Raw genomic sequence first — 109130 nt, forward strand, 5'->3', positions numbered from 1 at the left:
AAAGAGTATAAATTTGGGAGGAAGAGAGGGAGCTCGAGCCATTCCGATGATGAAGGAGCAGTTTGGTGAAGTGCAAACAAATTAAGTAAGTGGGTTTATGAAAGAATTTGAAAGATTGAAGAATAAGAAGTTGGTTCACCGCTTTTGTTTAGTTTTTACAGAAGAAATGACAAAGTTAAGATCCCATTTTCCTTTTCTTACTTTTATTTTACAAGTGTTTGTTTATCTTGGCCTCCAAATAACCTGTCCTACGGTTAGAATAACTCTTTAACAAAATAATGACGTGACTTTCTATATTTGGATGATTACACCCTAAATTTATCATATTAAATGAATTAATAACAAAGAAATATTGTTAATTTATTCTAATTTTTTTATGCTAACATACAAACATAATTAACCCAACTGAATCAAATTAAAAACTATTTTGGTTCTTCTCTCTAAAACTTAAAAGGAAAATTGTAGTAAATAGCAACTTGAGAATAGGTTATAGTCAATATTGGAGACTGTTTTAGAATATTTCAAATATGGTAAAATTTTCATTTTTTTAAAATACTTCCCACATTAAATTTTTTTTTATTTTCGAATTACTATTCAATAACTTTTTTTTCTTCTTTTTAATGCTCTAATCATCCTTTATTTCTTCTCCCACTTTTTAAGGCTCTGATCGTCTTTCACGTACGGAAAGAAGTTTATTTCTCAATAACGTACAAATTTCTTCTCCCCTTTTTAAGATTCCAATCATTCTTTCTTATACTAAAAAAAATGATTTGTTCTTTCTATCTTAATATTTTGATTTTAGGATATCAATGACACATTATTTTTAATATGAATTATAATGATTGTTGATCAGAGTAATTTAACTTTGTTTGTGATTTCTTTCTACTTTTTTTTATGTGTATTTTGAGTTAAATCTAATTTCAAATGATTTTGTTTTATTTTTTTACGTTGGTTTTGTTTTGATTTTACTTTGTATCAGTTTTGTATATCAATGTTCTGATGTACTTATATTATATATTAGTTGGTTGATACACTTACAACATGTTTTTCATTTTTTCAAATTTTATGTAGTTTATTATAGTTTATTGATTAAATAAGTATATGAAAGATATAACTCAGTGTATCATTTAAAAGTATATTAACAATATATTATTAAAGTATACTCAACATATTAGTAAATTGAATTATTGTAAGGTATATCAATCAAGTTTACACGTGTATATTAATAGTGTATCAAGTGTATAAGTAGGACTTCAAGCATACAAAGTGTATTTAATCAATCAAGTGTATTAGTGAACAATATTAAGTACATCTACAATACAATAGGTGTATCAAACATATCATGCGTATCAAACGTATCAAATTTGTTGAGTGTATCAATGAAGCATAACAAGTTTATTAGCATGACATCAAGTGTATTAAACTTATTAGTGAAACATTTAAATGTATCAAGGCCGAATGAGTATCAAGTGTATCAAGAAGAATCAAGTGTAACAAGGAGTATTATGTGTATCAAGGTGTTTCAGGTGTATCAAAGAGTATCATGGTTCATTAAGTGTATCAAGGGTCCAAATTGGTTATCAAGAAATATTAAATGTATATCAAGTGTATCAAAGAGTATAAGTAGTATTAAAGGATATTAGGTATATCAGGTGTGTATCAGGGTATCAAATGATATCAGGTATATCAAGGTATCAAAGGATACTAGGTGTATCAGGTGTGTATTTGATGTATTATTTGTGTATTAGGTGTATCTGTTGTATCGAATGTGTATTAGTAGCGAGGGCATTTGTGACATTTTACATATTGTATATGTGGGATGAGCTTTGTTTTTGTCATTTTTGCAAACAATAAATGTGTGTGTTATGGACTTAATTATTATAACTTGTTTTGTGTATTTTGCATGTGCCTCAAACTTAAATCTCTTACATCTCCTTCCTAACTCTCCCCCCTTTATTTATTTATTTTTTTTAAAAATTGAAATATTGAAGCAAATCAGAAAAACGACATTAAATATAATGAAAAATAAAATAGAACTGACATATTAGTGTTTAACATCTAGGACAAGGTAAAATAAACTAGAAAAGTAAAATAAGTACAACAATAGTATAAAATAAACACTACGAAATTCTAAATATTACGCAATGTCTAGAACACTTACTCACACTTATCATTAATGAGAATTTCGATGGATGTGTCTCTATACTAAGTTATGTTCTTCCATTTCGGATGGAAATGATACTTTTACAACCTAGCCTTATTCGAGACAAGATACAAGATGATCTAATTCCTTCCTAGTAAGTTGGGATCCTACTTGTTCGCATTGCCTTTTCCTTCCTTTGAGACAAATGGAATGAATGAACGAATAGGTGGGCTTATGAGTAATGTTCCTGGCTTAGATAGGTGGTTTTGTATACCATTTCCCTTTCATCAATTTCAACCAGTGAGGTGTTAGTCTCTTAGCTCAGATTCTATGAACTAATTACAAAGTCTAACTCGAGACTCATACCAAACTAGCTCGCACCGCTTCATGGGAAGTTGTTCCACACTAGGCCGACTCTCTTAGGAGTCTTTGATAAAAGCTCTAACTCACTCTTAAGACCCTAAATTCTTCATCTCTGCAGACATCCCTAAATTCCTTTTCCCTTTGGTCTTGCTTTTCATCCTCGGACTCGTCCTCCTCTCGATGGGATGTCTTGGACATTTAAATAATATACAAGAATTCCTAAAGTAAAAGTTGTTTGGAGAACGAATAAGCTATGTTTAAAAAGTCAGAGAAGAAAGAGAATCAATTGTATAGACTTATATCTTGTAACTATTAGATTATTCTTTCATAGTTCAAAACCTCGCATTCTTTGCTTTCACATTAATAAACAACAGATTTGATAAGAATAAAGTAGCTCGTCAGAGCTATGACAAAGAGGTCTGTAATTGTTAACTTGTAGAAATACAAGTTATTGTAGCTTTTAATTAGATAGAACAATGAAGCCTTAACACAAGGAAAAGGAAAAAAACACATAGTAAAATAGATAAAATAACTTGGTTACGAGTTACAAGTTACAAAAGAGCTTTATGCCTGTTTTTCACATTTTTCATGTCCATATGCAAGATTTTATGTGAAAAAAGAGGAGTAGCCAAGTGACAAACATCAAGCAAGGAGGCACACGACTAGCAAGGAGATTAAAAGCATAAAGCTAGGCGTTCTATATTGCTAGAGGAAAAAAATAGTTGGCGCAAATGTAAAAAAAGGACGAATGTGATGTCTGCGACGCAAAGCGACTTTTTTTAAAGAATTAATGAAGCCCAGACTCTTACACGTCATGTCAATCCTCACCTATAAATAGAAGGCTACTTTTTTAAGAGAGGAGTGCAAAAATGTACCCGAGAGCAAGCTCACTTCCATCCTCAATTTCTTTTTCTTTGTTTTTGGTGAAAGCTTAGAACATAGATGAAAGATTCCCTCTTCCACTTTCCCTCAATGTATAAGCAAAAATTAGAGCCAATGAGTATGAGAAATCATACTTAGCGACTTAACACATATTTTTGTACTTCTAGTTGTTACTTTTATAATTGTATTTGTAATCTGAACTCCATGGACGAAAGACCTAAAACTTTATTTATGAATACAATTTATTTCTACTTCCATTTTTCCATTTCTTTATTTGTTATAAGTATCAAAATCTGAGTAGGTAGGGGTAAATGATGTAAAATAGTAGTTAATGTTAGAGAATTCGAAAGTCTCAGTTATATGTCTTGTTAAGTTAAATGCAACCATCAATGTCTTATCCTATTTGAAAGAAGGAATAAAGTATTGACTATTGTCACTTGACGCGCGATGACCTGAACTTAGCTAAACGAGCAGCAAAAGGAATGTAGAATACAATCTTGTCGCCGAACATATCCTTAGCATACATATTAGAAATGCAAGCACATGCGGAGAAGGAATAAAGAGGTTGCTTTCTTTAATATAAGATAGGTTGCACATAATTCGTTTATAAGGATTAGATATAACACATCTTTTAACTTCAAGTAGGATCCCAAAAGGCACATGAGCAGGTATTGCGAAGGCATCGAGAGGTTGCTAGCCTGAAATATGAAGTTAACATATGCTTTGTATCTAATAACTTATAGAAATACAAGTTATTATGGCCTTATATGTAAAACGATAGAGTCAAAACGCGAGATAAAGGCCTAGAGTGCATAACTTTTATTGCAAATTTATAAAAATAAAAGAAACAACTTACATAAGTTACCACACCTGATTATCTATGTTTTTAAGTGTTTTTAAATGCCAGATGATGGAAAGAAGAAATGAAGCGAATCGCAGAGGAAGACGTTCGAGGACTTAGCGACAAGAAGCTACCTGGTGATTCACATCATGAGGCATTCTGACAACAATTCATAATGCGTGGTAATTCACTAGAAGACAAAATAGGTAGTTAGAGTTGATGTGACGTGAAATAGATACTTTATGCGCTGACAATTGTAGAGGATAAGAACGATGTTACAATAGAGTATAGTTAATTTGCCGTCCAAATATGCCTACAAATACCTCCAACTTCACCATGTACAAAGGGAGGGGCCTCTCTCTGAGAGGCTATTGGAAAGGAAGTTTTAGAATCCTTTCCCATATGTAGAAAATTTTCTTCCTTCACCTCTTCTCTAATCAACTTTTGAGTGAGAGATTAGAGAGAGAAGCTCACTAACCATTCTCCTAACTTGTAAAAGGGCCAAGGAATGCACCTTAGTGCATTTTGTGACTCGACACCCTTCTTTACTTTCCAATTTTGTATGTATTATTTGAATGCTATTATTTTCATTGTAGAGAGGCCTACATTAATCAATACAATGCTTATTTAGTCACTGTCATTCTCTCACTTCTTTACTATTTATTTTGTTGAAGTGTTATAAGTATTTTAAGTTTATGTTATGTATACTTGATAAAGGGTTTTTTAATTATAAGACTCATCGTGTTTAGCCTAAGCTTAAATCTTATTGCCTGGTTCTCTTCAAGGGAAGGAATCAAGCACTGGTTGTCAACTGCTCGAGAAAGTAAGTAGTAAAGACCTCGCTAAATTAGAGAGGAAATGTGGTGCTCATAAGTAGAAAAACCTATATATATCGTGTGATTTAACTTTATCATTTGTGTCCCGAAAGGAGAACAAGTGTGGTGTTTAGGTACCAATGGGTTGCTCACCTTAATTAAAAAATGGTTAAACGATCTATATCGCATCAAGAGCATATCGTCTACAATGCATAGACTTTTCTACCTCTTTTTTAATGCAAGTTAATTCACATTCCATTATCATTCCATTCTATTTCACCTTCTACAGAAATTCTCAGTCTAAATAATAGAACTAGGATGTATTTACATTTATATTGTATAGATTTATACTACTTGGAGTTGAAGTAGACATTACTATAACTAAGGTTGATAAGAAATTCCCTTATGTTCGACTCTGGTTTATTCAGGAAACCTCTCGCTTCGAAATTATAATTAAGCAAATCAGAGACACAATAACCAATTTGCATGTTCCATCTCGCATGCGATCTGCAAAGAGAAAAATATAACAAATCAACAACAAGCATTCGCCTCGACACATTAGTTCTTCTTACCTTATACTTAATTATTTAGATATTCTTGCATCATCATAGCCAACATACATGAGTTCACATTTTACTCCATCATACCATTTTTCTTGATTTTAAGTGTCAATGTATCTCAGTTTTCTAGTAGTGCTAGCATATCTCATCGCCATATATCCATCTTGCTACTCCATCGTACTATATAGTGTAAATATATAGGATAAATCATACTGTTTGTATCATTTATACTATATAGATACCTCACGACCTTAGGATGCATGATTAGCCTACTATAATCATTAATTTATGGTGTTCAATCCTAGCCTACCCTGGAAAGCTCTCTATTAGCTTACACTTGGACAAGAGAGATGAAAACTTGTACTCAAAACGATGAATCACTTTCTAGCAACGCTTAGGAAGGAATGTCCACCTTTTATCGCATGAACCTAGCCTAGTCGCCAACTCCAGTCGCATACTTAGAGCCTAACTAGAATATATTCACGAAATTAAACAAACCAGTTGGCACATAGTCTTCTAAAATGTTCTTTCCCTTTATGCTATTATTGCTCTTTAGTTTCACTTACAATTGGAGAACATAACATAAAGGTTTAGGGATATATCAACATCAAGGAATGATGAAGCCCGAATGAATGATCCACATGCAAGTACAACTCTCTTGAGGGATATGAAATACAAGTCACAAGGAAAAAAAAAGGAGATAAATGGCCTTGTTTAAAAGAAAGAGTCATTACCTAGCCTTAATTTCTCTTCATGTTGTCGTTGAAGCATAACCTTAGTGGGATCCGATAAATTCAGTTTCATTAATTGTTCCCAAAGTCGCAGTTTTTCTTGTCGCTAGAGAAGTGGTAAGAACCTTTTCTTTAAAGAAGAAAGTTGTTAATCAAATAACTAACATTGTACATCATAATCAAAAGTCTATGAAGCGACTCGTGGGCATGATTAGTTTTCTTGGGACGCACTCCTTAGAGATAGGTGAGACTGGAGCAAGAGGAGGATAAAGAGAAGACACATCTCATCAATTACTCTTATATTCTATTAAGTCAATCAGCTTCTTTTTCAGCCTCAACAAGACGTCCGTCCATTATGCATTTTGTACTTATTGTTCATTCCCCTTTTTTATATTTGAAATATGGGGAAGCTACTTCTCCGAGACCCTTATCTGGATTGGTATCCAGTTCTTCGAGAAAGATGAATGAGAAAGAGGAGTTTCACGACTTAGCATATCGTCCTCAGTCATAGTTTAAGCTCTTGTTCATGCATAAGAAATGCTTACTTCTCTTTCTTATGAGAAATCCTTGGAAAGATTAGGTAGATCGTTAGGCCTAATTGATCTATTTATTGACTTTTTGATTAAATAGTCTCAAGAACACTATGATTTAAGAAGAAACCCGGTATGGATGGACATCTCTTCCAAAATGAGAAAGGAAGAAAGCCTAGGTTAGGCATCAGACAGAAAATGAATTCCCCATTTGTCAGAGGTAAACTGCCTACCCTAGAAAGAGGGGTTAAGCTCGAGCATGAGGGAACCTTTTTTTTATGATTGTTGTCACTCGAGATGTGGTGCAACTTGAGCATCCTTGATGCGGTTAAACTTCCAAGACACTCATCTTAACTTCCTTAACTAAGCTTAATCGTCAAAACACTTAACAAATACTTTATGGGATAAAGAACTCAACGTAAAAAGATAAAACAAACATTAACTTTTATTACTAAAAGGACATTTAGTACATGAAAATACATATACCACACTTAACCAAAATTACAAATAAATCACTTAAGCTTATAACTAAATGCCTAACAACTCTTCGCTTGGTAAGCCCAAACTTCCCTCTTCTCTTGGCTTAATAATGGTTGTTGTTCAGTTGGTCTTAATAATTTCGTGTGTGTAACGCAAGTGCAATACATCACCGAGTCGGGTCATCGCGCATAATGCACTCAACATAACTCTCTGTATAGCATGCTTTGACTCTAGGGTGATGAGTCATGAGTCATAATCATTGCATTTGAAGTGCTCCCATGTATTTCATCACATAGTTTCTAAGTCCTCGTTGAGTACAAGTTTTCCTACTACTTGCCTAAGTATAAGCGAACAGAAAATTTACCTGGGTGATCTAGGGTCGAACACATGGAATTGTTATAGATGTTAGTTCTAGGTCGTTCCAATTATCGTTTCGGCTTTATAAAAATTAACTTGAAGAATGTATGCTGAAACAATAATTGGAAGAAGAAGAATAAAAAGAAGAAGAACAAAAAGAAAGAAGAAGCAGAAGAAGAAGAAAAACAAAACAAAACAAAAAGAAAGAAGAAGCAGAAGAATACAAAAAAACAAAAAAGAAAGAAGAAGCAGCAGAAGAAGAAAAACAAAAAGAAAGAAGAAGAACAAAAATAAAAATAATAATGAAGAAGCTCAATTGTTGACGACAAAAATTGAAGCCCGACAATGACAAAGTCCGATCTCTCCTACTAGGGCGGTAGATCTTACGGCAAAAACTCAATCGTCCCTAGAAGAAGATCGACAAAGTCATTCCTGCAAATGAAGATTGAAGTCCGACGATGACAGAGTCCGACCTCCCCTACTAGGGCGGTAGATCTGACGGCAAAAGCCCGATCGTCCCTAAAAGAAGTTCAACAAAGTCATTCCTACATATGAAGATTGAAGCCTGACGATGACAGAGTCCGATATCTCTTACTAGGGCAGTAGATCTGATGGCAAAAGCCCGATCGTCCCTAGAAGAAGCTCAACAAAGTCATTCCTACAAATGAAGATTGAAGCCCGACGATGACAGAGTCCGATCTCTCCTACTAGGACCGTAAATCTGACGGCAAAAGCTCGATCGTTCCTAGAAGAAGCTCGACAAAGTCATTGCTGCAAAAAACAAAAAAAACAAAAAAAAACAAAAAAAAAAAAAGAGAAAAAGAGAAAGGGAGAAGAAACGTTTTCTATATCTTTCTGCTGTTGGATGAAGAATAAATAAGGAAGGTATGAGTTTATTTATAAGGCCAACAAATCTAATTTCTAAAAGGATTAGGAATGATATTTAATCATTTTTTAAAAACAAATCCAATTCCAAAAAAAATATGTAAAGAAAAGATAGTCTAATTATCTTATTTTACTTTAAATTATTTCATTTTTTGGGATAAATCTCAAGTTTAATTTTTATTGAGATATTTAAAATATTTAAAAATTTCAACATTTAAAAAAAAATATAAATAAATATTCTCAATTTTAAAAATTAAAATTTGGGTTCAAAATTCAAGTTAAATTAACTTGCATGTATGATCTCCTTTTTATCATGAATTTAAATTGGAGCCATAAATCCAACTTTACCTCAAGATTGAAGACCTGGTTTTTTTTTATCTCAAATTAAAATTGGTCATTCCAAATTCTTATGCATCCTCAAGATAAATTAAGATACGGTAGAAACCTTATCCTTATTTCAAAATTAAAATTTTGGTTATATTCCAAATTTTTCTTAAAAAAAAATCATCATATTAAAATTTTTTATCCTCAAATAAAATTAAATTGCAGATAAAACTTTGAACTTTTTAAGGTTTGGCCATATTCCAACTCTTATTTTAAATTTAAATCAAACTCATGTACTAAATTCATAGTTTAATTAATTTGATATGTTGAATTGAGCAAAAAAAAAAAAAAAGCTCGTACTTTGACTTCAAATTTATCTTTTTCGAGATTCATTCACCCATATACGTGCATAAATCTCGAAAGGAGAGATTTGTTGAATAAGAAATTTTGAGACCAATCACAATTTGCCACATCATTTATTAAGTTAACCATGAAAACTACAAATAATTAAATTTGGGACTAATTAAAATTAACATGTGCCCCAAATTAAAGAATTGATAAAACATAAATTGACCATTCTATTAATGCCACATGTTTTCATCTTAATCGTTGGATTAAGTTAATCATTTTGGTTCGATTAAATATTATTTACTTGGACTAAGTTCAATTAAGCCAAAAAATAAGCTTAATTGAGCCCAAAGACTAAATATAACCTAAATCCATATCGTTGAGCCCATGAGTCTAATCCATGAACCAACCAGGTTTAAGCCCATAAAGCCCACCAGTGAACTCTATAAATAGAGGAATTCTCTCATTTGCAGGGGCTGGAAATCTTTGACTCCAGAAGGTCTGGAGAGAATTCTCCCAAAAACTAGAAGACTCCCTAACTCCTGAAGTCGACAACCCTCGAAGATGAAGCTCCTTTGAAGATGCAAACTTTATTCCAAGACTCCAACTTCAAGTACATCACGTGCTTCGCTTCCTCAAATCAAGCGTAAGCATTCAACCAACTTGAAGAACATCGCGTAAGCATTCAACCAACTTGAAGAACATCACGTGCTCCGCTTCTCCAAATCAAGCGTAGACGTTCCAACAAACTTCAAGCACATCACGTGCTCTGCTTCCTCCAAATCCAGCCTAAGCATCCAGTCGAGAGAGAATCAGAGGATCAAATTCTAGAGATTGAACCGCATCGCATCAAATCAACAAAAATATAACATCAACACTCAAGTTCAAGTCCACGAATTAAATTTCTCTAGAAATCTCGTGCGAACATATGACATTTAGAATTATGTTCTCAAGTTTTAGTTTTAAGTTTTCATGTAATTTATAAACTTAAACAGTGTATTTTTTTTAATATTTGAATTAATATGAGTATAGATTTGATTTTGGTACGTTCTTCATTTTTGTTAATTTTTTTTTTAGAATATGATTGAATTTCGTTCTCAATACCAAAGATATATGTATATATATATAGTAAATTTAAAAAAGTTGTAAATAGGTTTTCCTAACGCATAAACGTGTTGGGTATGGACCCTATATCGATGCATCATCGATTGAAAGTAACCCAACGTCACGTTGATTTTTTTCTTCCCCGACATACAAGACGACGTCGGTGTAGGTATTGCCGACATCTGGTCAATGGGTCGGGAGAGCGAAGCACGCATCGACAAAACTTTCACCAACGTTGTGTCGTTCGTGCATCGATGTAGCCTATCTCGATACGATAATACCGACACACTTGCCTACGTGGTTTTCAGCATTGGGATAGCCTATCCCGACACATTTTGTGATTTATGCCGACACATACATGCGTCGGTAGAACTCCTATTTTTTCTAGTGTATATATGCTTCTTTCAATGCACAAGCCAATTTCGTATCACCATGTAGTCTCGTACACCCCATGGTGGTCTTGACTCTTTATGTGCACATAAAAGTTAGCATAATCTCAAGGAAACAACTAATGATTTGAACACCATTTCATAATATTGAAATCATAATCATCAAATCAATCTTTAAACATCATAAATCATGCTCTAAAACATATAAACTTTTATGGAAATCTCCTTTGAAACACTTCTAATTTGAATTCATCTTTCAAACTAACAAAGGAAATCATAATAAAGATTTTAACATGAAATCTTTTAAGAGAATTATTCACAAAAACTTTTAAGAAGAAACACTCACAAACTTTATTAAAGTTCTTCTTCTTTCTTCTCGCAAGCCTCCTATCACATAGCTAAACCAATAACACTTCAACACTTTAATTTTTCTCTTCAAAATTCTTCCAAAACAAAAGACTGAGGTCCTCTATTTATACTACTCCTTAAACAACTTAATCATGCTTAAACTTTTCTCAAATCGCCAGCTTCTGCTTCTTAGTGGAGCATGTCTAAACTTAAAATGTGTCCTTAATCATACTTAGCTTGAAATTCACACGTGGCCCATTAATCACTCTTAGAAAATTCCTCCAAACTTTTCTTACTTCTTCTTGCCAAACTTCATTATATGAAAACCTTACTCGCCCAACCTTTCTTGCGAACACCCCTATTGCGTGGTTACACTTATAATTTGAAAGTCCACATTGCGAACTACTTTAAACACAATCTTCTTATTGCCTAACCCTTTCAAAAGTCTCTTCGCAGACTTCTTAAGACAACTTCTTAGCTTAGAACCTTAAATTTCCTATTTTCCTTGTGAAATCCTTCTCTGCGAAATACTTGATTCTTCTTGCAAAAACCACACAAAATACCTAATCTAAACACTTAGCCAAAACTTTCACTTCTTAACTTAGATTTTAGGTATGAGTCTTACAATATATTGCGACTCTAGAACCCTATAAATAAGTAGGGACCTTTTGTTCTAGATTCTTCTAATTCAAGAACCTTTGGTTGAACGGAGAATCCCAACGTAATCAAAATTGACTTAGATACTTCAAAGTCAATAGTGAAATCATAATACGTTAAGAGGCCGTCGTTCTTTTGACCTTATTTCACTTATTCTTCCCCGACTAATTCATTCCCAATAGTTTATTGGTGAATGGCATTGATTTTCCTTGATTTCAGAAAAACTCATACTCGAGTTTAAAATGAAGTGGATCTACAATGAGAAGGAAAATTCCTAAATCACTCAATCAAAGGTCATAGGGACGCCCGCTAACTCGTGGTCTAGCATGACGGTCTCATTCGTACACTCTTTTATGCCTAATCAAATGCCCTATAAAAATTAGTTGTAATTTACCTACCTTCCAGGTTGATACTGACTTGAAATATCTCATACGCATCATCGACTACTCGAACCTATAGCATATAAAATACCTTTGAACCCGAATAGAATGTACGAGTAGGTAATCTTATACATTGGAAAACACTTCCTCAGCCAACTGGATCTAAGAATCAGACTTTGAAGGTTCTCTCGTTAGTCTTTCCCTATTACGTATTGTATTCTCCGATTTTATGAGTCCCAACAGTAGTTTGTTCGTTCACTTGGAAGCATGCCTTAGCTTAAAAGATATCATTCACACACCTCAACCAACTTATCTGTGGGGTGATGCTACTTATCTTTTGAGAGAACTATTGAAGGTACATAAACAAAAAAAGAAAAGCAAATGCCTGCCAATTTGACAACTATGATTTCATGATCCAGCTTTAGGTTGGATCGTCCGCTTAAAAAAATCATGGAAAGGATTCGAACCTTTATTAAACCCTATATTGATAGATTGAAACTACCTTCTTTTATTTATTCAAATAGAAACTAAGACGACCTTTTGATCGATCGTACCTGGGTTTAGGATAAATTAAATTTTGAGTTCTTGTGTACCCATTTGATTTAATTTTATTAAGCAACTTGAGATCTCTTCTTTCATCTCTCAGTTATGTTCTCTCATATCATTTACGAGAATCAGTATACTTCTACTTTTTAGGATTTAGATCCGTATGTTTCTAAACAATGATAAAAGAAAGAGCAGATAAGCATGGACATCATTCACGAGACCTAGTTTCTAGTTCTTTATGAAAAAAAGAGAGAATTGGATTATGCGCTCCTTTTCTTTGTCAATGTTTTGTTCAAACCTTATGTAATCCATTTGAAAATTTGCAATATTTTGTAAATAGTTACAACTATTCATAACAATTTGCTTTTTTTTTTTTTTTTTTTTTTTTTTTGCTATTTTTGCATGAATCATAAAAGTAGGAAAAGAAAAAGATAATCGTCACCATCTTCCTTTACAAATACAGAGATTGAACAACGTAATGAGAAAAAGAAACAAATAAAAAACGAAATCCTCCCTTCATTCCCCAAATTTTTGCATCACCAAGTGAAGAGGAAGTAGGAAGACAAAGGAACAAAGAAACAAAACAAAGCCGCCTCGAAAAGAGAAGGAAAAAGGCAAGGCAAGTGAAGTCAAGGCGAAAAAGATCCCACAATTTCGGTAGGTTTACGGGTCAAATCGGAGAGATTAGAGCCAACGGAGCCGCCGCGGATCATACCGGAATGCCGGTGGTGCCGGCAACGGAAGGAGCCAATGTGAGTGGTTGGAGAACAGAGACAATTGGCTTTAGCAGAGGAGGGAGTCCTGGCGGCGATGGAGGATGGTGGGGAAGGAGAGACGAGGATGCGAGGATTCTGCTTAAGGTCTTCTAAATTTAAGTCTGTGAAAGCCATTTTGTGATGGTGATGGTGATTGTGATTGTGATTGTTATTGTGATTGTTTCTATCGTTTGGCCTTGGAGCTCTGTGATCTGCTTTATTATCCATTGGGGGGGATAATAAATTAGATTTTAGTTAGAAGTTAAGATGGAGGAGTTATTAGGGCTTGAAACCAAAAATATTATTAATATGGGGAGAAAGGAGATGTTTGAGAAATGTATGCAAATTTTGACATTCGTACTCAACTCCTCATTTTTTGCTCTTTGCTTTCTTCACAACCTTTGCTTTCTTTTTAGCTATTAATACCATTTTCTTCTCTCTCTCTCTTTTTCTTAATTTCTTTGTTTCCATATTCCAACATTACCTGCACACAAGTTTAAAATTGAATCATACCTTTAAAATTGAAAACAAAGCGTGTGAAAGACTGTTATTTCTTAATCTTTTAACAAATTTTGTGTTACATATCCAATTATCTTCTTCTCCTCCTATATTCTATTGTTTTTGGTATTCAAAATACAAATATACCACTTGGAGATAAATAATTTAATAATTATACAATTTTACCTTTTAAATCAAACCATATTAAATTTCATTTCTTTTATAGATTATATATTTTATCTTTCATTCATCTCTCACTAATTTTACCAAAATCCATAATTGTATGAAAATTTATAATTCTATTTTTTACTTATTAAAAAATATCTTGTATTTTTCATTATTAATAATGACATATAATGGATAAATTAAATCTAAATTAAAATATTTTTCAATAACAAAATTACGAGAAAATAAATATTTAGTTATTTAAATATTGTAGTGAAAGATTATCGCACTTGAAAAATTATTTAGTTTAATATTGTATATATTTAAATAGGTCAGGTGTTGAAGATCCGATCCATATTAAAGAAAAAATAGATATATGATGTTCAAAACCAAACATAGGCCCCAACAAATAATAATATTTTCTTTCTCTTCCTTCGGTCTCTCTTGCTTTCTTAATAATAAAATAAAAAAAAAAAATTCGTGATAATAAATTAAATCAATCCTTCATTTTTCTTTTACCCGCATATTTGAAATGAAAAAAACGAAGAATAAAATAATAAATATGGTTAAGAAAATTAATTTCAAAATAGGTTTGAAGATTTTCTCAATAAAGATTAAAATAATAAATTTGTTTGAATACTTTAATTTATGTTCGGGCAAAGAAAAAATCTCCCACTTTTACATAAGAAAAAAAAAGGCAAGAAAATCAAGAGAGAGGAGAGAACACAAATCTACCATATTTCTATAAATTAACTACACTGTTTATCTAAACGTCTCAAAGGAAAAAAAAACATAGTGAATCAAATAATTATGACTTGGGTTTCATGATCAAACAATATGAACAGGATTCAAGTTTTGTTCTTCCATTAATATGACCCAACGGAAAGGTACTGAGAATCAATTTGATTATCAACAGATACGTTTTTTGTTTTTCATTTGATAAAAACTTAAAATGTAATTGAATTGGTACCCACATATGAAATGTACTCGAACCATCTGAGAAAGTTCTGAAGCCTTAAATATCATAAAGAAGTCAAAACAACACAGCTACTTACAAGCTTTTCATTCACTATTCCATTACAACCCTTCATTCATAATCAACTTACATCCACCAATCTGTATAACAAGAAAATACCACACCTTGGATCCACAAGTCATCGCCCCACAAAGTTTATCTTTCTCGACTTCTCTATTTCTGCCTTTTGTAAATCTTTGCAAGGAAAGATTTCAACACTGCTTGTACTGCATCACTTGGATGGACTTCTATGGATTTTAGAAGCTTCTCGTAGCTTTTTCTCTCGTACTCAGAAAATACGCCCTGCCAAAAAATAACTAGATCATACCGACAGTTTCAAATGATTTATCTGGCAACACATTAGCATTCGTTAATATCTTATTCTAGTCTTTGAACTTTCAGATGCATTCAATAACTTCTTATAACAATGCAGGAAGTAGAACCTCAAGATTGAGAGCTTTATATAACTCTTTCACTCTGGCAACACAATCCGTATCTGCTTTCCCATAATTTTCCTGTACAAGACCATAAACTACCATTATTTTTCTTCAGTTGAGAAAACCAGATTTGATAGAGGGAACTTGAGGTTTCTTACATGTAGCAAACTCTTCTGTTTTTCATCACTTAGTTCTAGCGCTTTCACAACAAGCCAAGAGCACTTGAAATCTTCAATATCTGTTCCAATCTGCAATTTCAATTAAAAGTCAATCAAGTCTCTGCTTCTACAAAAAAACAGAAGCAAACTGGATAAGAAATGATGGGACCTCATTCAAGTACTAGTTTTCAAAACATACCTTCCCTATCACATCAGGAAGACCAAAACAATCCAGGTAATCATCCTACAGAAAAGTTGGACTAACATAATGGTTTTGAAGATCAAATTGAAGCAAAAGGTAATGTTTCACTCCAACTTCCTAAAGCAATCTCCAAGTAAGAATGTTCAAAGAAATAACAAACTACCTGCACTTGAAAATAGGTTCCCATATCAATGAGAATGTTCTTGACATCATTATGATTCTCCAAATTTTCACCTGCCATTAGCAATGCACATGCAACCTAGTGTCAAATCAAAGAGTTGTGTCAGGGTAGATTTCTGCATTCCACAAGACACAGAAAGTTCCAATAGAACTGGAGATAGATAAAGAATATTTGTCATTAAATCAAAATCATTAGTTCAATCAGAAGCTAGAAGTGTGTAATTAGAATGGTGTGTGCATCATGAAAAAAAAATAGCCTATGGCACATAAAATTGTATTCATACTTTTCCATAAAGTATGAAATTTATGTGCCAAGTTAATTATTTTCTATTTTGGCCTTCAGATTATTTTAGAGGTCCACATAACTTTTGTTTTATTATGTGGGTTTCTTTTTTGCTTCTAAAAATGGTTTTCCCCTTAACCTAAAAATCCTTAATATTTTCTGTTTTCATTCATATGGTTCAATATTAGTGTTAACTGTTGTATTATACAAATTAAAGAAAAAAGGGACACATCTAATCTAAGACGATGGCTCCCATGTCATTCTTAAAGTTCATGGGATCATGTTTAAACTCCTTTATTATCATTGACATCTGTACAACCTATGAGATTAGTTTCTTCACATACCTGCAAAGCCTATTGATTTTGTTTACATGCAAGTAGTTCTGTGGTTTGTTTTAGAAGCTAAATTAGGCACTTTACTTGATTTGGGTACCAAAAGTTAAAGTTTCTTACTTATAACTGCAATATATATATATATATATCAATTACCTTCACTACTTCTGATGATAAAAATTTACATAAAAGGCAGTGTACTTACCGGGAGGTAAAACGAGTAGTATGCAGTTTTGTACTGAACAATGCGATGATGACTGCAGGAAAAGATTCCCAGTGAGTGCATTTAGAGTAATAGGGGAGTAACCTTTTAGAAAGCAAATTTCACTTACAGAGGTAATGAGTACTTTGATAGATCTTTCTCTCCTTCAAGTGTGGTAATTAAATCTATCATCTGTCCTGAGGCTGTTTGAAACTCTACCTAGATCGTCGATACTCAATCAGATAGAAAGAAAATACAAGGCCTCGCACAAGGTATTCTCAAAGATAACCACCTCATTAAACAATTCCATAAGATCCACATAATAAGGCTTTTCCTTGAAATGATTCTTGAGGATTCTCGAGATATGGTTCCGTAGCATTGTGCCATCATTTACGGCAACCATTCCAACCTGTAACTAGGAAATACAGGATAAGTTAAGGTTGAAACAGAATTAAGCATAGCTTTCAATAACATCCTAGGAAAATAACTCGGTTGCACTAAAGTTCACACCTTTGGTACCCGGAACCAGCAAGGTTGTCCACGTCGTGTAACAGCATTGTCCATGATGTCGTCAAGAATAAGAAAATATGCTTGAAGCTGTGAAATGGATGATTGGGTATGCAGATATATTAAGAAACGTCGGCACAGTTGTCATATAATGATTATACAATTCACTGTGAGAGGATCAACGACAAATAAGAGTGCCAAATAGCAATACCCATTCAATGCACCAACCAAGTGCAGAAGCCAGAAACACTTCATCTTCAGTTAGCTTTCCCCCTTGTTTCAGTAACTTGTAGCTATCAATTACAGAGAGACCTCTGTTCAACTTTCCTGCAAAAGATATTGTACATTCAAATCAAAATATTAAAATTCAAAACTATCCAATCTTTTGAATGATAACTCCCCTTCAAGTTTTAGCATGCAACGCAAGAAAATCTTGAAAGCAATTTAGATGAGTTTTGATCACACCTCCAGGTACATTGTAATCCAGCATCTGCAATAAAAGGAACACACAAACTCATTAGGATGAACAAAATATTTGCATCTGTACAAGTCCAGAGGAGAGACAATAGAAATTGATATCAAACAAAACACAGAATAATTAAGATATTCACATGAATGGACAGTCCATCATTCCACAAATCAAAGGCCAGAGACATGCATGGTCTAACCACAGCTTCCCAGGCAAAGCAAACTTATTGTAAACACAATTAGTATTACACTTCTTTCTCATAAACACTAAGCCCTCAGGCCACCGACGCCGAAACTAAACATATACCAAAAATCATTAATTAGATCATGTAAAGAAATCCCTCATCGTAGAGCCTCTTCAATACGTGAGATAAACTAGAAGTCCCTATTTTAAAGGTAGATTTAAGCAAAAATCAACATGCACAAAGTAAATCTAAGCTGCCATTAGCATTATGCACGAGTATTACCAGCAAACATTCATTAAGTGATTTGATTTCTAAGCTTCCTTCGCACGGAAAAGTCTCAGAGATACAAATATCTATATTTTAATTTCTTAATGTCAAATTTTCATAAATATTAGAGTTCTTATTTTTTAACATTATAAAGCATTTCCATGAGCACGTGGATGTTTTTCAACACATGCTATATTGTTATGCGTAGCCATCTGCAATCTCTGGTAGCAGTCCATATGACAATGAAAAAAAATATGCCGGTCATAAAAAAAACTAAGAAAGAAGAATAAAAAAACAACGCATTATAGACTTTCTTCTACAAGGGCTAGCAAACATTGACCAAAAGGCCTGGCCTCTAGTCAACTCAATTATGCCACAATACAAAACTCCCAAATAACAAGGAGAAACAAAATATGACCCCACTTAATCAACTACACAATAATCTACTCCAACTCCCTGTCAAAACAATCTAAGAAATCAATTATTAAATAGTTCATTCGTTTCAGCCACATCTCCACACAAATCAAACAAACAAACAAAACACAATAAGCAAAAAAGCAATAGTAATCATACTAAGAAGAAGAATCAAAGCACATCAAATTCCTAAGTGATTCTAACAACTCAGCCCCAACCCAGAACACGAAAAACATGGGAATAATGGAAAATACATCAAGAAATGAAAAGGGAATGAAGATAGGGACAATCAAACAGAAAAATGATAGTTACCCGCTCGACCCATTGGCGAGAATCGTCAGTGAACTCGAAAGCAGGGTCGTGAAGGAGCTCTGATTTCAACAATGAGTAAACCTCCAAGAATTTGGACCTGAATTCATTCATTTTGGGATTGGAAAAATGGGTAGAGAGGAAAAGGGGAGAAGAGTTCGTGAGTGAAGAGTGGAAGTAGTTTAATAATAAATAGGCAATAATGAAGAGAGATTGTGGCAGTTATGGCGCATGTTCAACAGTTTCTCTGTTTATAACGTTTATTTTCTTTGTGGCGGTGGCAGTTTCGATCTTTCGAGTTTTGATTATTGAGAGAAACTAATATTTGCCCCCAAGACAGACCAAATTTTACGCTCTTACGCTCTTACTTTTGTTCTAATTAAATTTTATTTAAATACACTACTAAATTTCACAATCTTAGTATTTTTTTTTTTTTTTGAGTTGGGTTTCTTTTTTACTTATTATTTTTTATAGTTTGAAATATTTTTTCCCTTTACTGCATTAATCAAGTAATCTTATTATTGTTATTTTTAACATTAATGTGTAAATGCTAAAATTTGTAAAATATAATTATAAGAAGAAGAAGCTCTCTGGCTTTGCACTTTGGCACCAAATAATTTCTCTACCGTTGTGATCATCCCTTCTTCTTTCTCTTTCTCTTATATACTTCTTTTACAGCTATGGCAGGAAGAAAGAAAATGATTCAAACCTCTCATTTTCAGGTTGGTTGTACAAGAACAAGAGTTCGTTCGATAACATGACCTTGTCTTCATTTCACATTACCACAATAGAACGCCTGAATATTAGCTTGAACGCGTACTTCTTACCTCATTGCCAAACTTCATTGCTAGCTACTACTCAAAACGCAACCTTCTTTTTGCCAAACACTTCTTCTTTACGCTTAAGTCTAAATAACTCTTTTCAACGAGGCTCTACTTAAACAGGACTCCCTTTACAGGCATCAAGTAATGATGTTATTGTAGTAGTGGCTTTCTCTCTTTCAAGATTCTTTACTGGCCTCAATTCTTCTTTTTACTGATCCCTCCATTGCCTGTCTATGAGCTTCAATCTGAACCCAAGTTATCTCCAATCTCTTTCTCCAAATTTGAGTCTTTCAAACTCCCTTCCTTTAAACGTGAGTCTTCCCCACTCTACCCCTAAGCTCAAGTAGATCTTCTCCTACAGTTACGGTCCTTGATCTATCTTTTGCTCCTAGTACAAAACCTGCACCTATACCTGCTCGTCCCATTTTAAAGACTACCGTTATTTTTCCACTATCATGTCTTTGATTAAACCTCCATCTTATCATGAGGCATGTACTAACCCTTTTTGGCAGCAAGCAATGACTAAGGAACTTCATGCTTTTGAAAAGACTTACACTTAGGATTATGTCGTCCTACCCCTAAAAAAGAAACCTATTGCATATAGGTGGATCTGTAAAATCAAGACTCACTTAGATTGATCTATTAAATGGTATAAAGCTCGCCTAGTCACCAAAGAGTATTCTAAAGAGTATGGTATTGATTATGAGAAAATGTATGCTCTTGTTGCTTGCATGACATCTTTCGGTATCTTTTGGCATTGCTACTGCCAAACATTGGTCCCTTCTTCTAATGGATGTGAAAAACGCCTTTCTCCATGAAACTTTATCTGAAGAGGTATATATGAAACCATCGCATGACACCTCTCCTCCACCTCGTACAATTTGTTCTCTTCCTCATGCCTTATATAGGTTGAAAAAAGCCCCACGTGTACCCAACTTGGGTTTACATCCAATGCTCATGACTCTGCACTCTTCACTTGTAAAAACTTCTCATGGTATTATTCTCCTTTTGTATGTGGTTGACATGATCATTACAGAAGATGATCCCCAAAATATATCTAATCTATAATGTTATCTGAGAACACACTTTGAAATGAAGGACTTTAGGCCTCTCAGTTATATTCTTGGCCTTTAGGTAATGTTCTGCTCACATGAATACTACTTGTCCTAAGCCAAATATGCTTCTGAGCTTCTAGCTTGATCGGGGATCACTTATCACTCTATCACTATTCCAACACAGTTGGATTCCAATGTTCGTCTGACTCTATTTGACGGCATCCCTCTTGAGGATCCAACCATGTATCGACAGCTTGTTGGTAGCTTAATCTATTTAACCATGACATGTCCAGATAATGCTTATGCAATTTATGTTGTCAATTAGTTCATGTATGCTCCACGCACCATTCATTTCACGGCTGTGTGCTTCATATCTTACGTTATATTAAAGGAACACTAGGGCATGGTCTTCAATTCTCCTCTCAATCATCATTGGTTCTTTCTGTCTATTTTGATGGAAATTGGTGGAGATCCTACTAACAGACCTGCTATAGGTTACTGCTTTTATTTAGGTGGCATTCCTATTTCCTAGCATAGTAAGAAACAAATTGTTGTCTCTCATTTCAGTACGGATTCTTAGTATCATGCTTTTGCTGATGCCACTTCCGAGGTTGTCTAGCGCTGATGCTCCTAGCTAATATGAGAGCTGCTCAAGACTTTGCTACTCTACTTCATTATGACAATTGTAGTGCTATTCAAATTGCTCATAATTATGTTTTTCATGAAAGAACCAAACACATCGAGAATTATTGTCACTTTATCCCCCACCATCTCCAAGGCTCCACCCTCAACCTTCAATCCATATTTACTATTGAACAACCAGCCGACATTTTCATTAAGGCACTCTCCCCTATCCACTTCCATAAGTTACATGACAAACTCAAGCTCGTCTCTACTCTACCACCTTGAGCTTGAGGAGGATGTTAATGTAAATATCATGTGTTGTTATATTTGGTTATTGTTGCGTATAAATAGCTCATGTACTTTACTCATCGGATTAAGAAATATACAATGAAAATTTCACATTGTTGGAAAGATGAAAATCGATTCCCTTAAAGATCTGTGCACTATCTCAAGAATTGAAGCGTTTAGTTTAATTTCAAGGGTTTTATTTCGGAGATATGTCGTTTTTTAAAAACATGAAGTATTTGACCATCACTCACAATTTTTATATCAAAATACTTTAAACAAAAATGATTTTTTTTCTTCTTAAAAACACTTTTTCTGGCACAAAGTTTGGTTAAAAAACGCAATCTCATAGAATATAATTAAAAAATTGTGAAAAGACGAAAGTACAAATCTGACTTTACTTTAATAATAAAACATCATTGGCAGTAAGAACAAAATTAGCAAAAGGCAATGGAAGGCTACAACAGTTGGTAGGGGAGAGATTGATAGTAACAAGTAACTACGATAAAATAGTATTTGCTAGATACAAAACGTAAATAAAAATCCTTAATATATTTTCAAGAAATAACTAAATGGTGAAAGACAATGTCGTGTCCGTTTAATTGGTCATAGCTCAATTGATTAAAACATATATCTCGACAATTAAGAGTTATAGATTTAAATTTTCTTATCTTCCATGGTTTGAACTAAAAAAACTATAGAGTAACTTCATGGGCAACAAGACTACAATGTAAAATAATGCTCAAGCAAGCATGAGCATGACGATAACATTCTATGCCTCTGCCAACAAACAAAGATTAAACATACACACAAACTTGTAGATACAGTTCAAGATCAAATTTCTCACAACTTAGAGTTGAGGAAGCAAACTTTATTCTTATAGCTTTAGGAAGGAGAGGATATGAATTCAAAAATCAAGTAAAAATATATATACACACATATATATAGCTTGACTTTTAAGGCAAACTTAAAAGCGAGGCATCATTTTCCTTCTATTTGTAACTTCTGAATTTTACTCTCAGCATTTTTCTGTGAACTCATTCAAGTAACCATTTGAAAATGGAAGAATTTCCCTCTTGGAGGACCAAATAGTTTAAACTGCTTCTTCTCTCTCTCTTTTCTTTTTCCTATCTCTATTTTTAAAGTTGTTGTTTACAGAGAGGGCAGGAAGATGTGATTGAAAGCCACTTATCCACACACCTGAGATGGAAGAAATGGGAACAAGGTAACTGCCTTACTTCTTCTTCATCTCTGTACTTGACAAGGCAAATGCAACATTCCTGAAGAACAGCAGAGAAAAACACACTCAGAAGAAGGAACTTAACCTTCTAGATGACTTACAATGATTGTGCATGTAGATATTTATTGATCAGGTAAATGAACAAAATATATGCTTTTAGTTTTGAAACCAAAGTCTACTGAGTTGAATAGAATGTTCCAAAGTTAAAGAATTTAAAATAGCTATGAAATCTCCTTTGTCTTGAAGATAAACGTGTTTGGTCCATCATTATAAGTATACTATACGATGTACTTACTGGATCCTCTTTAGGAAGTCCCTCGTTACTATCAGGTTGCATTGAGCTCACTTTATATCGCCAGCACGGTAGCTGAGATATTTGATCATCTAATGCTGCTTTGTCGGTTGATGCCATGCTAATGTTGTATCCTAGAAGGCTACTAACCAATGGCACACAACAACATAGCAACAGAAAAAGAATGAAGGGAAAGGAGTAGCAGATGGCATTCCAAACTAACAGGAAGACACATAGCAAATGAAGCTTGGGAGCTCTTTGAAAAGAACTGAAGCGAGAATCAACGATCCAAACATTACCCATTACAAACCATATTGCAAAGAAAAGTTCAAGAGACGTTCGGCATTTGTTCATCAAATGCAAGCTCCTGCACAACGAATTGAACAGAAGTTGTAGATAGAGTTGCAAAAATTTGCATCCACGTTCTAAACGAGTTGGTTCCAAAATTTCCAGAAAAAGCAACACAAGCATCATGTTTCTCTTGTACTTTTAGCTATGTTCTAAAATATTAATTTTTTATACTAGATTTATGAAACTTTCGTCCATTGAGTTTTGAGTTTCGAGTATTGCAAAGTAAAGTTTAGATAGAATTGTTCCCTGAATTAATGACCGTAAAAAGAAGATATTGTTTATTCTCTGTCAGCTGCTTTAACCACCCTTATGTAGAGAAAGTAGCATGTGAAGGAATACCTTGATGCTTGACTGGTCCTCCGCTGCTCGGTGTCAGAAAGGCCAACACGCTCTCCATGCATTAAATAAAGATGCCAATATCGTCCATAGAGAAGCAGCAAACTAAGAATGCAGCCAAGATCATAACCAACTATCCACAGTCTCATAGGCCAAATTGGCTTCTCCGCCTCTGAAATGGCAAGAACAAACACTGTGATGGAGAGCTGAAACACCATAGCTACCAGCTCCACAGCCATCCACGAGCTAGAATTGAAAGGATCAGACCCGAGATTTGATCTTGATCCATTCTGGTAGTGAAATACCCTTCGTAAGAAAATGAACCACCTGGCTCTAGACACTCTCATCGCTAATCTAACCCAGAAGGATGCAGGAAGAGCAACAGAATTATCATCTCTAACATCCACAACTGGTTCATCTTCTTCCAACAACGAATTTGGGATAAACAAAGAAGTCCCACCACCACAGTTACATGATGAACCCGAAACGAAATAAACAGAATTGATCATTGAAAACAACCTTTCCTTATCTAGTCCAACACAAAAGAAAAGCTTAGACTCAGCACCAACATAGAAAACAGAGTGTTCTCATGGAAATTCAAGAGCCAAGTTCCCAGCTATGCAAAGCATCAAACATCAAACACCGACCGTGCACAAAATCAAAACACTTAGTCCAAGTCCCACCACCCGAGCTTACCAACCGTCACAGTTCAGAACAAACCTGAAAAGCAATCTCTCAACACAAAAACCATCAGTTTATCACCGAAAAACATCAGAAAAAAAAAAAAAAAAAAAAAGAAAGAGAGAGAGAGAGAGAGAGCCACCCACGAGAATTAGGCAGTTGGGATTTAAGAGATAGCTTGGAAGAGCCTGAAAGGTAATGAGGAAGTGTAGATAGAAGGAAATGGGAGGTTTGGGAAAAAGGAGAGGAAGGTGAAAAGAGAGATGGGGACTGAAGATCAACCGGAGAAAAGGAAAGGAAAGAGAAGTGGGTAACTTTGATTGGAAGTGAATCAGAGTATTTTGGGAATGGTGGCGTTAAGGATTGGATTGAATTGGATTGGCCTAACTTGGTTGCAGGTTTTTGTTAAGAAAGCAAGCAAAGCCCAACAAATCGACCGTTTCCTTCAACTGTCAAACCGTACTTCCTCCTCTTCCTTCAACTACTTTTCATCAATATTAAAAAATTGTATCTTCTTTTTTTCTTTCTAATCATTCTAAATTTAATGCCCATTTTTTCCTTTTTCTTTTTTGAAAATAACAATTTTACCCTCCAAACTCCAACTTGTATTTAGTTAAAAGTATTATCACCCAGAGCAAAAGATAGTTGAGAGATAATTGGAAGCATACCTAAACTATAGCAATCAATTTTATAATTTTATAATTTTCACGTTACCCATTCATTTTCTTTCTCTTTCTTTTTTATCATTTTTTTTCTTTCTATTCTCTTTTTCTTTTCCTTTTTCTGCCATTTTTAAAAATAGACTCATTTCGGTTTTTAAAATTAAGTTTAAACCAATTTTAGTTAATTTTATACTTTATTTTAAATAATTATATAGCATTTAAAATTAGTATAATAAAATTTGCGGTTTGAATCTTTTCATGAAAAAAACTTGGATTACGACCAAATAAAATTGGTGTAAGAGTTAGTTTTTGTTAGTGCATTCTTTGATATGAACCCTAAGCACAATACCTATCCATTAGATGCTTTGGCAAAGTTAAGGAAAAGGAGACCAGGCTAGGTGACTACATCTTCATTAATTCAATTTATTGGGTAAATGTGTGTATGTATTGGCATAATTGCAATCACAACACTTTTAACACTAATAATATTATTATGTGTATAATAACTTAGCAATATAATTTATTTATGATTGATACGAAGAGTTTGATTTAAGTTTTGTAATATGCCGTAAATATTTTGGAGTTGATTGATTATTTATAAACGATGTTAATTTAATTAACTTTGGTAGTTTTCCACATATTTGGTTTTAGTACATGAAGTTTTACCTAATTAAACAAGGTCAACTTTGTAGACTTTTGAAAAAATGGTTTCGAGTTAGTGTTTTTAACAAGTCATAAACCATAGGGTGTTGAGAGTTTAATATTGTAATTATTACAAATCTAACTCCAATGATTTGAATAATAAAAAAAGATAGATTTTCTACTGATGCACCTATCTTCTTTAGTCAAAACTCTCTACTGACATATAGTATATATTATGTCTTTGCTATTACAATTTACAAGGTATGTGGTTAAGATCTGGATGCCTTATCTTAAAAAAAGGACCCTTCTTCTAATGAGATGTTGATTGCTCGTTAAACTTAGTTGACAAATCTGCGTTTGGAAAGGTGAGAGAGAAGGAGAGAGTGCCTAAACTCAAGATAACATATCATTTTCACACAACATTCTCATTTGATGTTTCAACTAGTTGATTGCTCAAACTTTAATCAAAGAAGGAAACTGCACGTAGGCAAGGCTTCATACCTGCATACTAGTCCCGATTGTTTGAGTTTTCTTCCTTTTTCATACAATATTTTTCCAGACAAACTTAACACAACTAATCATGTCGAGGATGTAGACGGGGCCTCAGCAAGTTTATTGGTAACAATAACTTTCACAGGATTAAAGAGGAAAAAAGCACACTTGGTTTGTATTCATTAGGCAAATACTATAGTTCTCACAATATTTACAAATAAGGCATCATTTTCCTGCTATATGTAACCTCGAGTATTTGAGTATAATTAGGTAACTGGTGAGCTCTAGAATTCACTCAAGTAACCATGTGGGACTCTAATCTACTGACTAAATCATAAAAACAGTGAAAATCAGAAAATTTCCATTTGGAAGGGGAAAAGAAAAGAAAAAACCCAATGAAGCACTTAAACTGCTTATACTAATTTCTTGGCTCTCTATCTTTGAAGTTGTTGCTTACAGAGAGGGCATGAAGATGTAATAGCAAGCCACTTATCTACACACCTGAGATGAAACACATGGGAACAAGGTAACTGTCTCACTTCTTCCTTGTCTATATACTTGGCAAGGCAAATGCAACATTCCTGCAAAACCGAAGGCAACCGGAAGTATTTTAATCCCCCATCGCTCTTTCTATTTGAATTTTCTATTGTAGTTTTTTCAAAACCAGGAAGAGAATTATTACTTACTGGATCCTCTTTTAGAAGTCCTGTATTGCTATTGTCGAGTTGACTTCTGGGGTTGATGTTGGCTTCAACTGCTTTGTATCTCCAGCAAGGTAGCTGGGAAATTTGATCGTCTGATGCTCCTTTTTCAGTTGATCCCGTGTTAATGTTATACCCTGTAAGGCTACTAATCAATGGCACACAGCAACATAGCAGCAGAAACAGAATAAATGGGAAAGAGTAGCAGATGGCATTCCAAACTAGCAGGAAGCTGCATAGTAGATGTAGCTTGGGAGCTCTCTGGAACGAGGCTAAGCGAGAATCGAAGGCCCAAAGATTGCCCATTACAAACCATATCGCAAAGAAAAGATCGAGAGACGTGCGGCATCGGTTCATCAAATGTGAATACCTGAAATTATGTTGAATAAAAGTAGTCAGATTAGAGGTCAAATTTTGCAGATGCAAACTTTTTGAATATTGAAGAAATAGAAACTCAATAAAATATTGTGTTTACTCTTAATTGATCTCCTAGTCTGCATTGACTTATTTTCAATAAAACAATATTATGACTTTTAACCCTGTGGGTCATTTGAAAATCTTCCATCCTTCAATTCAGTTTTTGAGTAAAATAAAGATTCATAGAAACTGCATGAACTTTTAACCTCAGCGTTATGGGAAAAGAATGTTAGAATATGATTGACCCTAAGCTTCTTTGTCCAATCTAAATTCAATCCTCACTAGCTTTTCAAAGAAATAACTATGAAATAAATTCATAGGAAACTAGTAGGTTGAAGATTACCTTGATGATTCATTGGTCCTTTGCTGTTCGTGTTCAATATCTGAAAGACTGTTACCATCTCTCTGCATTAGATAATGATACCGATGGCGGCCATAGAGAAGCAATAAGCTAAGAACACAGCCGAGATCATAACCACCTATCCACAACCTCATAGGCCAAACTGGCTTTTCAGCCTGTGAAATGGCAAGGGTAAACGCCGAGATAATTAGCTGAAACAACAAAGCTACAAGTTCCATCGCCATCCACGAACCCGAATTGAAAGGATTAGGCCCAAGATCAGACCTCGATCCGTTTTGGTAGTGGAAAACTCTTCTCAAAAAAATAAACCATCTAGCTCTAGATATTTTCATCGCCATTTTAACCCAAAAGGAAGGGGGGACAGAATCAGATGCTTCGTTTCTGATATCATCAGCCATAGCGCCATCTTCTTCAGACACCGAAATTGATATGAAAGACGTAGTAGCATCAGAATTAAATGATGGTCCCGAAAGGAAGAAACCAGAATGAATCATTGCAAAATGAACTTTTCCAACTAAAACCAACCAGGTTCCTTATCAAGACAAGACAACAAACTACACGGACATGGAGAAAGTTGGAAATATGAAGAAAGAAAAGGGGATGGTTCTCATGAAAGGATAGCTAAAAGGAAAGGGCAAGTCCAAGCACGAAGACAACAAAAATCACACAAGTTTTGCCCGTAATGATTAAAAGAGAAACGGAACCCAATTTCGGACAAAAGCAAACCATCCAAATTCATGAAAGTCTCATGTCCCAAATTATAAGGTATTCAGTGAGGCAAAACATCAAACACCTATCGTGCAGGCCCAAAACTGCCAATTCAGAGAGAAGCCTTAAAAGGGAATCCCATAACAAACAAAGAATTGGAATCAAGGCGTATATAAAGGCATAAAGAGCAAGAAGAAGGCAACAAAAAACGGTTGAAAAAAAAGAAGACAGGAAGTTGATGTTGGGTCGCAGAGGGTGACCAGAAACTCAAGAAAAATGGAAAAAAAAAAAAAAAAAAAAAAAAAAAACAGAGAAATTCAAATGAAATCAACAATCAAACGGTTTAGGATACGCGAAAGGCGTTGGCCTAACTTCAAGAAACCAAAAAACAAAACAAAAAAGACCAAATAGAGAAGAAGAAAGAATCAATAATCAACCGAATCTTTTTTTTTTTTTTTTCCTTACAACAGTTGAATGAACCGCAAATCTTCTTCTGTCATAATCAGTAATTCCAAACCTCCATACCCAGATACTCCTGCAAGATTCAAAATAAAGAGATATAAACAAAACCCCACAAGGGGTTTTCAAAATGGATAAGAGAAAGAAACAAAAGAAAGTAGTTTTTTTGAAGAAGGTAAATGGTTGGCCACCAAATCCAACTAGCAAGATTGAAGGAGGTGTCGGGAGGAGTGGCCCTCAAAGACAGATATTTAAAGGAAGGAGAGGGAATGGCGGTTGGCCACACAGCATTGTTGAAGAGAGGAGAAGCTCAGAGTGGCCCGCCCAATTTGAAATGGCAACGTGGAGAGCTAATCCAAAACGCTAAAAAAAAAAAAACCCCAACTAACTGTATCTTAGATTCTTCTTCTTCTTTCTTCCTGATTGAAATTCAATGTGTAAAAGACATCAACATCAAGAAGATGGAGATGAGAAAGACCCAATTTATAATTTTGGGGATTGTTTGCTTATTGGTTCATAATTGGGAGAGAGAGAGTGAGAGAGAATAATAATATATCTCCCCATCCTTTATCTTGCAAAATACAAAGAGTATGTGTGTTTGTGTTTTCATTAAGTTTAGTTTTTTATTTTAATCGTCAAACCTTTGTCCATTTTGCTTTAATATTCCATCTTCTTTCAATCTCGGATTTATTTTTTATATTTTAACATTTAAATTAAATTTTTTCTTAAATTATCGTTTTTTATATTATGTCATTCCTCTTTTGTTTTCACTCAAAAAAACTAAACGATCCTATAAATCTTCCTACAAGATCGTCTAGATTTAGTATAAGATCTTATACCAAGATCATTTAGATATTGGTCGTTTAGATTTAATACAACATCGTTTAGATTTCAAAATCTTGTACCAAATCGTTTAGATGTTGGTACACGGTTTCATTTACATCGTTTAGGTATTGGTCATTTAGAGTTGGTACAATATCGTTTAGATTTGATACACGATTATTTAAACAACAATTTATGGTTTATTTTGAAGATTAAGAACTATTTAAACAACAATTTAGTCATGAAACACACTTCCATATAAGATGCTCATTTGACATATCTAAGAAAAATCACTTCTTACACAGTTCTCTCCATTTCTTTCTCTCTGTTTTGTTCTCGAGAAAAAAAAAAAAAAAAGAGTGTTTGATATTTTGATTAGTTATAGTGCAGCTCCGATTGGGTTTGGCTGTTTTATCCCTAGGGTTGCAGTGACATTATTAGAACTATTTGTATTCTGAGCATAGTCAATCACGAAATGTCTTTAAAACAGCGTGATCCACATGACTCAGCCTAATTTTTCTTAACAAGTTTCTGTTTAATTTTACAGATTTTGGCCTCATACCCTAGGCGTTCAATTCCAGCGCGGTGAACTCCAAACAATGAGGTATAGGAATTCATCTTCAATGCGATGAGCACCAAGCGACGTGATTTAGATGATCAGATCTAAGTTACTTTAGTTCTGGCGTCTAAACTATGAAGCAACCAAACTTTCAAGGCGTTCTGTTCTAGGTGTTCAAATCTAGACACCTTACTCGTTCACAATACTAGTTCCACCAATGTAGTATTTGAAGTATGATTTTTTATAAATGTATACATTAATTCTAACTTCAATCAACGTTAACTCTAAACTTATCAAATTGTTACCAATTTTGAAGTATAAGAATTATATCGTTGCACATAACAAATTAAACACTAAATAATTACAACAAAAAAAATGAAAGTACATGACTAAACATATCATTCAAAACCTAATGGGCTACATTGTAGTTCCATGAAAATTTATATTGTTAACATTTATTTTTATACTTTAAAACAGGTAAGTATCGCACTATATAGTGTGAGGAGGAGTTTAAAAGTTTCTTATAACTTCATATAGAAAAATACAATTCTTACAAGTAACTCTAATAAATTTGGAGACGATATTTAATAAGGAAAAATGGTTACTCATAAACTTATTTAAAGAACATATTGAAAAACCACTATCCAAAAGAGAGAGAAAAAAAAAAAAAAAAACGTTGAAAAATCACATTTCTAATAAGTATAATCTAGAATCTGTCATTCAAATACTTCACTTCAATCAAATTATTTCTCCAACCTAAATTTAAACATTGATCCAAATTAAGTTTGTAGCTTTGCTTTAGGAACTTCATATTTCTAGCTTGGTCAACCCAACACATGCCCTAAATAGGATATCATTTTTTTGACCTAATAACAACCTTCATTATCCAAATTCTCTTAAGAATTTTTTAAAAAGTTATTTCAATAGAAAAAAATTTCAAAATGTTTATCAACTTTTTTTAATGTTTCGTGATGAACCAAGTTGCTATCACATTGAGGTGGGGTCAATTCTTTTATATATATATATATATCCCCTATCTTGAAATGTCACACCTAAGCCATAGTATTAGGTACGAAGAGTCACCTTAATAGAACTACTTTAACTATAGTAGCTTACTTGGTATAACTACCAACAATAGTTAGTGGTAGTTAGACCAAAATCCATGTCTTTAACTATATCAAGCAACCTCCATTGTTTTATATTATATTTTACCAAATATTAGCTAAACAAAACTAATATACCAAATATAACTTATAAATAAAATTATATTTCTTTATCTTTATCAAAATTCAAACAAACAAGACATCAACTATCTTTTCATCGTTAAATTTATATATATAAATAAAAGAAAAGATATATTACTATCTAATTCTAACTTGAGAAAATGGGAAGGGAAGGTAAGGTAAGAATGTAATATAAAGTTGTGATATCACTATCAAATCCCAACTTCGTAATATGTTTGTTGATAAGAGTTGGGTTGAAATCCCCAATTACGTAGTTAGGAGAAATTTATAATGAGAGGTGGCAAAGACCCAATGGCCAACCTCAGCAACTCATCTAATTTAGGAAACCTACATGAAAATTAGTGTTATGCCGTAAGCTTACACGTAGGACAACTCTATCGTCTTGTTGACACGCGTCTTAATTTGGTCAAAATGGGAAAATTGAAAATGTCTAACTTTCTACTTTCTACGTATTTCTTCTCTTAATATTCAATTCAATCATAGGATATTTGGATATATTATTTTCAATTTTAAAATATTTGTTTTCCCTATCCAATAATTTAGCTACTTCTCCTTTTTATTTTAGTTCATCCAAACTTTCTAAAAACATATCTTCAAATTACATTTCATCAAATAAAAAGCCCCTTTAAGCTATTCAATTTTAATATTTATAGGAGAAATTTATATAGTAATGGTTATGAATAGCAAAATAAAATCAAACCCTTTACATATAATAATAATAAATACTTAACCTTCTTTTCTTTTATAGATTTTGCTATATTTTATAAGTAGTTTAACTTTTTTGCTATTGTTATGCGTGAAATTTTGTATAGGAGAGTCTAAGCGAGCCTACTGAGAGGTTAATGGACCTATAGGGTGAGAACCTACGTGAGGTGAGCCTAAGTGAGATTAGTAAGAGCTTGATGGACCCATGAGGTGAACCCAAGCGAGCTCAGTGTTAGCTCGATGGACCCATGAGGTAAGCCTAAGCAAGCCTAGTGAGAGCTTGGTGGACTCATAAGGTGCATTCAAGAGAAGCTCTAAGAGCCTAGGAGAGAAAACAATAGAAGCATCCATGGGGGAGAGCTTAGATAGCTTCGTTGAACACATGAGGTAAGCTTTGGGAAATGCTCGAACAAAGCAATTATATTAATGGTCCAATATATTATAAAAAATATAACTCAATCTAAATAATATTAAAATGTTAGAATCTCTGTATGAAAAGTTTTAGTAATTATTAGCATAAAATACTGCGAATTAACACACCATCTAGCAAGCATGCAACCAAGACTCCACAAGTCCAAAGAATAGTCATAATCTCGTAAATCAACAAGAAGTTCTAATAAGTCATTAACAACAAACTTACATATGCACTACTACAAAAATGATTTCCCTGATGTTTTTTAGCTGTGAAATGATAGTTTACTCGACGTTTTTCAATGCGTCAAGTAACCTAGTGTCAAGAATAAGTGAGGTTTACTTGACAGTTTTTAAGTGTCAAGTAAAAGTATACTTGATAGTTTATAACTGTTAAGTATATGAGATTACTTGACATTTTTTACCCATCAAGTAATTTGGTGTTAAGAATGAAATAAGTGAGATAATCAGTAATACCCTTTAGCTATACCTAAAGTAATTAACTATGAGAATAGTTAAAGAGAAAGAAAGAGCAAATAACACAGAAGACTTTGTTAACCTAATTCGATGAATTCCACCTACGTCTAGATAGCTTCTTAACTTCAGATAAAAAATATTATTTAAGATTTAAAAGAGCAAGCAACTTATCTCTACTAAGAAAAAATTTCTTCTAGTAAAGAAACTTTTTAAAATTATAACAAAAACCAATTAAAACAAAGACAAATTACTCCTGAATTTGTATTTGAATTTTCTTGAAGATAAACTCAGGCTCCCCTGAATTTATTGACCGTAGTTCAATTATTTCACATTTCTTATCGATTGGTACACAATAAGACCACCTGTAGATCTTTAGTAACTTTTCAAGATTAGATTTAGAACAATCTTTTTTCTCAAGATTCTTGGTACACGATCAATCTAAACGACTTTTTTTTAAAGATTCTCTATATACAATCATTTAAATTTAGTTACACGATCGTTTAGATTTGTCTACATTATCGTTTAGATTTGGCTATACGATTGTTTAGATTTGATTAAACGATCACCCAAATCTAAACGATTGTGTAATGATATTCCAACGATTTTTTTTCAAGATCTTTTATATTTTGTACACGATTTTGAACCAAATAACATATTTTGAAAAGAATAATACAAAATTTATGATTGATTGAAAACAAAAATCATTATTTCAAAAAAAATACAAATGAAAAATTGCAAAAGAAGAAGAGAAGAAAGATAATAGAAAAAAAAATGAAAAATTGCAGAAGAAAAGAAAAAAAAGATGTAAAGGAAAGACAAACCTGAAATATTTAAAAGAAAAATGGGCGGCTTTGTGGGATTTTGATTTTGTTACATAAACCATAAATATTTTGGTTATTTATTATATTTAATGAAAATTAACCATTAATTAATGGTGTGTTTCGATTGATTTTTAAAGTCTTTAATTTTTAAAATAAATTTATTTTAAGATAAGTTGAGGCTTTTAAAAAATTAAGACTATGAAACAAACTATTTTAGAGAAAACACGTGCAACCAAATTTTAGAACAAATGTTTTGTTTAGTGTTTAATTAGAAATCCCTCCTAAATAACTATTTTTCTTCCTCTATTTTTTTGTATTCTTTTTTCCTATCTATTTTTCACTCCGTTTTTTTTTTCTTTGAAATTTTAATTGCTTTGAATGTTCGTTCATACACATTTAGATATAGGGGTTTGCAAATGTTTTTCTCTCAACCAAATCTATTTTGTCTTAACATCTGTTAAGGAAATCATGAAAACGTCAATGAAGAACATGATTGTTCAGTTCGTGAAATGAAGATGAATGAAGAACTTGATTGAATTGCAAACTTTTTTGTCTCGTTGATATTATATTGTCTCAAAAAATTATTGGTTATCTATTTACATTTCAATACATTTGTGTTTCTAAAATTGAATTGTCAAAAACATATTAATACAAAAAAAAAAAAATGAATTTAATGTTTAGTTTAAACTTCACCAATTTTAAGTAACTAAAATATTAATAATTTCAAGATAACATGCTATTAGTTTAAAAGAAAAATATTTTTTTATAAAAAAGATTCAAAATGAGTATTTCTTTATAAAATTAGTTCATAATGTTTAATAATTTTTTATGGTAATTTAACCTAGGTATAAACATTGTTAGTATAGAATAAACCAAACACGGTTTTACATATAAACATTTCTAAGGAGATTGAACCAAACATGTATTTGAAACCTGTATAAGTGTTTGAATTTTAAACTCGTTTTATAAAAAATATTTTATAAAAAATGTATTCTTAAATAAATATATATATATATATATATATATATATATATATATATATATTTATAGAGAATCCAAACTCACTTGCTTAAATCATTTAATTAAAGGGATCTTTTAAAAAATATAACAAAACGGTAAAATATTTACACTATAGAACAATTTTGAAAACAGAAAATGCCCACAAGCTCACAAGCCTACAATGAAAAATACAAAAAAATTCTCATAATTAATTGGCACTCGACATGCCTAGATTTTATCGTTTATAATTGAGTAGCCAAATCTAAACGATTTTTTTTCTAAAAGCTTTGGTACAAGATCGTTTATATTTGGCATGATCATTTAGATTATGTTATTTTGCTATTTTGCTCGTTTGTTATATTCCTACAAATTTACCTTAATTAAACTCATATACGGTCTTTCTCAAGATAAAGTCAAATTGATTTAATCCACTTTATACTTTTTTTTTTTTTTTTACTATCTTCACATTTCTGTCTCAATTTGTTCAAAGTTCCAAATATGTTATATATAATATATATATATACTTTCAAATTTCAATATTAGGCATGAAGATGCTTTTCTTTTATGGTAAAAAAATGAGTTAAATTACAATCGTTTCAATATTAGGCATCAACTTTATGGACTTTTTCATGATCATATTAGAAAGTTATACTTTCCACTAAAAGTTTGAACTCCTCTAATTCTCTATTACTCTATTTAATTAAACATTGAAAATGCATTTTGAATTATAAGGTATATTTTTTGAATTATAAACTGAAAATAAAAACTAATTTTGTTTTTACATCCAAAAGATTTAAATCTCTCACATCCTCTTCTCAGCTTTCATTCTTTTCTTTTTTTTTTTTAATTGAAATCTTGAACCAAATTAGAAGATATTGCATTAAGTGCTGGGGTGTGAATTTGAACCCGGGACCTCTTGTCCACAGGAACATACAGATGACAGTTGAATTAAACTCATGTTGGCGGGTTTGTTTATTGGTAATTACATAAACAAGTATTTCTTTAGAAGAGCACTGATATTTTGGTAATTTGACCTAGCTAGTATTACAGATACTTGTGAAGAACTAACTTACTATTATTGGTCTATATCCATAGACAAAAAAATATATCTACAGTGAGAATAGTTCAACGGTGAGTCTTTAGTGAAGTATACACACAGTTAGCGAATATTGATTAATGTGGTTAATAAGTTTAGCTAATTAATCTCATTTCATTGTAGCTTCTGATCTGTAGGCAATGATGGATTTACTAAGGGACCAGGGGGCACGTGCCCCCACTCGTATTATCGATTTTTGTATTTTAATATTAATTTTGAATTGTTAGATTACAATATATATTAAATTTAGCTTCATTTTGTCTAAATTTTGCTTCTACTGTAGTGGTTGTGCCCCCTGCACAACCCCTTGGTTGTGAGTATAAATCTCATCTCCTACAATTACTTTTACGAAATAGTTTATTTTTCCAAATCTCAATAATTTTTTTTCTCAGATATCAAATTTCTTCCTAAATTATTACAAAATAGATTTTATTCAAAACATCAATAAATTCCTTTTCTCAAATATCAATAATTTTCTTTCCTTAAATATAAAATTTCTTCCTAAATTTCAACAAATTTTCAAAAGAAAGATAATTTAATTTCCTAAATAGAAGATAATTTTTTAAAAAGAGAAAAAAAAAACTCATATATAACCCAAACTTATGTCCTAGACCTCGTTTGTTATCTAACAAAAAAAAAAAAATATTAAAAAATGCAACAAAATCGGTAATCCAAACTTTCACTCCCTTGACAAAATTCCATGAAAAATGTATTATTCTTTCCTTTTTTTCTTTTCTTTTTTGTATGCAAATTTTAAATTCATATATTTACATTACAAAAAAAATCATGTGAAAATTTGCAGTCTTTCTTCATTGCTACAAATGTAGTGAATGTTATTGGAGCATCAGTAAAACATCAAGATATATTTTTAACATTTTTAGTGTGTTTATTATATAGTGTCCGGTGCCCCCTACGTAAAATTTCTGGATCCGCCACTGTCTGTAGGTCTATTAGATCACCTTCCTAGCTCGTAAAGGGTAATGAAATTTATTTCTATTGATTGTAATTTGAAATGTTCAAATCTAGTTTGAAAATTAAAATAATGTATGGTGATACATTATAATATAAAATTTATATTTTAATTAAAACTTATTATATAAATTTTAATTTTGGATGAATCAACATTAATTTATGAGAGATAAAATATATACATGACACATATTAAAATTATAGGTTATAAGAGAAATTTGTATTTGAATATGATTTAAATTTAAATTAAATTAAATTAAAATATTTAATATAATAATTAATTAATTGAAGAATTAACTAATTAGTTAGTTTAATTTAATTTAATTAAAACTATAGGTTATGATGGAGATATTCATTTAAATCAAATGAAATAGTAATTAAATATAATTTAATTAACTATTATTTTAATTATTTAATTTAGTTTAATTAATTAATTTTATTTTAAGAAAATTTTTAAAAATAGTAGATTTTACAAAATACTTACAACCCTATAGCATCATTGATATGCTATAGTGATAGAATCCAAAATTTTGCTATAACTTGTAAATATTCTATTTTATTTTGCTATTTTAAAAATGATTAAATTAAATTAGGGTACGTGAGTGGCTTTCACACGTATCTCAGAATCTCTCTAACTCCCTCTTCTTCAAGAGGCGAGGTACGAATATTACAGAACAATTCTCTAGTGATTTTAGCATACTCAGTATTCTCTCAAGTTTTTCTCTACAATTTTCTCTATAATTTTCTTCATTTCAATTTTTGTTTTACCAAGCCAAAATCTCATTCTCAGAGCACAGAAAAGTTTCCAAGTGATGGTGTCCAGTATTTATGTTTTGACATATCGAGAGTCGTATCATTTTTATTTTGAAAGCATGCTTAGCCTTGTAGAATTTAATTTTTGTATTATCTTGTGGATGTAATCATATTTTTAGGTTGTCAAATTAAATTGAGTTTACGACGTCGGTATAAATCTTATTGGGTAGGAGTCATATCCCTTCATTGGTATGCTATGATGGATACATTTATTTATATTAACTATATGGTTTGATGGATGAGGCTGCTTTGGATCAGTATGCTTTGATTGGCGATATTGCTTTTGATAATTAGGTTGTTCTTCAAATTTGTTTTTGATTTTTGAAAGTAGTTGACGGAAGTAGTTGCTTAGAGTTATGGTTGAAACTCGAATTTAGAAAGTGATTAGCTAAATTAGGAATATTTTGAAGAGTTTAAGCTTAATATTATATCACTTAATTACAATCTAACCTTCAAATTGATTGAATTACATCTATGAACCTCTAATAAGTAACCACAATTCAGTGTTAACCATAAATCTTTTACTAAATAATTTAGTAATAACTTGTGTTGGATTTACAAGTTCTAGTTTTTAATTAAGATGAATAAAGAGTGTTATAGCCTTTAGTCTTGAATGAAGTTTTAGATTATTTGAATGTTGTAATAATGTGCTCATTTAATGTGATTGTTGGTGAATAAATGTTGGGAGATAGTTTTTGGAGTTAGACATTATCTTCTATGTATTCCAAGCATAAGCATTTTGTAGAACATTTTGCAAACTTTTCTTTATTTTTGTTATAAAGAATACTATATATGTAGATGAACTTTGTTCACGAATTTCATTATTTATAAAATTTACATTGTATAGAACAATTTTTTAAAACGGAAAAAGCCCACAAGCTCACAATGAAAAATATAAAAAATGTCCTAATCAATACGCGATTAATCAGCGACACGCTCTCATGTAATTCTTCTTTTAAACGACCATATGATACGTGCTTGTTGCTAACTCAACTGTGCCAAAAAATTGCTTGGTTAAGATAGCTTCAGACTTAGACTTGGGGAATAGTGTTGTTGCATATGTTGGTTTTTAATTCTACATGATGAGTCATTGATCAAGATCATTGCATGCAAAATGCTTACAATAAATCTCTTCATCATTTAATACTAAGTCCTCGTTGTGTACAAGTTTTCTTATTGTTTTTCCAAGTGTAAGTGAAACAATAGGTTTTCCTGGATAATCCAGGGTCGGTCGAACACATGAAATTGATATCAAAGCTTAGTTCTAGGATCTACTCTTCACTTAGACGATATAAAAGAATAAACTATATACAGTGTGCAAGAGTGTAAGTTTAAATTATATCTACTTATCTATGCTAGAGAATTTGTAAAGGTGGAACAATGAAGGTGGTTGCAAGAATGAAACTCACATGTGAACTAAATTGTATTAAAGAAACGGGTGAAGGAAAATTCATGCATTACTAGGTGATTAAGCTGTGAAAGCCTTGATACAATATAACTTACTTGACTAGCTTATGATTAAAGCGAGCACCTTTTGGTGTCTTTAAACACTACACTTGCTCACACCTCTCGGGATCTAAATGACTAAACCTAGCTAAGCAAGGTATATCTAGAAGATTTCACTTATAAGACTTATAGAGCTTCACATTTAAGGGTGACAACCTCCTTGATATTCACACTTATTCCCCTTTCGGGACACAAATGATAAAATTTATCTTGTCAAGGTGGAGTTTTCTCCAAACTCCTCCTTGCGCATGTTAGTCATATCCTTGCTACTTACACTCTCTAGTAGTTGGCAATATACACTTGTCAAGTGATGAAAATAGCTCAGCTAACGCGATAAGAATTATAAGGTAAACTTCTTATCAAGAATCTATCATAGATCCTAAACTACAAATAGCACAAGGACATATGAATAGTAAATAAAATGATGGATTGAAAATGTGTAAATATACATTGTATTAAAGAATAAAGACTTTCGGCCACTATACAATATAAACAAATACAATGTAAAGAAATAAAAAGAAATGGAAAGAATAGAAATGACATTACAAGTTATGGGAGATGAAAAATAATATTTCTTCACCCAGACCTCAAGCTTTTACTCGTTGGCTGACCGAAGAAGAGAAGAAATACTTTATAGATTGTGGAAATTTTCCACCTCTCTTTAGTGATTGGTCCATTCAAATATCTAGTCTCCCGTCTTCTTCGTGAGGATGAAGTTTCTTTTTATAGGCAGATTTAGGCGGGAAAGCTATCATTCTAAGCATGTCAGCGTCGAAAGCTGTCTCTATCGTCAAGTCACATCAACTCCATCTACCACTTTTGTCTTCTAGCAAACCTCTTCTCGCGTAGTCTTTAGCCAAGTTCCTCTGCGATTCACTAACTTCTTCTTCTTTTGTTTCCAATTCTGCGTTTAGACACTCAAAACAAGGTATGGTGATGCTTATGTAAAGTGTATTTCTAAATATTTATGCATTTACAATATAAGCTATGCGTTTTGACACATTTCTTATGCATTTTGGTCCTATTATTCAATCTAAAAGGTCATAATAACTTGTATTTCTACAAGTTATCATTATGCAATTATTTAGAAAATGATACATAATCGCGTAGTTCATGATACATGATTGTTAGTTAATGATAATTGATGGTTTGAAAAGTCTAGTAAACGATCGTGTAGATGATGATACACGATCGTGTAGTTCATGATACATGATCAAGTAGTTCATGATAAATGATGGTTCTAAAAAGTCCTAGTAAACGATCATGTAGATCATGATACACGATCGTGTAGTTCATGATAAATGATGGTTTTAAAAAAGTCCTATGGTAAACGATCATGTAGTGCGTCTTACTATATTTGACTATCAATTGTCCAGACATTTCCTATGTTGTAGATGTTTGTGCTCTCTATCAAGTTGATCGATCCTCGAACATTACATCTCACTTCTGTCAAAAGAATTCTAAAGTATGTTCATGGCACTGCAGAGCATGGGCTATAGTACTCCTTTGACACGACCTCATCCCTTATGGGTTATTATGATGTTGACTGAATAGTTTGCTCGAAGGATTGTAAAAGTACTTCAAGAGGTTGCTTATTTTTTGATAATAACCTAATGTTTTGGTTCAGGCAAAAACAAAATTGTGTTTCTCTATCTACTACAGAAGTCGGGTATATAGTTGCTGGAAGTAGTTGTACTCAACTGATTTGGATGAAGCAGATACTAAAGAAATATGAATTGACCAGGGTGTGATGACCTTGTGATAACATGAGTGCTATCAATATTACAAAAAAATTGGTTAAGCACAGTAGAATAAAGCACATCGACATACACCATCATTTTATTCAAGATTTGGTTGAGGGAAGTATTGTTTCTTTAGACTATATGTAATTTGTAAAAAAAGTTGTAATTTGAAGCTTGTTATATAGTTGCACCTATATAGTTAGACTATATGAGTTAAAACCCCTATTTCATATGTATGGATGTATGGATTTAAGAGAAAAAACGATTTGTTTAAGGCCCAAAATTTAACAAATGAGGTAACTATGTTAAGATTTACAAAATGATAGATTTTTGGAAAGAATGCTGCAGTAGATTGAAATGCAAAAGAGCTGGCATGAGTGGGAACCCTAATTAAGAAAAAAATAATAATTAAGATGCAACTAAAGTAGTAATGATAGTAATGGATATTTGAATTTCACAGCTTAATATTTATTAGTTATAGTTAATTCCAATGTATATGCTTGCAAATGTAAGAAAATAAAATTTGAAATGAGGCATCTATATTTAAGTAAGTTTGAAAGCATTTGCATACGTGTGGTTTTATTTTGGACACCATATAGAGTCAATTAATTTCTAATGATGATAAAGAAACAAATAAGATAATGGATCACATCACTCTAAAAACTTATGATGAACCAATGATGCCAATAATAAAGTGTATGCCAAAACAATACAATATTGTAAATGTAGTTAAAGAAAGTAAGAGAAGCAAAATTAGATAAAATAGGAATCAACAAAAAGGAAAGGTTTTATAAAACTCTTCCAACATATAATAATAATATTGAAGACGAAGTAGTTGAAGGATTAAGACATTCAAAAAAAAAAAAAAAAAAAATGTTGATGCGTTTGGTTGAAGGTTTTGCCTTAATTACAATTACTTCTACATTTTCTTTTAGTTACTAAACAAAATAAGAAAATGTTCCCTACTATGTCTTAACCCACTCTTTGACCCAAATGGGTAAACTTTATGTGTGAAGCAAAATAGCCCTTGTAGGAGTACTTATTTTAGCTAGGGAACTATGAAATTTTATCTCATATGTATATGACTTGGGTTGGATGTGCTTTCTTGATAACTCTCCAAATGAATTATCTTCCTCCGTTTAAATCACATGGTTGTACGTACACTATTAATTAACAAATTATTCTAGTTCTTAGACAGAGCATTTGGAGCCTTCGGGAGAGTTTGGATACTTTTTGAGCCAAAAAGACCAGCAATTAGCAAACCAAATGTAGCAAACATACCCTTTCAGTAAAAAAACAGGACATATACAACGCGACGTTATGCAAATAATCCAACGAATTTGTGTAGGGTGGGATGCGATAACTTCGATAACTAGTTAGGTTTCTATTCATTAGAATGATCTAAGTAACTTAGTCTTATTTCTAAGTGTTTTATGAACACTTGTTTGAGAGGAAGTGTCCTTTGATTTGTACATATGAGAGTGGTTAGATTGTCGACTCAATAAGCTTACCATTTTAAGGGACAAGACCAAGTAAGAAGTTGAAACATAATCACATAAGATAGAAGTCACTCATTTCCGACTTTATGGTAATGAATGAATTCCATCTTGTGTGTGATTTTGTTTATGGTGAACATAATCACTCATTCCCCCACATAAACAACCTGTTTATGGTCAATCACACAAGATGGTTTTCAGTAAAATGATGTCTCTAGGACTTGAACAAAGGATCCTACCCTCTCTATGGCACGAGAGAGGTTTATATTTATTGGTTGAACCATAAACAAGTTGTTTATTAGAGAAGCACTTATATTCGAGGACTTAGAAGTAACCAGAGATGTAAAGCGATAATTTGACATAGTTGGTGTTACAAATATTTGTGAAGGACTAGCTTGCTATTATTCGTCTATATTTGTTGACACATAAATATATCTACATCGAAAAGAGTTCACGTGTGAGTTTTTAATGGATTGTACACAGTTAAAGAATATTGGTTGATGTGGTTAATAAGTTTAGCTAATTAATCTCATATCGTTGTAGCCACCGACGAATTTAGTATAGGCCCGGAGGGGCTCGAACCCCCTCTCAACTTTATTGTCTTTATATAATATGTATAAACAAAACCAATTAATGTTTAATAAATTTATTGGCAACTATGCTTGTCAGCCCCCCTTCCAACCATAGTTTAAGTCTTAATTCTTTTTTCAGATTTTTATTTTTTCTCTAAGTTACAACTCGGGATCCGCCACTGGTCACTTATAGCGGTCCATTAGGTGTCTTTTCTAGGTCATAAAGGGTAATGAGGTTAATAAATCTTGGATGTAATTTGAAATGTTCAAATTTATTTAGAAAATTAATATAATGTAGGTTATAAAGTTTATAATTTAATTAAGCTTTACAGTATAAATTTAACTTTTAGATATGATTCAAAATTAATTTAAAGAAAATAAAATATTTAAATGAATTCAAATATTAATTTATAAATTAGATTCATATTAAAATTATACGTTAGTAAAGAAATTTATATTTGAATCAATTTACACGTGAATATGATTTAAATATGGATAAAATCAAATATAAGATATTTAATTCAGTAATTAATTAATTAAAAAATTATTTAATAGTTTAGTTTAATTATATTTAATTAAATTAAAATTATAGGTTATATAAGAGCTAAGTATGATTTAATTCTAAAATTATATTTCTACTAGATGCGAGATTGCCACAATGCAGAAGATGTTAACAAGTGAATCAACAAAATCCACGACTTATCGAATTGTACGGTATCTCCGTACAAAGAAGTATTATTGATTGAAGAAAGAACCCTAAGGCTACAACTATTCCTACTATGAGAGACGGATACAAATTCCAAGCTAAAAAGAAAACGGAAATAAAACCTCAACTACCTGGACTACCCTTTCCTTTCTTTTCCTTTCCTTTTCGAAAGTACCATTTTAACCTCTCTAGTGGTTCCTTCTTAAGCCTTTTTACGTTGAGAAATTGACAAAACTAGCACTTTTTTTTTTATTTTATATTTCAAAAGTAGCACAGTTTTAGAAAACTCGTAATTTTGCTTTTTAGATCTACTTCGAGATTCTTTCCAAATTTTAAAAAGCTACTTGAAGAAAATTTCTCAATCTCTCTCAATCAAGATATATAAAATGACGAAAATATCCAACTTGGTATTTCGAACGCTACATATTCTTCAAAAACATTAAACTCCAAACACTTTGCTCATTTAGGACGAGAAGTGAACGATTTCACTACTGCAATTCGAATGACTTTTAGTGTGGTGTGCTTAAAAAACTTCTAATGAGATTAAAAAAATCATTTTTATATTGCAATCATGTAACTTAAATGATTTAGAAATTGATGTTAACTCTTTTCAAGCCAAGTTTGCCACAAGAGTCCTCGAGTTGAAAAAAGAAGCATTTAGGTTAACTATTTTCGAGCCATTGTGGTCCTAAGATGCACCGAGCTGAAAAATAGAAGCAATTTGTCATTTGATCCTATGCCAAAGTTACCCCAAAAGGACCCAAGCTAAAGAACATAAGCATTTATGTAATACGATCTCGAGCTAAGGTTGTCCTGAGATGTCTCCTAGTTTAGAAACAGAAGCAATTATGTCATTGATCCCGAGTCAAAGTTGCCCCGAGATGGCTCTAAGCTAAAGAATAGAAGCATTATGTAATATGATCCCGGGCTAAAATTTTCCCAAGATGTTCTCGAGTTTAAAAACATAAGCAATTATGTTATTGATCCTGGGCCAATTAGTTTAAATTAAAATTCAATTTTTTGTCATAGAAGGAAGAATATTGAGGAATTTCTTGAACAAGACCTCCCTTTCATGGTTTTTGCTAGTCGTAGAAAAAAATGACGTACATCGTCAAACAACCTTGTAAAGCGTTGGAAAATCCCCATTTCTCTAAGGTTGTTCTTGCTGATGCTTTCAAGGAACAAATGTTTGTAAGAAAAAATTATTCTAATATCCAAAGTATCTTGTTATGTTGTTTGGCTTCTTTGTCTTTATTTTTAAATTTTTATTAAAAAAACACATATCTCGGTGATGCACTAGTGAGAGAGACTAAGATAAATCATTCAAAGAGTTTTCTAAATTTTGAGAATAATTTCAAGGTCGATCTCAACCGAGATTGAACTCAAGAAAAACAAAATTACAAATTTTCTAAAACTATGCTACCTTCGAAATATAAAACAAAAAAATGTGCTATTTCTCAAAATTTTCCTTTCACATTCCTCACTCATATTTGTAACTAACTTCATAAGCTTTGGGTCAAGTAACTTTCTCTTTGACTTTTTCCCGATCAATAATGTTAAAACATGATAGAGTCGTCGATTGGTAGAAGTTAGTAGACGCGAAATGTTTTGTTTCCAATGTATGTTTGTATGGTACTTCAAAGACATACCCTACTAGTTTCGATAACCATTTTTGATATTTGAGAGAAATTGCATGTTGCTCCAATAAAAACTGAAGTGCACGTTGATTTGTTAGAACAATAAAGCGTTGAACCAACAAATAAGGTCCCCAACATTGCACCACATCATTGTTGCCATCAGTTCTCTCTCATAAATGGGTTTCACCCTACCCCTCTCCAATAAGTGTTAATTGAAAAAAGCCATAGGACGATGGTTATGCGATAAGATTGCTCCAAGGTCGGTTCTCGAAGCATCCATTTCTACAATAAACAACTGGTTGAAGTCAGATAATGTCAATACAGATACGATTCATCAATTACTGATAAGAGGCCAGTGCATTAGTCGGTGCGAATGACATAACCAAAAACTCATAATGGCTTTCGTGTCTTTGAAAAGCCATCCTTTCCACATCCTTTGTGTGCACCTTGACTTGATGATAGCTAAATTTAAGATCCATTTGGGAGAATACGAGAACTCCATATAACTAATCAAATAATTCTTCACACACGAATGGAAAACTTATCTAAGATAGTGACATAGTTTCAGGCAGCATGCAATAAAAACAAAAACACCATCTTTCGTCCTTCTTTCACACCAGTAGCACGAGGCTAGAATAGGAGCTGGTTCTCAATTTCATTTCTTCTGAGCATAATCGTATCCATATGGCCTTCTGTTGACTAGGGTTGTTCCCTCCAAATGAATGCAATGATCAATTTCTCGCTGGGCGGTAATGTGTTGGGCCATTGTAAAACTTAGAAAACTCCTGCAATAAGTTTCCAAATCCAGGATGCACTGAAGATTTCCATTGCTTTCGCCCACCACTGTTCGTATCATCTTCAGTAACAGCCAATGCCCTACACTCAATGAGAAATCCTTGGTCTTCACATGCCCATGACTTTGTCAATCTTTTTAAGTTTACTCGGGTTTTTATCAAGCTGGGATGATTTTCAATGTGTTGGCAAAGACTGCATGATTTACCAATATTGGACCATGGAGTTTGATGTTGATTGTTATGTCTGATTATGTATGTTGATTATCTTTGTTTGTTGCATCTAATATGGACATATTTATGTGTTGTAATCAAATATTTACGAACTCTTTGAATGACAGTGAATTCTGTCTGTATAATTCATATTATACAATATGACATCACTTTCAAACTAAGCCTGAAAACATAGAATTTCTGAATATACTTTTCGTTAGTAAACCAAACATATAAATTGAAAAGTACTTTTTAACTGTATCAAACTCCTCTCAACAGATATAGAAAATCCGCCAAGTTCCATTCAACTTTTATTCCACACAAACTTTCAACTTATTCTAACAGTTGATCTTTCAACCAAATTACATAAACAGCAAGAACAAAAGGGCTTTAAATCCCTTCACCAAACCTGACAGATTCATCATAACTCCCAATCTTAATGCCACATCCCAAGTTTATTTCTGGGCATAGTTTCTAGAATTTGAAAGCTTTCTTCTGTTTTTCTGGGCAATAAAAGACAGGAAAGACGACAAGTACTTCCTGACCCAACCAGCATCATATAAATACAGTGACAAGCTCTCAAAAATTAAAGACATATAACTATATTTCTCTCAGAAAGAAAATGATTTTACAGGGAAAAAAATGGAGATAGAAAGGGACACCACAAAACCAGTATAAAAGAATAAACATAACTTACAAATTTCTTACAATTAAATGGACAGTTCTCTTGCAGCAATGGAGAATGGCTCACAAAAGAATGATGGAATTTGCAGCAACCATATGCTTTGATAAGAAGACCACGATTTACAAACAAAAATAACTGTTCTCTAGTTGTGCTTTACCTTTTCCTTTTCCTTCTCCTTCTCCTTTCCTTTATTTTCACCCAGAACAAATTCCACATACAAATCCTTCAAAGCTATCACGACAGTTGTAATCAACGGTCCCATAATTGCACCCTGTGAGGATGGATAAGAGAACATTCAGTCAGATATATAAGGGAGAAATGAGAATTTCATTGATTAGTGAAACTACAAAGGATGGAGAAAGAACCCCAAGAGTATGAGGAAACCCAAACCCAAATGATTACAAGGAAACCTTGCAATTAGTTAAAATAATGCTAAGACTATAATCAGAGACGGGGGGAAAGCATTAATACCAATATAAAGCTCATACTAATATAATAACAAAGTTCAAAAGAGTATCAAAAGGCACCCTGGTATCTCTAAAGATGTATCTATTTCTATCTAACCAAAGTTTCTGAAGGAAAGTGAAAACCCTGGAGATTTTCCCACAGAACATCTCTCCTTTAAAAGAGGACCCCACAAAGGTGGAAGCAAGCAGGTCAGCCATGTTGACTGGATGAGCAATTTGCCAGCTGAAACTTTTGATCATTTTCAATTTTCAAGTTACTTCTAAGGAGTGGAGGGAGGTTTCTGATCTTGCAAAATCTAACAGTAACCATTGGGTTTCTTTAGATAAGAGATTGAGCATTACTCCTTTTGGGTAGTTGCTTCAAGCTGGGAAGGTTTTTAGAATAGTTGAGTGATTTGCCAAAAAAAGTTTGGTTCAGTGGTATTGGCATGTCATCTGTTCCTATAGGTTGGAGGTTCAATCTCCTATACTCAAAAAAAGAATAGGCGAGTAATTTGTATTGTGGGATCTTTTAAGGTTTTTGTGTGAAATGGCTATTTCACTGAAGTTAAACCTTATTGGAACTTCTCAACTTCTACTTAAGAGTTTGGTAATTTAGAGTTCACAATTAAACAATTTCGATCATTCATCTTGGAAATGGAATCACTACCGGTCTTACAAGATTGAGAACAGTCATTTCTTAAAGTATTTATGATAGCTAGTTTAGAAGCTAAAATCATCACAATTGTCAAGCGTGTAAGCTCTAATTATCCACAGAAAAAACACATTGAATGCACAATAAAGTCTAGGAGCAGAAAGACAGTTTACCTCCAATGCAGACGAAAACAAAGTCATTCCACCAATGATGCTAAGTCCCATAAGGTATTCACTGTGACCAGGTATGTCCTCTTGAATTTCCGAGATGCCATAATCCATGAGTGCTAGGTGAATAATTGCCAAACAGATGGCTACTACATATCTACCTTCCAGCAGCAGCTGTAAGGCTGCGGGAATTGTTGCAAACCAAGATGGAAAAATTGGGAAAAGAGGACTCAGAAATGCAAGAACAGTGGACACATACAAGAAATGTATTTCAAAGAGTCGAAGCAACAGCCATGTAAGACATCCTTGATAGATTGCAATCTCTGCTGTAGCCAAAAGAACGCCTGAGATCGCATGGTCAAGAACTTCAACGCATCGAATTCGGGCCGAATCTTCAATTGGAAGCATATGCATAACTTGTTCAGTCACACCTCCAGATTCAGAAGTGATGAGATAATACAGAACCCAAAAGAACACCATCGACTGAGAAACAAAGTTGAAAACCTCAGCCGCTCCTGAAATGATAGACCTACCAATCGAAAGCATAAGCTTTGCACTGCCTCCTAGTACTGATACACTGCTAGCAAAGACTCTCTGCGAAATATCCATCCCTTGAACGGCTAATCCTTTTGCTTTCTCAACTAAATCCTCCCTAGTGATTATCAACTCCCTAATAATTGCATCCAGCTCTGTATAAATCTGGCCCCACTCCTTGTTACTAACGCTGTTTCTCAAACTCATAAGTTTTTGCGTGTACGGCGATGGAGTTATTAGAGAAGTCGAAGCCCCTGAAGAGTTAGCACGGGATGATGATAAAGCTAAATGCTTAATCCCAGTGACGAACTCCGTCATATTATACTGCATAGCATAACTATCTATCTGTTCCAGCACTGCTTCATAAAATTGGCTGGTGTAGCTATCAATCATCCCAGGCAAATCATTCTCTTCCATCCACTTCTTAACCCCAATCCTCTCCGCATAGTTGCTCTCTTCCACATGTAGTTTCAATGAAATCATAGCATCTTTCCCTTCAACCCCAATTTTGTAAGAGAAAAAGACCGATCCAGCTAAGAACACAACAATCATAGCAACAATCAAGCCAATTGCAACTATAGTTTTCAATCTTTTCAAAAGCCCTTTAGTAAAGAACGCACTAACAGCAGTACGACGAAAGCTCAAGCTACGAAAGGAAGAAACATTATACCTAGTAGGATCCACAGACTTAGAACTAAACAAAAAGCCTAACCCAAGAAGCGAAACAGAGCCAATAACACCAAAGTTCTCATAAGCAAGTATAAAAATCCAGAACGACACAAGCCATCGCAACAACTTAGAAAACACACTCTGATTCCTTCTAACATGCCCAGATTTCTTCCTCCTAAGAACAACACGAAAACAAACTTCTCGAAATTGTACAAGGGTTCCAACAAAAACCTTAAAAACAGCAACAGGGATGGCGAGAAGAGTCTCGGTAAGGCCCAATTGAAGGGGTTCGGACCAGAACCCTTCAAGGGTTTGTTGAATACCACGAAGAGGGATAGAACAGAGGACGGCCCACTGAAGGGGGCGGAGATAGGCCTCGAGGATGCGACCGACGGCGTAGAGAGTGAGAATGGTGAAGGCAAGGCCGGCGTGGGCCATGGCGATGTAAAGGGCAAGGCGGACCTGTGGATCACCGGAAAAAGAGGAATTGGAATCGGATTGAGGGAGTTTGGAAGATTGGTTTTGAGGGTCGGGGCTGGGTTTTCGAACAGAGCCGGATCTGAACATGTCCTGCCATGGAGGGCTTGAGGAATTGGAATTGGAATTGGAATTGGAAGATGGATCAGAGTAAGGAACGAGCTCCATTTGGAGGAGTGACAGGGAAATGGATTTTGGTGAAGAGACAGAGAAGAGCTGAACAATAATGGAGGGAGAGAAAAGGAGAGGGAGGCAAGTCAGAGACGAAAATGATTGGGTTTTCCATAACGGACTTTTGGCGTCAGTAAGTTACTGAGTTCGCTGTCTTTTCTTATTTTTTATTTTTTATGTTGTCACCTTCACCAAAGAACCTTAGCTTCCAAAATCATCCACACTTTTAGTTCCACCACCACCATTCAATGTTTAGATTGTCTATACCAATGCTCGTAGAAATATCTATAAAATGTCTAACGACAACCTATGAAGAATAACATACTTTTGTAATAGTGTTATTTTTATAAAATAATAATGTCAAAAATAGAATACACGGAAAACTATTAACAAAAATAAGGTAGCTAAGTTTTTTATTCGGTTTAGGACTTCATTAAGTCGTGGACGGAGTACACATCTCGAGTCTAAAGTAGTCTTGTACCTGGTACACAACTCAACTCACGTGTATGTCCTGTGTAGCAGTCAACATTGTCATGGTGTCCGACATGGAGGTCATCGTGAACCAGGTACACTACTTCCATCTTACAACCTAGTCACAACTCATTCTGCCTTTCATCCTTGTATCACAAAAATAAAACTCCCCTCTATCCTCGTCTCCCTCTTGTCGCTATCATCATCCCACCTTTCATTATTTATTGACTAGAAGTTCTAAGGTATGTTTAGTTTCTCTTCTTTGCATATGTTTTATGTTTAATATAATGTGAATATATTTATATGATTTTGTTAAGTTTATAGCTTTTGGTTTTTAGAGTGGGAATGTATTTTCTTCTTTTTATATATATTTTTGTTTACATAGTGTGAATATATTTGTATTTGTTGAACTTAACTAATCATGGACGGGGTACATGCTTTTGTTGAATACTTCTTAAACTAATCTAATTCTTGAAATGAATTGATTTTACGTGTATACCTTATATCGACGAATGTTTCTTATTGTCCAACTTCAAGCATTGTTATGATAGTTGATTCCATCCAATATAACATCTAGATTATTGGGTTGAGTTATCATTCACTAAAGTTTGCCAAATGCAGACTTATTAGAGAGCCGATCAACATAGAAAAACTACCAGAATTTGTAATAAAATAGATCGGAGAGAGTCTAGCCAATCAATGAGATGCACGACATGTAAGGAAGGAGGACATAATAAACGTACTTGTTCTCTACGTACAATGGGTACTTCCTCTTCAAAACACTAATGTGTAATATGATAGTCAATACTAGTAATTTTTTACGTTTGTTTGTATGTAACTAAGTTCATTCTATTTTATGCTTGTATGTAAAATTAGCAATTTTGGTTATACAATACTTTTATGTTAGTAATGAAATCCCTTCTATTTTTTTGTCATTGCTGAAAATCAGAAAAATTATATTTTATGTGTAATATAGACATTAATGTGTTATAATTTGTCATTACTTACAATCTGTATGGGATACTTTATTTATGGTGGTATTGATTTGTCGGAGGAGAGAGATAACATTCCAGCACATTATCCCTTTTGATCAACATATTGCGTCGTATGTAAAGGCTGCTAAATTTCTTGGGGTTCCATAGATAGGATTCATACAATTGGATTGACACTTATTACTACTTTGGTGGAGCATTGGAGACCGGAGAGACACACATTTAATATGTCGTGTGAGGAATGCAACATCATGTTGCAAGACGTTGCGATCCAGTTGGGGCTACCAGTGCACAAGGTTTAACGTATAATTGGAAACAAGTATGTGAAGTTTTTTTGAAAGTTCTACCACCTGACATGAAAGGTCAAAATTTGAGTCTTCTATGGTTGGCCAAATAGTTCAAAGAATTGGCACTCGATGTCGGTAATGTAAGCATTCAGAGATATACTCGTGCGTACATTATGCAACTTATTGGAGGTCTCTTGTTCGCTGACAAGTCAAATACATTGGTACATTGTATTTCTCTTCCGCTATTAAGCAATTTCAATTAGACTGGTACATACTCTTGGGGCGTGCATGTCTTGCATGGCTTTATAGGAAATTGTGTCGATCCAGCAATGCACAATCCTTGGAAATATATGGACCATTAATGTTATTGCAAATATAGGCATAAGATAAATTTCGTACTGTAGCACCACAAGTTGCATTATATTACAGGCTCTAGTTGCTCCACCTAGTTGCATGTATTGTTTTTTATTCATGTTTGCTTTTTTTTTATAATATCCAGTAATTAGATATTTGCATTTTTTTTATAACTTATTGTTATTGTTTTTTTACATATTAGATGAACAGGTGTCTACCTGCATTTGAACAATCAGAAAATATGTTGTTAACATATCGACGATATTTGACTGACGGATGCACACTCAGGTAGTAAAGTATTATATGAATAAATACTGCTTATCTTTTGTTGTCTACTTATATTTTTTTAATAGATTAATTGGACACCATACACACCTGATATTATAGCCTTCTTACATGATCAATGTCGTAATGGTGAACAAGTCTGAACTTACTTGGCACATACGATATGCTTCCATATTGTAGAGTGGCATTTATTAGGTCGTGTGTTGCAACAGTTTAGGGTATGGTGCAGATCACACCATTATTGTGCTTTACAAACTCGATGCTACACTAAATTGATTGAAGAGGCAAACATGATCAAGATTGATGTAAGACTCATGAGGAGTATATCACAATTTTCCATTCACGGGCCAATTATTGTACACAAGAAGAAGCAACACATACATGAGCCAACTGTGTATCCTAGGACTATTTTTCCTAGTACACGTCAATTAGAAGATAATTTATCAAATCTGATGACACTTACTATAATTGCATGGTAAGAATTCCAATATGATTTATTTTTATAATTATTGAATTATATTATTTGTAATTATTTAGAATAATATTTTCCAAGATGTACATAGTTAATCGGCGGAACACAATTTAATTTGAGCGTTAGATGTTTGATCAAACCTTGAAAAGCATATAACATATTATTCAGCAGACAAGATGGCTCGATGTTGCAAACACCAATCAAAGACAAATTTTACGGTAGATGACAATAGAGCGAGGTTGTTTGAGGGAGATCAAGATAATGCCGAATTTGTAATTCAAAAATTTAATTTATATGAACTTCAGTTTTAAATATAAAATTATACGAAAATGCATGCTTATTTGCACCAAAATCATGGTCATATTATATTACAATAACTTAAGAAAAAAAATAACTCTTGAAATCTTAAAGAAAAAAGACACTCAAAGATGTACAAACTTTTTTATTTTCAAAATTTGTTCAACTCAAATAGCTTAAATTTTATGTATAACCATATGTGTTGCATCTAAACAAAAATTTGAAATAAAGAAAATAAAAAATGTCCAAGTGGAAATAGTCCTGATTGTAGTTAAACTTTGGTGTTTCCTCTTTTATTCTTCTCTATGAGTCCAAATTTCAAATCTAAAAGTAACATATAAACTTCAAAAAATGGGTTAATATAGGAAAATAAATTTGTTTTAAGGAAGTTGTGTATATTTGATTCTTTCGTTTCTACTTATTTTGGTTAAAGGATAAACCTTTCTTTGGCTTTTTTCATTATATTAAGTCATTGAATAAGCATTGAATAAGTGATAATCCAAGGGTTCTTACTCAGGGAATTTTTGAACTTTTTTGGAAGGTTTTTTATTGAATCATCGTGGTTCTAGTCTGAATCTAAGGTTTTAATTGATTCATAGGGTTTAGGGTTTAGGGTTTGGGCAAATTGGTCAAAATGTTTGTGACGGGATTAACGAAAGTCATGTACTTTCTTCGAAAACTAAAACTACTATATTTTTTACAATAGTTTATGCACAACCCCATTTATGTATTTTATTTCCTGACTACCTTAATTTTGTCACTACTTTTTTTAAAAAAACCACTATTCTTGAAATTTGTCCAAAATAACAATTTAAAAACATTAAAAAAAAAAAAAAAAAACTTCCTTTCTATATTATATTCAAGTTTAGTGACATTTTTTTGTGTTTCTTTGCTGTGTTTACTTAATCTTTTTTTATGAAATATTAGAAATGTTGACATGTTAATCGCATTGGCAGATTTAGTATGAGTTCAGAGTGCTCGAGTTCCTCCTCAACTCTATGCTCTTTATATATATATTATATATATATATATATAAACAAAACTAATATTATCAATACCAAAAGTTAAAGTCCAATGGTATAATTGTCTCCTAATCCTTTCTATACCCAAGTTCAAGCACTACTTCATTGATCTAGCATTATAAAAAAATTTGGGTTGTTTGAGGTTCACAAGAAAATAAAGAAAAATTGTATCAAATGACAAAAATATTTTTAAAAAACAGTTGATGGTACCTCTTTTTTGCACATTACGAATATGGAAAATATGACAAGTAATTAGTGATATCAGGCGGTTATCAGAGAGTTATCAGAGGGTTATCAAAGTACTATCAGATGGTTATCGACTTTTAAATTTGCTACTTTTGCAATTTAGAAAATGTAGTGACATGGGCCTTATTATCATAAACTTTTTTGCTATTTTTGCAAGCGCCACTGGAATAAAGTTATAATGTAATGCAAAATTCATGTTAAGATTGATGTTTTTTTTTTTTTTTTTTTTTTTTTTGCCTAATTTGCAATACCATATGCATGCTCGTTCCACCGTTTTTAACTTAACTCTTTTTTACACAATTCTCACACTTCACAATCTCATTTTCCATTCACACTCGATTCTTATTGCATTCTATCACCCCTCTTTGTCCCTCTAAAGTTTTCTTAATATACCTTTCATGTGTACTCAACACTTTTGAGGGTGTGTGTAGAATCTTTCCAAATTTCTAAAGTTTTCTTAAAGTGATATTGAATATTTGGAAGCCGATAATACATGTGTTTGATGCTATGTTGGGAGTAAGATCAAATGGTTTTACATCGGTTAATTAATAAGGAGTTGAATATGAATTTATAAGGGAGGACAACTATCTCCAATGGTATATACTATAAGGTTTTTTGGAGCAAACCCAAAAGGAAACTCATGATCGTGTATGTCCATATAATATCATACTATCATATTAGTTGAGTTGTGTTCATTTTTAAGATATTTAATTACGATTGAAGTTTGCATATGATAAATTTCGTATTGTAGAACCACAAGTTGCATTGCAGGCTCTAGTTGCTCGACCTAGTTGCAAGTATTGTTTTTTTTACTCATGTTTTTTTTTTATATAATATCCAGTAAATAGATATTTGCATGTTTTTTATAACTTATTGTTATTATATTTTCTACATATTAGATAAAGAGGTCTCCTACCTGCATCTGAACAATCAGAAAATATATTGTTAACATATCGACGATATTTGACTGACGAATGCACACTTAGGTAGTAAAGTATTATATGAATTAATACTACTTATCTTTTGTTGTCTACTTATGTTTTTTAATAGATTAATTGGACACCATACACACCCGATATTATGGCCTTGTTGCATGATCAATGTCATAATGGTGAACATGTCTGAACTTACTTGGGACATACGATATGCTTCCATATCGTAGAGTGGCATTTATTAGGTCGTGTGTTGCAACAGTTTAGGGTATGGTGCATATCGCACCATCATTGTGCTTTACAAACTCGACACTACACTAAATTGATTGAAGAGGCAAACACGATCAAGATTGACATAAGATTCATGAGCAATATATCACAATTTTTCATTCACGGGCTGATTGGTGTACACAAGAAGAAGAAACACATACATGAGTCGATTGTGTATCATAGGACTATTTTTCCTAGTACACATAAATTACAAGATAATTTATCAAATCTGATGACACTTACTATTATTTCATGGTAAGAATTTCAATATGATTTATTTTTATAATTATTGAATTATATTCTTTGTAATTATTTGGAATAATATTTTCTAAGATGTACATAGTTAATTGGTGGAACACAATTTACAACATTTGAGTTAGATGTTTGATCAAACCTTGAAAAGTATATAACTTATTATTCAGCAGACAAGATGACTAAATGTTGTAAACACCGATCAAAGACGCATTTTATGGTAGACGACAACAGAGAAGGATTTTTCAGGGAGATCAGGATAATGCTCAACTTGTAATTCAAAATTTTAATTCATATGAACTTCAATTTTAAATGTAAAATTATACGAAAAATGCATTCTTATTTGCACCAAAACCATGGTCATATTGATGTACTGTTAGTAATTAGTTTATTATTGTTGTTAGTTTGTTACTGTTATTTTTAGTTGACCATTGGGTTTAATATAAAAACCCCACTTTGTTAGATTTTGAATAATAATAAAAAATTTCCAGAAAAAGACTCCAATCTTCTTGAGTTTCTTAGTCCAAGAATCTGGACTTACATCAACTTGGTATCAGAGCTTCACCGATGAAAGGAGCTGTGACCGGCAAGAACATCTCTGACAAGGAAAAGGAGGTAGTGCTGATAGAGGAAGAAATCCCATCTCCACGCACTTCGACGGCCCGATTGATGGTCGTTGAAGAAAGTGTAACAGATATATTCGAACGAACGGGAGTTCTTGAAATCACCGTGGAGAAACTTGCTCGCCGGCTTGAAGAGGCGTTGACTGTCCTTCCCCAGCAGTAAGAAATCGGCTACGGTAACCACCACGAACTCTGGCGCATTGTCGGTCAAAATTTTGATCAACCGGAACGCAAAAATCGTCGGAGTTCGTCCGTATCGTCAAAGGAAGGTGGGAACCATCTCAGAGGTCGCTGACTACAAGAACCCAATATGGGTCTTCACGTTTTGGAAGGTTCTGAAGAGGAAGAGATGCTATTTCGGTCGCGCCAAAGAGATGGAGGAATTGTTGGAGGTGGCCGACGACTGGGAGAGATTAGATATCAAAACCCAGTTTTTAGAAGAGGCTGAACTGGTGAAGAAGACTATTTTGAGGGCAAATTAGAACCAACATGATATCGAGGAGATCAAAGAAGAGAAATATTTCAGCAAGACTTCAAGATGAAGGTAACTACCAAATTTCAGTGGTAAATTGGATGTAGAAGCATTTCTTGATTGGGTTAAAAATGTGGAGAGCTTCTTTGAGTATATGGAGACAGCCGAAGACAAAAAAGTGAAGATGGTCGCACTAAAGCTCAAATCGGGTGCATCGGCCTGGTGGGAGCAAATCCAAGTCAATCGATGCTTGATTGGCAAAACACCTATAAGGAGCTGGCCAAGAATGCTCAAAATGATGAAAGAACGCTTTCTACCCGTGAATTTCGAACAGAACATATTCTTTATCAACAATATCAACGATGCCGGCAAGGTAATATAAAAGTGGCAGAATATGCCAAGGAGTTTCACCGTTTAAGTGCAAGAACCGAGACAAACGAGAGTGAAAATTATCAAACAGTCAGATTTGTTGACGGTCTTAAAGAGGACATACACGAACAACTTGACTTACAGCCCATAGCCACATTGTTGGCCGCAATTTCGATGACCTTTAAAGCTGAATTAAAGCTGGAAAAAGGCAGAAAAACAGCGACACAAAGAAGAATCAATGGGAGAAGTCATTCACCCCGTACCAACGAAAGAATTATGACACTAACAAGCAAGCTCAAGGCTTCGGTACTTCAAGGGCGAAGGAAGAACAACCTTCCAAAACAAGCCAAAGTCCAAGATCTCAAGTACCTTCTACCAAGAAGAACACTTCAACTAACTACCCAAGACCGAATTTGGGATTTTGCTACCGTTGCAACCAAAAGGGGCACTTATCCAATCAATGCCCACAACGAAAAACAGTAGCTTATGTTAAGGAAGGAGGAAGTCAAGAACACGAAGAGGAACCTTACCAAAGAGGAAATAAACGAATTGGAACCGGATAAAGGGGAACAACTATCTTGTGTGATACAACGAGTCCTCCTAACACCTAAAACAGAAACTCACCCTCAAAGACATTCTCTGTTCTGCACACGTTGCACAATAAACGATAAAGTTTGCAATGCCATAATCGATAGCGGAAGTAGCGAGAACATTATTTCTTCAAAACTTGTTCAAGCACTCAACCTCAAACTTGACCCGCATCCACACCCATATAAAATGAGTTGGATCAAGAAAAGCGGCGAAGCACTGATAAGTTAAACTTGCACTATTCCTCCTTCTTTTGGTAATTTTTATAAAGATCAAATTATTTGCGACGCTCTTGATGTGGATGTTTGACATGTATTATTAGGACGTCCTTGGCAATACGATCTTCAAGCAATACATCAAGGAAGAGAAAACACTTACGAATTCACTTGGATGGGTAAAAAAGTAAAGCTCTTGCCTTCCACGAGTCCAATGGAAAGAATAGCGCCCAAGAGCAAGAACGGAGTCAAGAAACAACATTTTTACATACAAGAAAGTGGAAGAATCCTTGAGAATAAGGATAAAGAGGTGTGAACCTTGATAGTCAAAGATCTAGCCTCAAGTCCATCATTGCAAGAAGACAAACAAAACATTAAAAGATTGTTAGAAGAATTCCACCAAGTGCTGGAAAATCCAAGTGACTTGTCCCCCACTTTGGGATATCCAGCACAATATAGATTTCATCCCAGGTTCCACATTCCCAAATCTGCCCCATTATAGAATGAGCCCAAAGGAGTATGAGATCCTTCAAGAACAAGTTAGTGAGCTCCTAGAGAAAGGGCACACAAGGCCTAGTTTGAGTCATTGTGCCGATCCTTCTCGCACTTAAGAAAGACGGGCCATGGAGGATGTGCGTGGATAGCCGCACCATCAATAAAATTACAATCAAATATCGTTTCCTCATTCCAAGAATGTCTGACCTCTTTGATCAACTCGAAGGGGCAAAATTTTTCTCCAAGATTGACTTAAAGAGCAGGTATCATCAAATTCGAATCCGAGCCGGAGATGAGTGGAAAACGACATTCAAGACCAATAGTGGCCTCTTTGAATGGTTGGTCATGTCGTTCAGACTATCTAGCGCGCCTAGCACCTTTATGAGGCTAATGATTCAGGTTCTACGTCCTTACCTTACTAAATTCTTAGTAGTTTACTTTGATAACATCTTAGTATATAGTAACACTTATGACGAACACCTATCATATTTGCATAAACTCTTTAAAACACTTCAAGAAAATAAACTATTCATCAATTTCAAAAAGTGTTCTTTCGTTGTTAAAGAAATATACTTCTTAGGTTTCCTCATAAATGAATTTGGGATATCAGTAGACCCTAACAAGATAAAGACAATTAAAGATTGGCCACAACCAAGAACGGTAAAAGAATTGCAAAGCTTCCTTGGGCTTGCTTCCTTGGGCTTGCTTCCTTTTATAGAAAATTTATTAAGAATTTCAGCACGCTTGCATCCCCATTAACGGAATGTTTAAAGAAAGGAAAATTTGCTTAGACTAACTCTCAAACTCAAAGCTTTATGTTCTTAAAAGATAGGTTATCCAACACACCCGTTCTTGTTATTGTTGACTTTTAGATGGTTATCGACTTTTAAATTTGCTACTTTTGCAATTTAGAAAATGTAGGAACATGAGCCTTATTATCATAAACTTTTTTTGCTATTTTTGCAAGCGCCCCTAGAATAAAGTTATAATGTAATTCAAAATTCATGTTAACACTGAATGTTTTTTTTTTCCTAATTTGTATTACCATATGCATGCTCGTTCCACTGTTTTCAACTTAACTCTTTTTTACACAATTTTCTCACTTCACAATCTCATTTTCCGTTCACACTTGATTCTTCTTGCATTCTATTCTAGCACCCCTCTTTGTCCCTCTAAAGTTTTCTTAATATACCTTTCATGTGTACTCAAAACTTTTGAGGGTGTGTGTAGAATCTTTCCAAACTTCTAGAGTTTTCTTAATGTGATATTTAATATTTGATATGGAAGCCGATAATACATGTGTTTGATGCTATGTTGGGAGTAAGATCAAATGGTTTTACATTGGTTAATTAATAAGGAGGTGAATATGAGTTTATAAAAGAGGGCAACTATCTCCAATGGTATATACTATAAGGTTTTTTTTTGGAGCGAACCCAAAAGTAAACTCATATAATATCATACTATCATATTAGTTGAGGGGTGTTCATTATTAAGATATTTAATTACAATTGAAGTTTGCAATGGAACTTTGAAAGTAGATCCATGTGTAGCAAGGAGAAGAGCATACAAACTAATTTGGAAAAGTCAACTTTGAGTGTGTATGACCAATTAGAATTGTTGTGATACACTTGCTAGGGGAGAAAAATAGATGTATTAAATATTGCCAAATAGCATTATTACATCATGGAAAAGTTCACCATTATAACTCCATTTCTATATTTAGTATCGAATTTATAGGTCAAATAAAATATTTGAGAATTAAAAATTAAAACTAAGAGCCAATATTGGTCCAATTCGCCTTTAATTCTTAATTGATTGATGAGTAATTAAAATGGGTAGCCATAACATTTTTTTAAAATAAATAAATCGTAAATATAACCTCTCGTTTTTCGATCTGCCATTCATTTAGTTATATCAATGTGTGGTCTCATCATCTTAATTTATACAAATAATTGAAGACTAATATAATTTTTGTCTTTTAAGTTGTTTAATTCTTGGTTGGGATACATGATTATTTTATTTTTCTTGCGTATTGAATTCTTGTTACTAGTTTGATCAAATTAATTGCATGAATTCCTCTTTAATTCCTAGTTATGCAATACCTTGAGAAATTAAGGATATCAATCGTTGTATAATTCTTTCTTTTGTCTTGAATGTTTGATAATGGAATCATTGTATCATGAATCTTACAATTCATAAATTTGTGTGGAAGATGCAAGATTAGAAGCATGAGTATTATGATTTAGATTGTATTTTGATTGATAAAGGGTTGGTGACTTCATATTTTATTCTTTGTACTCAATGATTGGGATGAGAAATAAAATACCCAATGCCCTCATCTTTTAATTCTTGAAGAAAAAACCTCTTTGACTTTCTTGATGTCAATTCATATTGAATCTTAATCTCTCAATTTTGATTCTTACTCTTCTTGATCTTAATTCAATTTGTAAGAAAAATCCAAAAATGGAATTATGTTAATGGTATATATACTTATAAACTTGATCTTCTTATATATTAACAATAATAGTTATCCTTAACATGTAGATTACTTTTTCAATTTCTTTTTTATGCTCTGTTTTGTTTTAATAATAACTCGATATAACATTATATATATGTATATGTGTATATAATTAGTAAATTTATACAATGGTTGAAGGGAATTAAAATTAAAAAAAATTGTTGTATTAATTCCGTTTAGAAATGACTTTTAAACTAAAATATGTTCGAATAACATTAATTAAATTATAATTTCTATCGATATTAGTGATAAAAAAAACTACATCTAAAAGAAACCTAAATTTAGTAATCGAATGAAGAAATAAAATACCAACTAACATGATTTCGAGAACATTAAAATTCAGAAAAAAAAATAAATTAATGTCTTCAATTTCAAAATGACAATATACAAGAAACGTATATAACTTGAGTGTCACATTAAGAAATCAAATGATGAAAATCATGTCTAAATTTTCTTTCAATCCTTCTCAACGTTTCTATTTCTTTGAATGCATCAATCCATATGCCTCCCATTGATGTATTTGTAGCTTCATGTAATTGTTTTGATTCTTAAGCTTTACATCTATTCTTTTCATCTCTAATATTTTTTAGACGGTCAAGAACAATAGAAAATTATAGATTTTAATTTGGGAAAATAGCAAAAATAGTTTTAAATTGTTAGAATAACAAAATATAAAAAATAAATAAATAAAACAATCCCTTAAATGTCTCTCTCCAAACCGTAAAATACAAATTGTTTACCCAAAAATATAAACCTTAACAAATGCTACAAAAAAATTTCTCCAAAAACATAAAATTAGAAAAGTTGTATTATCGTGAAGCTCAATCTCATACCTTCAAAATTTAAATCTCTGCAGGTAATCACTTTTTCCCTTGGAGTTTGACCGGTTACTTCCTTCTTCATTTGAAACCCTAAAGCTAGTTTGAAAGCATTTGTTCATCTTCTTAGCATATTTCTTCATAATCACATTTCTCTGTTTGCACTGTTCGTTCTTCTTCTACGAATATTGCCATTTTAGTTGGTTAGTTGCTCGGTTCGTTCTTCTTCAGTTCTAATCAGATTTGTTCTTCTTTTAGCGCAATTTTTTTTCAAATATCGCCATGCACGGAATGTTTAGGAGTGTATTTTTTAACAGTTTAAAATCTTCATTGTTGTCGACTCTGTAATCAATCCCCATTGTTGTCAACTCTGTAATTAATCACCATTGTTGTCGGCTTTGTAATCTTGGAATGTTCGAAAGAGAAGAATATTTTGAATAACACTGTGTTGTTTTTAATTATTTAATTATATGATATATATAGGGTTTAGAGTTTAGGGTTTAGGGTTTAATTATATGATATATATATTTTGAAATTATTATTGGATTTGTATTTATTTGCTTTTATTATTAATATAAGATAAAATGTGTAACAGTTGTGCACCATTTTAGGAAGAAAACAAGAGATTGTGTTGTATTATTTGTTTCTATTTTGAAAGGTTTATTATTTTATAATGGTAGAAACTCTAAATATGAGGAAGGAAAATGGGGAGGAGAAACGCAAAAAAGTGACAGATTGCGATCTTCTGGATACACTGATTCAAAAATACCATCGTCAATAGTGGTCGAAAATCTTTCAAGCTCTTTGGACGGGGTATTCTTTTTCTTTTCTTTTTTTAGGATTTTTCTACGTATAACAAAGTTGTACATTATTATAGCTTACTGTATGGTCCATTACAAGATAAAACATAGCATACAATGACGAAGGGGTCAGTAAGCAAAAAAGAAGTTCCACAATAAAAAAAAAAGTTGTACATTATTATAGCTTATTGTATAGATGAAGGACCCTCTAAAAGAAGAAACAATCATCTAGAAAAAGCCAAGAATAAAAAGCATGGTAAAGAGCTCATTAACCTTTTTAATATTCTACTATTTTATAATGAATACATATAGATTATCTTCAAGTTGTGCGCTGTGTAGGTTTCTTTAAGTCGAATATGTGTTGTAGTTTGTTGTAATACAATTAATAAACATGAACCAAATTCTCTAATTTAATATTCAAAACATGGGGAACGGGAAAAGGCAGAAGTGTGGTTTAGAAAAAGGAATAAGATGATATAGATGAAGAATAGAAAGCGGAGACGAAAGAAAAAAAAAAAGAGTCAAGATCATCAACAAAAGAGTCAATCGAAAAAAGTCAGCAATCAAGGGACTAATAAGAAGGGACAAAAGAAGACCGAAAATGAGAAGAAGGTAAATGTATATAAATTAAATTACATACAAAGAATGGAACAAAACAAAATGATGACAGAAGAAGAAAAGGACAAGGACCCAATAAAGGAAGAAAAGGTCGAGGTATGTGTGATTATGTAATGTATTTCACATGATAGAGGTCTTTGTACTGTACGAATATGTATAATTGATTACTTCAATTACAGTGTATTTGTGATTATTCTGTATATAGGGGAATCACATTGTACTCAAATTATAGGGTATTTGTAATATTTTATATTGGGATTGATTATTGATTCTGGTAGATTGAGTCTTCAATATTACATATTTAGAATACATTGAATTTGAGATAGTATGTTAATCGTTATGCAATCAGTATAGGAATATGTATAATTGATTACTGTAATTACAATGTGTTTGTAAGTTATTGAACATGCTAACTTGTATATTGGATTTTACTGTGTTGTATTTCATTATTGTGACTTTCATTAACCTATTGATTATTAATCATCACTACTAGGAGTTTGTATATTTGATGTCTCAACAACGGAGGACCGACCCTTTGAGAATAAACCTACAGACTAAAAGCAACATAATAGATAAAATCAAAGAAAATTTGGGGGAAAGACTGACAACTAGATTTAGTGAGGGACTATTTGGCCATTTTCTGAAATTTTCTATAACAAACCAGTCATCCCAATTACTCTTGCCCCTCATTCAACGTATATGCAAGTTGAAATCAACCACCTATTACATTTCCTGATAGGAGGTAGGGTGCTAAAATTTAGGCTGAGGGAATTTGCCCTGATTACAGGCCTCAACTGCAATGAAATACCATATGTTAATATAGAAGATATAAAGGGTGGGGAAGGTTGAAAATGATTTATTTTGAAACACTAAAATCGATGACAATGAATTATTTGAATACTATGTTCCATATAAGCACGGCTGGACCCATGGAGATAGAATACGAATTGCCAAATTATACTTCCTAGAGAGCTTTCCACTCCCACAGCAAGAGTCTTCGAGTATTGAGTGGGATCATGTCTTAATGGTAGGTGATGACGAACTGTTTGATAGTTATCATTGAGGGAGGATTGCTTTTGACCTCCTATTAGAATTTATGAATAGGCTTGTGAGTAGCAAAGGGAAAACAGGGATATTCATGGGAGGATTCATTTTTTCAATCCTAGTTTGGGCTTACGAGGTAATTCCAACCTTGAGTACGCCACCAAACTTCTTCGCAACACGAATCTCAAATGAAGTGCCCTGGAAAATAAATTGGGCAGCAGATACACAACCAAAATGGAAGGACCTACAACAGAAGGTCTTTGATTCGCCAATGGTATGAAACTCATTTTACAAACAGATTTTACATGTAGATAATCACTTATAGTTGTAATATTTTTTTTCTTCTTGAAACAGCTTGAACTAACTTCAATGCTTGTTACACATGACGAAATGAGCAAACCATACTTCGCACCATTTCTGGATGCAGAAAAAATGATTCTTAGAGAGGTTGAAGAAAAGTTTACAAAGGGCCAAAAAGCTGACCGTGTAGCTCACGTGTCGCTTAGTAGAGGCATGTCATCTACAAGCACGCTTGATGGACTAGCCAAGGCTGTTGAGAGTATTAAACAAACCCAGAAAAAAATGGAAAGAAGGATGGAGGAGATGTGGATTGTTCAAGACTGTGGAGGAGAAAATGAACAAAAAGTTTGAAGAACTGCATGTCAACTTAAACAACATTGTTGAAGAGATCAAAAAGAAACAACCTACTTCTTCAGGTGTCCAAAAGACAACCGAATATATGGTAAGCATGATCTTTAAACTATAATTAAGTTGCTTCTCTGATTATGTGTATATGAAATAAAATTTAAAATTACACTGTATTTGTAGTTTAGGGGGGGCAAGGTCTTTTGAGAAGCACATTGATGAGGTGGAGGAGCGAAAGGAAGAAGAAGATGAAGCTAAAGACCTGAGCATGCACTTGATGCATCAGAAAGGCCTTGGAAAAAGGGACAACGGTGAGGGAAGGGGAGGGGTTGCTGGAAGTGGGAGACAAGGCTCAGGAGGATCAACTGATAAACAACCGACATCAACAAAATCATAAACAGTACCTTCTAAAAGTGGCCAAGATGAAGATCAACAACCGTATACGGTGATTTATAAAGTAAATTATAGTACATTGTGTTGAAACTGTTTATAACAAATATTTGAAACTAAACCGTGTACATAACTATAATAGACCACAAAGGATGAGGAAGAACTAAATGAGTTGATCAGGTCAATAGGTGAAAGTATTATATATGATGAAATGAACAAAAAGAAAGAAGACAAATTACAATGTATTATCAATTATGGTTACATTACATTTCCAAACTCTAACTTATTTACATCTTTTTGTTGTTATATTGTCATCAAATTATTATTACATTATTATGTTATATTGTCATCAAGTTGGGTTGATTATGTTGTATGTGTTTGAGTACTATATTGATTACTGCAGTTACAGTGTATTTGTGATTATTCTATATATAGGACAAATGTACTACAATTACAAGGTATTTGTAATATGTTTATATATTAGGATTGATTATTGCTTCGGGTAGATTGCGACTTCAATATTACACATTTAGAATACATTGAACTTGGAATAGTATGTTGATTGTTACGCAATCATTATAGGAATATGTATAGTTGGCATCAGTTACAAAATATAGTGAGTTTGCATTGATTATGTTTTATGTGTTTGAGTACTATATTGATGAGCTAAGTAGTGTTTTATAAAACTTTCATTGAGTTCAACAGCAAGCACAATGAAAAAAGTGCAAACAAACTTCAGAAGAAAAAAAGAAAGACAACAAATGACAAAGGTACTAAAATAATAAATATGAATGTCAGGTTCACAACTTAGACCATGGTACATTTGAACTTTCGTGTGCTACCAACTTATAGGTTAAAGAAAATTTTCCAAATGAGGACAGAATCTCAAATATAGACGAAAACAATCTAGCAACAAGGGTTATATTAAAACACGTAAGAATACCCTTGTACTACAATATTCCTAATTATATTGTGTAAGTTATAAATCGTATCTTATTAATACAGTACATTTTTTTTTAGCTGAACACAACCGAGGATGAGTTGATAAAGATGGCAGAGGAAAGGGATAAGTGATTGAAGGATAATTGATCGACAGTATACAGAGATTAAGCTAGCAATGAAGGGAATTATGATAGATGCAACAAAAGAGAAAACAAGAACATCATCAAACAACGAGAAGGAGAATGCAAATCTAGACATGTCATCATTTGATTTGCATCTAAGTCAAGATTGATCGTTATTCATTAAACTTTTATGTTATGGGCTCTTCAATTTATGATAGTATCTTTTGTTTTGTTGCTTTATTTACATTGGAAAAATATATATTAGTTTATTTAATAAAAATCTATTGTTATTTTTAGATACGTGAATCTTAAAATACATTGTATTTGATATTCAGGTCATCAAAATCTGGATGTACTTTGAGATGGTTAAATCTGAAATGCATGTACATAAATATAACATGATTGTTTGAAGAACTCAATATATTCAATTTACATAGTTAGAGAATATATGTCATGACTTCAATATTATGACAACCTGAATGTATCTAGATTGAAAGTTAACATGAATGTATCTAGATTGAAAATTACAATACTTAAGTCTAAAACATACAACATACAATATTACTTTAGAATTGAACATGTTCGGTAAAGCATAAAATATTACAAATACTTTGTATGTTAAATAAAAATGATAAATTTTATATGAACCAACCATTCGAATTTTTATTACAAAATGGAAAAAATTCAAGTGATAAAAGAATTGTAACTGATACTTATAGAAACTATTGAATGGTTACCTAATCTTGAATTGGTTCTTTACAAGACGTGCAATTGTGACCTCGTTGATCACACCTGCTACAACAAACAATTGTCTTTTTCTCTAAAAATGACAAAAAAACTCTTCTTTTTAGGCCTTCCAGTTGGACGTTTGACATGGAGCAGAATAAGTCCATCGTTGCCATCTTGGTAGGTTTTCTTAATTTGGTCTACACTACCAATAAGACATGTTGCCTTCTTATACAAGTTTATTAGATTTGAAACAGAATAAAACTTATCAGCGTACATATGCAAGTTAAGATTCCTTATAGAAAGGGCAATACAAGCATGTGAGCAAGGGATCAAATCAAAGTCCCTTTGACGACATGAGCACATACGGGTCAAAATATTGACAGTAAATTGTTCCTTACGATAGTAGACTTCAAATTCATGTTGATCTATGATATATTTGTCAAATTGTTAAATCCAATGTCATTCACAAATAAGTGTATAGATAATAATTGCAATTATTTTTTAAGTCTCAAACAACTTACATTCATTGAATAATTGCAATTATTTTTCAAGTCTCGAACAACTTACATTCATTGAGCGACTTTCCCTTAGAGATTCTCGAATAATATCTTCTTCATATACCGATAGTTTCGTACGTTGAAAATTTTATTTGGTGCAACGTTCATAGAACCATTTTTGAACCAAACTACAAATTGATTCTAAAAGTCCAACTACAGGTAATTCTCGAGATTCTTTCAACGTAAAATTCATGCTTTCAGAAATGTTGGTCGTAGTAATCGAGTATCTCTTTCTCCTAAAAAATGCCCTGGCCCACCTATGTCTTTCGATATCTTCCAACTCATGCCTAGTTGATGGAGAGTGATGATCAAGTTCTCTCATGTAGTACTCAAACATCAACGGGGTATAAGCTCTGGTACAACTGTGGAATGGTTCCTCAATATGAAGCAACTTATGGTTCTTTTTCAAGTTCTTATAGAGATGGAATGCACATAATCCATGCTCGGCTAATTCATACACAACATTAAACCCATTTTCTATACTCTTGTGAGCATCGGACACAATTATCATTTCGTTATTTTTCCCAAAAATAACTTTAAAATTGCGAAAAAACCATGTCCATGACAAGTCATTCTCTAAATCAACCACAACAAAAGCTAGTGGCACAATTTGAAATTTTCTATCAATAGTGTAAGCATAAATGAGCATACCAAGATATTTGTTCTTCAGTGATGCACCATCAACTGAAGTAACTGGCACACAATAATTCCATGCATCAATTGAAGTTGTAAGGGCCATGAACTTGAATCGACCTTTGTCGTCTAGTTCTTCAGCTGTGTACGTTCCTAGTAATTATACAATAAACGTGATATTAGAATTACAGTATATTTCAAAAATGAGCAAAATAACTAATAGCAAATACATAGTATTTGATATATATATTTTACCTTGGTTGTTTCTAATCAATGCATCCGTGAATGCTGCCAACATTGCATACGAGTCCTCTGGGGTACCCCTAATTGAACTCAATGCAATCTCACGTCCTCTCCAAGCTTTATCATAACTTACATTTACCTCATGATTAATCTTCATGTAATTAATAACATCAGAAGGACAACATGGAGTCTTGTCATTCATTTTAAAAAATGACTTTTAACAATCTAGGATGTTGCTTGTCAGTGATCATTTTTAACAATGTCAACGACACACTAGTGAGTACCGTAAACTTATGAACAATCCAAATATCACTTTTTTTTAACACAAAAGCACGTAAATACCATGAATAGGCCATATCTTTGCATCAAATGTCAAAGAACGTGCGGTTGGACCTAACTGTAACAAATTCAAAACTATTGTTCACGGCCAACAAATAAATCGCTTTCTTCAGTATTGACTTAGTTCTAAACTTTACTCTCACCTTAATAGGCACTGCATCATTTGGTGAATCAAACGAATGAACGTCAATTATCCCTGCTACATTATGTGTAAGTTGTTGTGTATTTACTTCATTATTCAAACACGATGTATTTCCAACCAACCTAGCAGGTGCAGAATCAACAACCACAACAAAATCATTGTCGAGAAACTTCGATATAATCAACATAAGCCAATACACGTCCTTGTCTTCAACAATCTAAATAAGGTTTGAACTATTGCATCCATCTCAATAAAGAGTAATGCGACACACAGAAAGATCTAAAGATGGAAAAAATCTACCTTGAATGCACTGTATGAGTTCTTGAAAGGAAGATGAGCATGGAATGAATACACCAACCATACGATAGTCAATATATCAGGAAGATTCCACCCATCTACCATAAAAAACAATCTTCACACATTGCAATGTCATTACCAGAAACGCTAGAGGATCAAGGTAAAGGAATTCCAAGACAACCGAACAATAAAATTGAAACCTGTCGTGAAGGAATTCCAAAACAACCGTACAATAAATGTGAAATTATTTAGGGAACTGAAAATAAACTTTGAATACTATTGTACTTCAAATTAAAAGGTCGATAAAAAAAACTATGGAGGATAATTGGTAGAATTAAATAATTTCATATAAAAATCACATTATTTTCACGGTTTTTTTGGGATATTGACCTCTGAAATTAAATTTTAAGTATTTTGGTGATTTTATATCAAACTTTAAAACCAATTTTTAAATAATATCAATGGAAAATATACCTCATATTTGCTTATTCTTCCATCAAATGATTGTATTCTCCCCATAATTTGATGCATTTAACGTCTTTATCATTAATTTAAGGAAATTTTTATCATCTGTATGCATACATATCGTTATATTAACATTGATTTTCATTAAATAACATCAATTTATTATTATTAATATCGTCATACTGTTTATAAAAAATTTATTACATGCATAATTACGAGAAAGATGTTAATATGAAGTTATTATTATATCAAAGGTATAATTTTAGGGAATGATATAATTTTAAATTCAAATTTGTTACATGCATAATTATGTCGTACAATAAAAGATAAATTTGAAAAAATATGTATTTATATGATATAATAAAATGTTCCTAAGAATTAACCAAACCTTAAAAAAATATAGTAAGAATTAACCAAAGTTTATCAAACGTACAAGAAAGAATTATATTATCCATCATTTTATAGATAGCAAACAAAAGTGATATATGAAACATTTTTAAAAATAGAATAATAAATTAAAATATTTACAATATAAAATCTACTAATTTTAAAATTTTCCCTATATATATACTAATAAAAATAAATTGTTAATCATGGTATAAATTTGAAAGACTAAATCTAGAAAGTTGTTGGTTAAATAAGATCGAAAATAAATATTAGAAATTTATTATTTTTATAAAACTAAATGATACGAAAAGATTGTCAAAAAAAAATTGCTAAAAGTCTGAATTATTTAAAAAAAAATGCTATTGTCCAAGGTGTACTCTATTATTTTCTATTATTCCTATTAGAAAATCTGTTTAAATTTTGTCAAGTGCATCAGGCTTACACGTCATAGGGTAATTGCACTGTGTTTCAAATTGGTGTCCAAGATTTACTACTATGTGTTTTTTATCCAACAAAATAGGCCAAGATATTGAGTTTTTTTAGATAAAATTTCTCCAAACCCCATCTACATTATATTAATCAAATAATATAAATGATTTTGAAAAAAACCCAAAGGAAGATGCAACTTTAATAACTTAGATTCTTGGTTTATTTTTATCACCCAACACTCGTTGCAACTACAATAGTAGTGACAAAAGAATTGGCTTTATAAAACATGCTTCAATTTCGTGCGCAAGGATCATACTAAGAAGTTTTTCTTGTAAACACAAATTCAATAGAAAAACGGTTTTGACATAGAATGGATGATAATAGAAATTCCCCATTGGAGAAACCCTACTCTCTATCGATACTAGATATTGAATTTCAATTTTGTATCCATCAATCAAGAAATAAAAGGTTATGAAACTTTGTTCTCTTGTACATGCCTGGTACAAATTCAGTTGGCAAACATTAAAAGAAAGACAACAATATTGTAGAGGAAGAAAAGGCAATTTGGTCAGATTATACATACTATTTATTAGTACCTCGGTATGAAAAAGATTATTGGAGAATTACATACTTCAACCGCACTGCAACTTTGGCTTGCTTGCATCATTTACTACTAATACTCATTAGAAACCCAAATTTTGGTATAAATAAATCTAAACCCTAATATAATTTATAAAATTTGCAGAAATAAGCATACAAGACTTATGGTATGGTGGTATAGCTTCAATGACATTCCCCAAGAAATCCGCATGGAAGGCAACCCCCCCACCAGATCAGCTTCAGCAGTTGAGTCAATAGGAGCACATTCAACTTCACTCAAAAACAAGTTACTTCCAGTTTTTCAAATTTATATTTCTCATACACAGACAGACAGGCAGGCTTAAGCATTAGTGTGTATATGAGTGTGTGTGTGTGAGAGAGAAAGAGGGGGGAATCACTATGCAATATCTTTCTAATAAAATATGCGTCCCCTTCCGAAGGGAGCTTCTCTAAGCTAGCAGAATCAACAAATCAATACAAGTAATGTTCCTCATCCTAGATTTCCAGGGAGATTTCTTTGTTCTTTTTCTACAAGCGCAATCTATCATCAACAAACTAAAATAAGAGCAGAAGACTAGGCCATATTTATAGAACAGAATAAATCTATCTAGATATCAAACTAAAGTGAGGAATAAACACAACCAAGAAAAAGTATATGCTAAAACCTACACCACAGCAGACAGCACACTACATTGAAATTGTACTAGATCAGGACAGCCATATTAGGCACAAACTAGCTTGCAGTAGTCTACATAATAGTATCTAAAACCATACAATGAAATGTCTAATACACTCTTCTAGTCCTTCAAACGCTTCCTTGGGACCTCTAGTATTTGTGAGAAGCGCCTATCAATGGGCCACAAAACTAAAGGAACCTGTGTTTGAAGACTCTATATGGCAAATCTTAGCAAGACAGCAATGGAGAAAAGACAGTACTGACTAATGTGTTTGAAGTCTCTTTTCTAGCTTCAAAGGGGATAGACGGTACTGACTACGCAATGATTCTACCTTGCATAAGGATGATATCGACTACTCCCACTATAGCCTCCCCTTCCATACAAACCACCTGCTCCACCATAACTAGCACCAGGACCAGAGTCGTAACCTCCACCATAACCTGAACTTCCATAGCTCCCATATCCATCAACCCCTCGTCCATATCCTCCTAAGCCACTCGTGCCATATCCCCCACCAAACCCACCACTGTAAGGTCCAAATCGACTAGAATAACCAAGGGATGAATCACCTCGGTAGCCACCTAAGCTATTGCCTCCAAACCCTCCATAACCACCACCAAAATCACCACCACTACCATAACCATAGCCACTTCCAATCCTACCACCAATACCACCAGGATTCCTAAAGGGGCCAGGTCCAAAGCCTGCATCAAAGTCCCCATAAGAACCACCATATCCACCAAAGCCATCATTGAATGTACGAGCCCTAGAGTTGCTACCATAAGCAGGAGCAGGTAGTGGGTTTGAGGATTTCTTGGGTTCAGCTTTCTTGATCTCCACCTACAACAAAGTAACTTAGTCAACCTAAATCTTCTGCAATTTAACTATTTTGACAGCCCTTCCCTTGGGGAATCTATACCTGTAATAACCTCCACCTAAAATTAGTAGCAAAAAGAAGTAACTAATGGCATAATGCTTAAAAAAATGCATTCGCATAGAGTGAAAAGGTTGAAAATCGTCCGTTATTATTAAAACCGGAGAATAGAATGGTGCAAAATCTCTGGGAAACAGGATTCTGTTTACACTTTGCTCACTTGCAGTCCATTTATATATGCTCACCTGGGTACCAGACATATCTATCATATTTCCTTTGGACAAAATTTCATCTACAACTTCTTCCTCCTCAAAAACTATAAACCCAAAGCCTCGGGAGCGGTTTGTCTCATGGTCACGAATAATCTGGTGTTCCACAATTTTCCCATACTTGGAAAAGAAATGTTTGAATTCATCTACAAGCAAGAAATGTAATAAACAGATTAAACAGAAAACATATAAACTACAACAATGAATATGTTTTGAAAAGAAAGTGTAAAATCATCTAAAGGCAGCACGTGTTGTACTAAAGAGATCACAACACGTAACACAAAAACTAAAGCTAACGAGAAGAACAAATAAACAGTGGCTGAAACAAATATTGGTACCACAAACTTTTTATTTAAAAAAAAAGGCTGCGACATATAACACAAATAACCCTACCTTCAGTAACCGTTGATGGAATCCCACCAACAAATATTTTCTTTGTCTTAAAATCCTTTGATTGACCTTGCCCTTTAGGAATGGTTCTCTTAATTTCAACCTAATTTCATTCAGCAAAGTAAGTGTCAGAAAAAAGAAAATAAAACAAATAACCAAGAAAGAAGAGAGGGTATCAAAGAAAAATTATTAACCATCCAACAGAACTCAAAAGAAACCTCATAAAACCATGAGAGACCAGATAGTAACGCCATTTAACCAATTTAGCAGAATAAAATATTCCATTAGCCAGTAAAATCAAAATAAATTGGATCACCCACTTGTTTCCCATTGATAACGTGTGTATCTTCGATAACCTTGTCAACCACAGAAGGATCAGCATAAGTGATAAACCCAAAACCTCTAGGTTGTCCTGTGTACCGATCTTTCATGATGACTGAGTCTGTAATCTCTCCATAATTCCCAAAATGCTTGTTGAATTGAGCTGGATTTTCCAAAAACACAATAGAAAGAACGTCAGCTGCAGTCAGATCTAAGCTAACATTGCACATAATCAATTTAGAAATTTAGCAAAATCAATAATTCGTTTAATTGTCGATCCTCTTCAACAGATCTAGTTGAAGTATAAACAACAACTAAACCACAAAATAAAAGTTCATAAACTATCTATACAAAAAAAAAAAAAGAATACCCATCAAGAAAAACAACTATTTTCTGCAGAATTAAACATAGGAACAAAAACTCACTGTAAGTTGTATCCTTCGCCAAACCTCCAATGAAAATCTTCCTGGGAAAAGAAAAGCAACAAAATAGTGAGAACAAAAAATCAAGATCTCAGGAAAACTGAGACAAAGAAGCCGATAAGAAGGCCTAAAAGGGGGAAGACGCAAATTGAGAAAGAAAAATATACAAACCCGGGGCTAGCGCCGTCGCCGGTGTGAGGGTTTTCGCTCTTCGATTTGGACGCCATCAGAGATATGGGTAGTGGATGAATTCTTGCGTTGAAGACGAAGATCGATATCGATTTAAAAAAAAAAAAAGTAGAAAAGAAGAAGAAAGATAGTTGATTTTAGGGTTTTGAGGAGATTTGCCACCACCAGAGAGGATAACGATTTTAAATCTTTCAGAGAGAAATAGCCCAATTTTTTTAACGTGAATCGGACCAATAATTGGGCTGCTCAATTTGGGTGTCTTATCATTAAGCCCAAAACTTCGCAATACAGTGAGAGCTTACGAATAGTCTATGCCCGTATGGAGATAACCCTTGTGATGGCAAAATAACCCCTAACAATTTGTAAAATACCAAATCTAAAAAATACTTTCAATTTTAGTAAAATCGTCTCAACTAAATATTTTTTTTGATAAATTTTCAATCACTGTTGGCTATGCCTCAAGGCCATTTTTACAATTACTTGAATCTTCTTTTTCTAGGTTTTATTAGATAAAAGAAAAAAAAAAGATTGAGAGAGGAGACAGTTGACAAGAGACAAACACATTGAGAGGAGAGTTGTACAATGTGTCCCCATTTGTTTCCGTCAAATCTTGTGACAAATTCTTTGATGAATTGAAGAATAAGTAGGTGATTCTTGTCGAATATCATCACTGTATTGTTCAATCTGAAAAAGTTTAAGAGGTTTTGACCCAAAGAAATTTCGTCGGCTTTCATAATTTATTGTCAGAGCTGATTGCATCATGACTCTCTTCCATGTTTTTGAAAATTGAATTTCTTCCCATTAATGGCAACTTTTGTAATTTTATATTTTGGATAAATTTTTATGTAGCATATGTTATTTCCGTCTATTTCATTCAGGTTTAGGTGAACACTTGTACTTTTCATATTGGATAAGGACAATTGAGGGATTGTTTCATTTATTTATTTTTTTAATTTTTATTTTTGCTACCATAACAATTTAAAATTACTTTTGCTATTTTTTTAAAGTAAAACTCATAGTTTGCTATTCTTCTTGACAACTCTAATCTATGGTATATATAATATAAAAGCCTCAATGTTTATATATAAATTTACTCTTCAATTAGGAAATTTACTGTGATTACATCGCTTGATCTGTATTTTCATTGCAATTAACAATCTAGTAAATTCAATTTACGAAATTTGTGTATTATATTTAAAATATGAATTTAAAAAAATTAACAATTTAATCGCACATAACGATTACGTAAAAAATGTTGAAAATAGATGTCGTATTTAAAGAAATTATTACAAATTGTTTTACAAAAACTAATGTAACTTGTTTTACGAAAGTATGACAATTTGGTAAATTAAATATACAAATATTTGTTTATTTGATTTAGAATACAAATTTTTTAAAAATAATAATAATAAATAATTTTCGTAATCCTTACTCCAAACAAATATTATCATAACACTACTTATTATAATCTTTTTCCAAACCACATATTATCACAACACTACTTATTATAATCCTTACCCCAAACAAATATTATCATAACAGTATCAATAATAAATCTTCTCCCAAACACATTTATCATAACACTAAGATTATCATAACACTAGGATTATCATAATCCTTTTTCCCCATAACTTTTTTCCTCTCCCAAACGCACCCTCAATGTTTATAAATTTTTTTCTATCAAACAATTCACTTTTTGGTTTTAATTTCTTTGGTAATATAATTAATTATGAAAAACTAATGGAATTTTTATTTACTTTTATAAATTAATTATTATTTTTTATTTTGTGTAATATAATTAATTAGGGTAGATTAATTGCTTTTCATTTACATTTCAAAAATTAAATATATTTTCCTTTTTAATTTATTTTGTAATATAATTAATTGTGGAATACTAATGACTTTTTATTTACATTTTAGAAATTAATTAAAAATTAAAATTTATTTTTTGGTAATATAATTAATTATAGAAGATTAATAGTTTTTTCATTTACACTTCTTCAAGTTTCACTACTATACAAAGGGCTTCCTTGATTTCTTTCTACCAATATTATTGAGTATTTTTTTTAATTAGTTAGTTATTTTTTCCTCTTAATTTTTTTTCTAAAAGTTTAATATTTAGTACGTGAAAAAAAAAGGTTAATTACTCATGTAGATACCGTATTTTGTCCTATATTTTTTATTTTATTTATTTATTATAAAAAAAAGGAATTTGAATTTTTAATTTTTAATTTATATTTTAAAACAAAAAAATAATAAAAACAAAAACATATTTTAAAAAAATAAAAATAAAAGGCTTGTTTCCCTCCCTATTTTTTCTCAATCATCCATTTTTCTTCCTCACCAAACTCCCACTTTCTCCCACTCTATCACTTTCTTCCACCTTCTCCCCGCTTCTCCTTGCATTCCGCTTCATTATCTAAAAAACAATCGACGTCGCCCTATAAAAGGAGAAGGAAAAGATTTTTAAAGGGGCACACGTACAAGAAATTTTTTTATGTGTGATTTGGAAAAAGGAGAAGAGGATCAAGAAAGAACTTTTTGTGTTTAAGGTAGTTGGTAAGGTTTTTTATTCAGGTGTTGTCTTAATTATTCATTTAAATTACTTATAGACATTTGGCACTCATTTGACATCGTTTAATTATTTGCATCATTTTAATTATTTGACACCCATCTCACATTGTAAATTACTTACACCCATTTGACATGCTGATTTAATTATTTGCATCTTTTAAATTACTTGACACTCATTTTACATTCTGTGTTAATTACTTGTATCCATATGATAATTAATTATGTATGTATAATTAATTAATTAGCATCTTGTATTTGGCAATACTCATTTTCCATTAGCACTCATTTTATCTTATGTGTTAATTACTTGTATCCATATGGTTACTTGTATCCATATGACATTCCACTAAAGTCCCGTAGTTGCACTCCCCTCACTATAGATATATTTGTGTCAATTTGATAAAACCATAATCAGTAAGTTAATCCTTCACAGGTTGTTTGTAACCTTGATTGGGTCAAAATATCGCTTTACCCCCAAGATTACATTTTGCTCCTTAAGTCCCACTAATCAAATATTGAACAATTGGTTTAAGGTCCAACCTATAAACTTAATCCCTCTCGAGCTAATGAGAGGGTGAGGCCCCTTGTTCAAGACTTGGATTCAGTGTTTAAGAGAACAACCTATCTACTAACTCTAAAGCGGGTAGGAGTGAATTCCGTCTTGCACCCTATGTCCCCAGCTATCCACCCGATCTTATCCCTGAAATGGGAGGCTTATTGGGTCAATACTGATGAGTTGTCCTCACCTATGCAGATCTAAGGATAATCTCGTGTGAACAAGAGTTCATAGTTAACTCACAATTAAGATTAAGTTACCTAGGTTATCAATAATTGAGATAGTCAGTTTTAAATAGTAAACAGTGTTAAAACATAAAAGTGACTAATTCATGGTTCAGTCTTATGTAAACACTTTACATAGGATGCCCCCACTTTCATGTCTCTACATGAACGATTCAGGATCACCTCGTTTGTACTTACTACAAAGCGGGTCGCATTCATTGTTTCTCTAAATAAGGCGTCCAACCATTATTCATATACTATAGACTATTTAGGCTATATACTCGAACTTGATCCATGTTTATGTCTACACATAAAGTTCAAGTTTACTCAAAAATAGCATCGGGACTTGGTTTATTGGTTTTAAGATTATAATAATCAATTTCTCAATAACAACTTTATTGAACATAATATGATTGCAAACTACGAGTTTTAGGACAAAAATTCCAACAGTTTCTTATTTTACTAGCACGTTTTCGAAGAATGAAATTGGATAGAGGAAGGGACAAAGATGAGCGATACAAAGAAGGGAGAGAGAAAAAAAGTACATGAAAGGAAAGAGGGAGATGAGCAATTCAAAGAAGGAAAAAAGAGAAAGTATACGGTAGGAGAGAAGGAAAGCAAGGAATAGTGACAGAGAATAAAGGAAAAGTGACGACATAGAAGAAATGGAGGAAAGAGTAGAATATTCATAAGGGATAGTTGCAAATTTAGTCACTAAATGCAAAATAGTTAAGTATATAGCAACAATTTTAAAAAAATTGCAAACATATCCAAATTTATCAAATTCTATCAATGATAGAAGTCTATCACTGATAGACCGTGTTGTAAATATTGGTCTATCATTGATAGACCATACAAATCTATTAGTGATACAAGTCTATCAGCGATAGTTTTGCTATATTTGCAATTTTTTTAAAATGTTGCTTTATCCTTATTATTATTCCTACGATGACCATCAATTATAATTATCTTATTCATAATCCTAGTCATAAGGTTATAATAATTCTTAGGCCAAACATGAAGTGAGCTAGCCCACTCCCGTCCTTCATAGTCTGAGGGTTTGATCCTAAGGATATACCAACTTTTAAAACAATTTTTGCAAATATAACATATTTTTTATGATTTTTTCTAAAATACCTTTGTTTTAAGGGTAATTGCAATGAGTAACAATTTTAAAAGAATCAATGAATGATACAACAATTTCTAAAACAAATTGTAAATATATCAAATTTCCTCCAACATTCTAATTATTATTTTTTATTTCTTCCAAAAATAGCATTGATTTCAAATGAAAAAAATCTAGATTCATTATATTTGTTGTGATTCTCTTATCCTTTATTCACTCAATCCATCCTCTTGGACGTTTCTCTTTTCCTTTGCTCATGTGATTGAGAAACAAATTTTTAGGGAACATATCAAACTTGTAAGAAACAAAGAAATCGAGAGTTTAGATTTCTCAACAAATGAATTTTTAGGTTCCATCTCGAAGAATATTGGAAGCTTATTATAACTAATGGAACTTTTAACTATCACAACAACGATCTAGCAGGTGGAATCAGCTTATGAGTTTCAACTTCATGTAATCAATTCATAAGTGGAATTCCAATGGGAATATCTTCATGTAAGTAGCGTGTAAGTTTGGACTTATACGACAACCTTTTAATCGGCGAAATTCTATTTATTCTCATTCAAATTTTTGTTCTACCTTTCTTTGATTTTTCGTTAAAACGAATTCATCGACACCGAATTAATATTTCCTACAGCCAGTTACACAAAATATTGCCAACAATATGAGTGTTTTTTATGGAAAAAAAAAGCAAAACAAAAAATACCACCATAGAAAATCTATACATTTCTTGAAAAATAAATTTAACTTTTCTTTTTAGGTTAATTTTCATAAATATAACAAACAATCAAAATATTTAGTGTAACAAAATGAAAAAGCCCATGAATCTGGTCTTTTTTTTAATATTTCATATTTGTTATTCTTTTTATCGTTTTTCTTGTTTTCCTCTTCTGGGATTTTTTCTCTCTTCGTCATCTTTCTGCTCTTCTTCTCTATCATTTTTTTGAAACATTATTTGTCCCAAATATAAAAGATTCTTTTTTTTTTTACGGTTGATTGTTCAAGATCGTCTACCAAATATAAATGATCTTGAAAAAAAACAAATGTCATTTAGATTTGGCTCCTAAAATTAAACAATCGTATAAAAATATAGCAAAATCTAAACGATCATGTACCAAATAATATTTTAAAATTTTTTTAAATTTGGGTAGCTAAATTTAAACAATCAAATCTGACGAGTCTGTACCAAATATAAACGTTCATGTACCAAATGTAAACAATCGTGTATAAACGTTCCTGTACCAAATGTAAACAATCATGTACCAAAATATTTTGAAAAAAAATCATTGAGATTTGACTACCCAAATTTAAATGATTGTGTACCAAATCTGAACGATTATGTACCAAATATAAACGATTGTGTAAAATAAAAAACGTTTAGATTTGTCTACCCAAATTTAAACTATTAAATCTACCAAATATAAACGATGGTGTAAAATAAAAAATGTTTAGATTTGTCTACCCAAATTTAAACTATTAAATCTAAATGATCGTATACTCAATTTTAACGACCGTGTACCAATCTTAAAAAAAAAAATCATTTAGATTTGGGCAGCTAAATAAAAAAAATGTTTTGATTTGTCTACCCAAATTTAAATAATTAAATCTAAACGATCATATACCAATCTTGAAAAAAAAAATCATTTAGATTTGGGTAGCTAAATTTAAACGATTGCCTAGGAAAAAATAGCCAAATCTAAACTATCATTTCTTAAATATATTATGTTCAATGGATGCCAATTAATATGACATTTTTGGTATTTCCTATTGTGAGCTTGTGGGTTTTTTCCATTTTTGAAATTGTTCTACAAAATGTAAATAATTTAGTGTTTTGTTATATTTTTTAAAAGACCATTTCTTTTTAAGTTTGTAATTTTTTTTATTAAATTACCTTATAATGGCGTCGCCTTATGTCGTGTCAGGATTACCAACCTTTTTCGATGGAGTTTCTACAACTTCAGAAGAAGCTTTTTCTCCCGAAGTCACTTATCCCAGCATCTGTGTTGTGGGTTGAAAAATACATATTTTCTTGTAGTGTGTCTAACTTGTAGGGTTGAGAACAAACCGAATTTTAGGGTTCTTTTAGTGAATGAGAATTAGGAGTTCTCGTCCCAAAATGGTTCTTAATTCCAATTAGCTAGGGATTTCATTCCAAATGATGTGAAATCCCTAGTAACACCTAATTCTCAATCACTTAAAACTCTAAAAGAATCATAAGAACTCTAAAAGAATCATATTAAACAGTAAAAGGACCAAATTACCCCTATTTAAAAGTCATAAAAAGGATGAAATTGGAATGTAGAAAATGAAATCAAACTTATGTAAATAAAACATAAATAATAATTTGATCTGTTGGCAATGGTTTATGTGGTTGGCAAAATATGATATTTTGTCTTAATTTTGTCTCTAAGTTAATTTTTTAGAAGCCTCAAATTATTGGTTGAAATCAAATAAAAATACATAATATAACATATTATATATATATATATATGGTTAAAGTCTGGTCTCCCCATCTTCGTCTCAAAATTTTAAGTCTCACTTGGACGATCTTAAAGAAAACAAATGCTTTTCGTCTGTTTCCAATCAAAACGAAATGATTTGCTCTCTATCTCTACTTCACGTATCACCTCTTCACCACAGACCCTCCACCCATCTTCTTCACAACTTCACCTCCCCGTTCGAGCTGAAGCAACTCCATGCACATCTCCTCAAAACCAACTCTCCCCTCTCTTCTCTCCCTCTTTCACGTGTTGCTTCTGTCTGTGCTTTCAATTCCAGTTTCTCTTATGCCAAGTTGATCTTCCAGCTTCTGGACGCATCCGAGGTCACCCACTGGAACACTTGTTTGAGGTCTTTTGCTGAGGGAGATTCCCCTGCTGATGCCATTTCACTTTTTTATCGGTTGCGTGAGTTTGATATTTCCCCAGATCATTATACTTGCTCCTTTGTTCTTAAAGCTTGTTCTAGGTTGTTGGATGTTAGGAATGGTAAGATTGTTCATGGTTACGTTGAGAAACTTGGTTTGCAATCGAATATGTTTTTGCAGAACATGATTGTCCATTTGTATGCGTTGTGTGGCGAAATAGGAGTTGCCCGGAAGGTGTTTGATAAAATGCCACAGAGGGATGTGATAACGTGGAATATTATGATTGCCCGATTGGTTAAAATGGGTGATGCTGAGGGGGCGTACAAGTTGTTTGCTGAAATGCCCGAGAGGAATGTGAGGTCGTGGACTTCAATGATTGGTGGGTATGCTCAATGTGGGAAATCAAAGGAGGCGATTGATCTATTTTTGGAGATGGAAGACGCTGGTTTGTTGCCCAATGAAGTAACGGTGGTGGCCGTTCTTGTAGCTTGTGCTGATATGGGTAACTTGGTTTTGGGGAGGCGAATACATGATTTCTCTAACCGAAGTGGCTATGAGAAAAATATTCGTGTTTGTAACACTCTGATTGATATGTATGTAAAATGTGGGTGCTTGGAGGATGCTTGTAGGATCTTCGACAACATGGAAGAACGTACAGTTGTTTCATGGTCAGCTATGATTGCAGGACTTGCAGCACATGGACGGGCCGAGGATGCTCTTGCACTGTTCAATAAAATGATAAACACAGGCGTGAAACCCAATGCAGTGACTTTCATTGGTATCTTGCATGCCTGCAGCCATATGGGAATGGTAGAGAAAGGTCGTAAATATTTTGCTAGCATGACTAGAGATTATGGGATAGTTCCTAGGATTGAGCATTATGGGTGTATGGTTGATCTTTTTAGCCGAGCAGGGCTGTTGCAAGAGGCTCATGAATTCATCATGAACATGCCTATTGCACCTAATGGTGTTGTTTGGGGAGCCCTCCTTGGTGGTTGCAAAGTTCACAAAAACATAAAATTAGCGGAAGAAGCCACCCGTCACCTCTCCAAATTGGACCCACTAAATGATGGATACTATGTGGTCTTATCAAACATCTATGCAGAAGCAGGGAGATGGGAGGATGTAGCACGAGTGAGGAAGTTGATGAGAGATAGAGGGGTAAAAAAGACACCTGGCTGGAGTTCAATCATGGTGGAAGGAGTGGTTTACAATTTTGTTGCAGGGGATGATACCCATCCTCAAACTGAGGAAATATTCCAGACATGGGAGAAGTTGCTTCAGCGAATGAAGCTTAAAGGATATGTGCCCAACACCTCAGTTGTGTTGCTTGACATGGAAGAGGACCAAAAAGAAAAGTTTCTCTATCGTCATAGCGAGAAGTTAGCAGTAGTCTTTGGATTAATCAAAACAACACCTGGAACTGTTATTAGGATCATGAAGAATCTACGTGTCTGTGAGGATTGCCATGCTGCTTTGAAGATCATATCAGTTGTCAGTACTAGAGAGATAGTTGTTCGCGATAGAAATCGATTCCATTGCTTCAAAAATGGTTCTTGTTCTTGTGGTGATTACTGGTAGTTGTAATTCAGACAAATGCTTATTTGTATATTTGAGAAACTGATAATTTTGATTCATCAGATACAATATTGGTATGAATTATCCCCATTTAAGTTCTATCAAGCTTGAGCACGATAGCAGGAAATTTGGAAGATAATATTGCAACTGAAAGAAAATGCCTAGACCTGTTTGAAGTTCTCGATTAATGAACTAATGAATCACAACATTATCACTAGATTCTACCAGTGTGCTATCAACATTTATAGTAGAAGACTATAGACACCCACAACTTCTATTAGAGAGAACCTCAATGGACGGGGCACCCTTTGACCACTATTCCGGGTGCAGTAGGACAGGAGGCCAATGGACAACGGTCTGTGCTGCTGAGTCCCCACCATTCTGGACCTATTATATCCTTTGATTGAAGGGTGAAATATATGAGAACTCCCATGAAAGCAACTCCAGCATCCAACGCAGCTGACAAGATATAGTTATGCCTTGCCCACCATCCCTTGTGCTTCCTGTAGATATAGAAATTAAAGAAAATCCCTACAACACCCCACATCAGATAGTTTACTGACCTAGCTGGTGGAATGCCCAAACCAGCTCCAAATATGATGGGTACATTTATAAGTCTAATCCACTCTTGGTTGGGGAACTGGCGAGAAAGCCACCAGACAGGGACTGGAGCAAGTAAGCCAACAAGGAAGAACCAGTTCATCTCTGGGTAAACACCTAACTTTCCAAACATTCTGAGTGGCCCGACAACTCCCCATATGATGGATGCATTGTAGAAAACGTCATCACCAGGGCATGTCCATGGACTTCCTTCTGGTAGCAAGGCTGGATCACAGATGTGGTCGATAGTTGTAAGAAGCCACCATGCTGTGCCAAAGTAGACACTTGAAGCTACTACTGTTCCAACTAACTGAGAAGTCAAGTTGATGGACAAAAGAACATTAGTTTCAGCCCCATTATTGTGATTATGAATTGGAATGAACATCTTTTGAAGAAAAAAAATACTAATAAAACTACCTGAACAAGGAACATTGATCTTGGGGGAATCTTCATATAGTGGCCTAATTTGAAGTCACTAACAAACGTAAGAGCCTGTGACATACTGATATATCCATATGTCTTGAAGGTCACATTAGCTAGTGGCCTCCCGGGATACATATACCCAATTATCAACTCTGTAATCACATTAAGCCCTGGTTGCTGCACATTGTTGTTAAGCAAGATCATTAAGAAGTGAAATGACAGTGATTTTTCAATCTCAGTACTGATAATATTTTACTGAACATACCCAATTTGTTGTTGCTTGAATGATCCCAATGGGTAACGTGAAGAACAGGGCAATCCCACAAGCTAGTAAAATTCCCCACCAGGGAAGTTGGAGTTGTTTGTCAAAACCTTCACAAGCATACAAGGCCAGAGCCACCATTATTATTAGTACAGTGTAAAACCACCACTGAGGAACTTCCTTGTAATTCTTCTTCATCAGTCTAGTGTGCACATCTCCCAGCTGATCCCCAACTGCACTTGTTGTCCTTCTCCACATTTGCCAGATTGTTCTGATAACAGTTTCCAAAGAAGAAGATAGAAATAATGTCCAAAAGGCTGAAATGAGTCAATTACTTTGGTAAAATACAGTTGCAGAGTAAAAATGTTGGTGTTTGTGGAGCTTACTTTCCATGGAAGAGAGCAACATGTGAGATAGTTGCGGCCAATGTAGCAAAACTCAACCCATAAGTAAAAGCAAAGAAGGCACTGAGGTAGAGTTTGCTATAACCATCATAGTTTGCTTGATCTATGTCGAATGTCTTGGCATTAAGTATTCGAGAAATATTGTAGGTTTTACCAGTGAAGTCAAAAGTGTGAGCTGAAATCATGGGAAATCGCTTAGCTTCATAAAAATTTGACCAGTAGACAATGGGGTTTATTACATAGACGACCATGAAAAACCCAATTAAGATATTGACGATGGCAAAACCAGGTGTAGCCAGAGGGCTTCCCAGAAAGCCAGCAACAGTTGACCAGTCAATCCCAAATGAGCCAATGCCAAGGCCACGAAGGCCAGAACCAATCTGCTGGGCAGTAATGGAGTTTCTCCATATCAAACAAACAAATGAGATGCAGGATATGGAGGGGAAGAGGTAGCTTGGGACGAGGTAGTAAGCAAAACTTGATATGAAAACCATGAAGAAGAATTGTAGCCTTGTATGGCCTCCTCTTGGTCTCTTGTCTTTCTCATGCAATGCCCTGAACAATTTCCAGATATTTGAGATGAGGTAAGGTTCATATATATTGTTGACAATGTTTTCTCTCATAACTAGAACACTTGATTCAGATTTACCAATCAAATATGTCTAAGATTTAGTTCTGGGAGAAAATACCTGAATAGAGAGACCTGAACTAGATTTGCAGGCCACCACATATATGGGGAGTCAACTAGGTATCTTCTGAATAACCCAGCCCATCCATATCCTAGCATCTGCTCTCATCAGCAATCACTCAGAAAAATATACTAGAACTATACCAACTAAAACATGAAAATGGGTATTATGGGACAAACACAATCAGGCTGAAGTAATCTAAAAGAGGCTTAGTGAGCCGAATGAAGTAAATTAGAGGAGACCTGAGTGGTTTGGGACAGTAACATGGCTGCCAGAGGATGGAGATTTCTGTGATAAAACGCCTTAACAATCGTGACTATATTCAAAGCGTAGACACTATTCGATCCAGAGTTGGCGAAAATGGTAATCAGGACATGTTCTTTGAGAGTAAATGGCCCTGGATTCAACGAAAACGACCATTTGGTGAATGGAACTCGAAAAGAGGAAGATGGAATAGTTGCAGCCATCAATTTTCCCAGAGGAAGAACAAGAATCTGTGCGGAGACCGAAGAAACATAAAGCTGGTTCTGGCGAAAACCAAAAAATTGGTTTACAAAAGCCAAAAGACAGCAAGATGTAAGCCCAAGAATCCATGTTCTGAATGTTAAGGCTGGCTCTGAAGGGTCATCAGTTGGTGGAACTGTGAGCCTCACTTCCTCAATTGGACTATCGTTCTCCTCCTCCCCTGCATTGCCAAATTTCACAAATCTTATTCTGAACAGACATCATCCTTCATGAGGAAAGGTTGTTAACCCAGATTTTTTTCATCTTCAAAAGGTTGAAAATGCTGATAAAAGTTCCATGGTAGAAGAAGAAAGAAATTTTCTCACGAGTTTTTTGGAAGTTGGATTCAAGATTTTCCTCTGATAGGTTGAATTGAGGGGTCCCATCCCCATCTTTAGCTTTTATCATCTTCTCCTTCTCCTTCTCCTTCTCGTTCCTGCGGTAAAAGTATTATTCTATAAGAAAGAACCACAAAAGTTTATAGAAAAATGTACTTTATTTTCTGATTCTCTGGAATCTCTACTAGTAATAATGCTTGTTTTCTCCTTTTTTTTTTTTTTTCTAATACATATATATTCAAATAAGAAAAGACATTCTAGGACTCACAGAAATACGATGAAAAGAGCAAAAGATGCTGTTCTCTCTTTTGCAGAAGGGGGTTTTTAATGCACCTCCCAAAGCAAGCAGCTCAGAATCCTAAGGAGGCCACAAAATTTTCAAAGAAAAAGGTATTCCGAGACCCTATATTTTCCCATTTTATTTATCCAAAAACGCAACAATTTGGTGAAAGCATTAAATGAGATTTTAGAGGCTTTTTTATTCTATAATGTTGAATGAGGACGGATTTATTAAGCACATGGGGGGATTGCTTTTTACAGGCCCCAACTGCACAATCTTCTGGTTTTGATATTGTCACATTTGAAAGCACCTTAAAAAGAGGGCCTTCTGAGGCCAAACTAGAGTATAGATAAGGACAAGTATTTTGAACTCGAGAAGATGGTGATGGGCATAGTGGTTGAGCTGTAGACTTTTTAATGTTTCAAATCACTACAAATGCTCACCGTTTTGGCTTCCAACCAAGGTGAAGTTGTGGTCCACTTCCTTTTTTCTTCTCTTTTTTAATTTGTAGATTCTTTTGATTCAATTTGAAGTTTGGCCATATGTTTAGGAAAGTTATTATTATTATTTTTTTTCTCAATAGTGGTATTAAGAAGGTTTGAAAGGACATGATTTTTCTTATTTGTTTACTTTTTGGGAATCTGCTAGAAGGCTGCTGTGTGTGGATGGATTGAAATTTTGAAACTTTAGGAAGAGGGAATGATATGGTTTAGATTTATTATTGATTTGAGCAAATATTTGGAGTGGGAAATGAGTTAATTAATGTGTTTGTTTGGATAAGAGAGAGGGAGAGAAGGATATTGAGGGATCCCATCGGTTGTGTACCTTTTTCAAATAAAAAATTAAAAAAAATCTAAAACCTCCTTTTTTTCTTCATTTTTTTTTAAATATATGAATTCTGGATAGATTTACAAGTAGGAACTAAAGCCTTTAACTATTTTTTTTTTTAAGTTAAACAATTTGAGTCTAATCTAGAAATAGGAAGCCTCCCGGGCTCGATTTAGGGTTAAAGGTTCAAATTCCAAACTTGTTAAACTATATGATTTTATTTTTGAAGATTTAGTTACCGATATAATTATTAAACTTTAATTTTTATTTCCAATAAATCATTGAACAGTCTAATAAGTTTTTAAACGTTCAATTTGGTATCTTAGAATAGATATTTGATTTATTCCAATAGAATCTAAACTTCCAAATTTGATTAAAATGCACAAAAATTAAAAAAGATTTATAAATGATTGGACATAAAACAAAATTCAGTATAAATGTGAACCCAAGACTTTGGAAGTGATAGTTCCAAGTGGGTATGAGGATTTGAAAATGCCAACTGATACAAGTCTAAAACAAATCCTTAATAAAGGTTGAATGTTTGACGGATTTAAATTCTCTCAACCTTTTCACTAATTAACTTTATGAAAATATTATTTGTAAAAAAAGGAAAGAAAAAGAAGTAGTAGGTGACATCACAAATGAATTAGTGCAATTGGGAACTTTCTTTTTTCAAAAATAGAAGCTGTAGGCACGTGACTTTAGCAGAATCCTAAAGGAATCTTTTTCAATTTTATTATTATTATTGAAATAATTAAGATTGTGTTAATGGAATATTATCGTACTAAATTAACTTCATAAATTGTATATTTTTTGACTAGGAATCTCCAATATCATCACATTCTAACATTCATAATAAATAAATAAGTTCAATGATAACATAAGAGCTGACTTTAATGTAATTGTGTGTCAACCTTTCTACACACTCTCTCTCTCTAATAATTAAATTAACATCCTTTTCATTTTGCTATTGGCACCCTTTCTTTTTTAAATTATTGGTTTGGTATTATTATTGTTATTATTATTTGTGTATTTGATCATTAAACGGTAAGAGAAAGAATAATTGAGATGTCAATTTACACCGATATGGAAATGGGGTACACAATTTTCGGTCATATGGGAAATGGGAGAAGAGCCATAAGAGATTTCAACCCTTGTTGGCTAAATGTTGACAAAATTATATTTCATGTCTACACTCTGCTGAATTTTTCGTGTCAATCACTGATATATGTTGTAGGAGTCGAAATTAAAATTGATGGTGCCTTTCTTGTTTCCACTCCTTCGAGTGAACATCTTTATTAATAAAATTACTCATCTTTCGTTTTCTAAATTTTAAAAAATTTATTGGGTGTATAATTCAACTTATTTAAAAGGTTAGTAAATTTAAAGTAGGTTGAATAGGTTTATATCTTATATGACACAAAATTGAAAATGGTAAGTTTCATTTGGTTTTTTTGTTATAACTTTTTTTCAAAAAAAGCTATAGTCATTTATTTCATCTTTAAACTAAAATTTGTAAGTTTGTTATTTATTTTTTTTAGAAATCAAAATTAAGTTTTTAAGCTTAAAAAAGTAGTATTTATTTTTAAAATCTAAAAGATGGAAGTTAGTGCAAGAAATTGAAAAAAATTAATCTTAATTTTTTAAAAAAATAAAAACAAAAAATCAAACTATATACATCATTCAACTTACAAAAGTTATCAATTTTTTAAAAATAGTACAAATTTGTTGGATATATAATTGTTAACGGATTTTTAAAAGTTTAGTGATCAATCACAAATAAATACAATCTCGAGAGTTAATCGATAATTTAGCTCTAACAATTAGTTTAGATTCATAATTATTTACTAGTAATCGACTTTCTCGTAGATTACATAGCATTTAGCAAATAAGAGCGAATTAATTGATTGAGAATGAAGAGCTACATAACTAATTAAACGTTACTAACTCACTTTCTTCTAGTCTTACTGCTTTGATATAGGATCAAAGGCCAAAGTAGAGCTACATAAAAAACAATTAGTAACAATGCAAACATTTGAATTTTTTTTTTTCTTCTTTCATAGGAAGTAATTTAGTTTAAGTTTATATTTTATAAGTAAATCTTTTTAGTTTATATTTGAGTGATCTAAAACCTTAGGATATTTATCTAATTGTTAAATCTTAAATATTTTGAAAAAATAATTTAAGTTAAAAAAACTAAAGGATTAACAACAAACTACCTCAGTGTTCAACTTGTTATTTTAATTTAAATCTTAAATAAAAGAGAAATTGCATCAAATGATACAAATATTTAGAAAAAAACCGTTCATATTACTTATTTTTTGGATAGTGCGAATATGAAAAAATTAGTGATAACAGACAGCTATCCAACGGTAATCATAGGACTATCATAGAATTATCGACTTTTAAATTTGCTACTTTTACAATTTAAAAAATGTAGTGACATATGTTTTATTATCGTAAAATATTTTTTGCTATTTTTGCAAGGACTTCTAAATAAAATAAAAAATGTGAAAGAAAACAAAGCCGCATTCACAAATTTAGCAACGAGTTTGTCCAGTTTGCCATTTTACCATTTTTATTATGAATTTGATATTTATTTATAATATATATATGAGGCGTTTTTAAAAATAATAAAATAAATTAAAATATTAAAAACTGTAGCAAAATTTTGGATTCTAAAATCAATGATAAAAATTGATAAACTTCCATCACTTTCTATCAATGTCACTGTTAGAAACATATCAGTATCTATCAATACCTATCCTTCATAAAATCTGAAACTTTTGCTATAGGTTGTAAATATTTTGTTAAATTTGTTATTTTTGACAATTTTCTTATATATATATATATAAACATATAGTATTATATTAATAAAGCAAAAAAAAAAAAAAAAAAAGTCAGAAATTAAGGGAAATTTTCAAAAATAAAAATGAGTGAAACCTTAAAAATCAATTAAAATTTGTTTTCCTCAATTTAAGGAGTCAATTCAAATTATGATAATGATTGGAGTGATTTACAAACTAATCAATCAATTTAATAGATAATTAAGGATTACTCTCATTGTTCAACTAAAATAATAATTCTTATAACTAAAAAGAAGTTAACCCATGAAAATTTTCCTTAATTCAAGGATTACCAAGCCATCAACAATGAAACGAAAAAAATCATAAATAATCATGTAAATGAATGTTGTGATGATGAAGCACAATAAGTACATAGTTATCCAGAAATATTATTAAAATGAATATATAATATATAAATAAATAAAATATTTAATTTTTAAAAAATTTAAACAAGATCCCTAAACTCTCATGCTTTTGGAATTTCACGAATGGTACGTGTTCTTACAAGATTCACTCAAGGCCTCAATTTATAGGCCAAGAGGCAAGTATACAGACGCTAATGATGTATAAGCTTTAGATACATGGAAACAAATGAAGTGATAATTCTTTGTCACGTGGTAACGGAGTACTAGGAGTGTATGTTTGTAAGAAACATGCATGGGGTAAATGAGTGAAAGTCGTTTGTTTCTTAATTAATCTATACATGAGCATTTAATCTCTATTATTAATAATTATAATTCTAATAATCTTTCTGTAACAATCCAAACTTTTCTAGGAAGTTGAGGTCATTAAATATAATTTTTTTATATACAAGAAAATAAATTAAAATTTGAGAAAAAGCTTTAAATAAAAATAACTAATCAAAATATTAGTTTGGGCCTAAAAATATAAAAAAATACTTAAAGTAATTGAACCGTAGCTCTAAAATAAACCTATTGAAATATAACTACTAAAATATAAATGCGGAAGAAAACTGAACTGGTCCCTATGGCTATCCACGGTCACTTCTTTATCATTCGTCAGTTTGCCTCTACCTTTGCTTGAAAATTAAACATTTAACAGAGTAAATATAAATGTATACTTAGTAAGAGACCCATATTTGACATGGAGATGCTTCTTACCATATAGAACCCATGACAAACAATTGTTACCCTTAATATCAAGGTTATGAATTCTAGTTTTGCAAGTTTTTTCACGGTAACCCTATCATAAAATATTATAATTATATTAGAAATTTAAATGAGGCAATAGAAGGTCGTGCAAATAATGTGTGTTGTGAAATGATGCACAACACAAACATGGTTATCGATAAAATGTATTATTAAAAATAAGTATGATATTTAAATGTATAAATATATAAATATAGAAATAATCCCCACACTTTTTTAAATTCACCAATGTTATGTGAAAAAGTAAAATAGTAGACTTTTGTTTTAGCTGTTGCTTTAGTTAACAACGAGTAGAATAACTAAAGAAATTAATGTGATGTAAAGATTGAGATACATTGGACAACAAATGAAGTTATAATTCTTTCACACATATTTGACAACAAAAACTATTAGTGTATGTTCGTGGAGACACATAGGTAGGTGATCAGTAAAGGACATTTACTTTTTAATTACTTTATGCATGTATATCTAATATCTATTATTCATATTTTTATAATACTAATTTCATATTTGTGTAGAAACGAAGATTAAAGGGGATCACGATCAGGATCAGTAGTATGAGTTCATCGGAATAATGGTGGGTTTTTGCCCAAGAGAATAGAGGAGATGAAGATAGTGAGAAGAGATTGAGACCAATACTGAGAGTGATGGTTTGGTGAAGATGAACAAGAAAACGAGAGAATAGAGAGAGAGAGAGAGAGAGGAGACCAAGATTATTAATAGTCAAGGAGTGAGAAAGGATGATATAAAATATAAAGGAGAGTGAGAGGAGACGAAGAAGAATAATGAAAGTGGGGGAGGACAATCATGAAGATAGGGAGTGAAGGACCCAATATGTATTTCATTAGCGTAAGGCCGACAAAAGTCTTAAAATTTTAAAAATATCTTCAATCTCATTTGAATTAATATAGAATATTGGATGAGTTTATTTGATTCATTTTAATTTTACTAATTCTAAATATCTAATTTTACTCATTACTTTTCAATAAATCATTATTTAATCCGTTTGAATTAATTTCTATGCAAATTGGTTAATTGATAATAATAATAATGTATTAATGTTCATACAACAATAAACTAACAAGTATGAAATTAATTACATGACCATTTGGTGTTTGTCCTATCAAATAAATATTTATTTCTAGAGAAAATGTTATAGGGTTATAACTCACATAATACTTTCCAGTTTTCATAATAACCTTGATTCAAATTCACATTTAATTAGTTGGAGAAAAAATAAATCATTTTACGACCCACCCAACTTTGTAGAATAATACACCACAGAATTAAGCGTAAAGAATTATTGCATGGTAGGGAATGAGACTAAGATCTCATTTTATCTTTCTATGGCTTAACAAAAATCATATCAATAATCTTACTTTTCAAGGTTTGAAAGAGTATACTCAAATCATTTAAATCCTATCATCATCCTTGTGTTTTTAGTTGTTAGCTAGAAATGATGATTCTAGCATAAAATAAATGATTTTATTTTTATTATACTAATATAATAAATGTTTTCAAATATGAGAAATAAGTTAAACAAACTATTTCCACATACATTTAAATTTTCATGATAACTTTTAATTTATAATTTTAGGCGATAATAGATATTGAATATACATCTATACTTATAAATATTTTGAATGTTATTTTCATTTAAATAGAAAATGGATTTCTAACTTAGATGCTGCTAAACTTTTACATATTTAAAAAAAAAGAAAAAAAGTTTAATTAAAATGATGGAAGATGACAGAAAATAGGTTAGATGGAGGTTGGGTGGTGAAGAACTTGAAATGATAAAGAAGGTGGGGGGCCAAAAAGATGCCCCCTTTCTGTTCTCAACCACATTCAAAACATTCAATAAGTTGTTTGTTATTTATATCATTTTTCTCCAAATTTAGAGAATTATACCATGGATAGATTTTGTAATATAATTAATTATTTTAAATTTAATTGTTAATTAACAACAATCCCTTACTCCATTTTAAAAGAAAGGGTAAATTGAGTGATCTCATTTAATAAGGTATATAGAAGAGGGTAGATAGATAGATATAAGTGAAGGTGGAGAGTAAGATAATAGAGAGATAGAGAAAAGGTATAAGATAAGATAATGGGTGGAGAGACATGGAGGATAGAAAAAAATCAAAGAAGAAGAAGAAGGCAAAAGAGAAAAGTTGAGCTTGACCAAATGAAGTAGGGTGGCGGAGACGGGAGAGTGGATGGTGGGGGTCACAGCACAGGAGCATGCCTCTGTTCATAAATGTTGATAATATCAAATATAATTCATTTATAAATGAGTGTGGCTTTCCCCATCTTTAATTATCACGCCACCATGACATCACTTCAACTTTTATTAAATGTTTTTAATTTTTATCTTCAACCTCACCATAATACTACCAATTACATTTATAAATCTCAATCTTATATTATACTAATTCTATATATAATCATGTGAGTTTGATTCAATTTTAAAACTTTTATAACAATAGATGTCATTATCTAAAATGGAAAGTCGGTACAATTTTGTTTTTCCATACCTTTCTTAATTTTTTAATCTAGTTTTGGTCGTATTATTAGATCAATGTAAGATTTAACCTTTCATTAAATTATAACTTCTTCTCAACTTATAGAGATGAACCTGTAATTGTAATTAATTCCATTAATTAATGTCACTTTCATAGGGATATAGAGTTTCCCATTACTATTTTCTTTTTTACTTTATTAAAAAAAAGGTTTTCAAAGGTGTGATGATCGTTTGCAATAAGGACGCCAGAATATGGTACTAAGTGGGAAATTATGGATTAAGAAAGGAATATATGATGTTACATGCGATGTAATATATAATTGGTTAAAATCTCTTGACTTGATTGATGTAATGGTTGATAAAATAAATAAAAATGACATGAAAATTTAAAAATAAATCTATAAATGATTGAAAACAATAATAATCAAGTTTTTTAAAAATTAAAGATAAACTAAAGGGGTTATTTTTTCAAAAATAGAATAAAATATGTAAAAATATTTATACTGCATACAATAATTCAAAAAACTCATATGTAAAAATAACAAAAATACCCCGCAATAATCGGTTACACACCATGAAAAAATTAAATGGTTTTGTATCTAGTCTAAACAATCTCTTAGCAAGTCAAAATGATCTTGTAGCAAATTTAAATTATCGTGTACCCTTGTACATAGTCTAAACAATATTATATCTAGTCTAAATGATCTTGTACCAAGTCTAAACGATCTATTAATGATAGGAGTCTATGTTTGTCTATTTGGGATAAATAGTTGATCGTTTAGATATTGATACACAATCATATAGATCATGTACTAATATTATTATTTAATTCTTGTACCAAGAATAAGAAAAAGAAGAAAGAAGAAATTTCGAAAAAGAAAATGAAGAAATTGGTAAATATTTACATCAATAATCATAGTATTGTAAATCGAAAAAGAAGTAAATATGAAGAAATTAATAATATGAAAAGGAGATAAATAAATCATAAAGAAGAAGAAGAAAAGAAGTGAAAAATTGTCCGCATTATTAAAAAACAAACCTAGAATTTATGCAAATATCATGAGTCTTTTTATTTTTGTTACACAGATTATAAATATTTCGATATTTTGTTATATTTATAAAAATTAATCTAAACCATAGAATTAGTACAGAAAGTTGGAGATATAAAAATAACCCTCGTTATTCATAAAAACTTGAAGAAAAATATGTGTACATTATTTTATGTTAAATAAAATAAATTTTTAAATATTTTTACGAAGAATCGTAATTGCTTACTCAAAATATCTATTGATAATTTTTTTTGTTAGAAATATTAATAACAGTAGAGTGGTAGAGAAATTATTTGAGAGAAGAGTAATTTTTTTTCTATAAACTGAGTTGGCTTAATTTGTGATCAAAACCATTTTTTTCTTGCTTTTTATTCGACTCAAATCTTCTTAGAACACATAATATACCTTTTTTTCTTTGAAAAAAATACACTTTTGGTTTGTAAGGTTTGAAGTGAGAGTATAACGACCTAACCCTTACATAAAGAGTTTGACGGTTATGATAAAACTTACGTAGACTTTTATATCATGAGATGAGTTTTGGTCACTTTTTTAAAAAAAATAACATATCTAAAGTTTATTTAGTTGAGTAGTAAAATCTTTAAAAAAAGTTTTTTTTAATAAAACATTTGTTATTTTGATAAGAAAATTTATTATCAAATTTATAATGGTGGAAGATTAAATATTTAATAAATGTTGAAAATAGTGAATGTAAAGGGCAAAAATGGAAATTAAATATGAAGTGAGAGGTAAGATGGTAATTTTATCTTTTCTTTTAATATTAAAAAAATAAAACAAAAGAAGAATTCTAAGCTAACCTCCAACATCAGTGACTCTCTTTCTCTCTCCACATGTGTTCACGTCGTCGAAATAAGATTTGTTCATACAACGATTTTTGATTTTGCGTTGATCTGTCTGAGTTCCTCCAATGGTTTTGTCATCAACTGTGTTGTGCAACACCAAATCACCATTTGCGTGTCTGCAAGCTGAATTGCTGCTAGCTTAACTCTTTCCTAGCCACCTCTAATTTGATCATCTTTGAATTTTGGGTAAGGATTTGAAGTAAGATCTATTCCATTTTAGTTGGATTTAACCAAATTTGAAAAAAAAACATCAATCTTAGCTCTAGGACTAGGTTTGATAAAGTGTTCATCCTTCTTTTAAAATCGAGTTGAAATTTAATTTGAAAATATTGTGCTTTTCAAAGAAATAAATAGCTCACTACTCCATTTTACCAATGCCATAAACAATTTATCAGCATTGTCGTCATATGATAGAATAAGACATGTATCACAAGAACTTTTTAAGCTGTCAAACTCACTACTCTTCGTATCAAACAAATGAATCAAAACTGCGAAAGATTGTACTATGTTGTAAAGACATAATGTTGTTTTTGTCTTGGACTTCACAAAGCATGAATCCTTTAGGATTTAGACTTCCAATTGCAACAACTCACAATCATAGAGAAATTTGTCTGGACTTGTAAACACCTACATTTCCTTAAGTCTTAACAAGAGAAAATCATACCTTTTACTTGGTTTGCAAATACAATAAGTTATACTGAATCACTGTTAATTAACAAATAGATAGAACAATAGACTAATGAATAATTGATGTTTACTATAATTTGATGATATTTTAAAAAGGATGAAAGAAAGGATTGAAAGAAAGGATTGACAAATAAAAAAGTGTTTGATAAATATGATAAGAAATGAAAAGATAACAACGATTCTTGGAATAGGAGTACAAAGAGAGGAGGTAAGAGAAAGTTTATACATATGGAAATAACATTCTAAGAACTAAATGTAAGTTTCCTAGAAATACCACTGACTTCTTCACGCATAATATCTTCGAACATAATCTGAATTCACATGATTTTTTAACTCAACGTCATTCATATTGGTTAAAAGCAAAGCTCCTCCTGAAAAAGTCTTTTTCACCACAAACGAACCTTCATAATTAGGAGTCCATTTTTCTCGATGATCCTTTTGAAATGGAAATGTCCTTTTTAAACACCAAATCTCCTTCTCGAAAACTTCGAGGGTGCAATTTTTTTATTGTATGCTCGCATTAGTCTTCTTTGGTAAAGTTGTCCATGACTTAATGCTGCCAAACATTTTTCTTCAATGGAATTCAACTACTCAAAACGACATTCAACTTCATCTAACTTAGCTTCCATGAGAACTCTCAATGAAGGTATCTCAAGTTCTAAAGGTAGGACAACTTTCATACCATAAACCAAATAAAATGGTGTTACCCCTGTTGAAGTACGAACTGATGTATGATATCCATGCAGTGAAAACGGTAAAATTTCATGTCAATCTTTGTATGTTGTTGTCATCTTCTGAATGATTCTTTTGAATTTTTGTTGGCTGTCTCAACTGACCCATTCATCTTGGTGTGATATGGAGTCAAACTTATGTGATTGTTCTTAAATTTCTCACAAAGTTCGTCCATCATTTTCTTATTAAGGTTCTTGGTATTATCTGTAGTAATACCCTCCGGGAGACCATAACGACATATCAACTCTTTCTTGATGAACTTGAGCACCACTAATTAAAATGGCCACAAAGAAACGGCTAGGGTGCTGACAAGACATGCAATGAAGATGCTGCTATATGGATCTTATCCATATAAATTTGACACTTTTTTACATTTCCTTGCATATTTGATGCAATTTGATTTTATCGTTGTCCAATATTAACAAGATCTAAGTATTTGTCTAGCCATCATATGTTCATTATCATGTGTTCCACATATTCCTTCATGCATTTCTGTCATAATTTGTTTTGCTTCTTCCACATCAACACATCGAAGGAGCACCATAGCATGGTTTCTTTTATAAAGAACTTTACCACTTAAGAAAAAGTTCATGGCCAACCTTCCTATTGTGTGCTTGTTATTCTATGTAGCTTCATATGGATATTCTCTACACTTTATGTAATGCTTGATGTCAAAATACCATGGCTTATTATCAATACAGGTAGGCTATGCAAATACTGCTTAATTTTGTTGAAAGCTTGAAGATTGGTTGGCATGTTGGTGTCAATTGCGAGATAAATCTGGATATGTAGTTCAATCTTCCAATAAAACCTCAAACTTCTTTGTCTGTTTTAGGGGATGACATTTTCCTGATAGCCTACACTTTATTTGGGTCTACTTTGATCCCTTCTTCATTGATAATAAATCCCAACAGCTTTCTCGAGGTTGCTCCAAATGTACATTTGGATGGATTTAATTTCAATTGATACTTTCTCAACCAATTAAATAATTTTTGGATTATAGTTGTATGATCTTCATTTGCCTTGGATTTGCAATCATATCATCAACATACACCTCTATTTCTTTATGCATCATATCATGAAAAAGTGTAACCATTGCTTACTGATATGTTGCCCCAGCATTTTTCAAACCAAAATACATTACTTTGTAGCAGAATGTTCTCCAAAGGATAATGAATGTTACGTTGTTTTTTTTTTTTTTCTATCTTCTTCAGCCATTTTGATTTGATTATATCCTGAAAAACCATCCATGAAGGAGAAAGTTGAGTATTCTGCAGTGTTATCCACCAACATGTCGATATGAGGTAAATGGAAGTTGTCTTTTGGACTGGCTCGATTTAAATCTCTATGGTCCATACACATTCTCACTTTTTCGTCTTTTTTTTTTTTTTTTTGGTACTGGAACAATGTTTGCCACCCATTCAGGATATTTAGAGACTGTGAGGAACACTGCTTCAAATTGTTTCTGTACTTCCTCTTTTATTTTAATCAGTACATCAAGCTTCATTTTACGTAGCTTTTGTCTTACTGGGTTGCATTCCAGCTTCACAATGTACTACAATATCCGTATTTAATCCCAACATATTCTGATTACTCCAAGCAAAAATATTTGAGTTCTCACGTAACAAATTGATCATTTTTCGTTTCACTAGTCATTGATGTGCCAATTTTTTCATCATTTGATTCCTTTTGAGAACCCAAATTGATTACTTCAACTAGCTCTTGGTGAGAACCTAGGACCTTATCTTCTTCCTCTACCATTCTTAACAATCTGAGGATATTTTCTCGGTATCTTCATCTTCACTCTCTTAGTCAGATTTCTTAGTGTATATTAAGGTATCAAGGGTAGAACTGGAATTACTAACATCATCGTTCTTATGAATGTTATCTATGAAAAAAATTGGACTTTTGTATTTAATTTGCAAAATGCAAGAAAGAAAGCAAAGAGAAGAAGTTAGAGAGAATGAAAGGAAAATGCGAAGATTTCATTAAATAACAAATAAAATAGTACATTCATATTGTAAAGCAAACAAAACATTGTGGCTTTGTGTAGAGCAACTATAAAAGAAAAGGAATTTGACAAATAAAAACTTAATCATTACTCTTAAAATTCTTTTGAAAATGTAGGTATATCTACAACATCCCAAGTATTAATCTCGAAATCAGGTGGACATGCATATACGATGTTCACTTTTGGATTTTCATGATTAGGTAGTGGATTGTTGTTGACATCCGGCTTCTCATCAACTCTTTTGAAGCTTAACTATCTAGCATTAATTAAAGATTGCAACTTCCTTTTTAAAGCCAAACAATTTTCAGTTGAGTGTCCCGCTCCTCCGGCATGATAATCACATTGAGCATTTGAATCATACCATTTTGGATAAGGAGGTTGTATAGGATTCATTGGGATAGGAGCTAACTTTCGATTTTGAATTAGCTGAGGTTCTGTATTTGTCATGGGAATTGGATCAAATCGCCATGTATCTGAGTTGGTCTCGCCACCTTGACCTTATACAAATGGTTGAGAAGAGTTTGAATTAATGAGTTTTTGGGCTCTAGAGAAAGAGTGAGTTGGTACATAGTTGTTATGAGGGACATGAGAAACATTGCTTATATATGAAGAAAAATTTTGGTCATGTTTTCTTTGGCTAAAAAAAACGATTTGTGGTTTCCTGTATCAGAAAAACCAATTGCTTGATTGTGTTGAGTGGTTTGGGACCGTGGAACATTCATGTGGGGGATGGCTTAAATCCTAGGGGATAAATAAGACCACCGATGTCTTGAACTGGATTGCTTGATTATGCTGTTTTTACGACAACTTTCCTTTTCCTGCTGAAAGCAAATCCAGTATTTTTTAAACTTGTTCCCCAATATTATTAATATCTTGTCTCATTTTAACCATGTATTTATCTTGTTCTTCCATGATTCGACTTTTATACCGCGTATTGTAAGGATGGTGAATTGGAGTAGGACGAGCTAATGTTTTCCTTTGATTATTTTGAAAACTTGGAAGACTAAAGAGTAAGGGAAGAAAGAGAAATTTTTTTTTAAAATTTAAAATTTAAAATTTAAAATCAAAAATCAAAAATCAAAATTAAAAAGAGAAAAAAAAAACATGAAAAGAAAAGAAATAAGAATTTTATGTACTTTAGCTTGATTGTTTAGTCTTATGTAAACACTCTACATAGGATGCCCCCACTTTCATGTCTCTACATGAATGATTCAGGATCACCTCGTTTATACTACAAAGTGGGCCGTATCCATAGTTTCTCTAAATAAGGCGCCCAACCTTTATTCATATACTATAAACTATTTAGGCTATATACTCGAACTTGATCCACATTTATGTTTACACATAAAGTTCAAGTTTATTCAAAAATAGCATTGGAACTTGATTTATTGGATTTAGGATTATAATATTTAATTTCTCAATAACAACTTTATTGAACATAATATGATTACAAACTACGAGTTTTAGGACAAAAAATTCCAACAGAAGGAACCTAACGCATTTTGGCGTGAAGCGACTTGGCTCTCCTACTTTCTACGGGGGATTGTAATGTGGCTTACACCAAGAGTCGAGAGTTTCCTACGCAGTTTCTAATACCGAAGGAACTTGACGCATTCTGACCCGAAGCAGCTTGGCTCTCCTACTTTCTATGGACGATTATGGCTTTAGGCGAGAGTCGGGAGTACCCAACGCAGGTTCTGCTATCGATGCAAACCGATGAATTCTAGCCCGTAGCAACTTGGATCTCCTCTTTTCTTAGAGCAGTTGTATTGTAGCTTCAGCCGAGAGTCTAGAGTGCTCCACACAAGTTTTAATATAGAAGGGACCCGATGCATTCTAGCCCGAATCGGCTTTGCTCTCCTTCTTTCTACTGGTGATTGTAATGTGGCTTCGACCAAGAGTCGAGTGTTCTCCACATATTTTCTTATATCGAAAGAACTCGATGCATTCTGGCCCAAAGCAGCATGTCTCTCCTACTTGTTATGGACGATTATGGCTTCGATCGAGAGTTGAGAGTTTCCCATATAGGTTTTGATACCGAAGGAACCTGACGCATTCTGGCTTGAAGCGTCTTGATTATGCTACTTTCTACGGGCGATTGCAATGTGGCTTAAGCCAAGAGTTGAGAGTTCCCCACGTAGTTTTTGATACAGAAGGAACCTGATGCATTCTAGCACAAATTTGTTGCGCTCTCCTTCCTTCTACGGGCGATTGTAATATGGCTTCGGCCAAGAGACGAGAGTTCCCCACGCAGTTTCTGATACCAAAGGAACACGACACTTCATTCTGGCCCGAAGCGGCCTGACTCTACTATTTTCTACAAGTGATTTTATTGTGGCTTTAGTTGAGAGTTGAGAGTTCCCAAAGCAGATTTTGATATAGAAGGAACTTGACGCATTCTGGCCCAAAGCGACATGGCTTTCCTACTTTTTATGGGCGATTATGGCTTCGAGCGAGAGTCGAGAGTTCCCCATGGAAATTCTTATATCGATGGAACCTAATGAATTCTAGCCTGAAGCGGCTTGGCGCTTCTACTTTCTACGGGTGAATGTATTGTGGCTTCGATCGAGAGTCGAGAGTTCCCCACGCAGGCTCTGAAACTCAAGGAACCCAACGCATTTTCGCCCGATGTAGGTTGGCTCTCCTACTTTCTACGGGCAATGGTCATGTGGCTTGGGCCAAGAGTCAAGAGTTCCCCATGCAAATTTTGATATCAATGAAACTTGATGCATTCTAGCCTGAAGTAGTTTGGCTCTACTACTTTCTACATGCGAATGTATTGTGGCTTCGGCCGAGAGTTAAAAGTTTCCCACGAGACTCTTGACACTAAAGAAACCCAACACATTTTTGCCCGAAGTGGCTTGGCTCTCCTACTTTCTACGGGCGATGGTCATGTGGCTTGGGCTAAGAGTCGAGAGTTCCCTATGCAATGTCTAATATCGAAGGAACCCGACACATTCTGGTCGTAACGTCTTAGCTCTCTTACTTTCTTCGAGCGATTGTTATGTGGCTACGGCCAAGAGTCAAGAGTTTCTCACACAATTTTTAATATCGAAGGAATCCCGACGCATTCTGGCCCGAAATGGCTTGATTCTCCTACTTTTTATGGGCGATTATGGCTTCAGGCAAGAGTCGAGAGTTCCCCACAATGGTTCTGATATCGATGCAACCCAACACATTCTAGCCCGAAGCGGTTTAGTTCTCCTACTTTTTTAGGGCACTTGTATTAGGTCTTCAGCAGAGGGTTCAAAGATCTCCCCACATGTTTTAATATAGAAGGAACTCGACGCATTCTAGCTCAAATCGGCTTCGCTCTCTTTCTATGAGCGATTGTATTGTGGCTTCAGCAAAAAGTTGAGAGTTCCCCGTGCATTTTCTTATATTGAAGGAACTTAATGCATTCTAGCTCGCATCAGCATGGCTCTCCTACTTTCCACGAATGATAATGCCTTTGATCGAGAGTTGAGAGTTTCATATATAGGTTTTGATACAGAAGGAACCCAACGCATTCTGGCCTAAAGCGGCTTGGCTATCCTACTCTCTACTAGCGATTGTAATTTCTACAAGAGTCGAGAGTTCCCCATGCAGTTTTTGATACCAAAGGAACCTGACGCATTTTGGCCCGAAATGACATGGCTCTCCTACTTTCTACGGGCGATTGTATTGTGGTTTTTATCAAGAATCGAGAGTTCCCTACGCAGTTCTGAAATCAAAGGAACCTGACGCATTCTAGCACCAAACGGCTTGGCTCTCCTACTTTCTACGAGTGATTGTATAATGGCTTCAGTTGAGAGTCGAGAGTTACCAAAGCAGATTCTGATACCGAAGGAACTTGACTCATTCTGGCCCAAAGCGACTTGGCTCTTCTACTTTCTACATGCGATTGTAATATGACTTCAACCAACAGTCGAGAGTTCCCTACATATTTTCTGATATCGAAGGAACTCGACGATATCTGGCCCAAAGCGGCTTGGCTCTCCTAATTTCTACAGGCGATTGTACTGTGGCTTTGGTCAAAAGTAGAGAGGTTCCCATGCAATTCTGATATCGAAAGAACCTAACACATTCTTGTCCAAAGCGACATGGCTCTCTTACCTTCTACGTGTGATTGTAATATGGCTTGGGCCAAAAGTCGAGAGTTCCCCACGCAATCTCTAATACCGTGGGAACCTAATCCATTCTGGTCTGAAGCAGCTTGACTCTCCTAATTTCTACGAGCGATTGTAATGTGGCTTTGGCTGAGAGTCGAGAGTTCCCCACATAAGTTTTGACACTAAAGGAACTCGATGCATTCTTGCTCGAATTGGCTTGGCTCTCCTACTTTCTATGGGCAACGGTAATGTAGTTTGGGCCAAAAGTCGAGAGCTCCAAACACAATGTCAAATATCGAAGGAATCGAACCCATTCTAGCCCAAAGTGACTTGGGTCTTCTACTTTCTACGGGCGATTGTTACGTGGCTTCGGCTAAGAGTTGAGAGTTTCCCACGCAGTTTCTGATAACGAAGGTACCTGACGAATGATGTTGGTAGCGACTTGGCTCTCCTACTTTCTACGATTGTGACACTTGGTTCTCCTACTTTCTACGAGCGATTCAATTGTGGCTTATGTCGAAAGTTGTGAGTTCCCCACAAAGGTTTTATACCGAAGGAACCTGACGCATTCTATCGTGAAACCGCTTGGCTCTCCTACTTTCTACGAGTGATGTATTGGGGCTTCAGTTGAGAGTCGAGAGTTCCCAAAGAAGATTCTGATACTGAAGGAACTTTACTCATTCTGCCCAAAACGGCTTGGCGCTCATACTTTGTAAGTGCAATTGTAATGTGGCTTCGGCCAATAGTCGAGACTTCCCCACGCAAGTTCTGACACTAAAGGAACCTGATGCATTCTTCCCTGAAATGGCTTAGCTCTCCTACTTTCTTCGACCGATGGCAATGTGGCTTGGGCCAAGAGTCCAAAATTCCCCACGCAATTTCTAATACCAAAGGAACCCGACCCATTCTAGCCCAAAGGAGCTTGGCTCTCCTACTTTCTACAGGCGATTGTTATGTGACTTCAGCCAAGAGTCGAGAGTTACACATGTAGTTTCTAATACCGAAGGAACCGAAAGCAGCTTGGCTCTTCTAATTTCTACGGGTGATTGTAATGTGGCTTCGGTCAAGAGTCGAGAGTTCCCCACGAAGTTCTAATATCCAAAGAACCCAAAGCATTCTTGCCCGAAGCAGCTTGGCTCTCTTACCTTTTACAGGTGATTTTAATCAAGCGTCGAGTGCCATGCAAGTTCGTGGCCCAAAGCGAACCCTACACATCATGGCCCAAAGCGACTTAGTTCTCCTACTTTCTACGACCGGTTATGCCTTCGGCGAGAGTAGAGAGTTCCCCATGCAAGTTCTGATAACAATGGAACCTGATACATTATAGTCGGAAGCGGCTTGGCTCTCCTACTTTCTACAGGTGTATGTATTGTGGCATTGGCCGAGAGTCGAGAGTTCAACACGCAGGATCTAACACTCAAGGAACCCGACGCATTTTTCACCAAAGTGGCTTGGCTCTCCTACTTTCTACGGGCCATGGTAATGTGCTAAGAGTCGAGAGTTACTCACGCAATTTCTAATATTGAAGGAGTTCAACCCATTCTGGCCCTAAGCGGCTTGGCACTCTTACTTTCTACCTGCGATTATTATGTTGCTTCGACCAAGAGTCGAGAGTTCTCCACGCAGTTTCACATATCGAAAGAATCTGATGCATTCTTGCCCGAAGCAGCTTGGCTCTCCTACTTTATATGGGCGATTGCGGATTCAAGTGAGAGTCGAGAGTTCCCCACGATGGTTCTCATATCAATGCAACAAGACGCATTCTAACCCAAAGCAACATATCTCTCCTACTTTCTTAGGGTGATTATATTGTTGCTTCAGCCGAGAGCCAAGAGTTCTCCACATAGGTTTTAATACAGAAGGAACCCCAAGCATTCTAGCCTTACTCGACTTCGCTCTCCTTCCTTCTACGTGCGATTATTATGTGGCTTCGACCAAGAGTCGAGGGTTCCCCACGCATTTTCTTAAATCGAAGGAGTCAGATGCATTATGGCACGAAGCAGCATGGCTCTCCTACTTTCGATGGACAATGATGACATCGGTGGAGAGTTGAGATTTTCGTATATAGGTTTTGATACCAAAGGAACCCGACACATTCTAGCCTGAAGCAGCTTGGCTCTCCTACTTTCTACGGGCAATTGTAATGTGGCTTCGGCCAAGAGTCGAGAGTTCCCAATGCAGTTTCTGATATTGAAGGAACTTGACGCATTCTGGCTCGAAGCGGCTTAGCTCTCCTACTTTCTACGGGCGATTGTATTATGGCTTCTGTCGAAAGTCGAGATTTCTCCACGCATTTCTGATATCGAAGGAACTTGACACATTCTGGCACGAAGCGGCTTGACTCTCTTACTTTCTACGAGTGATTGTATAGTGGGTTCAGTTGAGAGTCGAAAGTGCAAAAAACAAATTCATATAGCCAAGAAACTTTATGCATTCTGGCTCGAAGCGTCTTGGACCTCCTACTTTCTACGGGTGATTGTAATATGGCTTGGGCCAAGAGTCGAGAGTTCCCTACGCAATTTTAAATATCGAAGGAACCCGACTTATTCTGGATTAAAGCGGCTTGGCACTCCTACTTTCTATGGGCGATTGGTAGGTGGGTTTGGCCAAGAGTTGAGAGTTTCCCACACAGTTTCTAATATCGAAGAAAACCAACACATTTTGGCCCGAAGCAGCTTGGATCTCCTACTTTTTATGGGCGATTATGGCTTCAGGCGGAAGTTAGGAATTCTCGACGCATGATCTGCTATCGATGCAACTCTATGCATTCTAGCCCGCAACGGCTTGGTTCTCCTCATTTCTTAGGGCGATTGTATCGTAGCTTCAGCCGAGAGTCTAGAGTTCTCCACACAAGTTTTAATACAGAAGAAACCCGACACATTCTAGCCCGAATCATCTTCGCTCTCCTTTCTACGAGCATTTGTAATGTGGCATCGGCTAGGAGTCGAGAGTTTCGCACGCATTTTCTTATACTGAAAGAGCCCGATGCATTCTCGTCCGAAGCAGCATGTCTCTCCTACTTTCTACGGATGATTATGGCTTCGATCGAGAGTTGAGAGCTTCCCATATAGGTTTTGGTACCAAAGAAACCCGATGCATTCTGGCCTGAAGTGTCTTGATTCTGCTACATTCTATAGGTGATTGTAATCTGGCTTCGACCAAGAGTCGAGAGGTCCCCACATAGTTTCTAATACAAAAGAACCTGACGCATTCTAGCATGAATCAGCATCGCTCTCCTTCCTTCTAAGGGCGATTATAATGTGGCTTCAGCCAAGAGATGAGAGTTCCCCACGCAGTTTCTGATACCAAAGAAATTCAACGGATCCTGCCCAAAGCGACTTCACTCTCTTGCGTTCTACAAACGACTATGGCTTTGAGCGAGAGTCGAGAGTTCCCTATGCAAATTCTGATATCGATGGAACCTGATTCATTCTAACTCGAAGCGGTTTGGCTCTTCTACTTTCTACGATTGAATGTATTGTGGCTCCAGTCGAGAGTCAAGAGTTCCCCGCGCAGGCTCTCACACTTAAGGAACCCAACGCATTTTTTCTCCGAAGTGGCTTGGCTCTCTTACTTTCTTCGGGCGATGGTCATGAGGCTTGGGCTAAGAGTCGAGAGTTCCCCATGCAAATTCTAATATTTGGAACCTTATGCATTCTAGCCCGAAGCAGCTTGGCTCGCCTACGTTCTACGGGCAATGGTCATGTGGCTTGGGCCAAGACTCGAGAGTTCCCAAGCAATTTCTAATAACAAAGGAACCCGACCCATTCTAGTTGAAATGGCTTGACACTCGTACTCCCTTCGAACGATTGTTATATGGTTTTGGACAATAGTTAAGAGTTCCCCACGCAATTTCAAATAACGAAGGAATCCGACACATTCTAGCTCGAAACGACTTGATTCTCCTACTTTCTATAGGCGATTATGGCTTCAAGCGAGAGTCGAGAGTTCCTTACGTGGGTTCTGATATCGATGCAACCCACTTCATTCTAGTCAAAAGCAACTTGGCTCTCCTACTTTCTACGAGTGATTGTATTGAGGCTTCAATTTTGAGTCGAGAGTTCCCAAAGCGGATTCTGATACCTAAGGAACTTGACTCATTCTGGCCTGAAATGGCTTGGCTCTCCTACTTTCTACGTGTGATTGTAATGTAGCTTCGACCAAGAGTCGAGAGTACTCCATGCAGTTATGATATCAAAAGAACCCAACACATTCTAACCCGAAGCGGCTTGGTTATCTTACTGTCTACGAGCAATTGTGTTGTGGCTTATGTCGTAAGTCAAGAGTTCCCCACAAAAATTTTGATACCGATGGATCCTTACGCATTCTAGCATGAAACGGCTTGGCTCTCCTACTCTCTACGAGTGATTGTATTGTGGCTTCAGTTGAGAGTCGAGAGTTCTTAAAGTAGATTCTGACACGAAATGAACTTGACTCATTCTGGCCCGAAACGGCTCGTCTCTCCTACTTTCTACGTGCAATTGTAATGTGGCTTCAGCCAAAAGTCGAGAGTTCCCCACGCATTTTCCAATATCAAAGAAACCCAATGCACTATGGCCTAAAGCGGCCTGGCTCTCCTAATTTCTACGAGCGATAGTAATGTAGCTTCGGTCAAGAGTCGAAGTTCTTCACGTAGTTCTAATATCGAAAGAACCCAACGCATTCTGGCCTGAAACGGCTTGGCTCTCTTTCTTTCTACGGGTAATTGTAATATGGCTTCAGCCAAGAGTCGAGAGTTACCACGCAGTTTCTTATACCGAAGGAACCTGACACATTCTAGCTCGAAGCGGCTTGGGTCTCCTACTTTCTACGGGCAATTGTATTGTGGCTTATG

The 109130-nt window shown here is 33.4% G+C and overlaps 8 protein-coding genes and 1 long non-coding RNA gene across 13 annotated transcripts; 2 read left to right on the plus strand and 7 right to left on the minus strand.

Moving 5' to 3' along the window:
- Nucleotides 1-15002: 15002 nt before the first annotated feature.
- On the minus strand, nucleotides 15003-19386 carry LOC101217388 (farnesyl pyrophosphate synthase). 2 transcript variants are annotated; one of them, XM_031888430.1, is made up of 12 exons: nucleotides 19064-19386; nucleotides 17883-17907; nucleotides 17629-17744; nucleotides 17421-17507; nucleotides 17203-17325; nucleotides 17041-17129; nucleotides 16914-16965; nucleotides 16077-16172; nucleotides 15911-15955; nucleotides 15712-15801; nucleotides 15560-15631; nucleotides 15003-15419 (listed from the first exon to the last, which is right to left on the minus strand). In XM_031888430.1, exons 1-12 carry the CDS (start codon nucleotides 19172-19174, stop codon nucleotides 15291-15293), a joined length of 1035 nt encoding a protein of 344 aa, XP_031744290.1. In that variant the 5' UTR covers nucleotides 19175-19386; the 3' UTR covers nucleotides 15003-15290. The 2 variants fall into 2 exon arrangements, with proteins under 2 accessions (XP_031744290.1, XP_004149409.1); XM_004149361.3 differs by having other exon boundaries at nucleotides 17203-17319; nucleotides 19064-19383.
- A 3576-nt stretch (nucleotides 19387-22962) lies between these two features.
- On the minus strand, nucleotides 22963-25184 carry LOC101219675 (E3 ubiquitin-protein ligase At4g11680). 3 transcript variants are annotated; one of them, XM_011660784.2, is made up of 4 exons: nucleotides 24895-25184; nucleotides 24071-24787; nucleotides 23384-23747; nucleotides 22963-23128 (listed from the first exon to the last, which is right to left on the minus strand). In XM_011660784.2, exons 2-4 carry the CDS (start codon nucleotides 24574-24576, stop codon nucleotides 22988-22990), a joined length of 1011 nt encoding a protein of 336 aa, XP_011659086.1. In that variant the 5' UTR covers nucleotides 24577-24787; nucleotides 24895-25184; the 3' UTR covers nucleotides 22963-22987. The 3 variants fall into 3 exon arrangements, with proteins under 3 accessions (XP_011659086.1, XP_031744305.1, XP_004149419.1); XM_031888445.1 differs by having other exon boundaries at nucleotides 24071-24799; XM_004149371.3 differs by lacking the exon at nucleotides 24895-25184 and having other exon boundaries at nucleotides 24071-24888.
- Nucleotides 25185-26691: 1507 nt separating this feature from the next.
- On the minus strand, nucleotides 26692-29528 carry LOC101217150 (E3 ubiquitin-protein ligase At4g11680). Of its 2 annotated transcripts, XM_031889292.1 has the most exons (5): nucleotides 29382-29528; nucleotides 29197-29266; nucleotides 28006-28432; nucleotides 27231-27615; nucleotides 26692-27125 (listed from the first exon to the last, which is right to left on the minus strand). In XM_031889292.1, exons 3-5 carry the CDS (start codon nucleotides 28419-28421, stop codon nucleotides 26979-26981), a joined length of 948 nt encoding a protein of 315 aa, XP_031745152.1. In that variant the 5' UTR covers nucleotides 28422-28432; nucleotides 29197-29266; nucleotides 29382-29528; the 3' UTR covers nucleotides 26692-26978. The 2 variants fall into 2 exon arrangements, with proteins under 2 accessions (XP_031745152.1, XP_011659087.1); XM_011660785.2 differs by having other exon boundaries at nucleotides 28006-29266.
- A 17521-nt stretch (nucleotides 29529-47049) lies between these two features.
- On the minus strand, nucleotides 47050-50711 carry LOC101216912. The gene is made up of 2 exons (XM_004149359.3): nucleotides 48729-50711; nucleotides 47050-47725 (listed from the first exon to the last, which is right to left on the minus strand). Exons 1-2 carry the CDS (start codon nucleotides 50568-50570, stop codon nucleotides 47597-47599), a joined length of 1971 nt encoding a protein of 656 aa, XP_004149407.1. The 5' UTR covers nucleotides 50571-50711; the 3' UTR covers nucleotides 47050-47596.
- A 17199-nt stretch (nucleotides 50712-67910) lies between these two features.
- Nucleotides 67911-70645, minus strand: LOC101219435. The gene is made up of 2 exons (XM_031889183.1): nucleotides 69287-70645; nucleotides 67911-69184 (listed from the first exon to the last, which is right to left on the minus strand). Exons 1-2 carry the CDS (start codon nucleotides 69474-69476, stop codon nucleotides 68487-68489), a joined length of 888 nt encoding a protein of 295 aa, XP_031745043.1. The 5' UTR covers nucleotides 69477-70645; the 3' UTR covers nucleotides 67911-68486.
- A 1251-nt stretch (nucleotides 70646-71896) lies between these two features.
- On the minus strand, nucleotides 71897-75253 carry LOC101216682 (heterogeneous nuclear ribonucleoprotein 1). Its single transcript, XM_004149358.3, has 6 exons — nucleotides 75058-75253; nucleotides 74890-74930; nucleotides 74464-74627; nucleotides 74147-74246; nucleotides 73730-73899; nucleotides 71897-73450 (listed from the first exon to the last, which is right to left on the minus strand). Exons 1-6 carry the CDS (start codon nucleotides 75111-75113, stop codon nucleotides 72938-72940), a joined length of 1044 nt encoding a protein of 347 aa, XP_004149406.1. The 5' UTR covers nucleotides 75114-75253; the 3' UTR covers nucleotides 71897-72937.
- Nucleotides 75254-82054: 6801 nt separating this feature from the next.
- Nucleotides 82055-84089, plus strand: LOC101213556 (pentatricopeptide repeat-containing protein At5g66520). The gene has a single exon (XM_004151200.3). The coding sequence runs from the start codon at nucleotides 82149-82151 to the stop codon at nucleotides 84000-84002; it is 1854 nt and encodes a 617-aa protein (XP_004151248.1). The 5' UTR covers nucleotides 82055-82148; the 3' UTR covers nucleotides 84003-84089.
- On the minus strand, nucleotides 84009-87760 carry LOC101213313 (oligopeptide transporter 1). Its single transcript, XM_004151199.3, has 8 exons — nucleotides 87488-87760; nucleotides 87208-87317; nucleotides 86620-87062; nucleotides 86378-86475; nucleotides 85671-86243; nucleotides 85288-85555; nucleotides 85017-85199; nucleotides 84009-84909 (listed from the first exon to the last, which is right to left on the minus strand). Exons 2-8 carry the CDS (start codon nucleotides 87287-87289, stop codon nucleotides 84289-84291), a joined length of 2268 nt encoding a protein of 755 aa, XP_004151247.2. The 5' UTR covers nucleotides 87290-87317; nucleotides 87488-87760; the 3' UTR covers nucleotides 84009-84288.
- On the plus strand, nucleotides 87311-88229 carry LOC116404999. The gene is made up of 2 exons (XR_004218047.1): nucleotides 87311-87609; nucleotides 87760-88229. It is a non-coding gene; the product is annotated as an uncharacterized LOC116404999 (long non-coding RNA).
- Nucleotides 88230-109130: the final 20901 nt, after the last annotated feature.

The sequence above is a fragment of the Cucumis sativus genome, chromosome 7 (assembly GCF_000004075.3).
Source record: "Cucumis sativus cultivar 9930 chromosome 7, Cucumber_9930_V3, whole genome shotgun sequence".
Taxonomy (NCBI): domain Eukaryota; kingdom Viridiplantae; phylum Streptophyta; class Magnoliopsida; order Cucurbitales; family Cucurbitaceae; genus Cucumis; species Cucumis sativus.

Excerpts from the sequence above, each read along its gene's own strand:
- LOC101217388 (XM_031888430.1), bottom strand. The coding sequence starts at position 19,174 with ATGAATGAATTCAGGTCCAAATTCTTGGAGGTTTACTCATTGTTGAAA. Across the intron at positions 17,508-17,628 it reads TTGGTTGGTGCATTGAATGG|CTTCAAGCATATTTTCTTAT; the intron begins GTATTGCTATTT and ends TCCATTTCACAG. Across the intron at positions 17,326-17,420 it reads GCTGGTTCCGGGTACCAAAG|TTACAGGTTGGAATGGTTGC; the intron begins GTGTGAACTTTA and ends TGTATTTCCTAG.
- LOC101216682 (XM_004149358.3), bottom strand. The coding sequence starts at position 75,113 with ATGGCGTCCAAATCGAAGAGCGAAAACCCTCACACCGGCGACGGCGCT. Across the intron at positions 74,247-74,463 it reads ACGTTATCAATGGGAAACAA|GTTGAAATTAAGAGAACCAT; the intron begins GTGGGTGATCCA and ends GAATGAAATTAG. Across the intron at positions 73,900-74,146 it reads TCCATCAACGGTTACTGAAG|ATGAATTCAAACATTTCTTT; the intron begins GTAGGGTTATTT and ends TCTTGCTTGTAG.
- LOC101216912 (XM_004149359.3), bottom strand. The coding sequence starts at position 50,570 with ATGGAGCTCGTTCCTTACTCTGATCCATCTTCCAATTCCAATTCCAAT. Across the intron at positions 47,726-48,728 it reads TGTTTTCGTCTGCATTGGAG|GGTGCAATTATGGGACCGTT; the intron begins GTAAACTGTCTT and ends CCATCCTCACAG.
- LOC101219675 (XM_011660784.2), bottom strand. The coding sequence starts at position 24,576 with ATGATCAATTCTGTTTATTTCGTTTCGGGTTCATCATGTAACTGTGGT. Across the intron at positions 23,748-24,070 it reads AGGACCAGTCAAGCATCAAG|GAGCTTGCATTTGATGAACA; the intron begins GTATTCCTTCAC and ends TTCGTTGTGCAG. Across the intron at positions 23,129-23,383 it reads GACTTCCTAAAGAGGATCCA|GAATGTTGCATTTGCCTTGT; the intron begins GTAAGTACATCG and ends GCTGTTCTTCAG.
- LOC101219435 (XM_031889183.1), bottom strand. The coding sequence starts at position 69,476 with ATGAATGACAAGACTCCATGTTGTCCTTCTGATGTTATTAATTACATG. Across the intron at positions 69,185-69,286 it reads ATTGATTAGAAACAACCAAG|GAACGTACACAGCTGAAGAA; the intron begins GTAAAATATATA and ends TATAATTACTAG.
- LOC101213313 (XM_004151199.3), bottom strand. The coding sequence starts at position 87,289 with ATGATAAAAGCTAAAGATGGGGATGGGACCCCTCAATTCAACCTATCA. Across the intron at positions 87,063-87,207 it reads ATCCAACTTCCAAAAAACTC|GGGAGGAGGAGAACGATAGT; the intron begins GTGAGAAAATTT and ends TTGGCAATGCAG. Across the intron at positions 86,476-86,619 it reads TACTGTCCCAAACCACTCAG|ATGCTAGGATATGGATGGGC; the intron begins GTCTCCTCTAAT and ends TGATGAGAGCAG.
- LOC101213556 (XM_004151200.3), top strand. The coding sequence starts at position 82,149 with ATGATTTGCTCTCTATCTCTACTTCACGTATCACCTCTTCACCACAGA.
- LOC101217150 (XM_011660785.2), bottom strand. The coding sequence starts at position 28,517 with ATGATTCATTCTGGTTTCTTCCTTTCGGGACCATCATTTAATTCTGAT. Across the intron at positions 27,616-28,005 it reads AGGACCAATGAATCATCAAG|GTATTCACATTTGATGAACC; the intron begins GTAATCTTCAAC and ends ACATAATTTCAG. Across the intron at positions 27,126-27,230 it reads GACTTCTAAAAGAGGATCCA|GAATGTTGCATTTGCCTTGC; the intron begins GTAAGTAATAAT and ends TCGGTTTTGCAG.